Source organism: Moschus berezovskii, chromosome 21, assembly GCF_049115385.1.
Source record: "Moschus berezovskii isolate FMDL1 chromosome 21, NW_MosBer_1.0, whole genome shotgun sequence".
NCBI classification, from domain to species: domain Eukaryota; kingdom Metazoa; phylum Chordata; class Mammalia; order Artiodactyla; family Moschidae; genus Moschus; species Moschus berezovskii.
The window spans coordinates 21,253,546-21,397,724 of record NC_142480.1 but is presented as its reverse complement, the minus strand read 5'-3'; positions in this window follow the sequence as shown (position 1 = coordinate 21,397,724).

Below are 144,179 nucleotides of genomic sequence, written 5' to 3'. Positions count from 1 at the left end.
ATAGGATTTCTTGGTTGCTCATGTTTCTTAGAAAACTTTTACCTACTTTCTCCACTGGAAGAAAGTCCTGGTATAAACAAAAAGCATGGCGACTTGAAGCTGTCAGCACCTGCCCCTAGTTACTCAATTATAGCTGTACCATGTTTACCTCGTACTCATTTTGAGTCTCCCTGAACTTCTGTGTATCTTGGGTCCTCCAGAACTCTGTGCTCATGGGACATCACAGACTATGTGCAGATGGAGTGATGGGAAGAGTTGATACACGTATTGCATATATTTCTTCTTATATTCATTGTTCCATCAGACTTCACTTATAAAACATAAGTTCAAAGATAAAATTCCAAGATGGTGACAAGCGTGCATACTTAGTCACTCAGTCATGTCCGACTCTTTGTGATCCCATGGACTACAGCCCACCAGGCTCTTTCTGTCCATGGGATTCTTCAGGAAAAAACACTGGAGTGGGTTGGCATTTTCTTCTCCAGGGGATCTTCCCAACCCACGGATCGAACCTGAGTTTCTTGCATTGCAGGCAGATTCTTTACCATCTGAGCCAGGGAAGCCCACCAGGGAAGATGGTGACAGCAGAGCATTATACGAAGCACAGGGTCCTTCTGAGCTTTGGGGACTCACACAAAGGTACAGGTCACACTCTACTGAAGCCAGTTCTGCCAATATGATGTTTCATGGAAGTTTTTGTGAATAAATGCACAAATGAATCTCACTAAAAAAGAAAAAAAAGGAAAGAAATTTAAATTAATAGAATTATGAGTTTTTAAAATCTATCAAGTTATCAAACTCATTTTTTCAGAGATAATACCAGTAAGGGTAAAGGTACAGATAGGTGGGAATTACTAAACCACACCAACAGATTACTTCTACATTTCTGCTGTAAAAACTCTTAGCAGGGTTTAAATTCTTTAATATAGCAATTCTGCTTATGGAAATCTAATCTAACGAAATATTTCAAAATTTCAAACAAAGTAATCTTTGCTCATGTTCACTGCAGCATTAATTTTTAAAAGGAAGAATTGAAAATAACCTTAATGTCTAAGTGAAAGTCACTAGTTGCGTCGACTCTTTGTGATCCCGTGGCCTATGCAGTCCATGAAATTCTTTAGGCCAGAATACTGGGGTGGGTAGCCTTTCCCTTCTCCAGGGGATCTTCCCAATCTAGGGGTTGAACCCAGGTCTCCCGCTTGTGGGAGGATTCTTTACCAGCTGAACCACAAGGGAAGCCCTAATGTCTAAGACTGGCAGTCTAATTAGAAAACGTTTAATATCTATGTGCTAAAACATTAGAAAATCATACAAAGCATATATGTGAGAAATATTTATTATCGTATAAAATACCTCATAATATTAAAGAGTAGAAAATTACGTACACATTATAATTCTGTTTTAATAATGACATCTTTGATAAATAATAATAAATATATACATATTAAAGACAGAAGGAATTAAGAAAAACACAAATAGTATTGAACTTGGTAGTGGGATTACAGGTGACTTAGTGTCTTTATATGTTTCCTACTTGTTCATTCTACCATTTTTAACTTCTTTTGAAATTAAAAAATGCATACATATATATGTGTATGTATATATTAAACATCAATCATAGGAAAGGCTTCAAATTAACTGTAAGGCTTCAAACTAATTCTAATTTCTTAATATTAAATTAGAATGTATTCACTTGTGTCTGGTACATTTATCTAGGTATTTTTTAAAATGCATTTATTTTTAATTGGGGAATAATTTCTTTACAATGCTTTGTTGGTTTCTGCCATACATCAACATAAATCAGCCATAGGTATAAACAAGCCCCCACGCCTGCAACCTAGTCCTTGAAGCTCCCTCCCATCTCCTACCCCGGTACATTTCTTATAACTTGTATTTCTCTTTATCCCTTCAATTGCTTTGTGAAATCAACAGTATTTAGCTCATGCTATTAAGCCTAAGAAAGGGAGATAAAATAGTGGAAAAGTAGTAATAGCTATATTGATAAAAAAGGAAAAGAGCCAGGCACTCAGCTTGTATCGTTGCTATTTGTACTTACGTACAGAACTGATAATTCAATTGATCCTTGAGCCCAATACTTCTTATCCTGTCTCTCTGTGAGATGAACTCTGGTACAACTGATACAATAAGGTACTTGAAACACTGTAGAAATGGCCTCAAGGATGCAATTGATGCTCTGGTATACAATTATTGCCTCTGCAATTATCATTATGTTTTCAATATCCTTTAAATAGTATTTATTCTTTTATATTTCCTAGTTGTACTTCTGTTCATGGTTTGAAAAAGAAATACAGATACATCACTATTATAAACTGATCAATACTTGAATATTCATGACAAAGAAACACACACACATACATACACACTTCTATTAACACAAGTCCAAATGGTCATTTCTAACCATATATTTAACTAACAGGAAAAGTAATGAATCTAATCTCTTAATTTATTCAAGTCATTATGAACAACTGCCCACGGAAAACCAGTTTGTGAATTATTTTGTAAAGAGCTTTAAGGCATGTTTGAACTCTTTAATGAACAGAGAATGCATCCTTTTCTCTTCCCTAAACAGATAAATATTTCAAAGGAAAACACTCAGACTGGAAATATTTAGGTCAGGATGACCTGTCTGCCCTTTGCTGGATTGATTCAATTAGAAGCAAGTTTCTATCCTCAGTGAAGAACATCTCCAACAGCAAGATTAGGGAGTTTGCATCAACCCAAGGGTCTCAAGGCTGGATGGAGGTAAACCTGCAGGTCACTGAGTCCATCAGTTCTCAAGCAGTCTTTTTATTTTGTGATTCTCTGTGAAATAAGTAAAAAAAAAAAGAGAGAAAAAATAATGTGTGTTTCATAAAGTTAACTGTATTCAACTCAAATTAACATCCTTAAATCTCAGGAAATAGCCTTTTAACTATTTTGCTATTAAAATATTTCTCATGAAAATTAAGTGGTCTTTTTTTGCTTTTTAATATTTTCACTGAGAAAAGAGATGACTGGGGGTTAGTTTTACTAGAAAATTCTCTGTTCCATGAAAACTCTAAGATTAGGTAGACAAAGATCTTGTTTCTGCCCAAACCTGAGGCAATTGGTGAGCAAAGACCTGTGGGCTGTAGTGGGCGGGGAGTTTTGGAGGCAACTGGAATAGGATTTGAAGTCTCTGTGACTTTAAATGACTTGACCTAGTAAAGCAATTCATTTCTTTGCCTGTACCAGCTGAAATAATGTTACTTTTCTCTCAAGTTGTGAAAATTATAAAATGAGTGGCTGGCTGACTCTTCAATCAGTTCAGTTCAGTTCAGTTCAGTCACTCAGTCGTGTCCAAGTCTTTGCGACCCCATGAACCACAGCACACCAGGCCTCCCTGTCCATCACCAACTCCTGGAGTTCACTCAAACTCATGTCCATTGAGTCGTTGATGCCATCCAGCCATCTCATTCTCTGTCGTCCCCTTCTCCTCCCACCCCTAATCCCTCCCAGCATCAGAGTCTTTTCCAATGAGTCAACTCGTCGCATGAGGTGGCCAAAGTATTGGAGTTTCAGCTTTAGAATCAGTCCTTCCAATGAACACCCAGGATTGATCTCCTCCAGAATGGACTGGTTGGATCTCCTTGCAGTCCAAGGGACTCTCAAGAGTCTTCTCCAACACCACAGTTCAAAAGCATCAATTCTTCGGTGATCAGCTTTCTTCACAGTCCAACTCTCACATCCATACATGACCACGGGAAAAACCATAGCCTGACTAGATGGACCTTGGTTGGCAAAGTAATGTCTCTGCTTTTTAATATGCTATCTAGGCTGGTCATAACTTTCCTTCCAAGGAGTAAGCGTCTTTTAATTTCCTGGCTGCAATCAGCATCTGCAGTGATTTTGGAGCCCAAAAGAAATAAAGTCTGACACTGTTTTCACTGTTTCCCCATCTATTTCCCATGAAGTGATGGGACCAGATGCCATGATCTTCGTTTTCTGAATGTTGAGCTTCAAGCCAACCTTTTCACTCTCCTCTTTCTCTTTCATCAAGAGGCCTTTGAGTTCCTCTTAACTTTCTGCCATAAGGGTGGTGTCATCTGCACATCTGAGGTTATTGATATTTATCCCAGCAATCTTGATTCCAGCTTGTGCTTCTTCCAGCCCAGCGTTCCTCATGATGTACTCTGCATATAAGTTAAATAAGCAGGATGACAATATACAACCTTGACGTACTCCTTTTCCTATTTGGAACCAGTCTGTTATTCCATGTCCAGTTCTAACTGTTGCTTCCTGACCTGCATACAGGTTTCTCAAGAGGCAGGTCAGGTGGTCTGGTATTCCCTTCTCTTTCAGAATGTTCCACAGTCTATTGTGATCCACACAGTCAAAGGTTTTGGCATAGTCAATAACTCAATGCAAATGTCACCTTTTCAAAGAGCCCTTGCATGCTTTGCTCTAAAATGGGCACCCTCTCTAGAACCAGCCATTCGCAATCCCACATCAGGGTGCTTATCATTCTTTGGATTCATTTTAATTTCCCATAAGACCCATGACACAAGGGACCTTTCCTGTCCTATTCCCATTCCATCCCCAGCAACTAAAATATATGGCCAGAATATGGTAGTTGTTGCTGTTGTTGTTCAGTTGCTAGGTCATATTCTACTCTTTGGGACCCCGTGGACTGCAGCATGCCAGGCTCCTCTGTTTTCCACTATCTCCCAGAGTTTGCTCACATTCATGTCCACTGAGTTGGTGATGCTATCTAACCGTCTTATCCTCTGCCATCCCCTTCTCCCTTTGTCTTAAATCTTTCCCAGCATCAGGGCCTTTTCCAATGAGTCAGCTCTTTGCATCAGGTATCGGAGCTTCAGATTCAGCATCAGTCCTTCTAATGAATATTCACAGGGCTGATTTCCTTTATTATTGACTGGTTGGATTTCCTTGCAGTCCAAGGGACTCTCAAGAGTCTTCTCCAGCACCACAGTTAGAAAGCATCAATTCTTAGGCACTCAGCCTTCTTTATGGTCCAACTCTCACATTTGACATGACTACTGGAAAAACCACAGCTTGACTATGTGGACCTTTGTCGGCAAAGTGATGTCTCTGCTTTTCAATACACTGTCTAGGTTTCTCATAGCTTTTCTTCCAAGGAACAAGCATCTTTTAATTTCATGACTGCAGTCACCATCTGCAGTGATTTTGGAGCTCAAAAAAATAAAGTCTGTCACTGCTTCCACTTTTTCCCTTTCTTCCTGCCATGAAGTGATGGGACAGTATGTCGTGATCTTAGTTGTTTTTTTTTTTTTTTTTTTGAGTTTCAAGCCACCTTTTTCATTGTCTTCTTTCATTCTCATCAAGATGCTCTTTGGTTCCTCTTTTTCTGCCATTAAAGAGATATCATCTGCATATTTGAGGCAATATTCATTGAATATTGAATGAATATAAAGTGTTCAACACAGAAAAGGCTCAATAAATGTTAGTTCCCTTTCTCTGACTGAGGGAAAAATATCCATCTCCCTAAAATATCATTTTAATCTTCATCCTCTGAGGCCATCAGAACCCAGCCCCAACACATAAGGTATCTCTCTTTACAAACATGTTCTCAAATAGGAAGAAATTGTTTAGGTAGCTGTTATTTGAAAAGGCCATGTTTATTTCAGAGCTGCCTACAGTTAAGAATCATTATGGGATGGCAACCTCAAATTGGGCTTTGGATGCATATTTATTTATTGAACAAAGAGAATGCCTAATCTTTGAGATTTGCACAGATTGCCAGGGAAATGTCATTTAAAACCTTCCATTTAAAAACTATGTATAGTATCTGGTAATTGCTTATATTAATTTGCATTTCAAATCAGTATTGAAAAGATTCACCAGCAGTTGTCTTCAGCTAAATTGTCCTACCCTGCTAATAGCCAACATTAACAAGTAAAATATTTAACTTTACATAAACATGCTAAGTACTAAAATTAAGAGGGGAAAGGAAGAGGGAGGAAAGGAAAAAAGGAAAGAAGGAAAGAAAGAGGGAAAAGTATTACCACTGAGCAAGAAGCAAAACTATAAATAAGAAAACTGAAGTCTTCAGAGTATTTCTAAATCTCAGAAATCAAGCCTCAGAGAAGATTCTATATACCGGACACCAGAAATGACCTGTCCTGAGTAAGGTGAGGCTTCAGCCCAAGAGACAAGTGTGGATTTTTTTATTGAATTTTTTCCCTCTTTTTGCTTTTGCAATGGTGTGAATATACACCTCCAGCACAAGGAAACAAGAAGCCAAGTGGGACAATCCCACTTGGTCTTGACTGTCATCCATCATTCACTCTAAGTATGAAATTAATGCCTATATTTAAGTGATTGGCACCCATTAAAATACAGCATACCAAAACTCCAACTCTTTTCCCTTGGCAAAAAGTGTCCTCTGCAGCGGTGGGAAGTGGTGGGGAAGCAGGCCCGGTACCACTGGTGGAAACGCAAGCAAAGGCATGGTGTGCCAATTCCTGCAGAGTGCATCACGAGGCACTCTAAAAGATGCCTAGGCTTCCAGGCTGGGATTCAACGTGTTAAAAGCTTGGAAAGCATCACTTCTAACCTTAGGCAAAGAAAGTGTTAAACTGATAATCAATAATTTTTCTTGGACACAGCAGGGGACTGAGGTTCCAGAGCAAGCCACCACCCCAAATCCTGGAGAGCCACAGCTGAGAACTGAAGTGGAAGACACTGGGGCCATAAACTGGTAGTAACATTTATACGGTACTTTTGATGAATTTTGGAACAACAGACTGGTTCCAAATTGAGAAAGGAGAACGTGAAGGCTGTATATTGTCACTCTGCTTATTTAACTTATATGTAGAGTACATCATGAGAAATGCTGGACTGGATGAAACACAAGCTGGAATCAAGATTGCTGGGAGAGACATCAATAACCTCAGATACGCAGATGACACCAGCCTTATGGCAGAAAATGAAGAACTAACAAGCCTCTTGATGAAAGTGAAAGAGGAGAGTGAAAAAGCTGGCTAAAAACTCAACATTCAAAAAAACCAAGATCATGGCATTCAGTTCCATCACTTCACAGCAAATAGATGGGGAAACAATGGAAACAGTGAGAGACTTTATTTTGGGGGGGCTCCAAAATCATCACAGATGTGAATGCAGCCATGAAATTTTTAAAAAATGCTTGCTTCTTAGAATAAAAGCTATGACCAACCTAGACAGCATATTATAAAGCAGAGACATTACTTTGCCAACAAAGGTCCAGCTAGTCAAAGCTACGGTTTTTCCAGCAGTCATGTATGGATGTGAGAGTTGGACCATAAAGAAAGCTGAGTGCTAAAGAATTGATGCTTTTGAACTGTGGTGTTGGAGAAGACTCTTGAGAGTCCCTTGGACTGCAAGGAGATCCAACCTTCCATCCTAAAGGAAATCAGTCCTGAATATTCATTGGAAGGACTGATGCTGAAGCTGAAACACCAATACTTTGGCCGCATGATGCGAAGAACTGACTCATTTGAAAAGATCCTGATGCTGGGAAAGATTGAAGGTGGGAGGAGAAGGGGACGACAGAAGGTGAGATGGTTAGATGGTGTCACTGACTCAATGGACATGAGTTTGAGTAAACTCGGGGAGTTGGTGATGGACAGGAAGGCCTGTCATGCTGCTGTCAGTCTATGGGGTTGCATAGAGTCAGACACGACTGAGCAACTGAACTGAACTGAACTTTGATGAATTGCTGGAGGCAGAATATGGACTAGCACAAGAGTGAGAAAATCCTGGGACTGCAGGGTCTTAGGAAGCCCTTATACTTGCAGGAATTTCAACTCCAGAAACCTTACCAGTTTCTTCCCATCAGTGAAGAGCCAAGCAAAAGGACCTTGTGGTTATGGCAAGGGAGGGCCAAACATAAGCATTGTGAAATATGCCAGAGTGCTTTCTGTAACAAAGACCTACTTCCCAGAGCTTTATCCCACCTGGAAGAAGGGCATTCCTCCTCTTCTAGCTTTCATCTCATTCAAAGGTTGGGAAAAGGAAGTTAAGAAACGTACATGAAGGTCATAGCCCAGGGGCCCAGGGTCACTGAAAGACTGAGATTTAATAATAAGATTATAATATGCTATCCCCTCCTGCTTTCCTTACCACCACTAACAGGATTCTAGTATAATAATAGTGAATTCAGCTGAAAAAACTGTAACACTGAGACTCAGTTTTAGAAGAAATTTTTAGTGAAACCCAAGGACAACAGAAGAGACAAAAACAGTGATGCTAGAGGAATTAGAGCCTCTGGTATCAACAGCTACAACATAAGTACAGTCCAACTGTTAGCCAAATTAACATAAACATTTATACTAAGTCTATTTACTTCAGTTCCTATTACTCAATACATAATGTTCAGCTTTCAACAACAAAAATACAAGATAAAAAAAACACACTCTGAAGAGACAAAGCAAGCATCAAGATCAGATTCCAATATGACACAGATGTTGATTTTATCAGGCCTAGACTGGAATCTTTTTATTTTTTACTTTAAATATACAGTAGGAACATTTATTTTAACACTTCTAAAAGATATTTCTCCATGCCTGATGATTTGATATAAAAATCAAACCCATCACACTTTCCCCATCAGTCTCTCTACATCAAGGGCAATCAGAAATTTGTACAACATGAACATTTGCTTCTGAAACAAAAATTACAAACTAAGTGATAACAAAAATACACAAATCAACTGGACCCTAAACAAATTTCTAATGAATTCTTCTCCCTACCCCCTCAATCACCTAGAGCTTTCTTCAGCCTCATTCTGCTCCTTTTCCTTTCTTTGCTTGGCCATGAACTTCTCTGTATTTTGCTTATGACGTGTGCTCTTGCAGTGATTTGTCATTGCTTTTTCATCTGAGTAGAAGAGGGAACAAATTGGACAGAAGAATCCAGCCTTTGGTACAAGAAAGTCTAAATCTTCAGGGACATCAGGTGCTACTGATCTTCCTGAGCAGTCCTCAATCTTCTTGTGTTTTTGTTCTGGTTCTGAATCCTCTAATCCAGATTCTTCACCAACTTCACTAATTTGGAAGGCTTCTTCATCTTTCGCTGATTCCACTGTAACAGCTTTTTCCAAAGGTGGCATTTTTCCAATTCTAACTCTCTTGGTTGGCACTGTAGCTGCTGAACGTCTTTCAATCGTGGTTTTCGGATTTTCTTCCATAACATTCTCATTTTCTGGGCCCACTTGAGATAAAGCTTCAGGTTTTGTCTTCTTTTTGTCCACAGTTCTCTTTTTTCTATCACCTCTCTTTATCAGTGGGATGGTCATTTTTCCTCTGTGTTAACTCAATTTTTAAATCATTGTCTCCTTCTTCCTCTCCAACTCCATCAACAGTAACAAAATTAAGCTCTTCTTTAAGGTTGTTAAAATCTGCCAGAGAGTCTTCATCCTCTTCAGTTACTTCATCTAAAGTCACTAAATGCAGATCACTGCTGTCATCCTGTATTTCATCTACAGTAACTAAAGTAGAAGGGTCTTCAGGCATCTGAGAAGAAATGAACCCAATAGAACCCCTTCCAGTATTTCCTTCATCTCCTTTAGTATTTAAAGTGGCAAAACTGATATCTGCCGACTCATTTAAAGGTAGCTCTTCTACTTCCCCAATTTCATCCACAGTTACCAAGCGTTCCTGTTTGAGAAGATCTTGCTCTTCAGCCACAGACAGCACAGTAACATCTTTAGTTTCACTGTGAGAAATGCAATCATCTTGATCAATTAACTCATCTAATGTAAGAAGTGAGTTTTAGACTGGAATCTTAAATAACTATGATTAACACACTAAAAAAAAGAAAACAGTGGATGACATGCAAGAACAAATGGATGATATAAGCAGAAAGATGGAAACTAAGAAAGAATCAAAGGGAATTGTTAGAAATCGCAAACACTGTGACAGAAATGAAGCATGCTTTTGTGGGGCTTACTAGTAGACTGGACACAGCTGAAGAATCAGTGAGCTTGAAGATAGGTCAACAAGACTGAAATTTAAAGAGAAAAGAGGATGAAAAAAGAAAATAGAATACAACATCCAAACACTGTAAGAAAATTTCAAAATGTGTAGTATATAATAATCAAAATACCAGAGGGAGAAGAAAAACAGAGCAGGATAAATACTTGAAGTAATATTGGCTAAGAATTCCAAAATGAATGATGATAACCCACAGATCCAGGAAGCTCAGAGATCATGAGGCAGGATAAATTTGTAAATATTTATAAATATATAAAGTATTCATATAATATTCACAGACACACACACCCACCCCTAGGCATATCATAGTCACATCACAGAAAATCAAAGATAGAGAAAATCTTGAACAAAGCTAGAGGGATCAAAAGTAAACACAAATTAACCAAAGAGTATCTCTATTTATAGAGGAATAAGAATAAGAATTACAATGTTCCAGTCAGACACCACGCAAAAGTAGAGCAGCATGATCTATTTAGTGTTGAAAGAAGAAACCACCAATCTAGAACTTAATATCCATTAAAATTATCCTGCAAAAGTAAGGAGAAATAAAGACAAATGCCAAGAAAAATAAGCATTAGATATTGCTCCTGCTCCTAGCTTCACTCGCCTTCAAAAGGGAGCAACCAAGAGGCTAGAAGCTGGTCACTCTAACTGCAAACATCAGTCAGAGGAAGTGACAGAAAGCAAACCTGCATTGGGAAAGACAATCTCTATGACAGATGTGTCAAAAGAAGAGGATTGTTAGTGGAAGCAGGAAGTTAATGACAGAAACCAAGTGGGCTGGACAGGGAGTATGTAATTTGCATCTGGTGGCTTTTCTTGCTAAACTTCATCTCTTTGTGATCACAGAGGGTTTCTATCTGAAAGTGGGAACACTTGCCATGAACCATTTGGACCTAACCTCTCCTTTAAAGGAATATAAAATCTATAGATCTTCAGATAAATATATAAATATTAGCAAAAATACCATATGGTATTAGAAATTTAAATGCTAAATTGTGAGCTTTAAGTGATAATCTTTCAATCAAGTCATTCAAAAAATATTTATTTGGTTCCTAGTCTGTGTCAGGTACTCTTGCAATCTCAGGGAATTTTTAAAGGGAGAAGGGAGGTGGGAGGGGGGTTCAGGAGGGGGAACTTATGTAAACCCGGGGCAAATTCATATCAATGTATGGCAAAACCAACCAATATAATATTGTAAAATAATTTGCCTCCAATAAAAAATAAATTAACTACATTAAAAAAATAAAAAAAAAATAAAGTTGTGGACACAAAAACACAAATAAATAAGTAAACAAACAAGAAAGATATCAGATACTGGTATAAGCTATACATGGAATTAAAATCAAGTGATATTACTGGTAATAGAGGACAGAGAGTTGATAAAGTTTATAAACATATAAGTTGAGATTTAAATAACAAGAAGGCACTAGCTGTGAAAAGGTCAGGGATTACATTTTTAAAAGAGAGAACAAATGGGGGAGTATGAAGAAGGCAACTGGATATATTAATACAAGCCTGGGTTTCAAGGCAAAGGTCAGTACTGACCTTATGTAGACTGGTGAGGCATATGGGTCATATTTAAAGTCACAGACCTGGAGATTACTTGTGTGACATAATGAGACTGACCACAGGACTGAGCTTTCAAATACTCTATTTTCAAGGTTAAGAGCAGAAATACCAATAAAGATATTTGAGAAGGAATAGGGAATGATGTAGGAGGAGTTAAATGGTTAGAGTTAAAATGGTTTTAACTCTACTCAACAGAAACCCAAAGAAAACACATTTCAGAGCCATTAGCCCCAGAGAGACATGAAGGAAGACAAGAATATGGAAGTGACCTTTGAATCTGGCAATGTGGAGGTCACCAGGCATCTTGTTGAGCGTAGCCTCTGTGGTGTGATGAGGACGAAACCCTGGAGTCAAGTATGGAAGGATGTGAGGTGAAAATGTGTTGGAGACACTGACTCAAGAAGCTCTGCTGTGGAAGAGAAGAGAGAGATGGACGGTCTCCAAGGAGAACCTGGAGTAGAAAGAAAAATCCATTCAAGTTTAGGAAGGCCCAAAGATTTGGTTTGAGCCAAACCAGGTGAGAAGGATTGTGTGAGGAAAGTCAGAAGACCTACCTGAATGCAGCCAGCCACTCTGTCTACTCCTCCCATCAGCTGTGGGCCAAACTTCCTTTTTCTGAGGTGGTGGTGGTGTTCAACCTTTGGGGAAAGAAGATACAGGCCATCATATTTGTTTTTTGCTTACATTATGACAAGATCTTCCCCTCCTAAACACTAGGACATCTAAACAAGTGTTATGTACAATTTGTACTAACAACCAAAGTTTCTCTTAATTTAATTTTGTTTATTTTAGGCTGTGCTGGGTCTTTGATGCTACATGCAGGCTTTCTCCAGTTGCGGTGAGCAGCGCCTACTCTCCATTGTGGTTTGCAGGCTTCTCACTGCAGTGGCTTCTCTTGTTGGAGAGCACAGACTCTACGTACCCAGTCCTCAGAAGCTGTGGCTTACACGCTCCAGAGCACAGGCTCAGTGTTGCAGCGCATGAGCTCATTTGGTTTCTAAACCAGGAATTGAACCTGTGCCCCTCTGCATTGGCAGGCAGATTCTCAACCACTTAACCACTGGACCACCAGGGAACTCCCCAAAGTCTTAACACTAATAAATGGCTCACATTTGGGGATGCTGGGGGAAATGTGAGATTCTGTTAGCAGTAGCTTTGGAATCAGACCCATTTGCCCCTCAGTAGAAGTCTCCCCCCAACTTTTCCTAGCCAAGGAATCATCACAGAGACAATGAACAAACAAAACCCGGATTAATAATAGGCATAGATAAGTAGATAGAAAGACAGATAATGTAGATATCTATGTTAAGGAACTGGCTCATGAGATTGTGGAGGCTGACAAATCCAAAACTCTGCAGGGTAGACCAGCAGTCTAGAGATGCGGGAAACCGCATTGATATTGTACTTCAAATCTGAAAGTCATTTGCTGCTGGTGAATTTCTCTCTTCTTTCAGGGTTGTCAGTTTTTTTTCTCCAAAGATCTTCAACTGATTAGATTAGACTTGCTCACATTGTGGAGGGCAGTCTGCTTTATTCGATATCTATCCATGTAAAGGTTAATGTTATCTACAAAATACTTTCACTTAAACATCTAGAATGATGTTTGGCTGACAATTTAGTTACCATACCCTAACGAAATTGACACAAAATGAACTAATCACATCACCCAATCCCACTGACTGGTGTTCTTCTAAGAAAGCTATGTGAAAATACAGAGAAACACAGGACAGAAGGTCATGTGAAAACAGAGTGTCAACTTGGCACTCAGGCAGTTCTCCTTAAATATACTGAATCTCCAAATAAAAACAAAAGCAAGGTCATACTTCCACCTGACATGATACAACTGTCCTGCCTACACTAGAAATGCACTAATCTTTTCCCCAGAATTGGATTGGGGAGGGGCAGTACATTTGCCACATAAAACCATTTTCTTTTAGCTGGTGAATTTTCAAACTTAGCTCTTACTTTCTGACTGCAACATGAATACCACATAAATGAAAAGACTCATGAATTAGATTCAGAATTCCTCTTACATTTTCTTTTCTTCTCCATGTGGTATTTAAGCCCTTTGGGGGAAGGGACAGAAATCTGCACTACAAAAAGGATACTTTATGAAAACAGCATGAATAGTAAGTATTGTTAACTGACTACAAACTGAGAAAAAGCTAAATTGATAGTTGACATCAATGAATTTTCCACCTTAAAGATTGTGGTTGCACTAGTAAAAAGAAAAACAAACCCAATTTCTTGGAAGAAACTTGCCAATGGGAAAGGTATAATGCTGATAAACTTTGTACACTATTAACCATAAGCTTGCCTTCTGTCCTGGTTCATATACATTGTTGCCATATAGAATTTTTAATGATATCCAGATCTCCTGTTTGGTAAATGTAAGTTCTAATATTGTTTCTATAAGAGGATTTAGATACACTATGTTCCTTGCAAACAGTTCAGTTCAGTTCAGTCGCTCAGTCGTGTCCAACTATCTGTGACCCCATGAATCACAGCATGCCAGGCCTCCCTGTCCATCACCAACTCCCGGAGGTCACCCAAACTCATGTCCGTCGAGTCAGTGATGCCATCCAGTCATCTCATTCTCTGTCGTCCCCTTCTCCTCCTGCCCCCAACCTTTCCCAGCATCAGAGTCTTTTCCAGTGAGTCAACTCGTCGCATGAGGTGGCCAAACTATTGCAGTTTCAGCTTTAGCATCAGTCCCTCCAATGAACACCCAGGACTGATCTCCTTTAGAACGGACTGGTTGGATCTCCTTGCAGTACAAGGGACTCTCAAGAGTCTTCTCCAATACCACAGTTCAAAAGCATCAATTCTTCGGTGATCAGCCTTCTTCATAGTCCAACTCTCACATCCATACATGACCATGGGAAAAACCATAGCCTTGACTAGACGGACCTTGGTTGGCAAAGTAATGTCTCTGCTTTTTAATATGCTATCTAGGTTGGTCATAACTTTCCTTTCAAGGAGTAAGCGTCTTTTAATTTCATGGCTGCAATCAGCATCTGCAGTGATTTTGGAGCCCAAAAAAATAAAGTCTGACACTGTCTCCACTGTTTTTCCATCTATTTCCCATGAAGTGATGGGGCCAGATGCCATGATCTTTGTTTTCTGAATGCTGAGCTTCAAGCCAACCTTTTCACTCTCCTCTTTCACTTTCAAAGAGGCTTTTTAGTTCCTCTTCACTTTCTGCCATAAGGGTGGTGTCATCTGCATATCTGAGGTTATTGATATTTCTCCCAGCAATCTTGATTCCAGCTTGTGCTTCTTCCAGCCCAGCATTCCTCATGATGTACTCTGCATATAAGTTAAATAAGCAGGGTGACAATATGCAACCCTGACGTACTCTTTTTCCTATTTGGAACCAGTCTGTTGTTCCATGTACAATTCTGACTGTTGCTTCCTGACCTGCATACAGGTTTCTAAAGAGGCAGGTCAGGTGGTCTGGTATTCCCATCTCTTTCAGAATGTTCCACAGTTTATTATGATCCACACAGTCAAAGGCTTTAGCATAGTCAATGAAGCAGAAATAGATGGTTTTCGGGAAACCCTCTCTTGCTTTCTCCATGATCCAGTGGATGTTGGCAATTTGATCTCTGGTGGCTCTGCCTTTTCTAAAACCTGCTTGAACATCTGGGAGTTCACGGTTCACATATTGCTGAAGCCTGGCTTGGAGAATTTTGAGCATGACTTTACCAGCGTGTGAGATGAGTGCAATTGTGCAGTAGTTTGAGCATTCTTTGGCATTGCCTTTCTTTGGGATTGGAATGAAGACTGATCTTTTCCAGTCCTGTGGCCAATGCTGAGTTTTCCAAATTTGCTGGCATATTGAGTGCAGCACTTTCACAGCATCATCTTTCAAGATTTGAAATAGCTCAACTGGAATTCCATCACCTCCAATAGCTTTGTTCATAGTGATGCTCTCTAAGGCCCATTTGACTTCACATTCCAAGATGTCTGGCTCTGGGTCAGTGATCACGTTATCATGACTATCTTGATTGTGAAGATCTTTTTTTGGACACTTCTTCTGTGTATTTGTGCCACCTCTTCCTAATATCTTCTGCTTCTGTTAGGTCCATACCATTTCTGTCCTTTATCGAGCCCATCTTTGCATGAAATGTTCCCTTGGAATCTCTAATTTTCTTGAAGAGATCTCTTGTTTTTCCTATTCTGTTGTTTTCTTCTATTTCTTTGCATTGATCACTGAGGAAGGCTTTCTTATCTCTCCTTGCTATTCTTTGGAACTCTGCATTCAGATGCTTATATCTTTCCTTTCCTCCTTTGCTTTTCCCTTCTCTTCTTTTCACAGCTATTTGTAAGGCCTCCTCACACAGCCATTTTGCTTTTTTGCATTTCTTTCCCATGGGGATGGTCTTGGTCCCTGTCTCCTGTACAATGTCACGAACCTCCGTCCAGAGTTCATCAGGCACTCTATCAGATCTAGTCCCTTAAATCTATTTCTCACTTCCACTGTATAATCATAAGGGATTTGATTTAGGTCATATCTGAATGGTCTAGTGGTTTTCCCTACTTTCTTCAATTTAAGTCTGAATTTGGCAATAAGGAGTTCATGATCTGAGCCACAGTCAGCTCCTGGTCTTGTTTTTGCTAACTGTATACAGCTTCTCCATCTATTTGTGGAATGAACATAAAAAATAAGGGAAGTAGAAATAAAAAGTGTTGGTGAAAATGTGGAGATAAAGGAACAGTCATGGACCATTGGTAGGAATGTAAGTTGATGTAGACATTGGAAAACAGTATGGAGATTCCTCAAAATACTAAAAAGAGAACTACCATACGATCCAGCAATTCCACTCCTGGGTATTTATCTGAAGAAAATAAAAAACACTAATCAGAACAGATATATGCATGCCCATATTCACTGCAGCATTATTTACAATAGTCAAGATATGGAAACAAACCACGTCCAATGGTAGATGAATGGATAAAGAAAAATATACATAAAAAAATATATATATATACACACACACACACAATGGAAAATTATTCTGACATAAAAGGGAATGTGGGGCATCCCAGGTGGTAAATAACCCACCTGCCAATGCAGGAGACATAAGAGATGTGGGTTCGATCCCTTGGCCAGGAAGATCCCCTGGAGAAGGTCATGGCAGCCCACTCCAGTATTATAGCCTGAAGAATTCCATGGATAGAGGAGCCTGGCAGGCTACAGTCCATGGGGTTGCAAAGAGTCAGACACGACTGAAGTGATTCAGCACACACACAAAAGAGAATGTAATCTTGCCATTTGCAACAACGTGGATAGACCTTGGGCACTGGGCTAAGTGAAAGAAATCAGAGAAAGATAAATACTATGTGATTTTACTTATATGTAGAATTTAAAAACAAACTAACAAAAAGCAAATAAACAAGTGAACCCAGGTAGTCCAGTTGTTAGGACTTGGTGCTTTTACTGCAGAGGGCATGGGTTCAATCCATGATGGTGGAACTTCCCATATGCCACATGGTAGGGGAAAAACAAAACAAAAACAGAAAACAAGTGAACAAACTGGTGATTGCCAGAAGCAAGGAGTAGGAAGTGAGAAAAATGAGTGAAGGGGACAAATTTTCATTTATAAAATAAGTAAGTTATGGGATGTAATGTACAGCATGGTGACTACAGTTTAATACTGTGCTGCATGTGTGAAAGTTGCTAAGAGAATATATTTAAAAGTTCTCATCACAAGAAAACAACTTATAACTATGTGGTGATGGATGTTCACAAGACTTTTAGCAAGGATCATTTCATAAAATATACAAAGACTGAATCATTATGTTGTATATCTAAAACGATCAAAATAAAATGTTTTGTCACTTTTGAGTTGGACTGTGAAGAAAGCTGATCGCCGAAGAATTGATGCTTTTGAACTGTGGTGCTGGAGAAGACTCTTGAGAGTCCCTTGTACCGCAAGGAGATCCAACCAGTCCATTCTAAGGGAGATCGATCCTGGGTGTTCATTGGAAGGACTGATGCTAAAGCTGAAACTTCAATACTTTGGCCACCTCATGTGACGAGTTGACTCACTGGAAAAGACTCTGATGCTGGGAAAGTTTGGGGGCGGGAGGAGAAGGGGACGACAGAGAATGAGATGGCTGGATGGCATCACCGACTCTGTGGACATGAGTTTGAGTGAACTCTGGGAGTTGGTGATGGACAGGGAGGCCTGGCGTGCTGTGATTCACGGGGTCACGGAGAGTCGGACACGACTGAGCGACTGAACTGAACCTTGATTAAAAAAATACTAACAATATTTGTAAACATAAATATTTTTATTTCAAAAACTATAGTAAATTTATTAAATTTATAAAAACTATAACTATATTAAATTTATTAAAACCATAAATTTTTATTTCTGTTTTTTTTTTACCACACCACATGGCTTGAGGAAACTTAGTGCCCCAACCAGGGAGAAGGCCATGTGAAAACAGAGGCAGAGTTTCAAGTGATGTGTCCAACAGTTAAGGAACGCCAAGGTTTACTGACGATTACCAGAAGCAAGAAGAGGTAAAGACGGATTCTTTTCTAGCAACTTCGAAGGGAACGCGTCTCTACTGTCATTTCAGACTTCTAACCTCCAGAACCATGCTGCTGCTGCTAAGTCGCTTCAGTCGTGTCCGACTCTGTGCGACCCCATAGACGGCAGCCCACCAGGCTCCCCCGTCCCTGGGATTCTCCAGGCAAGAACACTGGAGTGGATTGCATTTCCTTCTCCAGTGCATGAAAGTGAAAAGTGAAAGTGAAGTTGCTCAGTCACGACCCCATGGACTGCAGCCCACCAGGCTCCTCCGTCCATGGGAATTTCCAGGCAAGAGTACTGGAGTGGGGTGCCATTGCGGAGAGAATATATTTCTGTTGTACTTAACAATCCAGTTTGTGGCAATTTGTTATAGCCACCTTAGAAAATTAATAAGGTATTTTTCAAAATAATAATCAGAAACCAGGATCTATAATTTAGAGTTTTAAAAACTATTAATATTTATTAGGTTTTTAACTTACAATAGTAATGTAGGCTCAGTTTAATAAATTAAAACATGGAAATTTATAAAGCCTAAAGTAAAATTATAATGTAGAAATTCGTGAAGTTAAAAGTAAAAGCCCTATTTTACATCCTAGAGCCTGCCCCGGCATATTTACAATTTTTGTCTTTTCTACGAATACATGCATAAGCACTTTTTTTTTAGCAAACATGGGATCATCTTATACATAATGTTTTTCAGCTAGCTTTTTTCCAATAGCTATACTATGAAATATGTGATGGACATCTTTACCTGCCAATATACAGAGATCAACATCATTCTTTTAATAGGCTGCTATTATAGCTACCATCTCATAATTCATATTTTACTCAATATACGTTTACTATCAGCTGTAGGCTAGGTATGAAATTCCTGTTTCCAAGGAGAAGGAGAGATAAATAAGTAAAAATGGATTTGTACTGCAGTGTGATAAATGTTTCAATAGGCACAAGCATAGAGGGCTATAGGAGTGGGGGGGAAGGTGCTTCAGGCACAGGCAGCGGAGGGTACAAATGACAGAAGATATGAAGAAATAATCCTTTAGGGCAAAACGACCAGCATCTCATCATTCTCACAAGTAACTGCAAAGGAAGAATGATCTACACATGAGCTCTGGAAGGTTCAGTTCAGTTCAGTTCAGTTCAGTTCAGTCGCTCAGTCGTGTCTGACTTCGCGACCCCATGAATCACAGCACGCCAGGCCTCCCTGTCCATCACCAACTCCCGGAGTTCACTCAAACTCATGTCCATCGTGTCGGTGATGCCATCCAGCCATCTCATTCTCTGTCCTGGTCAATTTTCCTGGGTATAAACAGATTCATTTCAAGAAGGGTATGTAAAATTATTTAATGATCAAGTTGGCTCAACACAATGCACTATGTGGCCTGAGTACTTAATCAGTTTAAACAAGTATGGTTTGTTCTCCTGGTAATTTAAAGATGCACATTTCATTATCACATGAGTCTTGGCCTCTGGCACATGGACCCTAATGAATCATTAAATTTCCAGGAAGCTTGCTTAAGGATGCAACTCTGAGTCGGGGCCCCAGACAGGTACTGTCCTAGAAGATGAGGCCAAAGAGCATCGCTAAAGTGATCTTAACAATGTTGAGGAAGCTAAAGGCAACATCCTCAAGCTTAATCTAAATGAACCCCATAGAAGGATGATGTATTACCAAAGGACAGAAGAAAATGATTAGCCTTAATGAAGCACTTCGTAGTTTATGCAAATTGGATTTGATTCACCACTGAGCTTGGACTCAAAATTCCCAGTGACTTCTAGCTAATCAACTTTAATCACAGGCATGCCTAATGGGCCTTTTATCCGCAGTCTTGATGTACTGCCTGGCTTCATTATTAGGTGATGAGGTGGGAGGGCAAACGCCTACAATTTGAAATGTAGTGGGGCAGAAGAGATGTCAGTTCACCTTCCCTTTGGTAATCCCTGAAATCTGCCTTCAGCCTCATCTTCTCCGTTCCAGTTACCAGAGGAGAAAGCAGATCCACTTTCTCTTCCTCTGATGAAAAAGTGCTCAGTTGCAGTAGGGAAAAAATAGGGTAGATCCTCCCAAATTAACGTGTTAATATAAAGAGAATATCCCAATTCTTCATTCTGCAGATCTTTGGAGCAGAATTGGCTTTATTAGCGTCTCGGGCTGCACAGCTGCAGCACCACGAGGAAATGGAAAAGAACATCAACATTCCCTTTCAAACAGTTTTATCTCACCTGATTTTTGTTTTAAAGTCTGAAATAACTGTGGTGCAAGTGGTTATTAAGTTTTTAAGGATAAACCATCACTGAATTCTTCCCTAATGGCTGATGCCTCAGTAGCTATTTGGAAAACTTTCATTAAGGGTGCTGGCTAAATGCTATCTGCTTTTTGCACCTGGCAGTCAGTCTGAACGTGTCTGTGCCAAAGGGGTCCTCACTGGGACCAGCATTTCATCCAGTTACAAAAGTAGTTTATCAGCTTCAGGAATGGGGAAACTTTCTCAGCCAGTTCAGGCTTGCCTCATACAATCTCTCCTTTCTGGTCTTAGAATAGCTTCCACTTAGCAGATTCTGCTTCCTGGCTTTGTTGCTGAATCAGCCAATGAGAACTAATTTCATGTCTTCTTTGAATCCTGTCAATCCAACTTATTTTGAGGAAGAGAAAATGGGAGGGTCAGTCAAAAGCCCCCGTTCCTCAGACAGCTTTTCAAGAGGCACTCAATTAAATCACATTTCATTCACTGAGATTCATTCAGAGCACAGCAGTCAGGGGAGCTGGGTCAGTGGAGGGAGCTGGCCAAGTCAGTTCCGAAGAGCTCCCTGCAGAGAAACCTGGCCTTGTGTGCCTTCTGCCAGGGATATCTCCCACAAACCAATTCCAATTCCACAAGCCAGTACAATTTCAAAAGCCAGTGTATAGTTACCAACTTTTTATTTGGCCTGATTAGCAAATCAAAGAAAATCAACTGCCACCTACTATTGCTATCGTTTCAGAAAAGGACATTTTAAAAGAGCAAAACACAGGAAATTCTTAACTAAGTTATAAAAATTGAAACGCAAAATTAGCATTATGAAAAGCTCACTTTGCTTTTCTTGTTTTTTCCATTTTCTTCCAATTGATGAAAACTTTCCCACAGTAAAGTGTCCTAGAGGAAAAGAACAGCAGTTTTCCTCCTGACTAAAAGAAGACAAATAAGGAGGAAAATGTGACAAATGAATGAGAGTGTGACTTGCCACGCGGGTCTGTGTGTGTCCTCAAACACACCCGGGCACAACTAGAGACTTTTCTTTGTCCAGTGACCATACATTACTCACAACTCCCACCACAGGACCCCTTCTGAATGCCTCTCAGTTCAGTTCAGTTCAGTCACTCAGTCGTGTCCAACTCTTTGTGACCCCATGAACCGAAGCACTCCAGGCCTCCCTGTCCATCACCAACTCCCGGAGTCCACCCAAACTCATGTCCATTGAGTTGGTAATGCCATCCAACCATCTCATCCTCTGTTGTCCCCTTCTCCTCCTGCCCTCAATCTTTCCCAGCATCAGGGTCTTTTCAAATAAGTCATCTCTTCACATCAGGTGGGCAAAGTATTGGAGTTTCAGCTTCAACATCAGTCCTTCCAATGAACACCCAGGATTGATTTCCTTTAGGATGGACTGACTGTGTCTCCTTGCAGTCCAAGGGACTCTCAAGAGTCTTCTCTAACACCACAGTTCAAAAGCATCAATTCTTCAGCGCTCAGCTTTCTTTATAGTCCAAGTCTCACATCAACACATGACCACTGGAAAAACCATAGCCTTGACTTAGACAGACCTTTGTTGACAAAATAATCTCTCTGCTTTTTAATATGCTGTCTAGGTTGGTCCTAACTTTCCTTCCAAGGAGCAAGTATCTTCTAATTTCATGGCTGTAATCACCATCTGCAGTGATTTGGGAGCCGCAAAAATAAAGTCAGACACTGTTTACACTGTTTCCCCATCTATTTGGTGTGAAGTGATGGCACCAGATGCCATGATCTTAGTTTTCTGAATGTTGAGCTTTAAGCCAACTTTTTCACTCTCCTCTTTCACTTTCATCAACTTTTTCACTCTCCTCTTTCTCTTTCATCAAGAGGCTTTTGAGTTCCTCTTCACTTTCTGCCATAAGGGTGGTGTCATCTGCATATCTGAGGTTATTGATATTTCTCCCAGCAATTTTGATCCCAGCTTGTGCTTCTTCCAGCCCAGCATTCCTCATGATGTACTCTACGTATAAGTTAAATAAGCAGGGTGACAATATACAGCCTTGACGTACTCCTTTTCCTATTTGGAACCAGTCTGTTGTTCCATGGCCAGTTCTAACTGTTGCTTCCTGACCTGCATACAGGTTTCTCAAGAGGCAGGTCAGGTGGTCTGGTATTCCCATCTCTTTCAGAATGTTCCACGGTTTATTGTGATCCACACAGTCAAAGGCTTTGGCATAGTCAATAAAGCATATATAGATTTTTCTGGAACTCTCTTGCTTTTTCGATGATCCAGCGGATGGTAGCAATTTGATCTCTGGTTCCTCTGCCTTTTCTAGAACCCCACATTCCATACTGCCTTTCTATTATGATATTAACAGATTTTGACAGATAAACCTATTTACAAGCCAATGTATACAAGAGAAAAAAAGTTACACTGCTTCTATTGCAAGACATTCACACTCTATAATATAATTGCAGTATTCTGTCAAATATGTAAAATTTTCTTTGGAGAAGCTTTAATCTTTCCAGTGCTGATATTCATTGCAGACAGCTCTGTCACAGGTTCGCCTGATATTGTTTATCACCTCCCTGCTAGTACCATGTGGGCTACCTCTGTCACTTCTTGTACTTGGCACTATGGGGCAAGGGAAGTAAGCATCACAAATCTCCTGCATTCATCCTTTGGACAAGTTATTCAACGTCTCTGAGACACTCCAATCTGTAATATGGAGAAACCAACCCTTGTCAACTCAGAGCATTATTATAAAGATCAGATAAGACATATAAAAATACCTTATAAACTGAAATTACCTGTTCAGAGGGATATTATTGATACTGCTTTTCAGTACAAAGAAGCAATGAAAAACCAGTAATAATATTTTGAAAAATAACTTCCTGAATAATAATAAAAAATGATGATGATGAAAGTGATGAGAGCAACAATAAGAAGCAAAAATAAGAAAATAACATCTCTTAAGGGCTTTCTTTGGGCTAGCTATTATTCTAAGCACTTTTTATGGTTTCTTTTTTTTTTTCACACAATCCCCACAACAATCACATGAGGTAAACACTAATGGTATCCCAGTTTATTAATGAGGAAACTAAATTCTAGAGAATTCAATAGCCTTGCCAACTTCACACAACTAGCATAAAGCAGAACTGAGATTCTACCCTTGGTTCTGTCTGATTGCAAGGCTTAGCAAAATTTTCTGAAGCCTCAAAAAGACCCTTCTCTAAAGCGAGATTTAAGAGAAAAAGAAACAAATAAGCAGAGCTTGGCCTAAAGATGGTATAATACTGATTGATGAGAGAAAAGAAATAGAAATATTCAACTACTTTGCTTCCTTTCCTACCATTAATAATAATAATTATCAGATTGGAAATGGTAGAATGCTGCTACTGCTAAGTCACTTCAGTTGTGTCCGACTCTGTGTGACCCCGTAGACGGCAGCCCATCAGGCTCCCCGTCCCTGGGATTCTCCAGGCAAGAACACTGGAGTGGGTTGCCATTTCCTTCTCCAATGTGTGAAAGTGAAAAGGGAAAGTGAAGTCGTTCAGTCATGTCTGACTTGTAGCGACCCCATGGACTGCAGCCTACCAGGCTCCTCCGTCCATGGGATTTTCTAGGCAAGAGTACTGGAGTGGCTTGCCATTGCCTTCTCCGAAGAGAGAAGAAAGCCAAAATCAAAAATTGAATTTCGATACTGAAAGGAGCCTCAAAAAATTATACAAGTCATACAGTCCAATGTTTTTGGTTTACAGATTTAAAAACAAACAAACAATGCAATTAAGTGTTTTGCTCTGTCACAAGTATATGGCAATGCTTAGCTAGAACTAGCCTCCTGGCTCCTGCTTGATTTAATGCTCTTTTTCACCTACTGCAGCTGAGTGATAACAATGAAGCAAAGTCCGTGGTTTCTAATGAGTGAAATCACACAGGGTACTGAAAAACAGAAATACAAAATGTCTAATGGCAATTTTTGAAACCATGGCAAATGAGAAATATATTAGAAGATAAGAGTTATTCTTAAACTGCATAGCAACTAGAATAAGCACTGTTAATTCATGAAAAGGTTGCACTTGCTCTGCACCAGAATGTTGTCTCAAGCAGCAAAAGAGAATTCATACTTCATTTAGCTGTATGTCAATACCTAGAGTTTCTTAAATTTAAAATGCTATAAAAATTAATTGAAGATGGGTACTCCTTTATGACCAGCCTAGATAGTATATTAAAAAGCAGAGACATTACTTTGCCAACAAAGGTCCGTCTAGTCAAGGCTATGGTTTTTCCAGTGGTCATGTATGGATGTGAGAGTTGGACTGTGAAGAAAGCTGATCGTCGAAGAACTGATGCTTTTGAACTGTGGTGCTGGAGAAGACTCTTGAGAGTCCCTTGGATTGCAAGGAGATCCAACCAGTCCATCCTAAAGGAGATCAATCTTGGGTGTTCATTGGAAGGACTGATGCTTAAGCTGAAACTCCAATACTTTGCCCACCTCATGCGATGAGTTGACTCACTGGAAAAGACTGTGATGCTGGGAAGGATTGGGGGCAGGAGGAGAAGGGGACGACAGAGAATGAGATGGCTGGATGGCATCACCGACTCGATGGACATGAGTTTGAGTGAACTCCGGGAGTTGGTGATGGACAGGGAGGCCTGGCGTGCTGTGATTCACGGGGTCGCAAGAGTTGGACGAGACTGAGTGACTGAACTGAACTGAACTGAACTCCTTTATTAAACTAAAAGAACTGTATGTATCTCATTATATATACACTTAGATCTATTACTTGCCATGATTGAAAGAATCATTAACCATTTTAAAATAAAGTTTAATAGAAATAATTAAAAATTAATGCTGCCAATTTAGTTATTTCCTATAATGGCAATAATTACTGTAGGGTTGAAACGATTTTCAATTTTATAGTAAATTATTTGGTCACTCCATTTAACATTCTATGTCCAAGGTACAAATGAATAGCCTCACACTGTTGTCTTGCTCTGGCCACACTACAGAGTTCCCCCTATAAGAGGTCATTCAGCATAAGCATCTGGCTTTTTTATTTTCTTAGAGTCTAGAGAAGGCAGACGGAGAAGGCAATGGCACTCCACTCCAGTACTCTTGCCTGGAAAATCCCAAGGACAGAGGAGCCTGGAAGGCTGTGGTCCATGGGGTCACTGAGGGTCGGACACGACTGAGTGACTTCACTTTCACTTTTCACTTTCATGCATTGAAGAAGGAAATGGCAACCCATTCCAGTATTCTTGCCTGGAGAATCCCAGGGACAGGGGAGCTTGGTGGGCTGCCGTCTATGGGGTCACACAGAGTTGGACACGACTTAAGTGACTTAGCAGCAGCAGACAAGGCAGATTCTCTGTAGGATCTGCAGATACTTGCAAGAAGAGGTTTAGGGGAACTAAAGCCAAAATTCACTGAAATGCAGAGGACTATATACCATCATTATTGTTTTTGTTTTCTTTTTAATGGTCTGGATCCTAGATGTGACACTCCTGCTGCTGCTGCTCCTAATAATTCCTATAATCTGTTATTGCCTCCAGTGTATTATATTCCAGTGTTGTTACTGTATCCCAATGTGATTTCACCAATGGAACAGTATGTCCATTTCAGCCTAGCTTTACACTTCAAACCTCATCAGTGGTGGAAAGAAAAGCACAGAAACAGAATAGCATAGTCAATGTAGGGCTCACCTTTTGTTTTTCTTTTCAAAATATTTTAGAAGATAAAGCGTGCCTTTATCAATTGGCAGCCAAACCCTCCTCTAACTGGACTTTTTGATGCCTGCCTATGCAAAAAAAATAAAATAAAATTCTCTTACCAGTTACCAGCTACTCTTAACCCCCAATTTCTCCCCAAATTGAATTCTGACATACTATTTGACCTCTCTTTTAAGTCAAACAATTGCAATATTTACAGTGGTTGTTATATGGTCATCCTCCCTATTTCGTGAAAAGCCACCAAGATCTTTTGGTATTCTGTAGAAACAAATGGCAGTCAGCAGACTTGCTAAGGACTTAAGCCTGGGAGGCAGATTCACAGATAGCTCTGAAGGACTGCTCCCAAGAGGTAATGGAGGAGTCAGGATATACAGGAGTTTTTGCAGCAAAAAGCAGGTAGTTGGAACATCAAAAGATAACTACTAGTTAAAGGAAAAACAAAGATCTCAGTTAATGATTCTAGCACTTTTCTTTGTGTGGGAAGATATAAGCATGTGGGCTCATTGAAATCATCTCTGATATGCACCTTAACTATCTAGGGGCAGTATCCTGTTTTTCTCCATCCTGAATCCCCTCAGGGTACATGGGGTGGGGAGAAGGGGTTGCTGCAGTGGCTGATGGCTTGATGACTGCAATATCCTTTGTTTACAGATATGGCAGGCAACAGTTCTTGTGCATACTATGCTGCTGTTTTACAAACCATCTGTCCCAGGATATTATTTTCTTAGTTTGGGATGAGCATTGCTTTTCAGGGAAACTCACTGATGGGGGTCAAGGAAGGCTGCCCCCAAATATGCCACTCTGGCATATTATTGATTACTTTGAACTAAAGTTACTTAAGAAACAGCCAACGCAAGAAGGACACTCTGATCCTCCTCTGTCCGCCTGAAAGCAGGAAATAAATCTCCTATTTGAAAGCTACCCTCTCTAGACCAGGAAGTAAAGAGACAACTTTATCACTAGAGAAAGGAAATTCAAGACCAAGACAGCTGTATACACAAACCTTATTTACTAATCTACTACCCCAAACCCAAACCCGTTTGTCTTGTCAATTCACAAATTTATTGCTTCTTTGTCTAAAATGTATAAAAGCTGCCAGCTCTGGTCATTTCTTTGGGTCCTATGAAAGCTCCATGCGTACAAAATTAAATTTGTTTTTTTTTCCTCCTGTTAATATGCCTTGTATCAATGTAATTGTTAGACCAGCCAGAAGAATCAAAAGGAATGAGGGAAATTTCCCCCTCCCCAGTATTACCATCATCTGCTTATGAACTCACCTAAGTCACTGTTTTAGCAACTAATTTCTCTCAAGTGACATCAGGACATTTTGGTGTAAACTGGAAAAGCAACCATCCATGAAGACCCCACTCCATGCCCCAGTGCTGCTGCTCAGTCCTAGGGCAGTGGCTAAAGAGGTATTTGTGATTATTTCAGGGCCAATATGATGGTCACAATCTCATTTTCAAAAGATATAAAGTAAACTGACTTCTGATTTTTTTTATTAAGGCTTTTATATTGGTTAGGCAGTAATTAATTAACTGATGTGAAAAGTAATCAAAAGACTGAAAAAATAACATATCTTAACATCAACAGGCATTTTTACAAACTCTTACAGGGTAACCTGGGCTTCCCAGGTGGCGCTAGTGGTAAAGAATCCACTTGTCAATGCAGGAGACATAAGAGACATGGGTTCAATCCTTGGTCAGGAAGATCCCCTGGAGGACAGCATGGCAACCCACTCCAGTATTCTCGCCTGGAGAATCCAATGGACAGGAGCCTGGCAGGCTACAATCCACTGGGTCATAAAGAAATCGGACACAACTTAGCAACTAAACAGCAGCAGCTTATGGTAACTTTATATAACAGACAGAAACATTTAAATAACAAACATTTAGGTGAATTCTTAGCTGATTGCATGACTCTTTCCAAATATTAATAGTGTTGCTCCAGGGCCTCCGAGGGCTTCCCAGGTGGCACTAGTAGTAAAAAATCCACCTGCCAATGCAGGAGACGTAAGAGACATGGGTTCGATCCTGGGTTGGGAAGATCCCGTGGGGAAGGGCATAGCAACCCACTCCAGTATTCTTGCCTGAAGAATCCCATGGACAGAGGAACCTGGCAGGCCATGGTCCACAGCGTGGCAAAGAATCAGGGCGTGACTGAAGTGACTTAGCACACAGCACGGCCTCCAAGTAGTGCCCTTGACTCAGCTCTGTTAACATGTTTAATTAATAATCATATATTAAACCTTACTATTGGCTTGGAATTTTAAGCACCTCCATATGTTAATAATTTATTCCTCACAACAAATCTATGAAGTAGGTACTATTTTATCCTGCATTGTAAAGATGAAGAATGGACAGTGAAAAAGGTACGGGCATCCACCCAAGACACACAGCAAGTACATAGATTTAACTATTTTTCCCAGGCCATCTGACTCTAATCCAGGCCTATTTCTACCCCACTCTCCTGCCTCCCTACCAACTATGCATATATCTAGAAGTCAGAGTAAGTTTCTACACAGCATACAACCAAGAGAATTGGCTAATTTGTTGAACGACAGAACTGAGACAAGTGGAAACTAATAAGATAAAATTCAAACAGTATAAAAATGTTAAGCCTGAATTTAGATAGAGCAAAATCAATTCCATACATATAAAAAGACGTCCTTTTGTAAAAATGTATGTAAAAAAATCAAATTGGTTCAGATGACAAAAAAGCTAAATATGAACCAGTGAAAATGTTAGTTGCTCAGTGGTGTCTGACTCTTTGTGACCGCATGGACTGTAGCCTGCCAGGCTCCTCAGTCCATGGGATTCTCCTAGGCAAGAATACTGGAGTGGGTAGCCATTTCCTTCTCCGGAGGCTTTTCCCAACCTAGGGATCAAACCCAGGTCTCCCACATTGCAGGCAGATTATTTGCCATCTGAGCCACCAGGGAAGCCCATAATATGAGTCAAGAGTGCTTCTATTAAAAAATGTACCTGCATGTGTATCCAGATCAGGGGACAGTCTACTGCACCTTTCAGCACTCAGACCGTCTCCACACGACTGAGTTGTGATCTGATAACTCATTTTAAGACAGACTTTGGTCATTTGGAATGTGTTCAGAAAAACCTGGCTAAGATAGTAAAGAAATCTCATCATAGGCCTGATGGTTAAATAAAATATATTATGTTTGATGACAAAAATCTTAGGATGGGCAGAGAGGAAAGGAAGTTATCATAATCCACATAGATAGAATTTAATATTTGCTGATTATAAGATAGTTTCAATGAAAAATAGAGTGGTTATTCGGCATTGTTCCAAAAAGACAAATCAGGATCAATGAGCCAGATTTATAGGCAGCTAACTTTCAGCACAATGTACAAGAAAGAAGTTTCTCGTAAGTACAGTTACTTAAAAGTTAAACAGTTGACAAGAAATGAACAAAAGAAGTCTTTATGGGACTGTGCTGGTAGTCCAGTGGTTAAGAATCTGCCCTGCAATATAGGAGGTGTGGGTTCAATCCCTGGTCAGGGAATTAAGGTGCCACATGCTGCGGGCCACATGCTGCAGCTATCAAGTTTGCATTGCCACAACGAGAGAGTCTGTGAACCGCAAGGGAAATCCCACATACTGCAACTAAGACCTGACACAGCCAAACAAATAAATAGCTATCAAAAAATAAGTCTTCACATACTAGATACATACACTCACTTGCGTACATATGAGTTAAATAGGTTGATGTATAGGATTTGTTTTAAAACAGAACAAGAAAATGTGGATGGGAGATAGCTAGAACACGAACAGCCAAACACTCATCATTGTTTAAGTTAGATGTTGCATCCTCAGAGATTATTTGTATCATTCTTTCTACATCTGTATGTAATTGAAATTTTTACTTGTACAAAAGAAATACATTGCCTCAGGGGGGTGGTGAGGTCCCCGTTTTTGGATACATTCACACAGAGACTAGATGTTCACTTAGAAAGGATATCACAGAGTAAACAGGATGCTGGACTTCAAGGATCTTCCTAAGATTCTGATTATGTAAAGGAAGCTAGCAAAGTAATTTGTAAAGTGATTCAGAGAAGATAACCCCTACCCAGCCTCTGTTATTATTGACAGATTTTTGCTGCCTGCTCATCATGTCTCCTACCCACTACCCTCTTTTGCTCCCTGGACAGCCTGTCTCCTCCCTGGAGATCTGAATGCTGTCAAGGTCAATTACTACAAAGCAGAAACTCACATAGTAAGCCGATAGTTGAGAAACAAAGCTGTCAGACAACCTTCAACTGACAACTTTCTCAAACGTGGAACTTTCACATATAAAAACAGATTACTCTTTGAAGAAAGAGTCAAAACATTTTACCTTCCTTATAGCTACCCTTTGAGATCTACCACTAGTTAATCATGAGGAATCTCAAAATGGAATGCAAGGGCTCAGTTCAGTTCAGTTCAGTTGTTCAGTCGTGTCCTACTTTTTGCAACCCCATGGACTGCAGCACTCCAGGCTTCCCTGTCCATCACCAACTCCCGGAGTTTACTCAAACTCAAGTCCATTGAGTTGGTGATGCCATCCAGCCATCTCATCCTCTGTCGTCCCCTTCTCCTCCTGCACTCAATCCCTCCCAGCATCAGGGTCTTTTCCAATGAGTCAGCTCTTCTTATCAGGTGGCCAAAGTACTGGAGTTTCAGCTTCAACATCAGTCCTTCCAATAGCAAGAGTGACTGAATGTGAATATTTGAGAGAATCTTTCTGAGGAAGCTATTTGAGTATCACATTAGTCCATCTGTAAAAACCTAGGTATATAAGTGGACAAAAATGATTGACTGGATATTTCAGTTTCTCAAGCACATAGTGGTACTGTACTTTCATGTGCTTGGGTGGGGTCGTGTAATTCTGGCCAATGAATAAGGCAAGGCCCTCCAGATCTTTCTTTTGACACTGGCAAGGGTCAACAGTAATGTTCAAATGGCACATGTTCCATCTGTATAGATCCCTACATGATGACAATGAATGAGCAAAACTCCTTTGAGATCCCGTGCAAAACAAGCCTATATTATTTTGAATCACTTGATTTTTTGGAGGTGTTTACTACATGTGGTTATGGTTGTTTAGTCACTAAATCATGTCTGACTCTTTGCAACCTCATGGACTGTATAGCCTGTAAGGCTCCTCTGTCCATGAAATTTCCTAGGCAAGAAAACTGGAGTGGGTTGTCATTTCCTTCTCCAGGGGATCTTCCCAACCCATGGATTGGACTCTCATCTCCTGCATTGGCAGGCAGATTCTTTATTGCTAAGCCACCAGGGAAGCTCCTATGAGTCTATACCTATTAGGCAGACTTTTTAAATGGTGTTCATGATCCTATCACCCTGAGTGTGGGCAAGACCCCCTGAGTGTGAATATGGTAGGCTATCCCTCTCAAGATACGCAAAAAAGTAAAAAAATAGAAATTGAGATCCTTCATCATTTGACTTTGAGTTAATCAAAAGGAAACTTATTCTGGGTGAGCTTGACCAAGTCAGGTGAGCCCTTAAAAAAAGAAGAAGAAGAAGAGAAGCATCAGAGAAGCATCTACTGGCCTAGATGAAACAATTTTGTTTTTAATTGCCTATGGACAAGGGCAGTTTCTAGGAGCTGAAAGCAGTCCCAGCTGACAACTAGCAAGAGAATGGAGGTCTCAGTCACACAGCTGCAAGGAAATGATCTCTGCCAACAGTCAGTGAGCTTGGAAGGGAAGTCTCAGATGAGGCTGCGGCCCCAGCAGACATCTGGATTTTCATAATTGCAAGGGTCTGATCACAGGATCCACCACACCCATACTTGGAATTCTGGCCCACAGAAACTGCGAGGTAATGAATTGTCTTGTTTTAAGCTGCTAAATTTGTCGTAATTTGTTACCATAACAAAAAACGAATACATCACAACATAACTGAGTTTCTTTTGGCTGATAAAGTGGGAAAATTAATTACTATGTTATGATTATTATAGTGCTAGAAATATTTTGGAAAGGAAAAGAAGTCAGATTGATGAATAGTGCATCTGCACAATAGAATACGAGATGGCCATTAAAATGAATGAGGTAGGTCTGTATGTGCTATTATTGAACCATCTTTGACATATTTGTTCAATGAAAAGTAAGGTACAGATCATGTGGACAACATAATGCCATTTGCATTTTTAATGAATATATAAATATGACTGCACATCCACAAACAACTTCTGGAATTAATAAGGAACTATTAACAATCACTATATCAGAGAAGAAAGATAGGAAAAGAATGACTTTTCAGTTCAGTTCGATTCAGTAGCTCAGTCATGTTCGACTCTTTGTGACCCCATGAACCTCAGCACGCCAGGTCTCCCTGTCCATCACCAACTCCCGGAGTTCACTCAAACCCATGTCCAATGAGTCGGTGATGCCATCCAGCCATCGCATCCTCTGTTGTTCCTTCTCCTCCTGCCTTCAATCCCTCCCAGCATCAGGGTCTTTTCAAATGAATCAGCTCTTCACATCAGGTGGCCAAAGTATTGGCGTTTCAGCTTCAGTATCAGTCCTTCCAATGAACACCCAGGACTGATCTCCTTTAGAATGGACTGGTTGGATCTTCTTGCAGTCCAAGGGACTCTCAACAGTCTTCTCCAACACCACAGTTCGAAAGCATCAATTCTTCTGCACTCATTGTAGTATAAATTCTTACACTGCTTGGATTTTTATCACATGCACATATTGTTTTTTCCATTTAAAAAAATAAATAGAAATGAAAAACAAACCAGCCTACAATTTTAATATAAACTGGATGCAAATCACTTTACTAGGGACACAGTTGCACGATCAATCATGGAGTAGCTGCTTGTTTGGCACTGAGTCAGGTGAGCCAAGTCTGAAAAAGTTAATGGGAACACATAAAATTATAACTTCTGCACACAACTGGGAAAATGGTCTGGCAGTTAATGAAGACCCAAGGGGGCACAATAAGATAGTATGCAGATGCAGCAAGGATGGGAGAAGGTAGGCTTTGAAGAGGGGCAGAGTCATTGCAGAGTCAAAGCTGCCATACAAAGTGCCTTGCCCTCCTTTTAGTCAGTCTGAAGCTGATGAGTCAGGGGTTTCAAGAGGTAAACTGGACTTATAGCAGATGTTGCTGGTGCCTTGAGTCCCAGATCCCTGGCCCACCTCTGATTTTAGCTACATCTGTGCTGGGCAGATCCATGTACCTTGACACAGTGGCCTCCAACCTTTTGGGTACCAGGGACTGGTTTCATGGAAGACAATTTTTCCATGGACTTGGGGGGGTGGAGGGGGTGGGAGTTTGGGGATGATTCAAGTGCATTACATTTATTGAGCACTTTATTTCTGTTATTATTACATCAGCTTCACTTCAGGTCATCAGGCATTAGATCCCAGAGGTTGGGGACCTCTGCCTTGGCAGATTCCCACCCCCATGAAACCTTTGCTCTTCAGCATGGGATCTTTTGCCACATCTGTGGGAAGCCAGACTCTGGAAGTGCTGGGAAATTAACATCTTGGATGGTAACCCTCCACAAACAGCAAAGGGGGCCAGTGGATAAAACTCCCACCTCCCGTACCTAAGAGAGAAAGTTCTGGAAGGCCTTCTGTGAGTTAAGCCTCCTTGTCTACAGAGGCGAGAACATTTATAAGGCAGCCTTTATGGGCTTTACCTTCTCCCATCTCACTCTGCCCCCTCCCTTCCTCTTCCCAACAGAGTCTTTCCTGAAGTCACTTCCCAAATAAATTACATACACCTAAATCCTTGTTTCAATCTCTGGTTTTGTGGGTACCCAAACCAAAGTAACGTTCACTAATGAAGAACAGAGCAAACTGTTTTAAACTGTTGAATATGCAAAGCAACAGAAAACCGCTTCTTGCAACATTATTTCTAGTGCTGGCCTAAAATAATCTTAAATCTCCAGTAAAAGTGCTCTCAGTGCCTCTCTACAAGAACGGATTCTACAGGGTGGCGGATGGTATTCAGTCAGAGAAAGCCTGTTGTGCTAAGTGAAAACTCTTCTAAGAAGGCTAACCTGAAAGTTGCTCCCGGTAGGAGGTATTTCAAATACTCAATAAATTCTCCTTACTTTCATTTTACCTCCTTGTGCTTCATTATACCCTAAGGAATGCAGCAAATAATTCCCATTAGCCCTTGCTGTTTACTGCTTTCCCAATATAGAAAAAATGCTTATCACTCTCTTTCTCGCGATTTAGCCAGACTTAGTCAACCCCCCTCTTAATGTCATATCATTCAGTCATTCTGATTACCCTTCTGTGAATTCATTCTTGCTGTCCACACGTCCCAAGGGTTCCAAGTAAAGTCTTGTCTCAGAAGCAGGGTGCCTAAGACAGGCTTCGGGAAGGCTTCAGTTTGAATCACAGCAACAGAGAAGAAACAGCCTTTTTGTCCCCTTTCTTTCAAATCATTTCTGTATCGAAAGAGCCAGTAGAATCTGTAGCCATTTAATTTCACAGAGGAAACCTGGAATTTCCTGATTCGTCTCCATCAGAGCCACTATTTGCTATAGGTTTTTCTCAGATACACCTGTTTCCTTTGTGCTACTCCTTTTGTTGTAGGCTAATTGCGGCCCCAGTTGGCCTCTATACCCGAGGAAAAAAGTCCAGTATCAATTCAAAACAATTGCTCTAACGGTGCACTTTTCTCTCTGCCTGCTCATCCTAAAGATGTTAGTATGGCTTCAAGGTTGCTGCTGTTAATATTAGGGAAGGTTTTATTCTTCTGTAAATCTTTAACAGCCCTTTCTTTTTTCTCCAGAATGGCTGCTTCTGGGGCCTAGCTGGTTTCTTTAGACAACCATCTTCCTTTCCTAAAGTCGTTCAGGATACAGAAAGGCCTGTCTGTCATCATTTCCCATATTTGCTCCTGCGGTCACCTCCCTTTGCATATGTGCTTCTTCTCTGAGGCAATTTACTTTCTCACTGAGCAGAGTTCAACTTTATTGTAAATTATTTACAGATCTGCAAGTTAACTAAGAGAAATTTAAAGGGAAAAAATTAAATATTTAATCCGTATCAGTAATTTTCAACCTCAGGGAAACACCACATGGTGCTGTTTGACATCACTAGATTTAAACAAAGGACTTGTATTTTTTATAAGTATATAATGAGGCTAATACTCATGTTAATACTTCACATGTTATGATAATCACTGTGATAATTTTTGAGACCTCAGTTTGTACTCTGCACAGCATATGTAAACAAAAGTGGCTAGTCCACACTGGGCACAATTCACATATGTTGGCTCATTTGAATTTTCACAATAATCTCCATCCTACAGATGATCAAACTTAGTGTAAGTGACCTGCTCAACCTATTAATTACAACCGTAGGCAAAATAAAATCTATCCACTCTCCACTTCATCACACTGTTTCTCAGTAATAGACATAATTTCTGTATCTATGTGCTCAAAGTCATTATCACAGTCAGTATACATAATTCAGATAGGAGAAGCCACTCCTTCCTACTGTGTCAATATTAGGAATATGGATTTTTGAATAAGCATAAAACTCATGTCTTATATAGTTATCCTTCTTACAGAAATCATGGAATATTACCTTCTGCTTCTTTCTACCACCCTATGATGTCAGAAAGTATTTTTCACAAATTCTGTTAGAAAGCTACAGAAGACACCATTTGTTGTTGGCTGCCCTAACCATGATTTCCAATCCATTATTCCCAACCATCTTCCACAAGTGGGAACAGAAAATCCTGTGGCTAAGATACATGTCAAAGTTGGCTATTTCTGGGGAAGCTTTTGCCTTCCTGACAGATATGACATATTTCCTCTCTCCTTCTTAAGAGCCAAAGTAGCCATCTTTCAACCATGAGGGAAAACCATTGTGTGTTTTAACCACAGAAGATTATGTTTAATCTCCTCTGTTTCTGTGAGTTATAGCTGAACGTGCTGCTAACTGATGCAGGAACAAAACATTTTACGGTAGAGTGTGCCTCCTTTAAGATGGTATTTTAGCAAGAGGTGTCTTCTGAAAAACAATCTAGACAAGTGCTTTTCAAGAAGCTTTCTGTGATAATGGAAATGTTCTCTATCTGTGCTGTCCAATATGGTAGCCATGTATGACTATCAAGCACTTGAAACGTGTCTAGTGCAACTGAGGAACTAAATTTAATTTTAAATAACTCAAATTTGGGGTTTCCCAGGTGGCACGGTAGTAAAGAATCTACCTGCCAAAGCAAGAGATGCAAGAGATGTGGATTTGATCTCTGAGTCAGGAAGATTCTCTGGAGGAGGAAATGGTAACCCATTCCAGTATCTTGCCTGGAGAATTCCATGGACAGAGGAACCTGGCAGGCTACAGTCCATGGGGTCACTAAGAGTCAGACATGACTGATCAACTGAGTGTGTGCATGCGCACACACACACACACGTACACACACAATTCAACTTTAAATGAAAGTGCTAATGGCTACATATTGCACAATGCAATCTAGACATTTTGTTAGTTGTGACATACTGTCAAGTCTCTGGGATGAGAACCTGAAAACTTGTATAAACCTACTCCAAGCAATAACTTATCTTTTTTCAGCCTGAACAAATATACAGTAATAACCCAAAAATGACATAGAGCAGCCAAATGTTTTAGTAGTTTTAAGACTGTTTCTATTGCCAGAGTGAAATCTTCAGCTGAAAGATTGCTTGAGGTCCTGAACTAACACATGGTTAAAGTACATGTCTTTCGGATGAGGGAAAATAGTGAATTCTTAAGCTGAAAATACAGAAGATTGCCTCATTTTTCTGACAGGCCCCTCAAAAGCACTGACACAAGAGTGTAATTATTCTTAAGATACATCAATAAGACCAGTTTTATTTCATCCAAGTCATTAACTCTATAAGTACTGCAGTGGGCAAGATCTACTTTTAGCAAAGGGTATTCTGGGGACCTCTAATACACTTCATCAGCAAGTCTCTGTTCCATATTTCATACCTTTTTCCTCAAATATATTTTTTCTTATATTTTATTAGAAATACATTGTAAAGTACTTATACATCTGAAATTATATCTGAAAATTTCTCTCTGTGCCCCAGATGTAAAGCTACCATTTATCAGTGTATGTCCTTAGGCAATCACTTAAACTCTTGAGGACTTGGTTTCTTCATCTCTAAAATGATGGTGATAATCATGCCCTTTCTATCTTATACGATTGTCTTAATAACCAAAAAAAAGGTAATGCATAAAAATGTCCTTTGAATATCACAGTGATTTATCATTTCAAGGTAGTAGTATTATAGTTTATTGTAGCTGAAAGTTAAAGTACATATTTTATTACTTGTGATGGCTTTACTCTTAAACCAAGTCCATTGTCTTGAAATGGATATAAAAAATAGCTTATTTTAAACCCAAACTGAGGACTAGAACTAGTCATCTCAAGGGAAAATATCCATGAACTTTTGAAGAGGTTTAGATGGAATGGTTCCTTGCATCTGTGTTTATTTTGCTGTAGTGAAGTTTGCCTCTGGCGAAGAAATCAGAAAATCTGTATTTCATTTCCCTCTTCATTTATAAGATGATAGAAACATGTTCATATATATGTATATCTTTTGGGGGATTTCAAATAACTGTAAATTCAAGGAAAATCTTTGGAGCCACTTGTAAACAACGTCTATGAAATCACCTCCTCCGCCCCCTTAGCCAACCTGGTCTTCGTGACTCAGGAATTAGCCACAGGAATAAAACTATTTTACTAATTCTTTGGCTTCCTTATGAAGAGACTTTGAGTACTGAGATCTTTATTTCCAAGCCTGTTTTTGGTTTCTACTAAAGGATTTATATAAGAACTTTAGTGGTATGTGTACCAGAAAATCATCAGTGAAGTCACATAGCTAGAGGTACTCTATAAAGCAACCATCTACTGAATTCTTAGAACTTTACCATTAAATTTATTCATATGTATGCATTTATGCCATTTGCTTATTAAAATCAAAAAGAACAATGAAACCCTTTTGATAATCACAAACAGCTGAAATCAAGAAAACAGTTGCAGTATTTTATCAGTTTCTGCTTCCAACATATTTTTGAATTCAACTTGGCTATAACATATGTTTTAAAATAACAATTCACACATATGAATATAGGTGATAAGAGTTTGCAGTACAGTAACATGATACACATGAACTAAAATTCCTCTCCAGTAAAATGTATTCTTTTGAGAGCAAAGCCATTTCTGTCTTCAGGGATGCTCAATCCATACACAGTGTCTAACACACACCTCCAAAAATAATTATTTATGTACTTAATACATGGCTCCATTGGTTGAAAGAATATAAGTGGGAGATTGTTTTAAAAATTGATTCTCTATTAATATCTAAAACGTTCTTATATTTACTCTTACAAATAAATTAGAGAGGAAGCACCAACAATTAATTCTATCGGTTATTAAGTTACCGTCTCTGTTTCAAACCCACCCTTCTATATTGTGCTTAGTGAGTCTGGGCTGGGACCCGGCAAACATCTCTGCACTGCAAGCTGGATTCACATTAGGCAATTCTAAACGGTCACTAGAGAGAGAATGAAAGTCCAGAGGTGGAAGGAGTGACTTGTTGGCCTGCAGTTTCTGTGAATATCATCCCAACCATGGTTTTTCACCTCAGCAGTGGTAATTCCTTCCTGCAGAGGCAGCTGAATCATTTTGCAGTTTCTCTAGAATGTGTAAAATCAGCCTCATTGTCTCCCTTCCCACAGAGATATCAGCACCATCCAGAGAGGTGTGAATCCCAAGCCCATGGAGAACATCCCATGAATTCAGAGATCCCAGCATCACCAAGCAGTACCTCCTCCTCAAAGGTCTGAATTTCAGCTCAGTGAAGTCTCGCCCCTAAGACTCTAAGTTTTAATAATTACAACCTCTTCCCTTTGCTCTTTCAGCAAACCTAGGGGTGGTTCCTGCTCCTTAAACTTTAGCACGCCTCAAAATCACCTGGAGAGCTTGTAAATCACAGGTCCTTGGCACTCCCTGCTGGAGATTCTTATTCAGTAATCTGGGACGGGGCCTGGGAATCTGCCTTTCCATCAAGTTTCCCAGCAATACAGAGGCTTCTGGTCTTGGATTCAGCATGGATCTTGTCTTCAGACTTAATACGGAGTTCCTAGCCAAAGGGAAATGGGATATGAATAATCCAAGACATGTAGTGGCATTATAGTTCATCAAATTATCATCTCTGGATGACTGTGATAGAGTTCCTTGGCAGATCCCAGTAGCTGCTGCACTTAAGCATGACGTCAATAGAGGCAATAGCAAAGACAGTGATGTGGGCTCAGTTCTCCTGAGTGCACTGATTTGCTTAAAGAAAGAAAGTGAAAAGCTTAGCTTAGGTCTTTAAATATGATGCTGGAGCTCAGGGGAGGGATAGTGGCATCTGTTTGGGTTTAGATGAAACTGAGAATTTTAAAAACTCAAGTCACTCTATCTTTTGTTAGTGAAAGAAGTCTGCTCTCCTATGTTTGGGGAGGTAGCCTTTCCTTGCATAAAATTATAATAACCTCACTTAGAACAGCTGCCCAGGTAGGACACGCATTATTTTGAAGGCTCATTCCCTAAATGGGGATGCCAATTACGCCAACAACCCCTTATTTCTACTAGACCCATACCCAGAGCAAGATCTCTTCATGGGAAGGGGAGGATCCTCATTTAATTTCTTCTAGCTGGGAGAGAATGTAGATACTTTTTGGAGAATTACCATGGAATATCAATGCTTTCATATTGCGGCACTGGAGAAGATTCTTGTGAGTCCCTTGGACAGCAAGGAGATCAAACCAGTAAATCCTAAAGGAAATCAACTCTGAATATTTATGGAAGGACTGATGCTGCAGCTGAAGCTCTAATATTTTGGCCATCTCATGCAAAGAGCCAACTCATTAGAAGAGACCCTGATACTGGGAAATATTAAAGGCAAAAGGAGAAGAGGGCGGCAGAGGATGAGATGGTTAGATAGCATCACTGACTCAGTGGACATGAATTTGAACAAACTCCCAGAGATTTTGGAGGACAGAGGAGCCTGGTGTGTTGCAGTCCATGGGGTCGCAAAGAGTCGGACACAGCTAGCGGCTGAACAACAATCATAAACAATCATGTGTTAACACCACCGTAGCTGTTATTCCAAAATAATATTTATATTGGGGCAAATTACACCAACTATGGTACCTGGCATGCAGGGGATTGGCTTACCAAATGCTTTTTTTCTCCATACCAATTAAGAATCATGAAAAAATTTTGCTTTACTTAGAACGGTCATCAGTACGCCTCAGAACCATCAATACAGGCAACTGTACTCACTGCCAGAATATGGCCCACAGGGACCCGATTATCCTGGCATTCCAGGCAATATCATACTGGTTGTGGTAGAAGAAAAATGATGCCACAGAGATACCTACATCCTAATCCCCAAAACCTGTGAATATTTTACCTACCTGACAGAAGAGACTTTGAAGATATGATTAAGAATATTGAAAAGGGAGTTTATCCCAAAGTAATCAGGTGGACTCAATATAATCACAAGGTCATTTTAAGAGGAGGTTGGAGAAGGAAATGGCAACCCACTCCAGTGTTCTTGCCTGGAGAATCCCAGGGACGGGGGAGCCTGGTGGGCTGCCGTCTATGGGGTCGCACAGAGTCGGACACAACTGAAGCGACTTAGCAGCAGCAGCAGGAGGATCAGAGAAAGCAAGAGAGTGAAGAAGATATGATGATGGAATAAGAAGTAAGAGAGACAGAGATTGAGAGGGAGGAAGGGGAGAGAGACAGAGAGACTGGACTTGCAGGTGTGTCAGCCTGTTGGTTTTGAAGATGGAGGAAGGGGACACAAGGTGAAGGAGTGCAGGTGACCTAGAGAAGCAGGAAAAAACAAAGAAGTGGATTTCCTTATAAAGCCTCCAGAAGGAATGTAGCCTTGTCAACACCTTGATTTTAGGACTTCTGACCATTACAATTGTAAGATAATAGACGTGTATGGTTTGAGTACACTAAGCTGTAGTAATCTATTACAGAAGCACTAGGAAAGGAATATACTGGTCCATTACCTTGATGACACTTGCTGACTGAATCTAATGAGCAAAAAATAGCAAGTACTTTAGATGCCTTAATGAAATATATGTGAACCAGAGGTTGGGAAATAAATCCCATAAAAACCCAGAGTTCATCACCTCATAAAGTTTCAGGTGAATCTAAGTCCTAATGGACACTAGCTACCTTTGTACTTATCATTTTATCTAGTAGGTATAGAACAAAGTAGTCTCTTATTTTGATCTCTTTTTAAAGGACTAGTTCTCTAGAGTCTCTTCAATAAAAATATACTTATTTTATTTCCGGCTTATATACACATTTATATTTTATAGTCAGAATTTTAATTTTAATATAAAAACTATCATTTGAACACAGGTTCAAGATGTTTTAAAATTTTGAACCCGGAAGCTGCCAACAAAAATAATTGGCTACATTTTTATAATGCTAGCTGCTGCTGTTGCTGCTGTGTCACTTCAGTTGTGTCCGACTCTATGCAACCCCATAGATGGCAGCCCACCAGGATCCCCCGTCCCTGGGATTCCCCAGGCAAGAATACTGGAGTGGGTTGCCATTTCCACCCAATGCATGAAAGTGAAAGTGAAGTCGCTCAGTTGTCCAACTCTTCGCGATCCCATGGACTGCACCCTACCAGGCTCTCCGTCCATGGGATTTTCCAGGCAAGAGTACTAGAGTGGGTTGCCATGTCCTTCTCCATGTTATAATGCTAAAATTTATTTAAAACAAAAGGTAAATTAATATTAATATTCTATAGGTGTATATTATACTTTCAAACTAAAACAGTAAAAGAGACCCAGTTAAGAAAATAAATAATGTGCTGCACTTTGAAATGTCTTAATGTACACTTCAATTTTCTAGGCTTTACTAAAGTGTTTTTGTAATAAAAAATTTATATGACCTTATAAAATCAAAATGATAATTATTTACTAAAAATATAGTATGTACTAAGCACTCTGAGATCCATTTAATTAAATGCAAAGTTGGGAGAGGTCATAGTTTCCACTTTCTGAAAGCTTTCAATTTTGAACTTAAATAAAGTATTATAATGTCGAAAAGTTACCTAACAGTAAAAAAGCACAGTGCAGGAAAAACACAACAAACCAAAAGAACTGAATACAATATGGATGGACCTGGAAGGTATTATGCAGTCAGGCAGAGAAAAACGAATACTGTATGTTTTCTCTTGTATGTGGACTCTAAAAACAAAATAAATCAACAAATATAACAAATAGAAACAGACTCACAGATACAGAGAAAAACTAGTGGTTATCAGAGGGAAGGGGGTGGAGGTAGGGGTAAAACAGGTAAAGGGGATTAAGAGGTACAACTGCTAGATTTAAAATAATTCATAAGTGTGTAATATACAGCACAGGGAATATAGTCAATATTTTATAATAACTTTGTATAGAGTATGAACTTCCCTGGTGGCTCAGTGGTAGAGTCTGCCTGCCAAGCAGGAGATGTGGGTTCAACCCCTGGCTCAGGAAGGAGAAGGAAATGGCAACCCGTTCCAGTATTCTTGCCTAGAAAATCCCATGAACAGAGGAGCCTAAAGGGCTACAGGCCATGGAGTTGCAAAGAGTCAGACATGACTTAGTGACCGAGCATGCACACTCATGGTGTATAGTTTATAAATATAACAAATTACCAAAAAATTAGAATTGAATAGCAGTCTAAATTAAGCTGAGGAAATCAGTAAACTTTGGGGAAGTGGGATTTGAGTTGAGTTTTCAAGGAAGGACAAGTAAAGAAAAGAAGCAGAAAGCATTCAACACAGATGGAATGATGAACAAAAATCACAGTCTTAAAAGAGAAAAAGACAACTTGTAATACTTCATTTTATAGAGAGAAATTTGAGACTCAGAATGGTTAACATTGGTAAGATTCTGTACTGACATGTCTGAAATGTTAAGATGTGTTCCTAAAAGCTTCAGAGATTCAAGCGTCCTCAAGTCTACAAGGACAGGTCGAGAAGATGTCTGGTACAACAGTTTCTCTGTTTGGATAGCAGCACATGAATTGACTGCAACATTCATAGAAGACTTAACGTATTCTAAATTGGCTGGGATGAGTTCCTTTTGCCGGGGTTATCTACTTTTTAAGTTCTTTAAACTTAACTGATGGGGCTTCCCAGGTGGTGCAGTGGTAAAGAACCCACCTGCCAATGCAAGAGGCGTGGGTTTGATCCCTTTGTCGGGAAGGTCCCTGGAGTAGGAAATGAAAACCTGCTCCAGTATTCTTGCCTGGAAAATTCCATGGACAGAGGAGCCTGGTGGGCTATATTCCATGCGGTTCTCAAAGAGTTGGACATGACTGAGCAACTGAACACACACACACACATAAACTTAAGTGATAGCTACCATGCTTTCCACATTATAAACAGAGAAAATACAATATAGAGGGAAAAGTTGACTCAAAGTCAGGAGACTGAAGTCCTGATCCACTTGGACTTGTTGTTATTTAGTCATTCAGTCATAACCAACTCTTCTGCAACCCCAGGGACTGTAGCCCACCAGGCTCCTCTGTCCATGGGATTTCCCAGGCAAGAATTTTGAAGAGGGTTGTCATTTCCTTCTCTTGGGGATCTTCCTGACCCAGCGATCAAACCCATGTCTCCTGCTTGGTAGGCAGATTGTTCACCACTGAGCCACCTGGGAAACCCCCCACTAAGACTACATGATATTTAAGCTCCATCAGCTCCTAAATCCTATGGCAGTGTAAACGTTTTGCTAGGCCAGGATAAAGTGTTAAGCAGAACACTATCCTTCCAACTCTAATCCCAATGCTATATTTAGATCAACTTCTCTCTAAAACTAATTAAAATCACTGGCTCTTTTAGGGCAATTTGGTCTGCACATCTGATTCATTTTCCTATACTGGTAGAAAAGGAAAGAAACACAAAGGAACATAGTTCTAACTCCACATGGCCCCATCTGTATGCAAATCACCAAAAAGAATGCAAAACATTCACAACATCAATAATGTCAGAGTTATTAAAGCAAGTAATTTCCTTTTCCTGATGCCATTTTCATGAACCTTGTTGAAACAGCAGTCTCTTGCACGTTTCTTAAGGTCTTTTTTCCAAGTGAGTTTTCCAAGGAAACAGCCTCCCATGTTTATATAGATCCTTTCCAGTTTTGAGCAGAGAAGAGCTCAGGGGACAATCTTGGGGTGAAAGGGTAACTGTACAAGTGATCCTTAACTACTTTCAAAACTTCACTTTGCAGAACTTTCTCACTGTGTTTTCCATGACCATTATTTTGCCAGGACCCTAAGGATATACCATTCTCCTTTTTAAATTCTGGCCCAGATTTCAATTCAAACAAAATATCTTTTCCTTATCTTTTTTTTTTTTTCAGGACATCTTAGCTGATATTTGTAAAGTTCTTTACACAAAAATTAGAAGAAACAATCAAAAAAATAAAAAAGAATAGACTACCTTATAAAGGGCACATTTCCTCTCCCTAACTAGTTAATTCACAAAATCACCTTTTGAACAGTCAAGTTTAACCCTTCTTTCTAGTCCCCTCTTTGCACTTTTCTTCCCAAGTAAAGTGTGGGTAGAGAGTAAAGTGGAGTAAAGAGTGTCAGTCACTCAGACCTTCTAAGGAAATGAACAGCTAGGGGATTTGATGCGCAGTGTAACTTTCATGTTCTATTGAGCACATTCTTAACAGTGAAGACACAGGAGCTGGTCTCCATCCTTCCCCCCTCAACGGCTGGAGCTGCTTCCTCATAACTTCATTATCAGTCTTCTTGACTTTGCACCAAAAACAAACAAACAAGGAAACCCTCAGGAAATAACTCTACAATTATACAAAGTAACTTTTAAAAGTGTCATGAATTTAAAAGATTGGAGAACAGTCACTGCTCCCTTCCCTCCTCATCACAAGGTAAGCAGTGGGCTTCCCACCCCTCCTTGAGGCCCTAGGGGCTTTCCCAGTCATCACTGCCTCACTGCACAGATGGAGCCAAAAGTGTTAAGTTTCTCTTCTATTTGAAACTAAAACATTCATCATAGTTACAAATCCTTCCTCCAATCTGATGCTTGGAATGACATGGAACATTAATCTCCTCTTTCCTCTAGGGCTTGCCAACAATCAAAAAAACTTCTGCCTGTAAATGGCTCTCAGCATTGATACATCCTGAAACCGTCTGTGTGCATCAGGAAAGAAACAAAGCTCACTTGCTTCTGTGAAAAAAATTCATGTTTTTTCATGCTCCGGGCTTTACTCCTGAGAATCAAATTGGAAAACACCATTTTGAAAGGCACATTCAAAGACAATCTGTGAAAGAAAAAAATAGCTGCTAGAAGCAAGTAAACAATCTATACTTGGATCTCTGAAAACAAGATAAAAGTACTTTGCAAAGGAACAAAATCTAAGGAACTCAGAAAAACTGAAGTCAATTGTGAACCCGATTTGCTGACACTTATAAGAGGAGGGCCTGTGCTGTTTTCTAAAAATTAAATATATAAATAAAGTTGCCTTGCCAATATATAAGAAACAGGATTTTCGTTTTTTCCTTCATAATACACCAACAGAAACCACCACGAGCAAGTTTCTACTGCCTGGAGAATAAAGGCCAAACTTCTTGTTATAGTTTACATACTTCATGACGTGGCCCAGCCTGGCTTTCAGACCACATCTCCCCTATAATCTCTTACGCAGCCTTTGCTCCAGCTGCTGCTGCTAAGTCGCTTCAGTCGTGTCCGACTCTGTGCGACTCCATAGACGGCAGCCGACCAGGCTCCGCCATCCCTGGGATTCTCCAGGCAAGAACACTGGAGTGGGTTGCCATTTCCTTCTCCAATGTGTGAAAGTGAAAAGTGAAAGTGAAGTCGCTCAGTCGTGTCCGACTAGTAGCGACCCCATGGACTGCAGCCCACCAGGCTCCTCTGTCCACGCAATTTTCTAGGCAAGAGTACTGAAGTGGCTTGCCATTGCCTTCTCCGACTAGTTATTAGCAGTTTCGCACAATTGTCACATTTTCTCAGGTCTGGGCGCACACACACACCCCTCATATGCCATCCTTATTTTTGACATACTCATGTCTCCCTCCACACTGTCTGCTGCTGCTGCTGCTGCTAAGTCGCTTCAGTCGTATCCGACTCTGTGTGACCCCATAGACGGCAGCCCACCAGGCTCCGCCATCCCTGGGATTCTCCAGGCAAGAACACTGGAGTGGGTTGCCATTTCCTTCTCCAATGTGTGAAAGTGAAAAGGGAAAGTGAAGTCGCTCAGTTGTCTCGTACTGAGTGACCCCATGGACTGCAGCCTACCAGGCTCCCCCATCCATGGGATTTTCTAGGCAAGAGTACTGGAGTGTCTTGCCATTGCCTTCTCCGCCACAGTGTCTAGCTAACTTCTATTTCTCCTTCAAAAGTCAGAGTAAGTATTATCTATTGGAAGTCTCTTCTGATTACCATAGGATAAAGAGGATCCCTCTCTGTTTTTATTGTCCCCTGCACTATGTTAATGCCCACACTGGGCGAATTTAGGTGAGAAACTTCTCTGATGACACTATGATCTTAATACATTATTTCTCATGGACTGATGCAGAGAAATTTTTTTAAAAGACTATACCCACAGTAACTGTTTTGTAGCTATGAATACCAAAAAATAGTTTCAAAAAGAATATATAATGCCAAAGAATTAAATAACAAATTTTGTACATTTTAAATTTAATATGAAAGTTAATATTCTTCCATGTCTTTAAAGCATTTTATTTATTTGTAAGTACTGATTTATAAGTATGTAGTGATTTCACTTGGAAACAAGAGTTCTCTGTTTCAATTTTTATAGCTTCCAGAAAATATAAGCTAATATTTAAATGAATCCAGCGGTGCATCATTTTTATAAAAGCAGTCATAATTTTATATATATTATCATGCTTGTACATTGTATTTACTTAAGGCATCTGTACAATCAATTTCAACTAGATAAATATCATTACAAAAAATTGTTAGAATGATTAGCATTAAAACAAACATACTTCCTGTCCCAAGTGTGTTTTGGGCAGGGGTTGGAAGATGGAGAGGATATGTATTTTTATGGACAGGATTAAGTAACAAATACTGCAAGATGACTGTATGACTGTGTGGTCTCCTGTAGGTAAACATTGGTAAATTTTGCTTTGCTACAATAAATAAATGTGAATAGATTTGTTTTGCTATAGTAGAGAGTACAAACCAACAGTTAGTAGGAGCAGGACACAAATTTTGAGTTCAGGGAGGTGGAATACTACATGGGCTTAAAGTGGGAGTAAGACAGAAATATCGGATGACAGCTGAAGAAATCTTTGGAATCAGAGTAAAGGTCTATTTGATTGAATTAAACAATTGGTAGTCAACATGCTTCTAAGAAGGAGGTAGACAAAAATATTTATTCTGCGAGAAGCCTGAAGGGGAATAAGACCGACTGGCAAGAGGTTGTTTAGAGAGAAAACCTAGTGTATGAGAATGGTGAGAAGAAAAAGAGGAAAGAGTCAGAAAGCACTGCACCTCAAGAAGGTCAGGAGTCTAGTGGCCAGCAACACATAAAAACAAGTTAGAGGACAGGAGAGTGCCTACAATGTGTCCATACAATATTGAAAACTGTCAGTCCTTCTCAGAGTAGTATATGAATTTAGCTCAGATTTAATAAGGAAATTTGGGGAGCTGGGGCAGAGGGGACAGAAGTGATGTGACAAAGTGATTTAATGGTCATCTGGAATATAAATTGACAGAAGCAGCCAACAAAAAAAGTTTAAGGAATAATAAGAGGGAAGGTTCTTTTCTAGTTACTAGAGATTTTAAAAATGCTAAAATAATAATAAGTAAAAACAGAATGATATTTGTCTTAAGAACTGATAGACTGATGATTACACAAAAGACTAGAAAGTCTAGAAGTAAATCTACAGCATCTGTAAAATTATAATGTATATTTAAGTTACATTTCAAACTACTGAAACCAACTCAGGAAAAACAGACAATCTGAACAGACCGATAACAAATAAAAAGTTTGAATTAGCAATCAAAAAGTTACCCACAAAGAAAAATCCAGGCCCAGATGGCTTTACTGATGAATTCTACTAAACATTTAAAGAATACCAATCTTCCACAAACTCTTCCAAAAATCAGAAGAGGAGGGAGTACTTCCCACCTCATTCTCAGGCCAGGATTACCCTGATACTAAAACCAAAGACATCACGAGGAAAGAAAACTACAGACCAATATATTTTATAAATATAGATATAAAAACTCTCAACAAAATACTGACAAGTTGATTCTAGAAACATAATAAAAGGAATTATATACTATGACCAAGTAGAATTTATCCCAAGGGTAATTTAACATCTGAAAATCAATATAATACCCTCTATAGACAGAAAAAACACATGATCATCCCAATAGAAGCAGAAAAATAATCTGATTAACCCAACACCTTTTCATAATAGAAACACTTGACAAACTGTGAATCAAAGGGAACTTCCATAACATAAAGGACTCGTACAAAACCCCCAAAGCTAAGGGAATACTTAACTGTGAATAACTGGTCGCTTTCCCTGTAAGATCAGGAGTAAGATAAGGGTGTATGTTCTTGTTACTTCCATTCAATATCACATTAGAAGTTCTAATCATGTCAATGTATGGCAAAACCAACCATATAATATTGTAAAATAATTACCCTCCAATGAAAAATTAATTAATTAATTAATTAAAAAATAAAGCAATTAAGCAAAAAAATAAATAAAATTTGTCTAAATTGGAAAGGAAGAAGTAAAACTATCTCTATTCATAGGTAAAATAATCTTGTATGTGAATAATGCTAAGGAATCCACCAGAAAACTATTAATGAGTTCAGCAAATTTGCAAGATACAAGTTCAATTTATAAAAATCAATTATATTTCTACATACCTGCAAATGATCAATACAAAAATGAAATTTTGAAAACTTTATTTATAATAGCATTGAAAAAGAAAAAAATGCTTAGTAACAAACTTAGTAAAATGCAAAATTTAAGCTCTGGATACTATAAACATTATCAAAAGAAATTAAATAATATGTAAATTAATGGAAATCATTCTGTGATCATGAACTAGAAGACAATATTATTAAGACATCAGTATTCTTCAAATTGACCTACAGATTCAGTGAAATCTTTAATAGATTTTCAGCTGAATTCTTTATTGAAATAGGAAAGTTGATTCTAATATTCATAATGGAATTTCCAGCGAAGCAGAGTAGCCAAAACAAGCTTGAAAAAGAGCAGAGAAGAAAGATTCATGCTCTTCAATTTGAAATCTTGCACAAAGTTACAGTAATCGAAACAGTGCAGAGTGGCATAAGGATAGACATATAGACGAGTGGAATAGAATTTAGAGTCCAGAAAAAAACACATTTGTTTATGGTCAACTGATTTTCAACAAGGATACTAAAATCATAAAATGGAAAAAAAAAACTGTCATTTCAACAAACGGTTTTGGTACAACTGGATAGCCACATGCAACAAAATAAGGTTGGATCCTTCCTTAATACCACTTCCAAAAGTCAATTCAAGATGGACCAAAGGCTTAAATGTAAGCATAAAAACTATAAAACTGTTAGAAGAAAACAGGGGTAGATCTACACAACCTTAGATTTGGCAATGTTTTCTTAGATATGATACCAAACTGGAGTAGTGCTCAGTCATTTCTGACTCTTTGTGATCCCATGAACTGTAGCCCACCAGGTTCTCTGTCCATGGAGTTTTCCAGGCAAGATACTGAAGTGGGTTGCCATTTCCTACTTCAGGGAATCTTCCTGACCCAAGGATCAAACCCATGTCTCTTGTATCTCCTGCAAGGCAGATTCTTTACCACTGTGCCATCTATGACACTAAAAGCACAAGCAATAAAAGAACAAATAGGTAAGCTGAATTTAAGCAAAATTTGAAAAACTTCAGTGCATCAACTGAAAAAGACACATGTACCCCAATGCCAACTGCAGCACTATTTATACTAGCTAGGACATGGAAGCAACCTAGATATCCATCAACAGATGAATGGACAAAGAAGCTGTAGTACATGTATACAATGAAATACTACTCAGTCATGAAAAGGAACACATTTGAGACAGTTCTAATAAGGTAGATGAATCTACAGCCTATTATACAGAGAGAAGTAAGTCAGAAAGAGAAAAAAATATCATATATTAACACACATATATGGAATCTAGAAAAATGGTACTGATGAACCTATCTGTAGGGCAGAAATGGTGATGCAGACATGGAGAACAAACTTACAGACAAGGGCAGGGGAGAGGAAGGAGAGGGTGAGATGAATGGAGGGAGTATCATGGAAGCATATACCTACCATTTGTAAAATAGATATTCAATGGAAATTTGCTTTATGATTCAGGGAACCCAAACTGAGGTTCTGTAATAACCCAGAGGGCTGGGAAAGGGTGGGAAGTGGGCTGGAGGTTCAAGAGGGAGGGGACACATGTACACCTATGGCAATCCATGTCGATACATGGCATAAATCAAATCAATATTGTAATGCAATCGTCAATCAATTAAAAATAAATAAATACAATTTAAAAAAGAAAAACAACAACAAAATAAAACAATAGAACTTATGTGCATCAAAGATTACTACTAAGAAAGTGAGAAGACATCCATAGTAGGAGGACATTTTTTCAAACCATATATGTAATAATGGTGTCACAATCAGGGTAAATAAAGAGCTCCTGTAATTCAACAATCAACCAGATTAAAACATGGGTAAGGCACTTAAACATTTTTCCAAAAATGATAAGCAAATGACCAAAAAGCACATGAAAACATGCTCACCATCATTAATAATTAGGGAATTGTTAATCATAAACACAAGGAGATACCATTTCACACCTACTATGTTTTTGTAACTTGGAAAATGAAGTATCTGCAAGAATGTGGAGAAATTTGAACACTTCTACATTACTGGTGTGAATGTAAAAATGATACAGCCACCGTGGAAACCAGTTTGGCAATTCTTAAAAAGTTAAGATACATACAATCCAGCAATTTCACTCATAGACATAGATTATAAACAATTAAAAACAGGTATTCAAATATGTGTGCACATTTCATACAGGGTTATTTGCAGCACTATCCACAACAGCCAAAAGACAGAAACAATCCAAGTATATGTTATTTATATTTGGTTATAAAGAGGAATGAAATACTAATACATGCAACAACATGGATGAACCTTGAAAAATCGTGCTAAGTTAAAGAAGTCAATCACGAAAGAGTAAATGTTACATGATTCTACTTATATAAAATGTCCAGAATAGGTACCACTATAGAGACAGAAAATGCATTAGTGGTTGCTGGGTGACCGGATAGGGTACTGTGGGGGAAGTAGGGGATGAAAGGGTGACAAATAAAGAATTTTTTGTTACATGAAAACAATATTCTAAAATTAATTGTGGTGATGGCTGCACACATCTGTGACTGTATTTAACATCATTGAACTGTATAATTTAAATTGGTTAATTATATAGTATTTGAATTGCATTTCAATAAACCTGTCTAAAAAAAAAGAGAGCATGAGAACTGGAGGAATATACACCAAAATGTTAATAATAGTGAGACTGTGAGCAAGTAAATATGGCCAGTGGCTCACATTAAGATTTTAAGAAAATTCCACGTTCTCAGAACAATTGTTGATACCAGGGAGTGCTTAATAAATGTTCAGTTCAGTTCAGTTCAGTCGCTCAGTCATGTCCGACTCTTTGCGACCCCATGAATCACAGCACGCCAGGCCTCCCTGTCCATCACCAACTCCCGGAGTTCACTAAAACTCATGTCCATCGAGTCGGTGAAGCCATCCAGCCATCTCATTCTCTGTCATCCCCTTCTCCTCCCGTCCCCAGTCCTTCCCAGCATCAGAGTCTTTTCCAGTGAGTCAACTCGTCGCATGAGGTGGCCAAAGTATTGGAGTTTCAGCTAGTTGGCTGTTATTAAAAAAAAATACTTTATGCAAATATCAAAGAAAACACAACTAAAAATTACTCTCGTTATGGCCAAGATGTAGTAAAAGGGACCAAATTCACCCTCTTGCTTGAAACATCAAAATTTAAAAAAAAAAGGAAAGAGAGAAAATAAAACAACAAAAACATGTAAAAATAATTTTGAGGCACTAGACATCAGATAAAAAAAGGACAGTGATCCCTAAGAAATTGGAAGCAAACAAGGTAGGTCCACAAATTGTGCCAGTTTACTGTCTTGAGTTTCCAACAATGCAGCAGGCAGGGGAAATCAAGAAGAGCCAGCAGACTCCCCGAGTTGAGTATCAAAGCAGCTAGAAATCTCAGGATAGAGGACCAGAGGAGAGAGAACTGCACGGAAAGGGAACTCTGGAGAATTGCAGGTAGTTCTCCCAAAGTGTTTGGTTGATTCCTGATAACACATGCTCTTAAGGAAATTACCCAAGGCCAGGGAAAGAGCTACTCCAAAGAGTTAGAAGTAACAGTGCCTGGTTTCCCCACAGGTCGGTGGCTAGTGCCTGTTCCTACCAAAACAGACCAGGCAACCTCATGATTCACAGGGCGTTTGGCAGAGAACATGGAAGGGTCTTACCTCAATACGGGGTGATTGTTAGCTCTAGACTGAGCACTGGTGTGGTCAAACCTAATAAGTTTTAAAAAGTAAGACTCCACAATACATAAAGAATCATGTATTCTCAAATCTCAATAAGAGAATACACAATCCAATTAAAAATGGGGGAAAAAATCTCAACAGACACTTCAACAAAGAAGATATACAGAGGCCAAATAAGCACATGAAAAGATGTTCAACATCATATATCACTGGGCTTCCCTTGTGGCTCAGCTGGTAAAGAATCTGCCTGCAATGCAGGAGACCCAGGTTCGATCCCTAGGTTGTGAAGATCCCTTGGAGAAGGAAAAGGCTACCCACTCCATTATTCTGGCCTGAAGAATTTCAAGGACTATATAGTCCCATATATCATTAGGAAAACGCAAATTAAAACCACCATATGATAGCAGCTCACATCCACTAGGATGGCTAAAATGTGAGGACTGACTATACCCGTTGTCAGTGAGGATGTGGAAGAATTGGAACTCTCACCACTATTGGTGGGGATGTAGAATGGTGCAATCACTTTGGAAAAGGGTTTTGTGGTTTCTTAACAGACATCTACCATAGAAGGAAGCCATTCCCTTCTAGATATTTACACAGAAAAAAGTCTAGGCTCATACAAAGACATATAAGAATATTCATAGCAACTTTATTTATTACAGATAAAAACCCAAAACAATGCAGATATCTATCAACAAGGTGAATAAACTGTGATAGTTTTACAATGTAATAATAGTCAGCAATATAAAAAATTAAGCCACTGACACATGCAAAAATACCAATGAATCTCAAAATAATATGCTGTGTGACAGAACTGCCAGACTGAAAAAAAAGTGCACATACTGTATGATCTCATTTATCACAAAATTCTATAAAATGCTAACTAAACTATAGCAATAGAAAGTACATCAATGGTTGCCTGGATATGGGCAACAGAAGGATGAGGAGGAAAGAAAGAAAGGGACAACACAAAAGGCATAAGGAAAACTGTGGCGATGATTTCACAGATGCATATAAACGTCAGCGCTTTTCCAACTGTACACTTAATTTGAGAAAAAAAAAATTCATGCCATGACAAAGTTCATGATTTCCTGTTATACAAGGAAATTCATATTTCATACCATACCATACATTTTACAACTTTTCCCTAAATGAAAAATAACTTATAAAAGGAAAATTATGGCTATTTATATAAATAAAAGAAACCTTAGAGATTATTTCCCATACTTCCCTCCTTTTCAGAAAAGGAAATTGACCTTCAGAGAGGTAAATCTGCCCCAGGTCACATGACTGGTCATGACTAGGAAAGGACTCCAGAAGCACTCTTGCTATACTCCATGGTTCTTTGAATGTTTCAAACCTTAAGAATAAAATGTCATCTGTGAACATACAGACTGTATACGTTATTACAACTGTTCCTGCAGCTCATTCTAAGTTTTCATTTGGTAGGTAAGAATATTTGTAAGTGTATAAATTTTATCTGAATTATTTGTATACTGTAACAATATTTACTCTGACTGTAGTTTTAAATGAAATATATCTGTCTGGTAACAGGAAGCTTATAAAATAGAGGTTTCATAATATTTAAATTACCTTCTTACTACAGTTTATATAAAAAACCATAGACAATATCTTTGGACTGGCTATATAATTAGATGTTTATAGAGAATGTACATTCAAAACAGAATCTAGGTTTATTGTCAACTGTGACAAGCTGAACTAAAAATAATTTACTGCCAGTAATGTGAAAATGTATCAAGATTGCAAGTAGTCTTTAAAAGCAAGGTAAGGTTGTTTGAAATAATTCTTCACTATAGAAATCCAATAACTAGGATTTTCTTTGGAACACTAGAGTGGCTGTTACTTTTCATAGGAATGTGGGAGACATGTTCAGAGATCTGTTTTTAAATAACAAGGCAAGATGACGTGTTTTCTGCTATAATCAGTAAATACTACAAATTTACACCGTATTGAACTTTTCACTCCCATCTCAACCTCCTTTTGTTCTCGCATTTTTTCCAAAAGCACAAAACAAAGAAACAACAAAAGTAAAACAGCATAAGCATAAACAGCATAAAGATCATGTTTCCTCAATGCCCCCCTTGCTTGGTGACATATATTCTAACAGGACAGCAGAGGGAAGACAGTGACTTGAAAAACTGAACACCTCCATACTTATGAGCTAATCTATGGTTTATGAGAACCCAATGGTTTTAGTGGGAAAATGTTCAATAAGCATGTATATTTAGACATACTTGCAACTTCTAGGGACCTCAGAATTCATTCATAGGGTATACTGAAACATTTCCCAAATGTGCTGTGCTAAGCAAACATTGAGTAACAATAATCCTTTTGCTCACCGCTTAGGCAGACATTCAGTTCAGTTCAGTTCAGTTCAGTCGCTCAGTCGTGTCTGACTCTCCGCAACCCCATGAATCACAGCACGCCAGGCCTCCCTGTCCATCACCAACTCCCGGAGTTCACTCAAACTCATGTCCACAGAGTCGGTGATGCCATCCAGCCATCTCATTCTCCGTCGTCCCCTTCTCCTCCCGCCCCCAACCTTTCCCGGCATCAGAGTCTTTTCCAGTGAGTCAACTCGTCGCATGAGGTGGCCAAAGTATTGCAGTTTCAGCTTTAGCATCAGTCCCTCCAATGCCACACATTAAAAGAGAATTGAGAACAGTATTAGGCTGCTAGAGCCTTGAACTGGTGGAGGGCATCTGCAGTACTCAGTATTTACAATGAGCACGCGATGAGTTCTCCTACCTAGCAGAAACCTCAGCCTCAATTCCTGCTAACATTTGACTGTCTGCAACGTGACAGGTTTTTTAAACGGTTTCTTGACCCAGTTTTGAAGTGCTGGCTAGAGGCTGACCACTTCTGCTTCCTGCTCTAGCTGCCCCAGGGTCCGGTACCAGGCAGTCAGTAACAGCCCCCATGCCCCTGAGTCGGCTGACATTGCTCAAATCAGCCAAACCTCTATCTGTTTGCCCTGCCTCATGAGTTCTTTCCCTCAGAAACCACAATAAAGGCGCTTGCCCACAGGTCTCCTCCCTCCCTTTGCCCTGTGACTGACCCTAGTTCTGTGTGCTGTGTTCTGCCCAAGGAACTGTGAGCCCAACAAACTGTAAAGCCCCTTCTGGCTTCTCTTCACTGATGCTTTGGCCTCACCATACCTTTTTCAAGGTAATATGGTTAAAAATGAGGAAGGGAGGGAAGGAGGAAGGGAGGTTGGAAGGGAGAAGGAAAGCAGGGAGGGAAGAAGGGAAGGAGAAAGAACTTGGGCTCTTAAAAGCAACATTTTCAGTTTTGCCAACATTTAACTCAAATCAACAGTATCCGGACAGAGTATAAGCTCTTTATGGGAGAAGTCTGAGATGCAGCATCCGTTTACAAAATAGGATAATCGCTCTTTACACAATGAGAGCACCTGTCTAACAAGTCAGGCCATGTGCTTATATCCTATCACGTTATGTCACATAATTCTGAAAAACACCAGTGAGGTACAGCTACTATATTTATATTAAACAGGATTCTGAGGCACAGATAAACATCTAAAAGCTGCCTAAAATTACAGAGATAGCAAATGAGGAAACTGCGGTTTGAACCCACGTTTCTATAAATCCAGAACCTAAATTACTAAGCACCAAGCAAGAGCTACTACCTTCAAGTAGCTGCTCAGTCAACAAATATTTATTGAGCATCTATTATATGACAGACATTATATTATATGATAGAGAAAAAGACATCAAATTGATTCTCAGGATGCTTACTTTGTAGCGACAGCATGGTTATTTTATCTCTAAGAACAAGATAGCTTGATAGATACCAGATGGATTACAAAGGTGTAATCATTTACTTGACTAAGCATCACCTTAAACAGTACAAATAGATTTGTACTACTACTATCCTTTGCCCTCTCCCTCCATTTACACACACACACACAAACACTCCTTTAAACTACTTTTTTTGACTAGTCCTTTCTCTACTGAAGGATGAAATCTCAAGAATATCTCATAATTTTTTTCTGATTATTCTCAAATACTAAAAAGCCCTCAGGTCACCTTTAGCCAAAAGAACTTTCTCTTTCAGTATCTGAAAAATGTAATTTAGAGCAATAATCAAACTGTGCACATCCTTCAAAGCTAAAGTGTCTCCAGCTAGAGCCCGTTGCAGCCCAGGAAGCCTGCAGTGAGGGCGGCCAGTGTGATCGCTGGCATCTGCTTCACTTCCTTGTCTGGCCTTACAACGTCCCCCCCGCCCATCCTGCTCTATAGCTCCTGACCCCTGGGAGTGAGGGGGAGGGCTGTTGTCTGGACTGAGTGTATGTTTACCCTCTCAAGGTACTTCTGAGGATGTCTCAGAAATTCAGAATCCCTCATTAGAAGCCTCTCATTGCATGTCCCAGGACAGAGGTGATACCTACAATTCCACTGGCCTCTTCCAAACCCCAACAACCTCAGCTACAATTCTCTGGTGACCCACTCCACACACACTCTTGCTGAAATCCTATCAACAGCCATGCATCACCACCACTATCTACAGCACCTCCGAAGACTTGCTCTCATGATGTTCCCTTCCTCTGCATGGCCTTTGAGGCAAAACCACCACCCCGCCATTGGTGGAAATTCAGGTTTTCCCAAACACAGCCCAATGGCTTCTCACCTTCAGAGACCTTAAACCTGAGGAAGATACCAATCCATTGGGTCCCCAGTTCTCCACTGTCAAGTTCTGCCTCCCATAAGCTTGAAGTGAATCGGAAGCCCTTAAGAACCAAAAGAACTTTGGCTGTCCTCCTCCTTGATGAAAGGAGAGATGCAGGGTACCTCAGAGTCCAACAATTCCACATTATCCACTCAGTGCTTTCATACTTCCACGACCATGTCCTTGGTGTGTCTAGCATAGGTGCCCCAGCACTTCATTCTGGACTATAGGGATGTTCAGCAAATACTGTTTTGTTACCAGCCTTTGAGGCCTCAAGTCAAAACCATTTAACATTCTATTTCAGAAATATAAAGAAGGATGCTCACCAGATTAAATAATGCATTCAGTTCAGTTCAATTCAGTTGCTCGTTCGTGTCTGACTCTTTGTGACCCCATGGACTGCAGCACGCCAGGCTTCCCTGTCCATCACCAACTCCCAGAGCTTGCTCAAATTCATGTCCATTGAGTCGGTGATGCCATCCAACCATCTCATCCTCTGTTGTCCCCTCCTCCTCCTACCTTCAATGCTTCCCAGCATCAGGTTCTTTTCCAAGCAGTCAGTTCTTCCCATCAGGTAGCCTAGTACTAGAGCTTCAGCTTCATCATCAGTCCTTCCAGTGAATATTCAGGACTAATTTCCTTTGTGATTGACTGGTTGGATCTCCTTGCAGTCCAAGGGACTCTCAAAAGTCTTCTCCAACACCACAGTTCAAGAGCATCAATCCTTCGGTGCTCACCTTTCTTTATAATCCAACTCTCACATCCATACATGACTACTGGAAAAACCGTAGCTTTGACTAGACAGACTTTGTTGGCAAAGCAATGGCTCTGCTTTTTAATATACTGTCTAGGTTGGTCATAGCTTTTCTTCCAAGGAGCAAGCGTCTTTTAATCTTATGGCTGCAGTCACCATCTGCAGTGATTTTGGAGCCCCCCAAAAATAAAGTCTCTTACTGTTTCCATTGTTTCCCCATCTATTTGCCATGAAGTGATGGGGCCAGATGCCATGATCTTAGTTTTCTGAATGTTGAGCTTTAAGCCAACTTTTCACTCTCCTCTTTCACTTTCCTCAAGAGGCTCTTTAGTTCTTACATAGCACAGCAAAAACTTTCTGTATCTATATGATTGCTTTCTAACTTTTCACTAAGGAAAATGGATTCATCTTCTAATTCTGACTCTGCTCTTAGAAATGCTTTTGAACCTTGGTAAATTATCAGTCCTCAAGGGCTTCACCTAAAATTATACAAAACTATAAAGTTATTTAAGGTTTGTTGAAAAGTCTCTCCAAGAAAATATAGCTCTGTCATTTGAGGCTAACATACATCAATCTTCTTAGCCCAGAAAAGGCAGAAAAACTAAAACTTAGCCAGAGAGCAGCAGGAGAACCTTTGAATAGCCTAAATTCCTGACATCATGTTCTACTTCTCATGGAGGAATTAAAACTCTCCTCTTCTAATCTCAGAAGCAAGTCACTCATACATTCTAGCCTGACCTTGTGTTGCAGTTCTTGTCACTAAGCTTCTGCCTTGTCCTCTGTGCCTAGTTCCTTACCATGTTGACCTGGCCTGCAGACGAGTTTATACAGGACAATCCTCCTCCCAAAGACAAAGACACACTGAATTTAAGCCAAGCATGAGGACGCCTGTGCCTGATGGCAGATTCCTCAGAAGTGAGCCTGATTCATGAGTACCCCATGGTCCCGGAACCACTTCTCAGGGACCCCATTATCTCAGAATGAGCTCCCCTTCAGCTGTTCCCTGACCCTAAGGTAGGACACAGTCCACTGCCACCTCATGATAGCACCTACTCCCACCCAGGATCCTAAGTGTTAGGATGCAAAGTGTTTAACATAAATGCCAAATGGTGCTAACTGAGCTAAAATAATGCATCTTTCTAAATATCTTGTTTTCAATATCCTCCATTACACTCTTATTTTTAAAGAAGAGATCTTTCTCCACTGTTTTGTATGGGTGACATACAGGAACCTCACTTTGAATCAAAATTGCATCACTTTCTTTTCTGTCCTTAGAGCATAGGTTCCACAAACATAAAGTAATTAACTGATGTTATTTAAGAAATATGTGATGGGACAATCAATAAAAACAATTAAATATGATGACTCTGGTACAGATGTCTGAATCCAATATTTCTGAAAAGCTTTTGACAATGTCCAAATTGTATGAAAGCATTTGCAGTGGCATCTCGAAATTTAAGTATTTTGTTCTTCCTTCAAGTACCAGCCAAGAGTGGAAGAGTCTTCACAGACAAGCTAATTGAGAAGTTCTGGAAACCAAATCGTTAGCACATGGTCATTTTTCTCTCTGTTGATGCCTTATTTGAGGCACTGACATTTATCAGTCCGTAGCTAAGAGCTCTATAGATCCTGGATCAATATAATCTTTTCTAATGTTAGGGACTGGAGGTTTGTGTTCCCCCACTCACAGATTCGTATGTTGAGGCTTACACCACCAGTGTAACTGTATTTGGAGTAATTAAGGTTAGGTGAGGTCATAACGGTGAGACCCTGATCTGATAGGATCTGTGTTCTTATTAAATATAATTAGAAAAAAAAGAAGAGACACTAAAAAGCATGTAAAATTAACGGCAACATAAAGACATAACAAGAACATGGCCATCTACAAGCTAGAAAGAAGGCTCATGCCAGAAATTGAATTGCCAGAAACTTAATCTTGGACTTTAGCATCAAAGTCACTTGGTCGATACAGTCTATTATATCATTCCGAGCCAACATACCGAGGAACCTGTAAATGGAAGAGAGACAAAAAGGCATTTTCTTCTTCTTTCTCAAAGTGGGATGCCAGAAATTCTCCAGTGTATATAAAAATATTAATACCTTCTTTTATCACACTGTCCATACATTAGTCCTATTTAGACCATAAAGAATACTGAACGCCAAAGAATTGATGCTTTTGAACTATGCTGTTGTAGAAGACTCTTGAGAGTTCCTTGTACTGCAAGGAGATCAAACCAGTCAATCTGAAAGGAAATCAGTCCTGAGTATTCAATGGAAGGACTGATGCTGAAACTGAAGCTCCAGTACTTGGCCACCTGATGCAAAGAACCGACTCATTAGAAAAGACCCTGATGCGGGGAAAGACTGAAGGTGGGAGGAGAGGGGGATGACAGAGGATGAGATGGTTGGATGGCATCACCGATGTGATGGACATGAGTTTGAGCAAGCTCTGGGAGTTGGTGTTGGATAGGGAAGCCTGGCATGCTGCAGTCCATGGGGTCTCAGAGTGGACACAACTGAGTGACTGAACTGAACTGATTCTTCACAGTCTTGTAGTTAGGCAGAGCTAGAATTATTAATCCCACTATACAGATGAGATGGAATGTGGCTAAGCTAAGATTAGACCCAGAGCTTCTGACTCCTGGCGCAGTCTTCTTTCACTGCACCTCATGCCAACTAATTCAGAGTAGTTTTAGAGCTTTCTGCTCCTGAGTCAGCTCATAGTCAGAATTTCTCTGGAAAGCCTAGCACTGGTTCAAGGATAAGACACTAGATCAACAGAGGTACCTCTTAACAGACAAGCAGATTTACCTGCCATTGTCAGGTATTTAATTAACAAAATTAAAGAAAAAAAAAAGAAAATTAAAGCTGGAGTTGCACTCAATTTCAATAATTTTGATTGTTAATTTAGAGCGATAGTAATTTTCACCTTTTACCAAAAGCTTCTTTTATACCATTTTTGGGTTCTGACTGTAGACATAAAGTAGTAAATCTTGGCCACTCTTCACCCTGGAACACGCCATCTAGAGCTCCTGGGAGAAAGCTTGGCTGCAACTTAAAGTTCAGTACATCCACCCTTCTGATTAATTTGGAGCAGTGGAGCATTTAAAGAAACAAGTGCTATCTGGAGGATTAATGCTCCACAACCTATTGAGAAGCCCTTCTGCAGACTGTGATGCTATTTTTAAAAAAATATCTGAGCTCTGAATGTCACTCCATTAATAAAGATTTCAGCAGCTTAGTTATTAGCTAAGCTTACCATCAGAACAACACCACTGCCTTACCGTTAGAACAACATATATTTTTTGGCTCATTTTTCTGTAGTGCAAATCAATGATGAAAAACTTCAAAACTGAATCAATGTTAGATTGTTGAGCACAACTGATTTGAGGCTCATATTCAAAATATTTATTTTATCCATAAATAATATCTTAAAATGTGTCTCTTTCCTAATAGGCAGCCAAAACCCCTTCTACTGACCTTGGATTTCAATGACCCCTAATAAAGAATGTCTCCCTTTGCTCCCTTTTCAGCCACTCCTGAGGATGACAGCTAAACCCTTCGGCGAGGGGAAGACTTGATTGCCTTTAGTATGTAAGCCTCTCAGTGTCAGTAGACATACCATTCTCTCCTTTAGGCTGAGTTTACACTGCTGAAAAATGGAGACCTTTCTCTGACTATTCAGGCCTCTCCAGACTAACTGTTAAAAACCTTTCGTAGTCAGTCTTCTTATTTGGCCCCAAAAGAGTCAGTCTCTCCTAATTAGTCCTCAAACGGTTATCCCATTCAGAAAGAGTGGAATATTTGTTTGCTTTAGAATATGTTTATTTGAGTTAAAATAAAATTTTTTCTGTAGAAATTTTTATATGCATCCAGAAGAAAGGGAGAGTTTAAAATCAGAAATATCAAAAATTAATAGGAAGCATTTTGAAAACAATTATGAGGAATCATTAACAACCTAAATATCCAGTAATAGAGATTCGGTGTGGGTATATATATATATATATATAGAGAGAGAGAGAGAGAGAGATCTGGTATGAGGTGATATATATATATATATATATATCATATATATATGTATACATACATATATATGCATTTGGTATGGAGATATATATATATATATCAAATCTCTATTATTGGATATGTATATACATAAAGAGAGAAAGACTGAGACTTTTATTCAAAAGCACTCTACATCTAACATAAATAATCCTGACTCTTCTGGTTCTACATAGTAGACTATTGACATAGATTTTTATGTCTTCTTCCTCAAAAATGCCTGTATAAAGGACAATCAAGAAATACAAAAGCTAGCAAGCACACAAAAGCACTAAAGAGGGGAGAGAGAGAGACCTTAGCAGACCATAGATTTATTAAAATCTTTAGAAAATGGCAAGGAGATGAATCATATTGTCAGATAAAATAAAAGCAAGGAAGCAAATGTTCCAGCACTGCAGACACCTGGCTTGACACTGAAGGAAGCAAATGCTGAGCAGAATAAATGAGAAAGACCAATACCTAGAAACATCGCCATGGAATTCTGTAACACACCAAAGATAAAGAGAATATCATAGAAACTTCCAGGAAAGGACTGTGGACCTTCTCTGTTATCTGACTGTACTCATTATCTGAGTTCTTACAGCCAGGAGATTGAACAGGGAAGCAGTCATCACGCAAAAAGTTTACACGTATTCAGTTCAGTTCAGTTCAGTCGCTCAGTCGTGTCCGACTCTCTGCGACCCCATGAATCACAGCACTGCCAGGGCTCCCTGTCTATCACCAACTCCCGGAGTTCACTCAAACTCATGTCCATCAAGTTGGTGATGCCATCCAGCCATCTCATTCTCTGTCGTCCCCGTCTCCTCCCACCCCCAATCCCTCCCAGCATCAGAGTCTTTTCCAGTGAGTCAACTCGTCGCATGAGGTGGCCAAAGTATTGGAGTTTCAGCTTTAGCATCAGTCCCTCCAATGAACACCCAGGATTGATCTCCTTTAGAATGGACTGGTTGGATCTCCTTGCAGTCCAAGGGACTCTCAAGAGTCTTCTCCAGCACCACAGTTCAAAATCATCAATTCTTCGGCGATAAGCCTTCTTCATAGTCCAACTCTCACATCCATACATGACCACGGGAAAAACCATAGCCTTGACTAGACGGACCTTGGTTGGCAAAGTAATGTCTCTGCTTTTTAATATGCTATCTAGGCTGGTCATAACTTTCCTTCCAAGGAGTAAGCGTCTTTTAATTTCCTGGCTGCAATCGCATCTGCAGTGATTTTGGAGCCCCAAAAAATAAAGTCTGACACTATTTCCACTGTTTCCCCATCTATTTCCCATGAAGTGATGGGACAAGATGCCATGATCTTTATTTTCTGAATGTTGAGCTTCAAGCCAAACTTTGCACTCTCCTCTTTCACTTTCATCAAGAGGCTTTTTAGTTCCTCTTCACTTTCTTCCATAAGGGTGGTGTCAATGGCCACCTGTAAAATTAGTCTTGACTTACTCAGGCCACGTCACACTAACATCTGTCCTCACCAATCACATCAGAGTCTATATGGGTCAATCTTTTATTGAATTTGTAATAGATAAATGATTAAAATAAGCAAGTCATTAATATTTAATAAATGTCTAATAATGAAAGTAAAAGAGGAGAGTGAAAAGGTTGGCTTGAAGCTCAACATTCAGAAAACAAAGATCATGGCATCTGGTCCCATCACTTCATGGGAAACAGATGGAAAAACAGTGGAAACAGTGTCAGACTTTATTTTTGGGGGCTCCAAAATCACTGCAGATGCTGATTGCAGCCATGAAATTAAAAGACGCTTACTTCTTGGAAGGAAAGTTATGATCAACCTTGATAATATATTAAGAAGCAGAGTCATTACTTAGCCAACAAAGGTCCGTCTAGTCAAGGCTATGGTTTTTCCCGTGGTCATGTATGGATGTGAGAGTTGGACTGTGAAGAAAGCTGATCGCCGAAGAATCGATGCTTTTGAACTGTGGTGTTGGAGAAGACTCTTGAGAGTCCCTTGTACCACAAGGAGATCCAACCAGTCCATTCTAAGGGAGATCGATCCTGGGTGTTCATTGGAAGGACTGATGCTAAAGCTGAAACTCCAATATTTTGGCCACCTCATGCAACGAGTTGACTCACTGGAAAAGACTCTGATGCTGGGAAGGGTTGGGGGCGGGAGGAGAAGGGGACGACCGAGAATGAGATGGCTGGATGGCATCACCGACTCTGTGGACATGAGTTTGAGTGAACTCCGGGAGTTGGTGATGGACAGGGAGGCCTGGCATGCTGTGATTCATGGGGTCGCGGAGAGTCGGACATGACTGAGCGACTGAACTGAACTGAACTGAATATTAATAAATTATAGCATAAATTGATTTTAAAATTTCAAATCTTGAAAAGATGTTAGACTTCATAGAGGTGACCCAAGTCACCATCAAAGCTACTACTAAATAAGAATTAGAAGAGTTAGATCAGTTAAGGCTGGATGAGGAGAAAACCCATCAGAAGAATGACAAGAAGAAAGTCAAGTGAAGTGAAGTCGCTCAGTGGTGTCTGACTCTTTACGACCCCATGGACCGTAGCCCACCAGGATCCTTGGTCCATGGGATTTTCCAGGCATGAATACTGGAGTGGGTTGCCATTTCCTTCTCCAGGGGATCTTCCTGACCCAGGGATCAAACCCGGGTCTCCTGCACTATAGGCAGACGCTTTACCGTCTGAGCTACCAGGGCATTAGTCAAAGTCAAAGACAGGAAGGAACTCAGTCGTGTCCAACTCTTTGAGACCCCACGGACTTTAGCTTACCAGTCTCCTCTGTCCATGGAATTCTCCAGACAAGAATAGTTGAGTGGGTGCCCATGCCCTCCTCCAGGGGATCTTCCTGACCCAAGAAGGATTGAACCTGGGTCTCCTGCATTGCAGGTGGACTGTTAACCATCTGAGCCATCAGGGAAGCCCCAGGGAAGTCTTCAAGAGATTCATTTAAAAATCAGAGGATTTAAGACAGGCTTCTGAAGGGAAGTCTTGAAATACTTTTGCAGAAATCTTTATGATTGTGTAGGAAGTGAAATACAAACTTAGAAAATATCATACTATGCTATCGTTTATTTTTTATCAAAAAACAGTACTCCCCAAACAATTCAACTTAAATAGTTTTATATTAAGAGGGCTTTTCTAATGCTAGCTTTCCCAAGAAACAGAAGACTCACAATAGATAAAAAGGAACGAAAAACAGGATGGTATTAGTCTTCTCATTAGCAACAATAAATGTTGAAAATAGTGAAATAAAGTATGCAAAATTCTGAAATAAAATGACCTATCATTTTTAATATTTTTAACAATTTTTTAACAATTCTATGCATAATCAAACTACTAACCAAATGTGAAAGCAAAAGAATGACAGGAACTCTGAAGGTTAACCTTCCATTTACTCTTGAAATATTTTAAAAATGGAAGGAAGGAAGAAAGGGAGAGACAGACAGGGAGGAAGAGAGGAAGACAGGAAATAAAAGCAAGTCAAGAACACGGAATGAAAGGCATGAGATTACTGCTTAAGTTAATAAAAGACTAAGTAGTTTAAATAAATCAAATCACACTCTGGGTAGGGGGGATAGATACACAAAGCTTGATTAAATATATTAAGATACATCAAGATGGTCTTCCCTGGTGGCTCAGGCGGTAAAGACTCTGCCTGCAATGCAGGAGACCTGGGTTTGATCCCTGGGTCAGTAAGATCCCCTAGAGAAGGAAATGGCTACCGACTCCAGTATTTTTGCCTGGAGAATTCCATGGACCGAGAAGTCTGGCAGGCTATAGTCCATGGAGTTGCAAACAGTGGGACACAACTGAGCAACTAACACTTTCACTATGTCAAGATAATGAGGAATTACAGGATACAAATTCAAAACTTGGGAAAAGTTTTGCCCTGTGAGCATTGGCTGACTTTTAAGAGGCATTATATATGTTTTGGAAGTCAAGAAGGCCAAGTAAAAACAGAAGTTGCAAGTCTACAGGACTTAGGAACATATGCCAGACCTCAGGTTCTTTATTAAACCTCTGGGGCCACCGTGGTTTCCAGCTCTCAGAGTAGATACTGAATCAATTTTCTGGGGAAAGCAAGCATTCTAAAATTCCATTTCAGTTCAGTTCAGTTCAGTTCAGTTCACTCACTCAGTTGTGTCCAACTCTTTGTGACCCCATGGACTGCAGCAGACCAGGTTTCCCTGTCCATCATCACTCCTGGAGCTTGCTCAAACTCTTATCCATCGAATCAGTATGCCATCCAACCATTTCATCCTCTGTCATCCCCGTCTCCTCTTGCCTTCAGTCTTTCCCAACATCAGGGTCTTTTCCAAGCAGTCAGTTCTTTGCATCAGGTGGCCAGAGTATTGGAGCTTCAGCTTCAGTGTCAGTCCATCCAATGAATATTCAGGACTGATTTCCTTTAGGATTGACTAGTTTGATCTACTTACAGTCCAAGGGCCTCTCAAGAGTCTTCTCCAATACCACAGTTCAAAAGCATCAATTCTTCAGCGCTCAGCTTTCTTTATGGTCCAACCCTCACATCCATACATGACTACTGGAAAAAGCATAACTTTGACTAGACGAACCTTTGTTGGCAAAGTAATGTCTCTACTTTTTAACATGCTGTCTAGGTTGGTCATAGCTTTTCTTCCAAGGAGCAAGCATCTTTTGATTTCATGGCTGCAGTCACCATCTGCAGTGACATTCAAGACAGTCATCTCTTAAACCTGAAAAAGAACAGCAGATATGGCAACTTCTTAGGGAGACCCTGACAATACTCCTCCGGATTTTAATTCCTAAGAAAGTAAAGATGAAAGATATGTGCAAGTGCCAGCAGCAAAGTAGCTTACTTCTGAAGAAATTAAAGATTTAATAACAAAATGTGACACAAAATGCAACATGCAGAAAATCTGATGGCAGGATTGTTCACTTATATTCTTTGTTACATTCATAGAAGACTTGAGGTGTTAAACATAACCTAGCAAATGAAATCAAGGATTCAGACTCTGATTTGAGAATCTTCCAACATTACAAAGGAATGGAGTGCTGTAAGGTACTTCAGATATCTTCTATTCTGCCATGTTCATTCTCGGTTTTCTTTTGTGATCATGATCAAAGATCTCAATCTTTCACTACCAATTTATGTTAACTATAGGACTACTTGCTTTGTCATCAAAATCTGCTTGAAATTTGTTGTGTCTGTTGTGTGTATCAATATTCTGCAATTTTGCTACATTTCTGCTACATGTGAGATGGCCTTTAAAATTTCATTGCCTCTATTCTGAAAGCAAAGTAGAAAAAAAAGTGACTGAGTAATGATAAAATACTTATTCTTTCCATGTCCCATGTTATCAGTTGAAATTATAATAGAGGAAGCTATTTCTTCAGAAAGTCTTTGACAAGAAACTATATAAAAAATACATACCATTATTTTAAGGTAGCTAGTTTCTTAGATGGAGAAGGCAATGGCAAGCCACTCCAGTTCTCTTGCCTAGAAAATCCCATGGACAGAGGAGCCTGGTGGGCTACAGTCCATGGGGTCACTACTAGTCGGACAAGACTGAGTGACTTCACTTTCACTTTTCACTTTCATGCACTGGAGAAGGAAATGGCATTCCACTACAGTGTTCTTGCCTGGAGAATCCCAGGGATGGCGGAGCCTGGTGGGCTTCCGTCTATGGGGTCGCACAGAGTCGGACACGACTGAAGCAACTTAGCAGCAGCAGCAGCAGCAGTTTCTTAGAAGTATTTCCAAAGCAATACTTATTTTTAAAAGAAAGTCATTATGTGTATGTATGTATGTGTATATATATGTAAGTTTTCTAACTAATATTTTTTACCAGAAATGGAGAAGTAATTTATCACTATTTTAATAGCATGATTATCTGTCAATGTAAGGTTTGGGGTTTACTGATACATTTAGTGCATGTAGGTCACTCACATTTCAGAAGGTTCAATTCAATAGGAGATAAAACAGTACTAAATATAACAATGACATAATTCTAAAAACTAATAACATAAACTATAAGTACAAAAAGCAAAATGTTAAAGGATAATAAGGAGAAATAGACACATTTATAATCATAACACACCTTTTCAATAATTGATAAAACAATGAGAAAAACCCATAAAAGTCCTAAAACAAGCATCAACACTTTCACAAGACTGAAGTTAAACTGAGAATATTCTGTAATCAGCACATTTTATTAGAAACTATATTTCTGAGGATTTCCCCAGTGGCTCAGCAGTAAAGAATTCACTTACAGTGCAGGAGGTAGGATACATGGGTTCAATCCCTGGGTCAGGAAGATCCCCTGGAGGAAGAAATGGCAACCCACTCTAGAAATATTGCCTGGAAAATCCCATGGACAGAGGAGTCTGGCAGGCTACTGTCCAAGGGGTCATAAAAGAATCAGACAGGACTGAGAGACTAAACAAAATCAATATATACTTATGAAAACAATAATACAGACTCTTCTGGTAACCAAGATGGACAATAGCTACTTTCCTACCATAAATGACTAGAAAATATATGAAATGAAAATTTTAAGACAATGGACAAAAAGCAAGACAAAACTGTGATCCATGAAAGAAGAGAAGCAAGCAAGAAGAGCTCTACTATTGACCAAGTTTATGTCCTGGAAAGTAGTTACCAGGAGGCAGTGGGGAGCTGGGGGTAGGGTCAACTCAAAGCCAGGCACAAAAAGCTGGGAAGAGTTTGTGATCTTATAATAGGTGAGGAATCAAGTAAAATCTTCAAAAGTATATTGCCTAATATAGTAGGGCTACATTAGCTATAAATATAAAATATTCCAACTGATACAAAGTAAATACACTGCATAAAAAATAAAATCCAATAATATTAAAAGGAAAACAAAATCTAGCACCAGAAATGTACAAGTTATAATATCTAACATGTAATAGATAGTATATTAAAAAACAGAGACATTACTTTGCCAACAAAGGTCTGTCTAGTCAAGGCTATGGTTTTTCCCATGGTCATGTATGGATGTGAGAGTTGGACTGTGAAGAAAGCTGATTGCTGAAGAATCGATGCTTTTGAACTGTGGTGCTGGAGAAGACTCTTGAGAGTCCCTTGGACTGCAAGGAGATCCAACCAGTCCATCCTAAAGGAGATCAATCCTGGGTGTTCATTGGAAGGATTGATGCTAAAGCTGAAACTCCAATACTTTGGCCACCTCATGAGAAGAGTTGACTCACTGGAAAAGACTCTGATGCTGGGAAGGATTGGGGGCGGAAGGAGAGAGGGATGACAGAGAATGAGATGGCTGGATGGCATCACCGACTCGATGGACATGAGTTTGAGTGAACTCCGGGAGTTGGTGATGGACAGGGAGGCCTGGTGTGCTGTGATTCATGGGGTCGCAAAGAGTCGGACACAACTCAGCGACTGATCTGAACTGAACTGAATAAAAAATTGCCATGCAGCAAGAAGGAAACTAACTTATAATAGAAAATATCAACCAATAGAAAAACAGACATAGAAACAGAGATGACAGAACTAGTGAACAAGGATGTTAAAATGCTTTGTATTTTAAGAAGGGAGGGATACGTGAGCAGCACAGCCACTATGGAGAACAGTGTAGAGATTCCTCGAAAAACTGGAAATAGAACTGCCATATGATCCAGCAATCGCACTCCTGGGCATACACACCGAGGAAACCAGAATTGAAAGAGACACATGTACTCCAATGTTCATTGCAGCACTGTTTATAATAGCCAGGACATGGAAGCAACCTAGATGTCCATCTGCAGACGAATGGATAAGAAAGCTTTGGTACATATACACAATGGAGTATTATTCAGCCATTAAAAAGAATACATTTGAATCAGTTCTAATGAGGTGGATGAAACTGGAGCCTATTATACAGAGTGAAGTAAGCCAGAAAGAAAAACACCAATACAGTATACTAACGCATATATATGGAATTTAGAAAGATGCAAATGATAACCCTGTATATGAGACAGCAAAAGAGACACAGATGTACAGAACAGTCTTTGGGACTCTGTGGGAGAGGCTGAGGGTGGGATGATTTGGGAGAATGGCATTGAAACACGTATGTTGTCATATGTGAAACGAATCACTAGTTCAGGGTCGATACATGTTATACGATGCTCAGGGCTGGCGTGTGGGGATGACCCAGAGGGAGGATAGAGGGAGGAGGGAGATGGGAGGGGGTTTCAGGAGGGGGAACTTATGTAGACCCGGGGCGAATTCATGTCAATATATGGTAAAACCAACCATTATAATATTGTAAAATAATTTGCCTCCAATAAAAAATAAATTAATTACTTAAAAAAATAAAAAAAAATAAAATAAAACATTTAAAGATGAAAAATAAACTTGAAATTTACAACACACCAGATAAAATTAACATTTTATTAGACACCACAAAAGAAAAAATCAGCATATTTGAAGACACAGCCATAGAAACCATCCAAATGAACATTAACCCAGAACATCAGTGATCTGAAGAACAATATCAGGCATTCTAACATACATGTAATTGATGCATAAGAAGAAGATAGGCATGAATGGAAAAAAATATTTGAATAAACAATGGCCTCTTTGAAAGTTGATGAAAAGATACATAAAAAAACACAGATCTAAGCCAAATAAATGTCAATGAGAAGAACTATTTTTAAAAATGCCAAGGCATAAACGAATCAAATTGTTAAGCACCCATGAATAAAATCATAAAAATAGCCAGAAGGAAAAAGGACGCATTATATATAAAGAAACAATGATTTAAATGACAACATACTTATCAAAAACTATTCAAGGCAGAATATAATAGACATTAAAACACTGAAAGAAAGAAGCTCATTACCTAGAAATCTTTTGTCAGCTAGACAAGTATCTTAAGAAAATAAAGACTTTTCGGAAAAATAAAAGTTAAGAGAATTTATCCCTAGCTCCTGCCCTGCAAGAAATGTTAAAGTTCTTTAAGTAGAAGGAAAGTGATACCAGAGGAAAATCTGACTCTACACAAAGAAATAAAGAGAGGTAAATGGTAAAAATAAAGTCTTAATAAATGGCAGATTAAAATCTTACAAAGTATTTATCAGACTATAACAGTCTACAGACTACAACTAGAAATTATAATAAAATTTTCTGGAAATCTGTAAGTATCTTCACATTAAAAAGCATATTTATAAATTAGCTGTGGGTCAAAGAAGCACCACAAAAGAAAACTAGAATATATGTAGAACTGAATGAAAACTTAAAGCCATAACATATCAAAATTTGGGGGATGCAATTAATAAATTGCTTAGAGGGAAAAATAAGTGCTTACATCAGAAAAGAAGAAAAATCTTGAATTCATAATATAAGGGTTCACATCAATAAACTGTAAAGAAAAGAAAGTAGTAAAAAAAAAAATTATGATTTTAGAAAGCAGGCCCTTTAGGATGAAGTTCTGGAACTGGATCACTCATTGGTCAAGCAATATCCTGACCAGGATGATGAAAAGTGTGTGGTGATAATCTCTCAGGTGTGCAGTCAGATCACCATTACTAGGACTCTCACTGAATTGGGGCACAGTACAAGTGGAAAGCCCTGGGGACTTAGTGGTAAAGAATCTGCCTGCAATACAAGATGCAGGTTTGATCCTGGGGTCAGGAAGATCCACTCGAGAAGGAAATGGCAACCCACTCTAATATTCTTGCCTGGGAAATCCCACAGACAGAGGAGCCTGGTGGGCTATGATCTATGAGGTTGCAAAAAAGTAGGACATGACTTAGCAACTGAAAAAGTGGAAAGGGAAGGACATGTGGTTATTCTGGCAGGTGGGCCTTTTTTCTCTCATTTGCATTTTCTTAATTTTCTATGACTAGCATAAATTATTTTTCTAATTTTTAAGGAAAAAATTCAAGATCTGGATAGAAACTACTAAGAAATCTCTAAGGTCAAAAGAGTTTTACCTATATCAGTTCAGTAGCTCAGTCATGTCTGACTCTTTGCAACCCCATGAAAGGCAGCACGCCAGGCCGCCCTGTCCATCACCAACTCCTGGAGTTTACCCAAACTCATGTCGATTGAGTTGGTGATGCCATCTAACCATCTCATCCTCTGTATATAAATATCAAAATCATTGCGTTTAAGAACCCCAGTATACTTTAAGGATAAACCAGATAAAGTAGTTTATTTTATAGATTTAGTTCAGTTCAGTTCAGTTCAGTCGCTCAGTCGTGACCAGCTCTTTGCGACCTCACGAATCACGCCCGCCACTCCTCCCTGTCCATCACCATCTCCCAGAGCTCACTCAAACTCATGTCCACAGAGTCGGTGATGCCATCCAGCCATCTCATTCTCTGTCGTTCCCTTCTCCTCCTGCCCCCAATCCTTCCCAGCATCGGAGTCTTTTCTGGTGAGTCAACTTTTCACATGAGGTGGCCAAAGTATTGGAGTTTCAGCTTTAGCATCAGTCCTTCCAATGAATACCCAGGATTGATCTCCTTTAGAATGGACTGGTTGGATCTCCTTGCAGTCCAAGGGACTCTCAAGAGTCTTCTCCAGCACCACAGTTCAAAAGCATCAATTCTTCAGCGATCAGCTTTCTTCACAATCCAACTCTCACATCCATACATGACCACGGGAAAAACCATAGCCTTGACTAGACGGACCTTTGTTGGCAAAGTAATGTCTCTGCTTTTTAATATACTATCTAGGTTGGTCATAACTTTCCTTCCAAGGAGTAAGCGTCTTACTCCTTGGAAGTAAGATGCATCAGCACTGCGCGATCAGCATCCGCAGTGATTTTGGAGTCCAAAAAAATAAAGTCTGACACTGTTTCCACTGTTTCCCCATCTATTTCCCATGAAGTGATGGGACCCAAGAAATACAGAACTGAAGAGGATTGCCTAGGGTCACACTCAAGTTAGCAGAAAATATAAAACTAAAATAGTGACCAATATTTCTGAACTGTAAATGAGAACATATGATCTGACTAGGTTTTGTCATCACTTTCAGGAGAAAGATCACCTGAAAATTAGAATTTGGAGGAGGTTAAAAAAAAAAAACCTGGCACCATCAGAATATTTAGGTAATGATAGGAGTTAGTAGGACACAGTATTTTAAAAGTGGTGCTATTCAAATTAAATTGTTGCAAAGTACATAAAACTTTCTTTGCTATAAACCCCTGCTCTTCTTTTTGTGTTTAAGAGAAATATATTGAGCCTGAATAATTTTTCACACATGATTCTCTCATCCTTTCGCCTCCAATTCAGTTCAGTTCAGTTCAGTTCAGTCGCTCAGTCGTGTCCGACTCTCCGCGACCCCATGAATCACAGCACGCCAGGCCTCCCTGTCCATCACCAACTCCCGGAGCTCACTCAAACTCATGTCCACAGAGTCGGTGATGCCATCCAGCCATCTCATTCTCCGTCGTCCCCTTCTCCTCCCGCCCCCAACCTTTCCCAGCATCAGAGTCTTTTCCAGCGCCTCCAATTAGGCCATACATTAATAGAAGGCAGGGATTTTCTCTTAGCTTGATTATTTTCCTTCAAGACAAAACCAATACAATATTGTAATTAGCCTCCAAAAAAATAAATAAATAAATAGAAGTGGGGGAAAAAAAGAAATTCTCCATAGACATTTACTTAATATTTGTTGATTAGCTTCTATATACAGACACAGACAGTTGAAAGAAGCAAGAATCAAAGAAAAAGTAGAACCACGAGGATTTCTTTTCACTGTGATTCCACCTTTCCCACTCAATGTCTTGAGAACTATTACAAACTGTGTACTTGAAAGGTGGGTAAAACTTTTGATGAAAAACTACTCCAGCTTTGATACCTCTGTGTGCCCTCTGGAAATAGTGCTCTGAACACATCCTTAAGCCTGAGGCCAGGTTGAAATCGGCCATTATCGGGCGCATTGTCCCTTTTTCACACTCTGTAAACTGTCCTCCCCACCAGGGACAATTGAGGGGAAGGGTGGGTCCAAATGTGTCAGACAGCTGCCAAGCTCACAGCCCTCTACAACAGCACAGCCCATCCACATGCTCTGGCCACCACAACTGCAGGCCAGCAGGAACCCTCATTTTGATCTTGTTAACAGCTGACAACCACAATGATTATGATTCATTCAAACTAAGCCCAAATCTTTCATGAGGAAAGAAAAAAGGGGCCTGGTTAAAAAGAAGAAAGTTTAGAGCTAGAGTTCCCATAAGGATCCTTCCACAATTTAAATTCTGACTAGATGTTTATGGATCTCAAGTGAAAATATTAAAAGAACCGGAAAAGGCAGCCTCGGAGAGAGCATAGTATATTGGAGAAGAAATATGCAACAAGCATTCCCCAAAGACAATTAGCTTAATGATTTCCGTGAGCATCCACTGCATTCTGTGTATATTGACTGACATTATTGCTAATAAGACTAAATGACCTTAAACATTTCTATACAATCAGTTACGTTACATTCCTTAGAGTATTTATTATCAGTGGTTTTTTGATAGCAATTCAGCTCTTACACACTAGAAGAGATTTTCTTTTGATATTTAAAGTTGGCACACAAGGAGAAGACTATACTTAAATGTCTGTGGGGGGAGGGGTAAATGAAAAACTCAAATATAAATCATTATATAATTTCTTCCAATTTTGAAGTTCTGTATTCCTATATTCTGCTTTTATATATTTCTTTGTAGCTAAATGAGAACTTTAGATTCACCTTTGATAAATATGTTTGAAGAAGATCAAAGTTTTACTGTTTCAGAAAAAACATAATTTGAATAAAGTTATAAGCTAGTAATTAATTAGATAACTGAGACAGCCTGATATATGGTCAATATTTCTAGTAAATAGACTTGGGCCTCTGGAATGCACTGAAATAAAATGAACTACTGAGCAGCCCACCTCTGGAAACCCTCAGCTAAAAGGAAGGTACTCAAGGAAGCTAGAAAGGAGATTCCTATACTGGAGAAAAGGCTGGGCTAGGTGATTGCAGTTTCATTCCAGCCATGATACTAGTACCACAAAATGGCATTTCTAGTCAAGATCACGTGAAAATCAAGACTGCACAAAGACCTGCATGAATTCCCCTTCTTTCTGCTCAAGAGCTGACCTACAAATTCCATGGATGGAAAATCTACCAACATCAGTTCCCTCTCTAAGAGGCCTCCATGTGGAAATCTAGGCAGATCTTATCACAACTGCATGTGGAAAGACTTAGGTGTCCTAGCTGGTTTTCTACAACTGAATTTTTGAGGTTAATCTGGAAAGTGGAGACGCCAGGAGTGAGGGAAGCACTATCCATCCACTGTCTAACCACTGAGTACAATCTCAGTATGAAACACCATGAGAAAACGGCCCTGGGATGGAAGACGTGAGGCAGGTGGCCAGGGCTGCCACATAGGGTTGTTCATTTATGCACTTTAAAGATCCCCTGGAGGAGGACGTGGCAACCCACTCCAGTATTCTTGCCTGGAAAATCAAAGGACAGAGAAACCTGGTGAGCCACAGACCACAGGGTTGCAAAGAGTCAAACACGACTGAAGCAACTGAGGATGCACACACACACAGAGACTCCATATTCAAGAGGTTATCACTCATATCAGAGGCAATTTTACCATTTTGAACTACTGACATACTTTTTAACTTTATTGACTCAAAATATGGGCAATCTGCCTATTAACTATGACAGTTTTCTAACAGATAGCAGCATTGTATCTTATCCTAACACAATCAGAATATTTTGTTAGGCTATTCCTGACAAAGAACAAATATTGATAATCAAAAGGCCTTGTTGGTCAAACATTGAAAATAACCTGTCTTTTTACACAAGAAATTACAGGTAAGTATCTGAAATGTGAGCAAAAAGTTCTTTATTGGTATTAGTGCACAGGTTAAATTGATGCTGTATAACGCAGCCCATTTCATCTGCTATTTGTTTACTGGATCAGAATATTTCTGAGTTCTTAAATCTACAAATACTATCATGATGACACAGATCATTATGTAACAACAAATATTCATTTCCCATTAATAATACACAAAATAAATATGACGGGCATAAATTGCAGATTACTATATCATTACCCACTTAATACAGCAATTGATTTTTCTTAGCTATGGAAATTCTGGCAGGACAAAAATTAACTGCCATTAAAATATTTCAGCCTCTTGAAACAGTGATATTATTTAATGCTATATGCACTACGTGCAGGAAACCCAAAACCCTTTAAAGTCAATAATGCCCTTCAAAGCAATAAGAAATTCTTTGAAGAAATATGAAGCAATGCTGTTTACTAAAATGATATCACTGATGTTGAACCAGTTGAAGGTTTTCCTGGCTCTGACACCAAATTCTCTCACACTGAATTACCAGAAAAAGAGGGAAGATTTAATTCACCTATAAATCTTACCATTAGCCCAGCTATGATCTAAAATTGTTTCAAAAGCAATTTTTTCTTATATTGGATATGACAACGTTGTTGTTAAAGGAAAAGCTTATGAAAATGAAGAGTATCATGGCCTCTTTGTAGTTCTAGATATTTGCTAACATAGTCCACAAACTAGCAACCCCTGCTATCATCTAAAAGACTGTTAGAATTGCAGAATCTCAGACCCCACCAGGCTTCCTGAGTTAGAATCTGCATTTTAATATGATCTCAGATGAGCTGAATGTATACTACAGTTTGAGTATTGTTCAGATGACATAATTTTGAAAATTATAACAAAAGTGAATTACTGCAATTTTGCAAAAATTTACAACCTCAATTAACTAAAGACCATAGGAAAGACTATAATACTGCTGTGATATCAGTAATTTAAATTTCTTTTTAAAAATGACTTATTTATTAAAATATGACATTCTCTCTGGTGATTGATCAGTAATGCTATACATCTTTTAATGTCAGAAGCTGAGAGCAGAGTGAGTAGTGGTTGCCAGAGACTGAGGAAAAGGGAAACAGTGCACTGCTATTCAACAGGTTTAAAGTTTTAGTTATATAAGGCAATTAAGTTCTAGAAATGCACTGTACCACATTATGCCTACTATGAACAGCACTGCACACTTAAAATTTTGTTAACAGGGTAGATTTCATTGACCATATTTTTTTAAAAACTTGTATAACAACATGTATACTATGGGCAGATTTTTCTTCAAAAGAATTATGCACAGAAGAATAAATATCTCAAATATACACACATATATATACTTTCAGCAGTAATTTACCAGACTCATCTCCAAATAATTTTGTAGCTCTCAGGACATATTTAACTTTTTCAAAATTAGTCATCAGTGGGAAAAATATCTTCATAATATTAAAATGCATAAACCCCTTACGGTCTAACACAACACAAAAGAGATGCCACACAAATCTAGGAACCATTTCTATAGAAAAAGATACTGGAGAAAGCATTCAATTTGTCATAAGTAATTCAATTTCTAATAAAGAAAGAAGTGTATTATGAAATAAACTTTTATATCCCAGGGGCTATTTTCCCAAAGTTTGACTAAAAATTCAAAAGATCTATAATTTTATGTTTAATAATTCAATTTGCATAATTCCTAAACAGTGGCTTGATGTGCTTCTTTCTAATTTGTACCAAAGGACCAAAAGGACCAGTGACAGCCTTGGAGGCAGAATAGCACGCAGGAGACAGCACTGAAAAAGGCTTAAAGGAGCCAGCACAGAGGCTAAGTTCAATGTCTGACTGCATACCTACTAGCCAACTGGTCCATGCGTGCCTCTCTGTGCCTTAGTTTCCCCATCTGAATATGGATCTGATATTAAGTAGCTATATATAAAGCATTTAGTATCTGGCACATAGCAAGAGCTGAATAACTACTTCCAGTGTTATTATCTTTAGTATAATTTAAAGTGTGTATCATAGTTCTTAAACTCTAATAAGCATGCAATATATGATATCTGTTATGAGTATTAGAATCATCCCATTCCAGGAAGCTGAAAGGAAATGAGAGGAGAAAATCAACCTTTGATGTGAACATGGTGTGCCATTGATCCCAATTTTGAAAGAAAGGGTTTTTTCATTTGTCTCAGAGTTAAGGAATATAAATACTGTAACTTTCCTCTTGAGAACTAATCTTGCCTCTGTTTTTAGAAAATCTAATTCATTCATGATTATTCCATTCAGTAAAATGCTTAATGTTTCAGATACACTAGTGAATAACACATGATTCCTAACCTAAAGAATCTCCCATTAACAGAGGTAACTAGGAGTGTAGATAATAGCACAGTAGTTAAATAATCAACAGCTTTTCCTAACCACAGCTGCTGACTTTTAATTCCAGGAACAGAGTAAACTAGTAGAAAAAGATAAGCTCCAGGAAGAATTCCAAGGGTAGCATTCACAAACTTAATTCTTTGATCCTTGTCCTATGGTTGACCTTTCTCTCATATGGTAGCTTGTACCCGTGATTTCGCTAAGAAAGAAAACTCAAATCTTGCTGGACAGATCACATAAGAAATAATATTCTAGTGTTCTATTAGTTCTAGAGGGACTATTGGGACTGATAAAGACTTCCAGAAGTTTTATCTAATGGAAACATTGCTTCACTAACTATATTATAGTGTTAAAATAGTATGTCCAATGTTCTCATTAACGGAGGCTGCACATCTCTGAAGCTACACTCCAGACTCTCAATGCCCATGTCATCACTACAGAGCCAGGGTAAAAACTCAGCTAATGAACTGTCTTCACACCCTAGACAGAGTGACCTGAGGAGTTTAAAAAGATGCTCTTTAGGCTTCATCTGCCTGAACTACTGAAGCAGAGCAATTGCTGGGATATTGTGGCCACCACAACTCGTGAATAACCATACAAAGATATAGACTTGGAATTCTTCAGGGGCAGACAAACTGTGGGAAGAGAGGCAAACACGTGTTAGCACCTAGACTCTACACATCTCTGATACATTCCCAGAGAAGCATGTGGGTACCCGGAGGCTGGTATCTGCTGTGGTGGCTGCTCCAGAAGTTCTTTGGCAAGCATCTCGACACCACTTCAGTACACTGACTGTCATCCTTTGTCTGACTAAGCCTCATATGCTTTAGTATTTAAAATTGTTTTCATTGGTCAATAACATTCTGACCTCTTTATTGGTTCTACTCCCAACTGTCATCTAAGTTAAGTGGTTCCACTGCTGTACTTTCATTTCATTCTCCTCATTTACCAATTTTTTACTTTCTCCTATTTCATCTTCAGTTCAGTTCAGTTCAGTCGTTCAGTCGTGTCCGACTCTTTGCAACCCCATGAATTGCCAGGCCTCCCTGTCCATCACCAACTCCAGGAGTTCACCCAACTTAGGGGTCAGCATGAATGTCAAAGGCCAAAGAAGCTGACATGAAGTCAGGGGCGTCGCTATAGATATGTAAGAAATGTGCTCTGCGTGTGTTACAAACTCTGTATTTGTGCCCCACCCCCCAAAAAATGTACGTGTTGATGCTCCCAGTGGGATGACACTTGGCGATGAGTCCCTTGGGAGATAATTAGGATGGAAAAGGTCATGAAGGTGGCGATTTCTTGATATGAGTAGTACTCTTATAAGAAGAGATATCAAAGAGTGGTAAACTGCATGTGTACAGACATTAAGAAAAAGCCATGTGAGAACACAGGGAGGAGGCAGCCATCTGAAAGCCAGGAAGAGCACCCTCATCAGAAACTGACTGGCTGGCACCTTGATCTTGGACTTCCCAGCTTCCAGAATTGTGAGAAATAAATTTATGTTGTTAAACCACTCCATCTATAGTATTTTGTTATAGCAGCCTAAGCTAATACAGTGTGGAATAGATCCAATGCTATTGATCTGAATATCAAGGTAAATTTTTAATATTTGGAGCAGGTCAGGAATTATTTTACTTGCTCATATATTTATATATATAAAGGCTTACAGAAATATAAAATCTGAACTATATTTATAAATCCCTGTAATTAAACTTCTATTAAAAGACTATATTATATCAAAACAGAATTCTCTGACATTTAAAGCTGTGTAGTCATCATAAATTAAAGTATAAGCATCAATATATTTCATGATACATTAAGAGAGTAACCATATGAATCCAGTGCACAAAAAGTTCAAATGTAGCACCAATTAAACTAAAATCAATAATTTTCAATAATTCAACAAATTTCATGAAATTCCTTCTAGAAAGGCATGGTGCTAGGTGGTATGAGTGCAAAAGTGGTATGGAGGGTGGAGAGTACAAAATCAGGCAACAATTAAGAGATGGGCTCCACCCCTAATGGGCCTAATCCACCCAAAAGCTCATAAAATAGCCACTGGAATAAGCTTCTGCTTCATTGATTTGCTTGTGTCTATTATTAATGTTTATTAGTTTTAGACATATTTACTGTTGACTCCATTTTTCAAATTCCCACTCCTTTGCTGTTTATTATGACTCCAAATCCACAGTGTGAATCTGTCCTCATTCCCAAAGTGAGCATTTTTCCAAGTATAGAGATAGGAGTCAATTTATTCTTCAGAGTTAATACAGCCGAGTAATATGTCTATGCAAAAAAAGAAGGGAAAAAAGGCTGAGCTAAACGTTTTCCACCTAGATACAAAACAGCCCATTGAAGGCTTACAGGCTGCATTCAAGGCTCTCCACTGGGGATAATAAGACACCATCTGCTTGTCACTCCTTTACAGTTGGGTATGGCAAAGAATGATCAAACATCCATCCAGAGCTATTGTACTGTTTTTCTATAATGCAGACTACAAATTCATACATGTCATTTAGAAACTAAATAGGATTTTTATTAAAATAAATACACTCTTTAAAGTTTATTTAATGTCTTAATAACATCTTTTGGCAGGGAAAATGTATTACCTCCTTCAAAGAAAATTTGAGGTGAGAGCTTATCTACACCTGTTTCACAGTAAAAAAAAAAAAATAATGCAAACCCCAGTGTCACCTTCACCTGTGCTCAGAAGGAACAAAATGAACATGGCAGAGGATCAGCAAATGGGTTAGGATGGAGAGAAACAGTTCCCTCACCAGGGAAGGAAGGACTAGTGTCCACCGGATCAAGTGTATTCGGGAGACAATGTTAAGTCACAGCTAATCTCCTATTGTGAAATATCTTCTGGTTTAGATTTTTTATCCCCTAAAAGTATACAGGAGAAAATAAAATTTTTAAATAAAAAGACTGTTCAGAACAATTCAAAACTAAAGTATATAACATAGACCTCTATAGGAGGCAGGGAGTACAGCTGTAAATGACTTTATGCTCTAGAACTACTTCCTCACATGTACAATGGGGTTCAAAAGCTATAGCAGCTCTAGGATACTATCCTGCTAAAGTAGTCTGTTCTCACACAGAATAATATAAAAAAAAATGTAATGGGAGGTATGAAGTTCATATACTGCTAATAAAAAGGAAAAACTGAGAATCATAGCTAAGATGTTTATAAACAAATGAGATAAATCGTATTATTTTAATATTATCTATAATACATATTGGGCTTCCCTGGTGGCTGATATGGTAAAGAATCTGTCTGCAATGCAGGAGACCCAGGTTCAATTACTGGGTCAGGAAGATCCCCTGAAGAAGGGAATGGCAACCCACCCTGGTATTCTTGCCTGAAGAATTCCATGGACAGAGGAGCCTGGTGGACTACAGTCCATGGGGTAGCACAGAGTTGGACATGACTGAGCAACACACACACACACACACACACACACAATACATATTAAATTAAAGCATTCTTATTTTTTAGAGGCAGAACTTTTGCCACTGGAAGAGCAACAGTCATCAACAGTTCCTTGGGAATGAACTACACACCAGTAGGAATGACTTCAGGTAGAAGGAGGGGTCCTTACCAGTAGGAACAAGAGAAAGAAGCAGGATGGACTGGCTCTCATCCTGTTTTCCACAAGTGCAACTTCAGTCCATGGCTCAACTCCATCAGTTCAGTTCAGTCACTCAATCGTGTCAGACTCTCTGCGACCCCATGAATCACAGCACGCCAGGCCTCCCTGTCCATCACCAACTCCCGGAGTTCACTCAAACTCATGACCATCGAGTCGGTGATGCCATCCAGCCATCTCATTCTCTGTTGTCCACTTCTCCTCCCGCCCTCCAATCCCTCCCAGCATCAGAGTCTTCCAGTGAGTCAACTCGTCACATGAGGTGGCCAAAGTATTGGAATTTCAGCTTTAGCATCAGTCCTTCCAATGAACATCCAGGACTGATCTCCTTTAGAATGGACTGGTTGGATCTCCTTGCAGTCCAAGGGACTCTCAAGAGTCTTCTCCAGCACCACAGTTCAAAAGCATCAATTCTTTGGCAATCAACTTCCTCACAGTCCAACTCTCACATCCATACATGACCACTGGAAAAACCATAGCCTTGACTAGACGGACCTTGGTTGGCAAAGTAATGTCTCTGCTTTTTATTATATATCAACTCCATCACCCCCACCTAAAAACCTACCTGGGAGTCCCAGTCATGTTCACCTGCCCCTCCATCTGCCATCTCTTTTAATAATGAGAGTTTCACAAGTGCTTCCCTTCTCTCACTTTCTCTAATTTATTCGGATACAGGTAGGTGATACATAACCACTTATCACCATCAAAACTACTGCCATCATTTTGCCAAGTCATCACCACTACTTATTGAATCACTACAGTGGCTTTTACTAGAGTCTCCCAAATTCCTTCTTCAATCCTTTCTTAACACACAGCCAAAGTGATACTTTTTAAATAGAAATTCAAATCATGTCACTACTATTTTCAAAATCCTCCTATGTCTTCCCATCTGAGTTAAAAATAAGGTCTTTGCAATGGCCTGCCACGCTCTACGCCATCTGGCTCCTATTACTCCTCTGACCTCATGCACTGCTGTTCTTCCCCTTGCTCTTCCACTGCAGCCCTCCCAGCCCACTTGCTATTCTTTGAAAGTACCGGCCACTCTCCCACCTCAGCATCCTTTGCTGTCCCTGCTGCCGGGAATGCTTTTCCCCCAAACAGACACGTGGCTCACTGACTGCCTCCTGCAGGTCTTTGCTCAAACCCTGCCTCAGAGGGGCTTCCCTTGTCCACCATATCTTGCTGTAAATAGCAACCCCTTCTCCTCACCTGCTTAGCACTCCTCATGGTCCTCCCCTGCTTCATTTTCTCCTCAGCACTCACCACCAGCTGTCATGTATTGGACTGGAATAGGACTGTCAGACAGAACATGGGAACCCAGATAAATTTGAACTTCAGCTCATTCATAGGCTATAGGGCCTCATCTGAGATGTACAGTGACCTTTACCTCCCAGTTTGGTATTAAATTCACAAGTTCAATCCCAGTGGGCTGCTTGGGATTTCAGTTCTATGTAACTTCAGCATGAAGAACAAGAGAGAAAAAGGTGAATGCTGTGACTTCGTATTTAACCCAGCTCTAAATCCATTGTGTAGCCTGGTATCAAACCACTTCTGCTCAAGTTAAACAACTTAGCTTTGTAAAGAGGGGATCTCAATATAAAGGATTCCCAGAGCTTCAAAATTAAGAATCTTCTTAGAATTCCTATGCTGTTATCCTTGCAATGTCCCTGGTTAGACTCTGAGCTCTTGAGAATAGCTCTGGAGACCATGTATGATTATTCTTTAAATATCCCTAGTTCTAAAACAGTAGCCAGGCACATAACAAACACAAAATAAATGTTTATTAAAATAGTATATAGTGTTTTAGATTAATTAGTGTCACATTTTATACAATTATTTTAATCAATTTTATCTTTTGAATACATCATAGGAAATTTATACATTAAGAAATACTGGTATTCATGGAGGGCTGCCAGGTTGTTATTAATATATCTTGGACTTATATGGTGTCTCACTTTCCAAATATATTATCTTATTTGACTTGGTTTTTTTAGTTCTTAAATGCAACAACATAGCATGCAAATAAGAATTTTAAACAAAATTTAAATATAAATACTGAGTTCCAAACTTAGCATATTCCTGTTTCAAATACATCCATTCAAGTTACTTAAGGAAGATTTGAATGTCAACAAAAACAATACTAAATATCAGGCAAAAATCAATAGCTTAAAAATATACAAAGGGCATCGTTCCGCTCTCTTTGGAGGTAGAAGGACAGCATGCTGGCAGATGGTGGGACTATGCCCTGAGAGGCTGAAGCAGGGAGGGCAGAGGGGAGGAGAGGCAATAAATTGCCCTCCTAGGAGACTAAAGAAAGGCTGAAGACTGAGTGCAACTTTTCAGATTTCACATGTAAGTGAGATCATACAGTATTTACCTCTCTCTATCTGACTTACTTCACGGAGCATAATTTCCTCCAGGTCTATTCATGCCGTCACAAGTGGCAAGATTTCATTCTTTGTTATACAGTTAGTCGCACAGTCACGTTCAACTCTGTGATCCCATGGACTATAGCCCGCCAGGCTCCTCTGTCCTTGAAATTCTCTACGCAAGAGAACTGGAGTGGGCTGCCATTTCCTTCTCCAACTCTTTGTTATGGATGAATAATATTCCATTGTCTATATCTATATATATATGCACACCACATTTTCTATATCCATTCATTCTTAGACAGGTTGTCTTAGCTATGGTGAATAACGCTGCAGTGAGTAGCTCTATTGCGGTAATAATTTCACAATATATACACATTTCAAATTACTATGCTGCACATCTTTTTTGCTGTTAAGTTGTGTCCAATTCTTTGTGACCCCATAGACGGCAGCCCACCAGGCTCCTCTGTTCATGCGATTTCCCCTAGGCAAGAATACTGGAGTGGGTTGCCATTTCCTTCTCCAGGGGATCTTCCCAACCCAGGGATCAAACCTACGTTTCCTACATTGGCAGGTGGATTCTTCACCACTGGGCCACCAGGACTTCCCATCTTAAAGTTACACAACATATAAGTCAATTACATCTCAATAAAACTGAAAAAAAAAATTCTAGACACAGAACTTCCCCTCCCCTGACCTGGATATTTTGAAAGTTTGAGATAGATGTTCTCATAGGGGAAGGACACCTACGTCACAACTACACATGGACTGGGGGAACAGCAGTGTGATGAATTCAAGCTCACAATGCACTGAGAGCTGGAATCGATTAAGATGTCATCACAGGAAAACAATACTGCTGAAAACATTATAGGATAGGATATCCTATAATGTTTACACTGTAAAATATAAATCACCATATAATTTGTTCTAGATAGCCCAAAGCAAAATCTCAATCAAAACAGAAAAAGGAAAAAAGGAAGCCTACTGCTGCAAATTCACGTATTCTATGTCCCTCCTCTACTAAAGTTTTACTCTTGCAGTGTTGCTACCCAAGAATCTTACATCTTGTAAGTCCTTTAGAAAAAACAAAGCAGTGCAGTTGGGGAGAGAAAGTGTCCACACTGCCCTGCCTTGTGGGGACAGTTACGTGTATAAAGCCAGACCTGATCTCCCAGCTATGCTCCTCGAAGAAGGTGAGGCCTGTGTTCTCCCTTCTGTTCCAGGCCAAGAGGTTAAGTCCACCCACATTGGGTAAGACTTTTTTACTAAAGACCTCAGATACTCCAAACTAAATTTCATTTAGATATGGAGCAAAGAGAAACCACTTTAAAGACCTCGGCAGCCACCGTCTGCATAGAACAGGCCAGACTCTGGACATAGTCCAGACCCTCTAACATGATGCTCCTACTCCTGGATCCAATGGCTTCTCTGAGACTTACTGGACTTGTTTAAAATCAACCCTCAAGTTCTAGGACATTTAGGGAAATATTAGACACCAACCTACAATAAATTATTAGAAAACATCACTGGGTTGTGTGAAATAAAATAAGGTTTTAAGATAAAGAGGCATGAACTACATGCCAAATCTTAAAGAATTTGTTTAGCATTCCGAGAATTTTTATAAACAAATATTTAAAATATCCCTTAAAATTAAATAACCATGTCTATTGGTAAAAAAAGAAAAATCATTCTAGCATATTGGAAATCCCAATACTTTGACATCAGCAGAATTTTTCAAAGAAAACAGAATACACTGTGCAAGTATAATTATGATGCATGAACCAATGGACTCAAATACTGGCTTATTGGTTTTGCTTTAAAATGGAAGTTTTGACTGACATACTTGAACTTTGGTTTATCACTAGCAATTGCTCAGTCAATATGATGACATTCCTTACTCTCAAGTCACCAATTCCAGGGAGACAAATTCCTTTTAATTTGGATTGATAATCTTAAATTTTTCCCTACGAAAACTGAAATTTTTACTCGACCACAATTGAGTATTTATTATGTCTATATTAACAATATACTGTATAGGATATACAGATGGAATTCTTTTTCTCAAAGACTTTATAATCTAGATATGCAGACAAATAATATACAAGAATAACAGGGACAAATTTATAGAGTGTCCATAAAGAGGTCCAGATAGTTAGGAAGTAAGAATAATACCCATGTTTAGAAGCATGAAGAGAAGTGTTATGGAGGAAACGGACTTAGAGCTGTACAAGAAACCATAAAGGGACTGAGCAAAGGAGTGGCACTTGCCTTCTGGGATGTAAAGGTGATGCAAGAAGAAGGGAAAGATCAATGACTCTCCTCTCCACCAAAGGCTAGCTTTTAAATTCTCATGGTCGTATATAACTCCAAAATGCACTGATTTTAAATAATCAGATATTAACCCAGTTTTTCATATAAAGACTTTCCATTCTGATATCACCTTTACGATATTCCACATAGCTTCTGTCTTTGCCAATATCCATGTTTCTGTTCATTCTGATGACTAGAACTAATCATTCTCAAGAGTCCCCTGACTGCAGGGTCCTATAACCACATGCTCTGCCTACAGAATTCCCTGGGTGATGTTTTGGTCTCTACCTTTTTTATCTTTTACAGCCTGTTTTACTATCAGATCCATACTGAGCAAGCCCCATTGTGTCTATGTTAAATATACAAAAGTGGCAGAAAACTGGAGATATCAACAAAATATCCAAAGGAAAAGAAGTTGCAGATTTTTCTTGCAAATATAAATGAAGATTCAATTTAAGATATAAAAAATACTAAGCCCCAAGGCTATTACTGTGGGAATTACAAAAAATTATGTTGGATCTAAATTTTCATGAAATTCAGTTCAGTTCATTTCAATTCAGTCGCTCAGTCATGTCCGACTCTGCGCGACCCCGTGAATCACAGCACGCCAGGCCTCCCTGTCCATCACCAACTCCCGGAGTTCACTCAAACTCATGTCCATCGAGTCGATGATGCCATCCAGCCATCTCATCCTCTGTCGTCCCCTTCTCCTCCTACAGCCTACTAATTGCAACCTTTTTGCCGAACAGAAGTCTGAAATAGAGGACACTTGTCCTTTCTGATGGCTGCTTTTCTTTTAGTCTTCCTACTCATCTCCACTTTCCTGTTGTTTTTAAGGACATAATCCTTCCCCCTTCCTAGATCTAATTCATTCTCACCTTTTCAATTCACTCATATTCATTCTCTCTCTCTCATCAAACAGAAAAGAGATTCTAGATATTATTTCATAATAATATTAATATCTTAGGGACTTAATATGCTCTCCTTAGTGAATATTTCCATTTTGAAAGAGTATCACAGTAAGAGGGAAATATTTTTCCCAAGAGAATGAAGTTGCCATAAAATGAACGAAAGTCACGTGAGAGGAAAGTGTTTTTTCAGAGGGAAAGTTGTTTGGGTAGTTTTCTGGGATGAAAACAGGAGCTACCTTGCCAACACTCTGCTTGCTTCCATTTAAGCAGTGAGCTGGTCTATTACTTCTGATGAATGAGTGATAGTAGTAGTAATAATAAAGAGAATAATAGCTAATGTTTTGATATTTATTAATTTCAAGCTAACATTTATGAAACACTAACCTAAGCATTTTGCATGTACTGTCACATAATCCCCATTATTATCCCCAGTTTAAAAATGAAGAGATTGAAGCACAGTGAGGTTAAGGATGCACCCATATTGCTGGGACTCAGATCTTGAAAGTACAAACAACTAGACCGTGACTGCTAAGAATTAGTGGCCACAAACCCATATGGAAGAGGAAGCAGCCATGTGCACACGTGGCACACAGCACCAGGACTCTGCCTGATTGTATCTCGGCCAAAGACATCACAAGGTACCCTGCTCTTCTCTTCAACCTCTTCTCCCCCCTGCCAGCATCTGTCTTCACACTTAGTGCTCCAGCACTCAGACCACCACTACACCACTACATTTTGCCCTTTCTTCCCCTGGCTTCCTCTGCATCAGCTCTGCTCCTCAAAAAGGAACCAAACTAAAGTATCAGTGTTTCCATCCTGTGGATTTCCAGATGAGAGCTGGTTAATCTAATTAACATTTATCGGTGCTCTTATTGCAACCAGTTTAAATATTCATACTAAAACATAACTGTGTTCCATTTCATGAATGTTCAAAATGTGAGTGCTTATGAAAAAGTGTAAACAGAGCTCTCAAAAAGCAATTTGTTTTGGGATCCAGATTCACAGAATTTTAAAGCTAGGAAAGATGTTTGTGGTCACCGAGGACAGCCTCCCCACCACAAGCCCAGGTGGCCATCATGACCTGGCCAAGGTTACACAGCCAGCCTGCTTCAGCAATAGAATCCACACTTCCTAACTTCCCATCTGACTTATTCAGCAAAAAGTTTAATAGGTACATTTTTATGTCTCAGGTACTGAGGACTCAAAAGGATCATAAAATCTTGTGCTCTTTCTACTCTATGCTTCTTACTTAGAGTCAAGTTGTAAATGTTTTTATAGTGAGGCCATCCTTAGCTGCTAAAAGAAACAGTGATGTCTCCAAAGTCACAGCAAGAAAGCTATGGAGAAGAGTGATGTTTCTCTTTCATTTAAGATAAAATAGAGTTAGATTGTAATATGAACTGTTTGAGCTAGTAAGGACTTTATGAAACATTTAATCATATGTTCATAATATAATCCAAACCCCCTTATTTTACCAGTGAAAACAATAGTCAGTGAGACCACCTGATTCTAAGCTCTTTCCACCACACCTACACCATCTACCCTCTGGTTGGAAGCAAAAAAAAAACAAAAACAAAAACAAATTTCAGAAAGAGCTGGAATTTCAAAATGCCATTTTTCCAATCACTGAGACTTTTTTGCAGATCCCATCAAGGGAAGAAAGATGAATCAGAAGTGAGATAGGCATGAGGACACTATGTATCTTCTTCCTTCAACAACTGTTTAAATGCTGGCTGAGAGAGAAGAGAAATGAAAAGAGAACCAGTGTTAACAAACTACTGCCTGAACAAATGGCAGGCATGACACATTCTATATGATTTTCTCTGGCAACCATAAGATGTCCCATGAGTTTTCAACCTAGAACTGGATGTTGTTGCCAAGCGATGGAAAACCCAACACAACCCTGACTCGAGGATAAAGATTCAAGATGGAAATAAGCCTTTCTACCAACCCTGCTCAATGCCAACACCCAAGGATAATAATGCTGCAAAGACTATTTTTTAGTGAATAAAAACATACAGCATGTCCAGCTCTCTTTCTGCCTTCTTTTCCAAACAGGCAGCAAGTCATGAATTTTTACACTGTTTTCTCTAAAGCATTATCACAGATTCTTGCCTCCTCCTCAAAAACCAACTATTCCTTATTATTAACTGGTATTTGGGGACTGAATTTCAATCAGTGTGGAATGTATGACACTGACACAGATGCGACAGGCCCCTGCCTAGCAGAGATGCTCCATAGCAGAAACAGGGCTGTTGCTGACGGGTTAAAGCCACTTTACACCCATTGCTCCAGCTTTGTGTCCTGCAGGAGAGCCTAAATGAAAACATGAATAACGTTTTTTAATATACCAAAGGCTGACAGCCTTAAGTTATTTTTCTCCCAGCTCAAACCAAAGCAAAATAGGGATAAGTGTTTTATGCAATTCAAAATTCAGGTCAAGTATCAACACTAAATTGTGAATACTTTAAATATTAACAACACGCATGTAAGATATTACATCTTTATGTCCACGTAAGTAGTAAATACAAGATAAAAAAAAAGACCCCTTCCATACTAAAAATGTTCTCAAAAATAATTCAGAACATTTATACATAAATTTATATATACCAGGCATCCTATATACTGACTTCACAGTTCAGTTCAGTTCAGTCGCTCAGTCGTGTCCGACTCTCCGCGACCCCATGAATCACAGCACGCCAGGCCTCCCTGTCCATCACCAACTCCCGGAGTTCACTCAAACTCATGTCCACAGAATCGGTGATGCCATCCAGCCATCTCATTCTCCGTCGTCCCCTTCTCCTCCCGCCCCCAACCTTTCCCAGCATCAGAGTCTTTTCCAGTGAGTCAACTCGTCTCATGAGGTGGCCAAAGTACTGGAGTTTCAGCTTTAGCATCAGTCCCTCCAATGAACATCCAGGATTGATCTCCTTTAGAATGGACTGGTTGGATCTCCTTGCAGTATAAGGGACTCTCAAGAGTCTTCTCCAACACCACAGTTCAAAAGCATCGATTCTTCGGCGATCAGCTTTCTTCACAGTCCAACTCTCACATCCATACATGACCACGGGAAAAACCATTGCCTTGACTAGACGGACCTTGGTCGGCAAAGTAATGTCTCTGCTTTTTAATATGCTATCAAGGTTGGTCATAACTTTCCTTCCAAGGAGCAAGCGTCTTTTAATTTCATGGCTGCAATCAGCATCTGCAGTGATTTTGGAGCCCAAAAAAACAAAGTCTGACACTGTTTCCACTGTTTTTCCATCTATTTCCCATGAAGTGATGGGACCAGATGCCATGATCTTTGTTTTCTGAATGCTGAGCTTCAAGCCAACCTTTTCACTCTCCTCTTTCACTTTCATCAAGAGGCTTTTGAGTTCCTCTTCACTTTCTGCCATAAGGGTAGTGTCATCTGCATATCTGAGGTTATTGATATTTCTCCCAGCAATCTTGATTCCAGCTTGTGCTTCTTCCAGCCCAGCGTTCCTCATGATGTACTCTGCATATAAGTTAAATAAGCAAGGTGACAATATACAACCTTGACGTACACCTTTTCCTATTTGGAACCAGTCTGTTGTTCCATGTCCAGTTCTAACTGTTGCTTCCTGACCTGCATACAGGTTTCTCAAGAGGCAGGTCAGGTGGTCTGGGATTCCCATCTCTTTCAGAATGTTCCACAGTTTATTGTGATCCACACAGTCAAAGGCTTTGGCATAGTCAATGAAGCAGAAATAGATATTTTTCTGAAACTCTCTTGCTTTCTCCATGATCCAGCGGATGTTGGCAATTTGATCTCTGGTGCCTCTGCCTTTTCTAAAACCTGCTTGAACATCTGGGAGTTCACGGTTTACATACTGCTGAAGCCTGGCTTGGAGAATTTTGAGCATGACTTTACTAGCGTGTGAGATGAGTGCAATTGTGCGGTAGTTTGAGCATTCTTTGGCATTCCCTTTCTTTGGGATTGGAATGAAGACTGACCTCTTCCAGTCCTGTGGCCACTGCTGAGTTTTCCAAATCTGCTGGCATATTGAGTGCAGCACTTTCACAGCATCATCTTTCAAGACTTGAAATAGCTCAACTGGAATTCCATCACCTCCACTAGCTTTGTTCCTAGTGATGCTTTCTAAGGCCCACTTGACTTCACATTCCAAGATGTCTGGCTCTAGGTCAGTGATCACGTTATTGTGACTATCTTGGTCGTGAAGATCTTTTCTGTACAGTTCTTCTGTGTATTCCTGCCACCTCTTCTTAATATCTTCTGCTTCTGTTAGGTCCATACCATTTCTGTCCTTTATCGAGCCCATCTTTGCATGAAAAGTTCCCTTGGAATCTCTAATTTTCTTGAAGAGGTCTCTTGTTTTTCCTATTCTGTTGTTTTCCTCTATTTCTTTGCATTGATCACTGAGGAAGGCTTTCTTATCTCTCCTTGCTATTCTTTGGAACTCTGCATTCAGATGCTTATATCTTTCCTTTTCTCCTTTGCTTTTCGCCTCTCTTCTTTTTACAGCTATTTGTAAGGCCTCCTCAGACAGCCATTTCGCTCTTTTGCATTTCCTTTCCATGGGGATGGTCTTGGTCCCTGTCTCCTGTACAATGTCACGAACCTCCGTCCAGAGTTCATCAGGCACTCTATCAATCAGATCTAGTCCCTTAAATCTATTTCTCACTTCCACTGCATAATCATAAGGGATTTGATTGAGGTCATATCTGAATGGTCTAGTGGTTTTCCCTACTTTCTTCAATTTAAGTCTGAACTTCGCAATAAGGAGTTCATGATCTGAGCCACAGTCAGCTCCTGGTCTTGTTTTCGCTAACTGTATACAGCTTCTCCATCTTTGGTTGCAAAGAATATAATCAATCTGATTTCAGTGTTGACCATCTGGTGATGTCCATGTGTAGAGTCTTCTCTTGTGTTGTTGGAAGAGGGTGTTTGCTATGACCAGTGCATTCTCTTGACAAAACTCTATTAGCCTTTGCCCTGCTTCATTCCGTGCTCCAAGGCCAAATTTGCCAGTTACTCCAGGTGTTTCTTGACTTCCTACTTTTGCATTCCAGTCCCCTAGAATGAAAAGGACATCTTTTTTGGGTGTTAGTTCTAAAAGGTCAAATCCCCACAATTCTTTGAGGTAGATATTGATTTGAATCATGTGAAATTTCCATTTTTGTGGGTTACAAAGGTTAAATATTGGAAAACTCATAGAAGTCAGTATATGGGATCCCCTGGAGAAGGGAATGGGCAACCCACTACAGTGTTCTTGCTCGAAAAATAATCCCATGGACAGAAGACAGGCCACAATCCATGGAATCACAAAAAGTCAGATACAACTATGTGACTAGGCATGCAGAGAAATCAAATAACTTGAAATTTATACAGCAAATACATGAAGAGTTGGGATTTCGACCCATACTCTTATACCATTCCAACACACGTCCCTTTGTCATAAGTAATTGTATTAAACTGGAAGGGTCCCATAGCTCTTCAAATTCTCAAACTATTATCCTCACCCCAACCCAAGTCAAAATACCTGAATGGTTTGAGTGTCTTGTCTTCAGTTTAGGGATTCTATTAAAATCCTTACTTCTCTAAATAGCCATTTTCCTTCTTTCATCAGCTTCATTATGACCACAGTCATTGTAATTTCTGAACCAAAATGTGGAACATGTAATCAGAGAGAAATACAGGCATTTCTGAGGAAAAGTACATAAAATAATTATGATGATCCTATTCTAAGAAATTTTGGAAAAATGCTCACCATAAACACATCACCTGCAGACTTTGGTTATTTTGAGATGGTTGTCACACTCTACTTGTGGCTCCCTGAGGGCAGGTCCCATGTTTTACTGTTATTTATGGAACACTTGAAATTTTGTATGACATAAAACACAAAAACAATTCTAGCGATGGGCGGAGCTGATCAGAAGTGCCATGGCTGGGAAGGTGCTAGAAAGCCAAATTAAGACATTCTCCTTTCTTAGAAAATCTTAGAGTTTTGAGCATTCATAGGGCAACTATTTATCAAGTACATCTTACGTACGAGGTATTTTCTTAGGTCTTGCAAATGTGGGAGGCTCCTAATAAAAGGAAAAAAAATTAATCAGGCCTTGAAAGTAAAACAAGCAGAGAGAATAGCAGGGATCCATGGTTCTCAAATTCTAGCATGGATAAAAATCATCTGGAGGGCTTGTTAAAACACAGAATACTGGATCCACCCCAGAGTTTTGGATTCAGTAGATACAAGGTGAGGTTCAAGAATTTGCATCTTTATCAATTCCCAAATTATGCTCATGCTGCTGACCTAGCAACTATGCCATGAGAACTACTCCTATGGAGGCTGAAGATTGGGAAAGCAGAATGAGCAATCCCACAGATGATGGAGTTGACACAAGGAGTCTGACCTATCTAAGCTATATAGTTGCTAAGCTACTCTGACTTCCTCCTCTGAAGGTGATCTACCTCAGTGCAACCTGAGGCATTCTCCTTGCTTTTACCCACCTGCCACCAAGCACAACCTCAGCGTCTGGAAGAATGAGAGACAGCGGCCCATGTACCCCAGTTAGAAGCCTTAAGCAAACATCCAACAGGGATCATTCTCTTACCTCCAGAGTTCCTACAGCTTGCTGCTGAAGATTTCATTTATTAAGGTCAAGTGAGTCTATAGACCTCTCTGCAAAAATTAATTTCCTTTAAGGTACTCAAGTGCTTCATCGCTTTATAAGTCCTTTCAAGAATTCTTACATTTATAATGCAGCTATAAAAGTGAGCACAACTTTCTTTCACAACTATTTAAAATCTTGCTTCCAAACATCTGTGGAAATCAGATTTCTCATTCTCCCCCAGCTAGTGCCAGTCTGTAATCTACTATGTCACTCCCTGCTTCTCTGGTTCTCTTGTGATTCTGACTTCAAATGACATAAGGCATCTGTCTCACAATCTCTCACCAACACCAGACTTCTCTGCATATCTAAGCCTTATCTTGTATTGTTGATTTTAGAAAGTGAGACGTTGGAGGCTTAATCAATAATTTCCAGATTGATTAATGGACCTTGACCATCACACTACAAGCAGAGCTCATGGTTTATAAAGCACATTCAATGAGGTAGTACTGCATTTTATCATCTTTGTCTTAGCAAGTAAATAAATTGAATCGATAAAGTGAACAGAGTAGCTAATGAGCAACCCTCATCATAGGACTATATTACCTAATTAAATGGGAAAAAAAAGAACCTTAAACCATCAAAAAAAAAGACTCTACCCCTATGCATCTTTCTCTCACCATCTATCGATCTATTTGTGTATCATCTACTTATTATCCACTTCATGAACAATAATCTTAATTCAGAGTTCAGTTTTTAATTTAGCAATGGTAACAATAGGACCAAACTGAAAACACTGTCATGTATCAAAAAAACAAATGGAATACCAAGGACAATAAAAGAAGAAAAAAACAAGAAGAAAGATGAGAAAAATTACCTTGCTACAGAGAATAAAGAATTGTCATAATATATTTTAAAGGTAATTATAATAATATAATAAAGCTGTTTAAACTCATCTGGACTTTTCCCCTTGCAAGGAGGTATTAAAAGTTCTTATAAACATGGGGAAGAGCTTCAGAATTCCCTCTTTCTACAGCTGAAAGGAGCTCCTGCCTCATATGAAACCAAAGCACCATTTGCATTTCAGAGACAGCCCCTGCTTATAGCTGTTCACAGATGCCACCGTGAAATAGAAAGAACAAAGTCTGCAGTGTTCCAGGGATGTTCTAATCACTTTTTAAAATTTTGTGTGGGGGGGCGTATGTATATTTGGTTGTGCTGGGTCTTATTTACAGCATGCAGGATCTTCAGTCCTCATTGCAGTATAAAAAGATCTTCTAGTTGTGGCATGGCAGTCTTGCCTGGAAAATCCCATGGAGAGTGGAGCCTGGCGGGCAACAGTCCATGGGATCACAAAGAGTCCTAGCCACGACTGAGTGACTGAGCACATGAAGAATCTTTAGTTGCAGCATGCAAGACTCTAAGTTGTGATGTGCAAACTCCTACTTGCAGCATGTGGCATATAGTTCCCTGACCGGGGATTGAACCCAGGCCCCCTTGCCTTGGGAGCTTGGCATCTTAGCCACTGGACCAACAGGGAAGTCCCAAAGTCACTTTTATTTCCCAGGATTATGTCTGTTTTTTAAAAGAGAATGCAATCACTGATTATATGGAACACAGCTAAAAGGGAATAATTCAACATTTTTTAAATGAGAACTCTAATTAGTAACTAGAGATACACATTTTCCATAAAGACAGAGAAGGATTAAAAGTTTTTAGGCTTTGAAAAAATGACTCTTTAAGTGAGCCACACATCAGTGTATTTGAGCATATCATTATTTGTCCCAAGGTATTTTCTCTTAATTTATTCTATTTATATGACCTACAATAAAGTTGAGTGCAAACATAAAAGCAAATATGTGATTTGCATTTATCTACAATAAAGTGTCAATAATTTTGAATGAACTAAATTAGACTCTCATAAATTAGCCAGGTTGGAACTAAGTTTGTAGCATATCTACAAATAGTTTACTAAGAAAATCAATTGTGCAAACATGATTATAAGACATTTTTAAGGACTTTATTAATTCTTTCTGGGCAAATGATACTCCCAGTGGCAAACAGGCCTTATTTTTACAGTTAAGCAAAGATTAACCATCACCACACTGGTTAGCTGTTACACCTGTGTTTCCTTAAATTCCTCTATACTTCAAGGGATCGCTGACTCACAGATGAAGCCCACACGCTGTGTCCAAGCCTGCTTCTCTCATTGTGTGTTCACTGCCAACACCAGGAACACAAGAGCTCTAGCTCCCGCTCCCAGAGGAATCAAGCAGGACCTTCCAAATCCAAGACAGAAGAAAAGAAGAAACTGGAAGAAGCAAGGAGTCAGAGCACAAGGCAGTCTCCCCTTCAGGGCTGGTCAACCTCACCAACCACTCTCCCACCAAAGCCCCTCTTATTAAACTCTGTTCATTTCCTAGAACAACTCTAACAAACAACCATAACCTGGGTGGTTTTAACAGAAATTCATTCTCGCACAGGTCTGGATGCCAGAAACCTGAAATCAAGGCATTCTGGGGCCACACTCTAAAGAAGAAAGCTCTTGGGCAGAATCCCCCTTCTCGCCTCTTCCATCTTCTGGTGGTTCCTGGTGTTCCTTGGCTTGTGGCAGCATCACTTTCTGCCACTCTACTTACCACATTACACTGTAATGGCCAGTTCACACATCTGACCCCCTTACTAGAAGGACAGAAACTAATTCATTTGAGAATGGGGATTGTTTAGGGGAGTAATCTTTCTACTGAAACTTGCTTATTGTTACAAACTAAATATTAAGGTAACAAAGAGTTCACTCTCCCCGTATTGATTCTCCAATTCTAACTTCCCTTCTTTCATAATTCACATTTACAATTTATTTCTGCTGCTGCTGCTAAGTCGCTTCAGTCGTGTCCAACTCTGTGCGACCCCACAGACGGCAGGTCACCAGGCTCCCCCGTCCCTGGGATTCTCCAGGCAAGAACACTGGAGTGGGTTGCCATTTCCTTCTCCAATGCAAGAAAGTGAAAAGTGAAAATGAAGCCGCTCAGTTGTGTCCAACTCTGTGCGACCCCATGGACTGCAGCCTGCCAGGCTCCTCCATCCATGGGATTCTCCAGGCAAGAGTACTGGAGTGGGTTGCCATTGCCTTCTCTGAATTTATTTCTACCCTCATACTAATACATAAGGGGACTGTTTGTTTTATAAAAATGTTATCCTATTCTGTGCATTATTGCATAATGCATTATTCTGTGCATTATTCTGCAACTCATTTTTTAACATTATATCATGGATATCTTTCCAAGTTAACTCACTTGGATTTCATTTTTTTCTTTAATAATGTGAGCTATAAAGTAAAGAAATAAAAATACCAACTGACCAACTATTGGAGATACACTGAAAATTTGTCTTTGTGCTTTCCAGCAAATAATTCACCCAGGAAAATAATACAAATCCATTTCACCATGTCTGTAATTAAAATAAAATCAATCCACTTGCTCAGAAAGCAAATTTTATAAGTACTAGTTCTGAAGAAAAACGTATTCTTTGTTCCTGATAAGACAACTATTTAAGTACAGTAAGGAAAGTGTTCACAAACACTCCTATAGTAGATGCAGTATCACTGTCAGTTTGTAGATTGTCAGTAGTCTACCAAAGTCACCATGTTCCATGCCTAGCAAAACACTACACAGCAATTTGGTTACAGAGACTTCCACAGAAGACAAAAAAAAGTAGCCTGAGAGCCAGTCTGCTCCTGAATGTATAAAAATGAGAAAAGCTAGAATAGTTTCTTGACCTGGAGTCCACATCCATCTATCCTTATACTCACAGAAAAATAATATACAAAAAATATTGAATGCAAAATTCAGTTAGGTTTGTGCATATCTGAAGTTTCCAAGGAACAATACCTGTATAAATGCATTCCTTTTTCAGAAGAGTCCGCGACTCACAAAATGGTTTGGAACCAGTACCATTGAAGAATATATGGTCAATATGTCGTCCCATAAATTTCGCTTCTTTCCAATGGGATTTTGATAGTCATCTCTTCACCTGTGTAGCACTAGTCCCCAGATGAGATTCTGGCATGACATAGGCTTTTGACAAATCTATACAGGGGAACGAAAGTTGAGTAGGAGAGAGTCTGTGTTCACAATGACTTTCAGGACCTGGAAGGGATGCCTTCTTTGCGCCTTTTAACAGTCACCTGGCCTGAGGTAAGTTGAGGACCCTGCCAAGGAAGTGATCCTGAATAGAAGGCAGGTCCGAAAGTGCCCAAGGGCAAGACTGAAACTTCCAGTCAGTTCAGTTCAGTTCAGTCGCTCAGCCACGTCCAACTCTTTGTAACCCCATGGACTGGAGCATGCCAAGCTTCCCTATCCATCACCAACTCCGGGAGCTTGCTCAAACTCATGTCCGTTGCGTGAGTAATGCCATCCCACCATCTCATCCTCTGTCATCCCCTTCTCCTCTGGCCTTCAATCTTTCCCAGCATCAGGGTCTTTTCAAATGAGTCGTTTCTTCTCATCAGGTGGCCAAAGTACTGGAGCTTCAGCATCAGTCCTTCCAATGAATATTCAGGACTGATTTCCTTTAGGATTGACTGGTTTGATCTCTTTGCAGTCCATGAAACTCTCAAGAGACCTCCCTAACACCACAGTTCAAAAGCATCAACTCTTCGGCGTTCAGCTTTCTTTATAGCCCAACTCTCGCATCTATACATGACTACTGGAAAAATCATAGCTTTGACTAGACAGATTCCTTCAGTACTTAGATGAGGCTTTCCAGGTGGCTCAGTGGTAAAGAATCAGCCTGCCAATGCAGGAGATGCAAGAGACATGGATTCCATCCCTGGGTTGGGAAGATCCTCTGGAGAAAGAAACGGCAGCTCACTCCAGTATTCTTCCCTAGAAAATCCCATGCACAGAGGAGCCTGGCAGGCTACAGTCCATGGGGTCACAAGGAGTCAAACACAACTGAGCCCTGAGCACTCAGTACTTAGATAAATGAATAAAGGCTCAAAGTTCCTCACCATAGATCAAGATTACCATAATTTTAGTGGCTTTTACATTGCTTACCTACAGAATTATGTCAGCCTATCAAATTATGTATGTGTGTCCGATGGCGGTGGTTGGCAATATTGATATACATTTTCCTCTTAAATGGACTGATCACTCATTTAGCTGTCATCTCGCATCTGCCACTGAAAAGACAGAAGACAAATTGACTCCATTTTTCAAATTCAGCAGTTATTTATTTTGTTAAGCACAACATATTCATCTCTGCTAGTTTTCATATGGCAGCAGGAGAGTCAAGTCATCCGGTTGTAAAACTAATTAATGGAAACAACCTTTGAATTACTAAACTGGCAATCTGACAATGCTGATTAGATTATCATGGGAATAGTGAGTTGTAAAAAATATTATTAAAATGAATCCAGATTTTCATTTTACTGTAGGAAAGGGATTTAGGCAGCTTTCTAACTGAGACTTCTTTGTTGTTGCTTGGTTGGCATGAGGGTAACTGAAGTATTTTTCACTTTTTAGTTATTCTCATGTCATGTAAGCATAGCCCAAGAAAGACATCATTTTTGGTGTTCTGCTCAGAAAAGACACACAAGTTTGAATAAATCACTGTGCAAAGTCTCTGCTGTAGAGTGAGGAGGAAGAAATTCTGGAAAGTCCTTTATGAAGTTAAGAAAAAAGAGATGAAGATAAAAGAAAAAATAAATTAAAAAAAATGAGAAAACATCTACTCCAAAACAACCTACAGCTGTTCAGAGATATTGACACTTAGACTTTGATATGACTGGGGAAATTTTTAATCTAATTCTAACAACAACAAAAAAAAGAACCTAATGACTATCTGTGAATCATGAATTCTCACCTTCTGTCACAATTTTTTTCTACATCCATCTTCTTTCTAAGTGAAAACACTGACAATTTAAGGTTCTTTTCTTGCATTAGAAAGAAGTCTCTAAAAGAGCATCATATTGATTTAGCCTTAAAAATTAGAAACCTCTGCTATTCAAAAGCGATTAAATACATTTACCCCAGAAACACAAGGATTGGGGTCTACTTTGTTCTCTCCATTTAAAAGGACCAAAGAGACAGACAAAACATGAGCTCCCTGAAGAGCACTTCAGCACATACTGCTCAGTCACAGGTCCATCTTCTTTCACAAGAAATTATTTTGTACAAAGCTGCTATATATAGTGAGTTGCTCACTGAAAAAAAATGTTTGAGGAAATGTATTTTAATATATGCTGAGAAATGACAAGCCATGTCTATTATTCCACAGACAGTTTCTGAAACACCTTCAATCACCTAAAGACAGAACTATAAGAAATGCAGTAAGTATTATTTGGGGTACATAGCAAATATTGCAGAGCTATAAGAGCCAAAGAATTTTTCCTAGAGTTAACTATGTAGCTAATTTTACTGCCCTATTGAAATAAAATTTATTGAAAATTCACTGCAATTCACTCTATTAAAAATGAGCCATAAACACAGGATTTACCACAATTCACCTGACTCATCTCTAATCACAGTCTCCTGCCTTTATTTAAATTTTTGATATTTTGTTCAGAGTGTGTTTTTTGCATTAATTTGATTTCTTTAAATATTTCAAAATAGTGAATATTTTCAAATATTCTTTTTAAAATATTATTCTTATTACTGAGTGTTTTTTTATACACTCTTAGGTTTTGTGCCCTAAGAGTATCTCATTACCAAATAGTCCCAACCCCAACAGTGACCTCTAAAGGCTAGCCCTAAATTGCTCTGCCACAGGGAAGGATCTTGTTTAATGTTAAAATCTCTCTAAAAAACAACATCTTTTTGCTTTCTCCTATGTCTATCCCAATACATATTCATTACATTTACTTGGAAAAAAATAAGCAAAAAGAAAGAAAAAATTTAAAACACCCTTAGCCCCACCACTTAGCAAAAGTCACTGTCAATAATTTGCTATTAAACAAAAAACAACTCATAGTACATCTTCCTAGACCTGTTTTCTGTCTGTTAAAAGTATGTTTGTGTCAATATGCTATCAATTCAGTTCAGTTCTGTCACTCAGTCATGTCTGACACTTTGGGATCCCATGGGCTACAGCATGTCAGGCTTCCCCGTCAATCACCAACTCCTGGAGCTTGCTCAAACTCATGTCCATCAAGTTGGTGATGCCATCCAACCATCTCATCCTCTGTCATCCTCTTCTCCTCCTTCCTTTCCCAGCATCAGAGTCTTTTCCAATGAGTCAGTTTTTAGCATCAGGTGGCCAAAGTATTGGAGTTTCAGCTTAAGCATCAGTCCTTCCAATGAATATTCAGGACTGATTTCCTCTAGGATTGACTGGTTGAATCTCTTTGCAGTCCAGTTCAGTTCAGTTCAGTCGCTCAGTCGTGTCCGACTCTCCGCGACCCCATGAATCACAGCACGCCAGGCCTCCCTGTCCATCACCAACTCCCGGAGTACACTCAAACTCATGTCCACAGAGTCGGTGATGCCATCCAGCCATCTCATTCTCCGTCGTCCCCTTCTCCTCCGGCCCCCAACCTTTCCCAGCATCAGAGTCTTTTCCAGTGAGTCAACTCATCGCATGAGGTGGCCAAAGTATTGGAGTTTCAGCTTTAGCATCAGTCCCTCCAACGAACATCCAGGACTGATCTCCTTTAGAATGGACTGGTTGGATCTCTGGAGGGACTCTCAAGAGTCTTCTCCAACACCACAGTTCAAAAGCATCGATTCTTCGGTGATCAGCTTTCTTCACAGTTGGATCTCCTTGCAGTCCAAGGGACTCTCAATAGTCTTCCCCAACACCACAATTCAAGAGCAGCAATTCTTTGGCACTCAGCTTTCTTTATAGTCCAACTCTCACATCCATACATGACTACTAGAAAAACCATAGCTTTGACTAGATAGACCTTTGTTGGCAAAGTAATGTCTCTGCTTTTTAATATGATGTCTAGGTTGGTCATCGGAGAAGGCAATGGCAAGCCACTCTAGTACTGTTGCCTAGAAAATCCCATGGACAGAGGAGCCTGGTAGGCTGCAGTCCATGGGGTCGCTACAAGTCAGACATGACTGAGCGACTTCACTTTCACTTTTCACTTTCACACACTGGAGAAGGAAATGGCAACCCACTCCAGTGTTCTTGCCTGGAGAATCCCAGGGACGGGGGAGCCTGGTGGGCTGCCATCTATGGGGTCACACAGAGTCGGACATGACTGAAGTGACTTAGCAGCAGCAGCAGCAGGTTGGTCATAGCTTTTCTTCCAAGGAGCAAGTATCTTTTAATTTCATGGCTGCAGTCACCATCTGCAGTGATTTTGGAGCCCAAGAAGATTAAGTCTCTCACTGTTTCCACTGTTTCCCCATCTATTTTTCCATGAAGTGATGGGACTGGATGCCATGCTCTTAGTTTTCTGAACGCTGAGTTTTAAGCCAACTTTTTCACTCTCCTCTTTCACTTTTATCAAGAGACTCTTTAGTTCTTCTCTTTCTGCCATAAGGGTGGTGTCATCTGCATATCTGAGGTTATTGATATTTCTCCCGGCAATCTTGATTTTAATTTGTGCTTCATCCAGCCTGGCATTTCACATGGTGTACTCTGCATATAAGTTAAATAAGCAGGGTGACAATATACAGCCTTGACATACTCCTTTCCCAATTTGGAACCAGTCTGTTGCTCCATGTACAGTTCTAATTGTTGCTTCTTGACCCGCATACAGACTTCTCAGGAGTCAGGTCAGGTGGTCTGGTATTCCCATCTCTTTCAGAATTTTCCACAGTTTTTTGTGATCCACAGAGTCAAAGGCTTTGGGATAGTCAATAAAGCAGAAATAGATACTTTCCTAGAACTCTCTTGCTGTTTCGATGATCCAGCGTATGTTGGCACATTGATCTCTGATTCCTGTGTCTTTTCTAAATCCACTTTGAACATCTGCAAGTTCACATCTGGAGGTCAATATACTATACAGGTGATAAATAAATGAGTGAGTGAGTAAATGGTATGGATCTTTGAAAATTTTCCATATTACCAATGATTTTAAAAAATAACTTCATTTCTTAAATAAATTCACTAGCATATTTATTTTTCTAAACAGTCTCTCAGTGAATGTGGAGGATTTCAGTATCTATGCACATCAGAGCTTTCCGAGCACTACAAGAAACTTTAAAAAATAAAAAGAGCAAATCAGAAACCAGAAATATATGAAGTTTCCCAAATAAATACTACAAGCACAATTTCCAGGACTAGTTTTAAAACAGAATCACAATGTGTGTGTGTTTGTGCATATGTGTCCTGCTCTCTTGTTCACTCCCTGTCTTTGTATCTATATCTACATGTGTGTCTATCCATACGTACATTTAACCTATCAGTGGCTAAATACAAGTATTGTGATTCTTATTACAATATAATAATTATTATTAATATCCCCATCAGTTTAGCACAGTGGATGACATTATGGACTTTGATATCAAACAGCCTCAGTCTGCAAACCAAATGTCTGTCCTTGGGCAAGTTACAATAGTGCTTTAATCCTAAATGTTCACAACTGTCAAGTAAGTGTCATAAAAATTCCTATCCTTATGAGGTTGCTATAAGGATTAAACAAAATAATCTTTATCAATGCTTACCATAATGCCCAGTACTAAGTAAGCATTCAATGCACATAAATTGTTATAATTAAAATAATATCACCATACTCAAAGAAAAGCATAATCAAATGGGAGAAAAGAACATGTATCAAATAATGCAAATGTAATCATGTAAAATGATAAAATGAGAATGAGGGTAGCCAACCTTTTGATTCAGAATTTGAAATCATGTTATCGAGCAGGCTTACTTTATAGTCAATCTCCTTTTATGGAAGAACCTTTTTAGTGTTAAGCAATATAATAGTCAAAAAGAAAATTAATACAAAATGACCATATAAAATGCCTTCTTACCTGCTTTAAATTTTTCCAGTTAATGTTCTAATACTAAGGAAAAGAAAAGAGTAGAGCATACCAATATGACAAAGGCGACATATAAACATCAACAACAATCAGGAAATTATGAATAAAACTAAGTATTAAATCAAATAAAATCAACAAAACATAGTTGATGTTCAATAACATGTATCTTATTTAGGCTCATATCAGAATTAAGTGCTTCAAAAGCAGTATATATATGGAAAATATTTATTTATTTAACGCTAAGAAATCTTGTAAGTATCTATATTTGAGGTATATAGGACAGAAAGCATTTCTCTCCAATCTGCAATTAAAGTTACCATATGGGAGTGCCACTAGAAGGAATCCAACTGGAATGATGAGATGCCATCTCTACCAATGACACCATCCAAGAGACTCTTGGTTTCAGATTTTTCTGAGTGTTTTCAAGAGCCAAAAACCTAATCACAGTGATGTGGGTGCAAATCCAGAGAAATGTGACCACACTGTGATTCCAGCTAAGTTGAAACTTAATAACTATGTGTTTTAACTTAACTATCACAAGAAGACTAGACTGCACAGTATAAAATGAAAAATTAAGAGGGATAAAATTCTAGCACCCTGGAAGAGAATTTCCCTGATTATCAAAGAATAGGATTCTGTCTCTTTGTTAGCTGTAGACTTATAAAGAGGAAATATGGATCAGATTAATAGCTTCCTGTCACTCATCATTAGCCTCATTCACCCAGATCTATTTATTATGGCATCTTGATGAATAATAATGAGGTTTCCCCAAGTACGTTTCATGGTTCCCTCCTGTTGGGAGCTCCAGTGATTTGGGGACTCTCAGGCTCTGCTTTCTATCCACCATTTTAAACATACCCTTTCTATCAGATGTCTCTGTTTTTAATTCCATTCCTTCTAACTAGATTTCTGCCATTCTATCCAGCCCCTCCAGATCTTTACTCTAATTGTCTCTCCATTTCAGTTTTATCCTGGTGCTATCCCTCTGATTTCTTTTGTCCAAAAAATGATCCATAATTGAATTAACCAGTCTGCCTTTCATAATTTTATCATCTAATGATGCTCTCTGATATGTGTAATGTCCTGGTTATTTTCCAGAACTTGATAGTTATCTTCTACTAACTTCTGAACATATAGGTTAATTAACTGATGATGCAACAAAAATGGTGCAATTTTGTCTATATCCAACTTGTACTCACATGGGCAGTCCCAGACTGGAAAAAATTCATGAAAATATGATGTCAGGAATCCAGGAGTCTCCTAGCATCTACAGTAGGTCTTGTTATGACAGAAAAGCAAGGTAGTATCAAAGACTAATAATATTATGTCAAAAGGACACAGGAGTGAAACTGAAGAGCCCATTACTGGCCAAAGATGAAGGAAATTAAGCATCTATGAGAATAATAACTGCAATATATTAAGACACATAAAAATATAATTACAAGTTCATAATATGTTAAAATTTGTTGGTCTCCATTAGAAGGTACTAGGAAAGAAACATGTCACTTTGCAAACTAGCAAAGGAAAAGAATCAAGCCTCTTTTAAATAAACTGTATGAAGGATAACCAAGGAGTTGATGAAAGAAAATTACTCTTTGAGAATTATTCCAGTTAATAAATTAAGAAGGAATGACAGACTCCTGGTTCCAGATATGATGAGGTAAAAAGAATATGACTTGCCTGTCTAACATACACAACTCAATAATAGGAATAAGTATACATAAGTTTTTTCAGATATTACACAATAGGTAGTGAAGAGCAGTGATAAACGGGAATAAAGAAACAAACAAATGAGTATAGCCTCATTACCATTGCCCCTGCTTACTGCCAGAGTGTCCAGGCCCTGCAAGGAGGGAGAACCCAGATAAAACCCTGGAACCTTGCTGAGTTGAGGAGATAGAGATTAGAATCCAGGGAGGCCAAGGCAGCTAGAGTTCGTGATGCACATTAACAAAGAAGAAGCTGCACAGCGAGAGAAATAGAGCTTTGCAGAGGAGTCCCTTGAATCTCTGACAACCACTGGCATATAGGTAAATAAAAGGGAAGTCTCTGATGGTAGGAAAAGAACCAGCGGAGAGAAGTAAGCCAAAATTCACACAAGGCTAGGAATCATTTGAGTTCTCAGAGCCCAAAGTGTAAAGACTTCATAATACATGGACATCAGTTAGAATTCCCAGGAGGGTATCATCCTAGTAGTTGGAATAAAATAACCTTACACAACAGCTGGTCTGGACCCATTCTAACGAACTTATAAACAAGCCGTGAAAGGAACAAACTGATTCCAAGTAACTTAACTGCCTAACAGAAAAAAAAAAAGTAAAAAGTTCAACACTATTTAAAAGAATAAAAAGAAAATATCTAGCACTCCAAACTGTAAAAATCACATTTGGCATACAATCAAAAATCATGAGGCAAACAAAGAAGTAGAAAAATATGGACAATAACCAGAAGAAAATCAAACAACAGAAAGTCAGAAATGACAGAGATGATGTAATTAGCCAATAAAGACATTAAAATGCTGACTATAAATATACTCCATATGTTCAAGAAGGTAGTGGGAAACATGCATATCATGAAAAGCCAAATGGAAGATACAAAATGGAAATTTAAGAGATAAAATCTCTAAAATAAAAAAGCACTGAAAGGGACTAATAATATATTAGATATTTCAGAAGAGAAGACAAACTTGAAAAGACAGAAATGGAAATCACCCAAAATAAGTAGAGTTAAAAAAAAACCAAAAAACTAAAAGAAAAACTCACAACTAAACCGTCCTGCATCCTTTGGGGAAGCATCAATCATTCTAAAATATGTATATCTGAAGTCCTAAAAGGGGTAGGGAGTCAGAGATTTAAAAAAAAATTAAAAACAATGGCGAGGGTCTTCCCTAGTGACTTAGTGGTAAACAACCCATCTGCCAATGCAGCAGGCATATACTTGATCCTTGATCCAAGAGGATCCCACGTGCCACAGACCAATAAAGCCCACGCACCACCACTGTTGAGCCTGTGCTCTAGAGCCTGGGAGCCAAAACCACTGAGCACACGTGCCCCAGAGCCTGTGCTCCACAATAAAAGAAGCCACTGCAATGAGAGGCCCGCACACCGCAACTAGAGAGTAGTCCTTGATCACCGCAACTACAGGAAAAACTCGTGCAGCAAAGACCCAGCACAGCCCGCCCCCAAGAAAGGCTAGAATTGATGAAAACTGTATCGTAGAGAAATAATTCTCCTCGGGTTTTTCACATTTTTTCAGAGTTTACATTAACTACTTTTGTTCTGAATTAACATTTGAAAGATTTCTGTATAGCAAACAGCCTTGGAAGATAGTGTCTCCTACTGGGGGAAAAAAAAAAAAAAGGGTAGGTTTGCTAACAGTCTTGGAAGATAGAAACAATATTAATATCACCCTTTAGAGCAAAGGGAAGGTAGCTTGTTTCCCATTATAAAAGATTCCAGTTCCCTAAGCTCTGGATCCTTGCCTATGACACTGCTCACTTGAATTGTTTAGGTGCTGCGTGGACCTCTTCACATTAGCTTGCAGGAGATGGGACTGAGTGAAATGCTCATACTATAGTTAATTTTGGTGTGAGAAATAAGTTTTTTCAAGGAGAAAACTGAGGAAAGCTAACTTGTTAGCTTGCAAGTAGGGTAAAACCATAGACCCTTCTGAGTTTCTGAATATACCCAAGGACCCAAGCATCTCAGAATATCCCAGGAAGAACAATCATAATGAAACCACATCAAGGAAGACCACACTCAAAACTGCTGAAAACCAGTGATAAAGAGAAAGTATTAGATGCAGCCATAGAAAAAAGGACACGTTATATTTGTTTGTTTTTCAGTCGTTAACTTGTGTCAGACTCTGCGACCCCATGGACAGCAGCACCTCAGGTTTCCCTGTCCTTTACCATCTCCCAGAGTTCGCCTGAATTCATGTCCACTGAGTCAGTGATGCTATCTAACCATCTGATCCTCTGCTGCCCTCTTCTCCTTTTGTCTTCAGTCTTTCCCAGCATCAGGGTCTTTACCAGTGAGTTGGCTCTTTGCATCAGGTGGCCAAAGTATTGGAGCTTCAGCTTCAGCATCAGTCCTTCCAATGAATATTCAGGGTTGATCTCCTTTAGGATTAACTGGCTTGATCTCCTTGCAGTCCAAGGGACTCTCAATAGTCTTCTCCAGCACCACAATTCAAAAGCATCAATTCTTTGGCACTCAGCTTTCTTTGTGGTCCAACTCTCACATCCATACATGACTATTGGAAAAACCGTAGCTTTGACTATATATGGAGGAATAAAGGTAAGAGGGACTAAATATTTTCCATAAGAAACTGTACAAGCCAGAAGATAATAGAGTAACATCTTTAAAGCGCTAGAAGGGGAGAAAAAACTCTCAACCTAGAGATCTAGTCCCAGGAAAAAAATATCTCTTAAAAATAAATACTTACTTCCAACAAAAGTTGATGAACTCCACTGCCAACAGAAATGTCAACATGTGAAAGCTAATTGTGCTAAGATAAAGATATATATTATAGTGCTAAGATAAAGATATATATTATACAGCCTTGATCAATCACAATAAAAATAAAACAAAGAGGCATATATGATAACGATGAAGAAAAGGAGAATCCAAAATACTCGATTCAAATGAGGGCAAGAAGAGAGAATAAAAAGAACCAAAAATGATGGGCCAAAACTTTTTTAAAATCACAAACTGGTTGATATATACCCATTTTATTCAGAGAAGGCAATGGCAACCCACTCCAGTCCTCTTGCCTGGAAAATCCCACGGACAGAGGAGCCTGGTAGGCTGCAGTCCATGGGGTCGCGAAGAGTCGGACACGACTGAGCAACTTCACTGTCACTCTTCCCTTTCACACATTGAAGAAGGAAATAGCAACCCACTCCAGTGTTCTTGTCTGGAGAATCCCAGGGATGGGGGAGCCTGGTGGGCTGCCATCTATGGGGTCACACAGAGTCAAATATCACTGATGTGACTTAGCAGCAGCAGCAGCAAATACTCTGATCAAAAGGCAGAGGGTGGATAAAAATAGTAGAAGCTTTTCTACTTTTAAGAAATCTATTTTAAATATAAAAACATAGATAAAGAAAAAATGTATAAAAAAGATACACCACGAAACCACTGACATGGTTACATCAATGTCAGATAAAGTAGTTTTCAGCACAAGAAACACTCCCATGAACAATTATATGGCAACAAATTTGACAACCTAGAAGAGTTAAGCTCCTAGGAGACGCCCGGCTCTGGTGCTACCGACCACGTGCAGAATTGTGGCTGAGATGAGCTACCCCGTGCCCAGGGTTAGGGCGGTGGCCGAGAGAAGCTGTACCACGTTCAGGAGGCGGTGGCTGCTTGGGCACCGGAGGGCCGAGAGGAGCTGATCTACATTCAAAGCAGGAGGCGTGGCCTTGAGGAGATACCCCTCGTCCAAAGTAAGGTACAGCGGCTGCGCCTTGCTGGAGCAGCTGGGAAGAGATACTCCACGACCAAGTGGAATATAAGAATCCAGTGTTCTGGGGAGGAAGAAACAAGATGGCGGAGAGATAAGATGGCAAGACCACTTTCTCCCCCACAAATTCATCAAAAGAACATTTGAACGCGGAGTAAAGTCCACAAAACAACTTCTGAATACTGGCAGAGGACATCAGGCTCCCAGAAAAGCAGCCCATTGTCTTCTAAAGGAGAGAGAAGAAATCCAGCTCCACCCACCAGAACACTGACACATGCTTCCCTAACCAGAGAACCCGGACAAGTCACCCGTCCAACCCCACACACAGCGAAGAAACTACGTAATAAAGAGAACTCCACAAACTGCAAGAAGAGGGAAAGGCCACCCCAAGCAAAGCAATATAAGCAAGATGAAGAGGCAGAGAAATACCCAGCAAGTAAAGGAACAAGATAATTGCCCACCAACACAAACAAAAGAAGAAGATATAGGGAATTTACCTGATAAAGAATTTCAAATTTTGATGGTGAAAATGATTCAAAATCTTGAAAGCAAAATGGAGTTACAGATAAATAACCTGGAGAAAAGGATTGAGAAGATGGAAGAAAGATTTAATAAGGGCTTAGAAGAAATAAAAAAGAGTCAATATACAATGAATAATGCAATAGATGAGATCAGAAACACTCTGGAGGGAACAAACAGTAGAATAACAGAGGCAGAAGACAGGATAAGCGAACTAGAAGATAGAATTGTAGAAATAAATGAAACAGAGAGGAAAAAAGAAAAACGAATTAAAAGAAATGAGGACAATATTAGAGTCCTCTGGGACAATGTTAAACGCTCCAACATTCGAATCATAGGAGTCCCAGAAGAAGAAGACAAAAAGAAAGACCATGAGAGAATACTTGAGGAGATACTAGTTGAAAACTTCCCTAAAATGGGGAAAGAAATAATCACCCAAGTCCAAGAAACCCACAGAGTCCCCAACAGGATAAACCCAAGGCGAAATACTCCAAGACACATATTAATCAAATTAACAAAGATCAAACACAAAGAACAAATATTAAAAGCAGCAAGGGAAAAGCAGCAAATAACACATAAGGGGATTCCCATAAGGATAACAGCTGATCTTTCAACAGAAACTCTTCAGGCCAGAAGGGAGTGGCAAGACATACTTAAAGTGATGAAAGAAAATACCCTACAGCCCAGATTACTATACCCAGCAAGGATCTCATTCAAATATGAAGGAGAAATCAAAAGCTTCACAGACAAGCAAAAGCTGAGGGAATTCAGCATCACCAAACCAGCTCTCCAACAAATGCTAAAGGATCTTCTATAGACAGGAAACACAGAAAGAGTGTATAAACTTGAACCCAAAGTAATAAAGAAAATGGCTACGGGATCGTACTTATCAATAATTACCTTAAACGTAAATGGGTTGAAATTTTCAAAAAGGCTAGGAAACAATTCTCATAGCCATCAATAGTTCAGTGTTGAGTTCATGAATAGTTTTTAAAGTTTGGGACAAACTGTAGTATTTGCTATTTGAAGTACTATTTGTAATTGGCATAATACGATGTAACATTGGTCTTCATTTCCATCTTAAAACGCCTAAAAATGCCTAACAGGTTTTTAGATTTGTGAATTTTAGTTGAAATATATTTTACGATGTTACTAAACCTGCAGAAATATTGAAATATTTCAGAGAACTTATTCACTGTACATTTAATTTATTTTATTTATAAAAGTTATGAACTGTAGAAAGTTTTACTTGTTGGGTCAAATGCTTGTTGCTTCAAATGCTTGTTGCATTTGAAGTGCTAGTTACAAGAAAATCAAATACCTTCAATGCATAAATGCTATTAAGTTTTTAAAGGACTCTGGAGTATAAGTAAGTTTGTTTAAAGAAATTTAGTCTGTTCAACTTGAAAAAAATAAATAAATAAAATTGGAAAAAAAAAAGAGTTAAGCTCCTAGAAACATACAACCTACCAATACTGAATCATGAATAGAAGAGCTAGTATAAAAAATAATCAACAGAAATTTCAATTAGGGTTCAGTTCAGTTCAGTTCAGTCACTCAGTCGTGTCCGACTATTTGCAACTCCATGAATCACAGCACGCCAGGCCTCCTTGTCCATCACCAACTCCTGGAGTTTACTCAAACTCATGTCCATCGAGTTGGTGATGCCATCCAGCCATCTCATTCTCTGTCATCCCCTTCTCCTCCTACCCCCAATCCCTCCCAGCATCAGAGTCTTTACCAGTGAGTCAACGCGTCGCATGAGGTGGCCAAAGTATTGGAGTTTCAGCTTCAGCATCAGTCCTTCCAATGAACACCCAGGATTGATCTCCTTTAGAATGGACTGGTTGGATCTCCTTGCAGTCCAAGGGACTCTCAAGAGTCCTCCAGCACCACAGTTCAAAAGCATCAATTCTTTGGCGATCAGCTTTCTTCAATTAGGGTAGGGAGAGCCAAAGAGAGAGCTTTTGTGCCCTGAGATGATATCAAAGCCCAAGAAGAAGAAAGACTCCTTTCCTGGCAAGGATTCAGCCAATGAAAGGCCAGGGATTCTTTGTTACTATGTGTGTGCAAGTTGCTTCAGTTGTGTCTGACTATTTGTAACTCCATAGACTATAGCCTGCCAGGCTCCCCTGTCCATGGGATTCTCCAGGCAAGAATACTGGAGTGGGTTGCCATTTCCTTCTCCAGGAGATCTTCCCAATCCAGGGATCAAACCCACGTCTCTTGCACTTCTTTCATTGGCAGGCAGGTTCTTTACTGCAAGTGCCACTTGGGAAGCCTACGTTTACTAAGGCCTTCCCAAATTCCTTTTCCTTCCTGTAGAAGTATCTTCCTCCCCTTGGCATGTGGGAACTTACACATGGCTCACCATAGTTGCAGACCCTGAATTACAATTCTCTACTGATCCCAAACGAACCCATCTTTGCAGGAAAGATATCTGGCAAACTATTTATTTTAGGTCAACATTTTGGTAGCCCACGCAAAGGCCAGAGAAGATCCCCAACAGCTCTGGGGCTGATGAGAAGACAGATGCGGTCCCCACAATTGATTCCACTATTACTCACTGCCTTCTTGCTGATCTTGAGGTTTTGAAGATATTTCTTCCTCCTGGATCTGAGTCCATTCCCTCTTAAATTTGAAGCTTTATTCAGGATTTCCAGGTTTTATTCAGGATCTATTTAAAGGTTTCCTCTTTCTGTTTAAGATCTTATTCTGCATGTGAGGACATGTGTGGCACTTCAATCTGATTTTGAGACCAGACGGTTTCACTGAAGCTGGCTAAACTTTGGCCTGTTCCTTTAGGAATAGGCTTGTTTCTCTAAGTAGGGCCAGGTTTTCAGCCTTCAATCTGTTCCTTTGGAAAGGCTATTCTCTTGAAATTGGCTTAAAAAAAAAAAAAAAAACACCTTTGGCCTGGCTGCTCTGGAACCATGCTGTTTCCCTTGAATTGACTGGTATTCAGGCTTGCAAGTTATTTGAATTGAGCCATTTGTGCTGTAAACAGTTTAAACTACTTGAAACTTCTTTGCCCTCTAGGAAATGGAATTCTAGTTATCTATATTTTGAAAGCACCCCCTCACCCCACTACACACACAGGGACTCTGACCAATTTTATGTTTAAAAACCATGGTTCTTCCTCATGTGCATTTCTAACTAAACAGGCGAACTGAACTAAAGGCAATGCTATTTACAATATTAAGGAACTTCTGAAATCTCCAAACAGTACTACAATAGTTCAAAAGTTCCCAGAACTGAGTGAATGCTTATTTCAGTTGCTGTCTTGAGGCTTCTCATTGTTAGCAAGAGTCTAAAATTGCCTCTCTGCAAAACAAAGATTTTTTAATATTGACTGAGGCAAACAAATGACTAAAGAAAGATAAAATATCTCCTCGGGCTCTTCTTCCTTAGCTTCTTTGTCTCAGATCCTGCTCTGGTGCCATCTTACCTCTCTCCCTTGGCTTTTTGTGGCCAGACTCCACTTTTGGCACCATCTTCTTCCTTCCTTCCTATATTCTTATGTCTCTACTATACCGTCAAATCTCCCACACTCATCAAATCTCCCCTTTTATCTGAAACTTTACCCAGTCCCTGTCAGAACCTGTCTGTTTAAAAATTAAGCTTTCTGAGAATCTAGAAGTTAAGCCTTTAATTTTTTCTAACCCCTGGACTAAAGCTGAACTGAGAGCCATAGACAAAGATTTTCCCAAAGTACCAAAGATCCTCACAGATTTTCTGAGAAATTTAATATAGTCATTAGAGTTTATCAAACTGGTTTCTCTGACTTCTATTAGCTAGTTCACATGATTGTTGAGGAAGGCCAGGCTCAGCATTGTATAAAAGTCACTAACTGGGGAAGTTTGGAACGGTCTCAAGAATTACAACTGAGAGCTCAGCCCTCTAACTCAGTATACAGTCAGGCTTAAGCAACTCCTAGGGAACCTCATCAAACAATTCCTAGGGCTTTCCCAAACTCTGCTAACGAACAAAACTCAGGCGTGTAAACAAAAATCTGATAATCAACTTCTCATGATTATTACAATCAACTTCAGAATGTTTTTTTAAAGAAAAGTCTGGTCTTCCTTCAGAAGATAATTTCACCTAAGGAGATTTTAACTCAGTGTTTATTAATGTGCTGAATTGGGAACTTTCACTTCTAACAAAAAGGACCAGGATACACTGGGAAACTATGTCCATTTCAGATTTGGTCAATCTGGCAAACCAACTCTCTCATACTCCAGATGAGTCACCTGGAAAGAAGCCTGCCAAAATTCTTCGTCTCCAACTCCAGAAAATGAAATGAAAACCCCTAAATGAAGCCAAAACCACCTACTTTCTGCCATTATTGTAAAAAGCCAGGGGATTGAAAACTGAATTGTTACAAATTTAAGCACTTTAGATGCCTTCAGACTCTAACCAGACTCTCCAACATTTTAATTCTCAATGTTGTGGCTCTGAGGAACAGCAAGGGCTCTTCCCGATCCTCCTCTTTCACTGGCTCACAGAAACACTCCTCCAGATTGGGGGTGAACCTCTTCTAGTCTGAACTGACAATGGAGCCATGCTTTTAGTGCTCAACCCCACTACCAAAGAACAGTCCCTGCCTTAGAGTATTAAAACAGTTCAGATAGTAGGGATGTCTAATGAACTTCAAGAAGTCCTGTCTCCAAGAAGTCTATTCCCTCTTACTCAGGCCCTTTGAGAGAGATACACACGCTTTTCTCCCTAGTTCACCCATCCCTATCCATTTATCAGGCCAAGACTTAGAAGGATCATGCCAGAATTTCCTCCTCCCAAAAGAGGTAAATAATTCTAGAAATTGAAAGCGATCATCAAAGTATTCCACCAGGTGAATTAAATGACCCTGTGACACTTTCATTTGTTCCACATCCGAACAAATAAATTTCTGCTGGAGTGAATTCTGGAAACGTCGATCATTTATTTCTACTGACTCAGCTATCACTTTTCTTACAGGCAAAATCTCCAACTTACACTGGCAAATTTCACAGCACACCTCTTGTCAAAATTCAGGTAGACCCCTTAAGACCTCCTCCCAGAATTAATAAATGCCCTATAAGAAGCCCTTCAAGACATAGATCCCGTAATAGTTTATAAGGCTCAAGCCCTCATCATCCCTTATATTAACCTCTGTAACACTCATTTTATCACTTAGAAACCTAAGGGGCAAGAGTGGAGGTTTGTCTAGGACCTCCTAGCAATAAAGAACATTGTTATCCTTTGACATCATGTTGTACCTAACATTCGCACATTAACATCCATTCCCATTGAAAGAAAATTCTTTACTGTAACTGATTTTTGCCTTGATGGGGAAAAGTTACCAAAGAAAAACCGCAGTTTCAAACCCAGGTTCAATACTTAGGGCATCTGATATGAGAACAATGGCACACCTAGATCAGATAGACTTCCTAGTGTCCTAAGTTTCCTAAAGTGTCAAACTGAGAACCAACTTGAGGGTTCCTCAAGTGAGCTGGCTATTACCGAAACTGGATTCTAAATTTCTCCCTTATGGCCAAATCTCTATAAGTTTTAGTCAGCAATAACAACCCCAGCCCCATCTTATGGAAAGAACTGGAAGATACAGTCTTAAAGACCTTAGAGGAGAGTTTGAAGAAACCCACCTGTCCTCGGGCATCCCAATGATCAGATTCCCTTTTTCCTTTTTGTATGTGAAAAGGCAATGAATGCCCTTGGGTCACTCACCCAAAATCAGAGGGACCACCATCAACCCACTAGGTATCGTAGTCAGCAATGGACTCTGTGGCACTGGAACATCCCTTTTCCTTATTGCTGCTAAAGCCACTGCCCTTTTGATTAAAGCCACTAAAAAGTCACTGTGGAATCCCCTTTAACCATTTTTATACCTTATACTGTAGAAGCCCTCCTGAACTGTCACCACACTCAACACTTCTCAGTCAGCTGCTTCACCCTTTGTTAACTGATCCTCACGTTTATGCTGTAATAACCTTAACTTGGCTACTCTTCCCAGATGACACGTGGACAAGCTGCCTGCCAATGCAGGGGACACAAGAGAAATGGGTTCGATCACTGGGTCAGGAAGATTCCCCTGGAGTAGGAAATAGCAACCCACTCCAGTATTCTTGCCTGGAAAAGTCCATGGACAGAGGAGCCTGGTGGGCTACAGTCCACGGGGTCACAAAGAGTTGGACACGACTGAGCCACTGAGCCCACCTACCCTTCTCCCCTCTGTCACCAACAAAATACCTCAGTACTGCTTAAAGCTGATGGTTCACCTTCTGACATCTGTCATCATAGAGATCTACAGGAAATTCTACTATGTAACATTATCTTTTCTTTTTTCTCTTTTTTTTATTGGAGGCTAATTATTTTACAATATTATATTGGTTGGTTTTGCTGTACATTGACATGAATCCGCCCCGGGTGTACATGAGTTCCCCTTCCTGCACCCCCCTCCCACCTCCCTCCTCCCTTTATCTTCCCTCTGGGTTATCCCCGCACACCAGCCCCGAGCATCCTGTAACATGCATCGACCCTGAACTGGTGATTCGTTTCACATATGACAACATACATGTTTCAATGCCATTCTCCCAAATCATCCCACCCTCACCCTCTCCCACAGAGTCCCAAAGACTGTTCTATATATCTGTGTCTCTTTTGCTGTCTCGTATACAGGGTTATCATTTGCATCTTTCTAAATTCCATATATATGCGTTAGTATACTGTATTGGTGTTTTTCTTTCTGACTTACTTCACTCTGTATAATAGGCTCTAGTTTCATCCACCTCATTAGAACTGATTCAAATGCATTCTTTTTAATGGCTGAGTAATACTCCATTGTGTATATGTACCACAGCTTTCTTATCCATTTGTCTGCAGATGGACATCTAGGTTGCTTCCATGTCCTGGCTATTATAAACAATGCTGCAATGAACATTGGCGTACATGTGTCTCTTTCAATCCTGGTTTCCTCGGGGTGTATGCCCAGGAGTGCGATTGCTGGATTATATGGCAGTTCTATTTCCAGTTTTTTGAGGAATCTCCACACTGTTCTCCATAGTGGCTGTACTAGTTTGCATTCCCACCAACAGTGTAAGGAGAAGGTAGGCAAAACACTCTCCGACATAAATCACAGCAGGATACTCCAAGACTCACCTCCCAGAACATTGGAAATAAAAGCAAAAATAAACAAATGGGACTTAATTAAAATCAAAAGCTTCTGCACAGCAAAGGAAACTATAAGCAAGGTAAAAAGACAGCCTTCAGAATGGGAGAAATAGCAAATGAAGCAACTGATAAAGGATTAATCTCCAAAATATACAAGCAGCTCCTGCAGCTCAATTCCAGAAAACTAAGTGACCCAATCAAAAAATGGGCCAAAGAACTAAACAGACATTTCTCCAAAGAAGACATAAAGATGGCTAACAAACATATGAAAAAATGCTCAACATCCCTCATAATCAGAGAAATGCAAATCAAAACCACAACGAGATACCATTTCACATCAGTCAGAATGGCTGTTATCCAAAAGTCTACATGCAATAAATGCTGGAGAGGGTGTGGAGAAAAGGAAACATTATCTTTTCATTGTTCACTCTGTTTCTTCTTTAAAAGATGACAATGCAAATATTGTGCTAGGTATGCTATTGCAACTCCTTTTATATAGCTGAGTCAGCATCTTTACCTAAGGCTACTTTGGCCCAGCAGTCTGTATTATACACCCTTCCAAGGGCTTGCACTTTGGCCAAGAACAAAATTGCCAATATTAATACTGATGGTAGATATGCTTTTGAATAGCTCATGATTTTGAAATGTTGTGGAAATAATGTGGTTTCCTTACTTCCACTGGAAACACAATTAGAAATGGCCCCTGTGCTTGGAAATTATTGAATGCAGTACTTTCACCTGCCACTTTTATTATTAAAATTCCAGGGCATTCTAAACTTGACTCCCTGAAAGCTAAGGTAAATCACCTTGCTGAAATTTCTATAAGAAATACTGACCTTAAAGGAACCAACAGAAGCCAAATTTCTGTCATGGTCCAAAGGAATATTTCCCAAAATGATAATTTAGAAAATCTAGCCTAATAACTGGCCTCAGAAAAGGAAAAACAAGATGGGAACTTCAACGACTTTTTTATAAAAGGGAAAAACTCTGGTTTGGGCTAAGTAACAACCCACTCCTACAAGAAACTCTGAAATTCCCACTCCTCACCACTATACATGCATTAAATCATTGATCTACTGACAAAATTAGAGGCTTCATGAAACATTAACAAGGCCACAGAAAACCCCTACCTCATTCATCCCACTTGTTCAGGGAAGCCAGTTTGTACTGCTCTCAGATATTTTTCTCCGATATTTGTATATTTTATTATTTTTTAAACTTTTTATTTTGGATTGGAGTATAGCTGATTGACAATGTTGTGATAGCATCAGGTGCATAGCAAAGTGACCCAGCCATGCAGACTGTGGCCTGCCAGGCTCGTCTGTCTATGGAATTCTCCAGGCAAGGATACCCTTCTCCAGGGGATCTTCCTGATCCAGCGACTGAACCCAGGTCTCCTGCATTGCAGGTGGATTCTTTATCATCTGAGCCACCAGGGAAGCCCATGCAGGTACCCACTATCCCTTAAATTCCCCTTCCATCCATGCTGCCACATGACATAGAGCAGAGTTCCCTGTGCTGTACAGTAGGTCCTTGTTGGTTGGTTAGCTCCCAGACATTTTATACTGCCTCACAGACAATTCAAAGTCTGGCAAATGCTTTTCATACAACTCTCTCCATCTAATGGATAAAAATATGTTTTAAACATTGTCTGTGTGTTTTTCCACTGGACTGAAGTTCTCCTTTTCAGACAGGCTACTGCTTCCTCTGTGGCTAAAGTCTTTTGGAAAAGAATCTCCCTAACCGGGGAATGTCTTTCCAACTTCATAATCATGTAGGAACCCATCTTATTGGCCAAGTGCTTCAAAAGTCTGCCCAGTGTTACACTTTCACTGTGACTACCATCTCCAATCCTCTGATTTAATTGAACACACTAACAGCATCATGAAGACTCAAATGGCAAAATCTGTAGATGTACTCCCAATACCTTGGCCAAAAGCAATTCCATTGATTCTTCTAATTCCCAGATACACCTTCTTTTGGAATTCATAAACTCTCACCCTTTGAGATGGTCACAGGATGCCCAACACACTTGTTCTTGCTTCTTTTGACTCACAGCTAATAAAAGGAGAGAAACTCCAATATTTAAAACTTCTAATTGCTTCTACTGAAAATAACCATATTTTCACAGTGCACCCTCAGGAGAAGAAGACCTTAAAGCATCACATCCTGCAAACTACAGATTTCATCTATTGGAAAAACACCTCCAGAAGAACTTTCTTCAAACTCACTAAAAGGACCCTATCAAGAATTGCTAACCAAACCTTGTACCATCAAAAATTCCAAGGAACAGACTCCTGGATTAACATGACATACTCAAGAGAAAGCTCCAAAGCCTGACTAGACCTGCATATCATTTGGTAACCCAAAGTAAAGCTTTCCTGGAGTTGAAGCAGGAAACATCTGATGAGACAGCTTTCTCAAGGTTCCAAGATCATGTCTGTGGGAAGTTTACCACCAAAACTTTGATGATGTCAAAACACTTTAGATGCTCTCCAATTCAATGATAACACATGAACTTTAAATAAGAAGTGTCTGAGATCATCTCTCCCTCCTGACCCTCCTTGTTACTTGAATGTGACATTTATTGTTTCCAATCTATGTACGTTCCTTCCAATATGAGACACTATACTCAAGAAAGGTCCTTCCTGACCCTGAGGGAAGAAAGGCAGCTAAAACTAGAACTGACTCTTGACCAGCGATGCTTTCAGAAAAAAGAGCTTGATCAAGAGAGGAAAATGTACAAGGTTAATTAAAAGAAAGCTAAGTAGAGTTGGGAGACCTGAATGGAGAACTCTGCACCCTGTGACTATAGCAGAGCCCAACAGGAAGTTGAAAGACTTTTCTTTTCTTTCGTGGCAAGGACTCAGACAATAAACAGCCATGGATTCTGCTTACTACAGTTCTTCTAGCTTCCTTTTATCCCTTATAAAAGTGTTCCCCTTCTCATGCTGTGTACAGACTTTCAAAGCAGCTCACCAAAGTTACACCCCCTAATTGCAATTCTCTATTGGATCTGGGGAAAAAAAATCTTTTCTGGAGAAATAATTGGCAATCTATTTGCTTCAGGTCAACACTAGTAAGGAGACTGAATCCGTAATCAGAAACTTCCCAACAGACAAAAATCTAGGACCAGATGGCTTCAAGGAAAAGCCTATCAAACATTTTTTAAAAACTAACATCAATCCTCCGCAAACTTTTCCCAAAAATAATACATGAGGAAACACTTCCAAACACATTCCATGAGGCCAGAATTACCCTGATACCAAAACCAGACAAGGATACCATAAGAAAATAAAAGTACAGGCCAATATCCCCAATGAACATAGATGCAAAAATCCTCAAAAAATATTAGCAAACCAAATTCAACAATAACATTAAAAGGATCATACATCATGGTCAACCGGGATTATTCCAGGGCTCATTCCAAGGATGGTTCAATATCTGCAAAACAAAGCATCTGATATACCACATTAACAATATGAAGGGAAAAAAATCATACAATCATCTCAACAGAGCCAGAAAAAGCATGTGACAAAACCCAATATCCATTTATGATAAGATCTCTCAACAAAGTATGTATGTAGGAAACATACCTCAACATAATAAAGGCCATATATGACAAGCTTATAGTTAATATTATACCCAATGATGAAAAGATGAAAGTTTTCCTCTGAGATCAGAAACAAGACAAGGATGTTCACTCTCACAAATTTTATTCAACATAGTAATGGAAGTCCTGGCTGGCACAATTAAGCAAGCCAAAGAAATAAAGGCATCCCAATTGGAAAGAAAGAAGTAAAACCACCACTGTCTGCAGATGATATGATACTACATATAGAAAATCCTAAAGACACCACCACCAAAAAGATATTAAAACTAACAAATTAAAGTTGCAGAATACAAATCACAGAATACAGATCACAGAATACAAAAAAATCTGTTGCATTTTTTACACTGATAAACTATTAGAAATAGAAATCAAGAAAACAATCTCATTTATAATTTCATCAAGAAAAATAAAGTACCTAGGAATAAATTTAATCAAGAAAGTTTAAGATCTATACACTAAAAGACTCTATGAAAGAAAATAAAGAAGACACAAATGAATGGAAAATATTCCATGCTCAAGGGTTAAAGAACTAATTTTTAAAATTTATTTATTTTAAACAGTGCTGCGATGAACATTGGAGTACATGTGTCTCTTTCAATTCTGGTTTCCTCGGTGTGAATGCCAGGAGTGTGGTTGCTGGCATTTCATATGGCAGTTCTATTTCTAGTTTTTTAAGGAATCTCCACACTGTTCTCCATAGTAGCTGTACTAGTTTGCATTCCCACCAACAGTGTAAGAGGGTTCCCTTCTCTCCACACCCTCTCCAGCATTGCAAGTAGACTTTTGGATAGCAGCCATTCTGACTGGTGTGAAATGGTATCTCATTGTGGTTTTGATTTGCATTTCTTTGATTATGAGGGATGTTTATAATAGCCAGGATATGGAAGCAACCTAGATGTCCATCCGCAAACGAATGGATAAGAAATCTTTGGTACATATACACAATGGAGTATTACTCAGCCATTAAAAAGAATACATTTGAATCAGTTCTAATGAGGTGGATGAAACTGGAGCCTATTATACAGAGTGAAGTAAGTCAGAAAGAAAAACACCAATACAGTATACTAATGCATATATATGGAATTTAGAAAGATGCAAATGATAACCCTGTATACAAGACAGCAAAAGAGACACAGAGGTATAGAACAGTCTTTGGGACTCTGTGGGAGAGGGTGAGGGTGGGATGATTTGGGAGAATGGCATTGAAACATGTACATTATCATATGTGAAACGAATCACCAGTTCAGGGTTGATGCATGTTACAGGATGCTCGGGGCTGGTGTGCGGGGATGACCCAGAGGGAGGATAAAGGGAGGAGGGAGGTGGGAGGGGGGTTCAAGAAGGGGAACTCATGTACACCCGGGGCGGATTCATGTCAATGTATGGCAAAACCAACCAATATAATATTGTAAAATAATTAGCCTCCAATAAAAAAAAAGAAAAAAAATTATTTATTTTAATTGGGGGTTAATTACTTTACAATATTGTGGTGGTTTTTGCCATACATTGACATGAATCAGCCATGGGTGTACATGTGTCCCCCATCCTGAGCCCCCCTCCCTCCTCCCTCCCCATCCCATCCCTCAGGGTTGTCCCACTGCACCAGCTTTGAGTGCCCTGTTTCATGCATTGAGCCTGGACTGGTGATCTATTTCACATATGGTAATATACATGCTTCAATGCCATTCTCCCAAATCATCCCACCTTCACCCTCTCCCACAGAGTCCCAAAGACTGTTCTATACACCTATGTCTCTTTTGCTGTCTTATATATAGGGTCATTGTTACCATCTTTCTAAATTCCATATATATGCATTAATATAACATACTGATGTTTTTCTTTCTGACTTACTTGACTCTGTATAATAGGCTCCAGTTTCATCCACCTCATTAGAACTGACTCAAATTTAAAGAACTAATTTTTTAAAAGTCCATACTACAAAAAGCCATCTACAGATTAAATGTAATCCCTATCAAAATGCCAGTGGTATTTTTCACAGAAATAGAATAAACAATCCTAAAATTTATGTGGAACAACAGAAGACCCTGAATAACCAAAGCAATCTTGAGAAAGAACAAGGCTAGAAATAAACCCACACATACAAACTCACACAAAATTTATGACAGAGGAATCAAGAATATGCAATCTGGAGAAGCCAGTCTTTTCAATTAATGGTGTTGGTAAAACCAGCCAGCCATATACAAGAGGATGAAACTGGAATGATATCTTACACCATAAATAAAAATTAACTCAAAATGGATTAGGGAATTCAACATAGGACATCATACTATAAAATTTCTAAAAGAAAACAGACAATAAGCTCCTTAACACAGGTCTTGACAATGATTTTTTAGATTTGACACCAAAAGCAAAGGCAATAAAAGTAGAAATAAGTAAGATGATATAAAACTAAAAAGGTTTTGCATAGAAAAGAAAACCATCAACAAGTAAAAAGGCAACCTACTGAAAGGGAGAAAATACTAGGAAATCATATATCTGATTAGGGACTAACATTCAAAATACATAACTCAACAATTCAATAGCAAAACAATTTAGTTGAAAAATGGAAGTCCTCTCTATGGCAGTCCTCTCTATGGCGAAAAAGGAAACAAAAGGCCATAGAGAGGACTTCCAAAACCATGTTGAATAAAAGGGCGAGAGTGGACATTCTTGTCTTGTTCCTGATGTGAGAGAAAATGCTTTCAACTCTTCTCTTCATTGTAGAGAAGATGTGGTACATATATACAGTGGAATATTAGTCTGCCATTATAAAGAATTAAATTGCACCATTTGCAGCAACATGGAAAGACCTGGAGATTATGATACTAAGTGAAGTAAGTCAGACAAAGACAAGTATCATATAATATCACTTGTATGTGGAATCTAAAAAGAAAATGAACTTATTTACAAAAGAGAAACAGAGTCACAGACTTCAAAAACAAACTTATGGTTACCAAAGGGGAAACGTTTTTTGGGGGGGATAAATTAAGAGTTTGGGATTAACATAAACACACTAACCATGTATAAAATAGATAATCAGTAAAAACCTACTGTATAGCACAGGGAACTCTACTCAGTATTCTGTAATAATCTATATGGGAAAATAATCTGAAGAAGAATGGATATATGTACATGTGCAAGTGAATCACTTTGCTGTATACCTGAAATACAACATTGTAAATCTACTACACTCCAATACAAAATAAAAATTAAACAAAGAAAAAAAAAAAAAAACAAGAAAAATGGGCAGAGGATCTAAACAGACTTTTTTTTTCAAAGAAGACAAACAAATGACCAACAGACACATGAAAACATGCTCAACATCACTAATCATGAGGGAAATGAAAATCAAAACCCCAACAAGATATTACCTTACACCAGTCAGAATGCCTATTATCAGAAAGACAAGAAATAACAAGTCTCGACGAGCATGTGGAGGAAAAGGAACCCTATTTTTCCCACCTTTTTAGTGGGAATGTAAACTGGTGCAACAACTGTGGTAAACAGTATGGAGATTCCTCAAAAAAAAAAACTAAAAATAGAATCATCAGATGACTCAGCAATTCCACAAATACCACTTTTGGGTATTTGTCCAAAGAAAATGAAAACACTAATTCAAACAGATAACACACTCATGCTCACTGAAGCACTATTTATTTACAATAGCCAAGACATGGAAATAGCCAAGTGTTCACAGATAGTCAAACGGATAAAGAAAATGTGGTATATGTATACAATGGGATATTGTTCAGTCATAAAAAAATAAGAAAATCTTATCATTTATTACAATATGGATGGATCTAAATGGCCTTATGTTCAATGAAATAAGACAGAAAAAGACAAACGGCATGATATCGCTTATATGTGGAATTTTTTAAAAAGCTGAACTCAAGGAGAACAATTTAGTAGATGCCAGTGGTTGTGGGGCTGCAAATAGGTGGTGGGGGTCAAAAGGTATAATTTTCCAGCAATAAAATACGTAAGTCATGGGGATGTAACATAGAACATGGTGACAACAGTTAATAATACTGCATTGTATAGCTGCTGGTGCTGCCGTTGCTGCTAAGTCGCTTCAGTCGTGTCCGACTCTGTGCGACCCCATAGATGGCAGCCCACCAGGCTCCGCCACCCTCTGGGATTCTCCAGACAAGAACACTGGAGAGGGTTGCCATTACCTTCTCCAGTGCATGAAAGTGAAAAGTGAAAGTGAAGTCGCTTAATCGTGTCCGACTTTTTAGCGACCCCATGGACTGCAGCCTACCAGGCTCCCCACTGCAGCCTACCAGGCTCCTCCATCCATGGGATTTTCCAGGCAAGAGTACTGGAGTGGATTGCCATTGCCTTCTCCAGCATTGTATAGTTGCACGTTGCTAAAAGAATATATCTTAAAAGTTTTAATCACAAGAAAAAAAATTGTAACTGTGTATAATGACAGATATTAACTAGAATTATTGTGATCATTTTGTGATCTATATAAATATTTAATCATTATACTGTATACTTGAGGCTAATATAATGTTATATCATGAGTTTGAGTAAACTCCGGGAGTTGGAGATGGACAGGGAGGCCTGGCATGCTGCAGTCCTGAGGTCGCAAAGAGTCAGACACGACTGAGAGACTGAACTGAACTGATACTTCAATTTAAACATAAGCAAATAAGTAAAAGGAAAAAATTTACCTCTGATAAAGGGCTTGTATCTAGAATATGATTTTTAAGCATTTCAATTCAACAACAGACTCAACCACTGATAAAAATCAGCAAAAGATTTTAGCAGACACTTTGTCAAGTAGATATATAAGTGGAATATAAGACATCCAATATAAGTATTCAGCAGAGAAAGACAAATTATATCTACAATGAGAAGTAAACTATATACTCACTAGAATGACTAAAGTTAAAAAGACTGATCGTGCCAAGTGATGAACTATAAAATGGAACTCCTCAGCTTTGCTGGTGGGAATGCAAAATGGTACATTCACTTAGAAAAGAGTTTGTTTCTTATAAAGTTATCTCTACACTAACCATAAAACTCAGTAAACCTGCTAAAGTATTTATCCAATAAAAATGAGAATATGTTAATGCTACACACTTATATGGGTTGTTTTAAAGAGCTTATAACCTCTCACTTCCTTTTAATATAAAAGATAAAAGGGTCTTTAGATATACATACTGAAATGCTTTAAAATGAAATTAACTTATGTCTGGTACATGCTTCAAAATAACTCCAGATGAGGACCTGTTAAGACAAAATCACCCATGGGTTTAGTATTGTTTTAATTGGATGAGATTTATCAATACATGGAGGTTCAATACACTCTCCTGCTCTACATCTGTATGTTTTCTGAAAAGAAAATTAAGAGTCTGGCGGGGATTTCTGAATTACTTCTTCTTTAATGTGGAAACCAAAATAATGCCACTTAAGGTGTCCTTTACCTTTGAGGAGTAAGTGCCAAGGACTATAAATGTTGAAACAGTATTACTGTGAGTTTGTGACAGTTGAATTCCCTGCCTCAACATCTTGAAATAAAAAGGTAGGTTCAATAAGGTTAGCTGAAGTGTAAAGATTTGAGAAATTATGTCCATTTAACATCCACTTTCTATCTTTACTCTAAAATGACAGCCACATTTAGTGGAGAAAATACTTTTAATGTTAAGGCAGGTATGATTCTTTTACAGAATAACAACACACGCTCTGTGGACAGACTCACATAAATTAACTCTAGTTTGTATTAACTATTTCATCAGAGATCAATTTAGTATATACAAGATTCCAATCCTAGAGACACTAGCTCAAAAGGATGCAGAAGACATAATTGCAATCCTACCAAAATGGGCAGGGGCAGCTACAAAGAAAGTTCATCCAAAACAGTTCTTATCGTCCAATGTGGAGTTTCAAATCACCAACGTCAAGAACGTAGAATCATTAATTTGGTGCCCCATTCTGTACGCTGATTACCAGGAAACCCAGAAGTCACTTCCAGCAGAATCTCAAATAAAATTGACAAAAGTCAAATGAAGGGGGCAGCAGACATACAGTCATGCACTGGAAAATGAAGATTAGATATTCAAGGGCCTTAAATGCCATGATGAAGGGTCTGGAACTAACTCTAAAATAACATTGATAACGAATAATAATCCTTATTTAAATTCCACAAAGATTTGGATACAACAATCACTCCCTCCTTTTTTATTGTTAAATGTATAAAAGCACATACAAAACCTACAGAGTCTGGCAGGTACTCTTCCAAATGTTCATAATGGTAGACATTCAAATTTCATTAACTCTTCTGTAGTGCTATAGTACATAAAACATACCTCAATAAATAACGCGTTTTGCACTGAATGATGGAAGAAAATGGTACTAGTTTTTCCCCTTAGCAACATAAAATTAACCTCTAGTTTCGTGAAATGTATTATTTGAGACAACACCCTCTCCTTGGGTAAAACTAAGAGATTGTATTGTCCAAGTCAAAGTTGCTCTGAAAAGTAAAGACTGGGTTAGGATCTAAAATGTCTTTATAATTTATAAAATGAATTCTTTACCAGCTGAGCCACAAGGGAAGCCCAAGAATACTAGAGTGGGTAGCCTATCCCTTCTCCAGCAGATCTTTCTGACCCAGGAATTGAACCAGCGTCTTCTGCATTGCAGGTGAATTCCTTACCAACTGAGCTATCAGAGAAGTCCATAATTTATAAAATGAATAGTCAGTATTTCAGATGCAGCATTTCACTGCATAATGAGTCATGAAATTATAAGGACTGATTACCCAGTTAATTGATTCATTATCTAGGCCCTATCCCCTTATTTTTCTGGCTCTTTCATTATCCACCACTATTTTTAATAGGGGCCTTCCCGGGTGGTTCAGATGGTAAAGAATCCACCTGCAATGCCAGAGGCCTGGGTTCGATCCCTGGGTTGGGAAGATGTCCTGGAGGAGGGCATGGCGACCCAGTCCAGGATACTTGCCTGAAGAATCCCCATGGACAGAGGAGCCTGGCAGGCTACAGTCCGTGGGGTTGCAAAGAGTGGGATACAACCCAGTGATGAAGCATAGCACACATCTTTAACAGAGAATGAACAAAGAATTGAAGAAATGAGACACAGCTATCAGCAGCTAAGAGTCACAGGTGAACGTGGAAGATACAGGCTTATGGGCTCCACTGAGAACTAAGAATTTCCTGTCTTTGGATTTGTTTCTCATGTTTCCCCAACCCTATTGTCATACACAATTGAGAGCTGCTTGTATAAAAGAGAAAAATTAACCAAAAATATATCTGAGACAACAGAAAATACAATATTTTTAAATTATGCTTTAGCTTTTAAATCCCTGGCCAAATATCCTTGCTAACAATAAATCTTTAAACTCCTGTGATTTTGTTTGCAAACTCATGACCTGCCATACCCTTGTTTTCACTATAGTTCTAAGAAAACAACTGGAGAAGGAAATGACAAACCACTCCAGTGTCTTTGCCTGGAAAATCCCATGGACAGAGGAACCCAGTGGACTGCAGCCCATGGGATCGCAAAGAGTCGGGCACAACTGAATGACTAATACAGGAAAACAATGGAAGATTCACGACAGCATTAACTGTGAGTACTGAATCTTTCTCCCCCTCCGTGGCTGACTGGAGCCCAGTTGCAGAAGCTTTCCTTCCAGTCCTGTTAACCTCAACAAGCCAAGAGAAGTCTACACTTCTGGCAAACATTCAGGACATCATATATTATTCGGTCTTTTGCCTTAATCTTTTCTACTGTCTGCCACTCTTGTAGAGGATTTAAAGGTGAAACATCTGGACAACTTCATGCACCTCTACACTCTGCTTCGTTCAGGAGCTGACCTTTTCTGTACAACTCTTCAGGCATCTAGATGACCTTTAATATTCAGTAAATTTTCCCCCTTTTTGAAAGTTTATGTTGGATTCTCTTCTGGCACTTTCTTTCACTTTCACAAAGCTAATATATAAATGCATAAGTTTTGTGTGAATGCCCTTGAAATTCAGTTGGTAGAAAATATCAACCAAGAACTAAATAAAATAAAACTTACCTTGCTCATTTTCATTTTCCTTTATGTGAAATCTTCTCTAAGAGGAAACAGTGAGTCTTACTGAGTAAAAACTCAAGAACAAAATGGACACAGTTCTCTGTTCTAATAAAAATATTTTAAATGGGTAATAAGGCATGAGATGAGAAAAAAAATTATAACACGGGTCGCTGAACCAAATGATCAACTAAGGAGTTCTTTCTAAAGTAACAGTCAACACCCAGCATGCATTTATGGGGTTGTCAAGCAACAGGGATTTGGACAGGACCCTTTCTGCTTAAACAAGTTAAGTTCAGTGAAGCTGGTATAAACTAAAGCCATATCAGCAGCATTCTACCATGAAGCAAATAACATTTTACAGAACTGAGTTCTTTTTCAGCTGAGTTGTAGCTATGGCCTCAAATTATTGGTTGATTTAATAAAATTACCTAAAGAAAAACAGGAGCCATAACTGGAATTTTTAAAGAAACATACTTTTAAAATACTAGATCTGAAATTATATTTTTGTTAAACTCTGTTGAGTACACTTGGAATTTACAAATGAATTTATTCTTGATCTCATATCTATTATACAAGTGTACAATTAGTCAGAGATTATCTTATCCCATCATTTGGATTGCTATTCTTTTTCCTTGTTAGAGATTCCCAATTAGCCTTGACATATTACTTATTGATTCTAAGACAATAAGATGTTAGAGGCCAGAATTCTACCTGGTGGTAGCACTGACCATGTAAGGTCCACAGGGTAAAACCCTTTGAATGTGAATGGCCTGTAATTTTCTAGTAATTTCTTACTGCTCGAAAGGAACAAAGTAAAACTTCAACAAAACAGACCTTCCCAAAGCATTCAATATATATATCTGGGTTTCTAAAGTTATCACAACACAATCAAGTTTCTCATCACATGGCCTCCTTTCTTGTGGTCACTCTACTAGACCACCATCTAGATTATCTACTCTAGTTTCATCTATATTTTCATCATTCCTTAGCATTCCTGTCACTCATATTACCAATCGCTCGGGCACCTATAGCTTGGTTGAGGTACTCCACCTAACCAGCCCTTCCAAGGCATCTCTGTCACTACTCACGGTAGGCTGCATGCTGCTTACCCATTGTTGTCTGGGTGCATGTGCCATCATTTTTGAGAACAAAAAGCCAAAAATGACTAGGAATATAACTCGAGAGGCTTCAACTAGGCTGATCCCCACACTCTGATTGTCCATTAAAGAAATTGTAACAATATTGTAAAGCAGTTATATTCCAATAAAATAAATAAACTAATACATAACCTTAAAAGAAAGAAAGAGCTATCTGCTGCTCCAGCCGATGAACGTTTCACGCAAAGATGGGCACAATAAAGGACAGAAACAGTATGGACTTAACAGAAACAGAATATATTAAGAAGAGGCGGTAACAATACACAGAAGAACTAAGCAAAAAAGACCTTAATGACCCAGATAACCATGATGGTGTGATCCCTAACACAGAGCCAGACATCTTGGAGTGATAAGTCAAGTGAGTCTTAGGAAGCATCACTATGAACAAAGCTAGTGGAGGTGATGGAAGTCCAGCTGAGTTATTTCAAATCATAGAAGATGATGCTGTGAAAGTGCTGTACTGAATATGCCAGCAAATTTGGAAAATGCAGCAGTGGTCACAGACTGGAAAAGGTCAGTTTTTATTCCAATCCCAAAGAAGGGCGATGCCAAAGAATGCTCAAACTTCCACACAATTGCACTTATTTCACATGCTGGAAAGGTCATGCTCAAAATCCTCCAAGCTAGTCTTCAACAGTACATGAATCAAGAACTTCCAGATGTTCAAGTTGGATTTAGAAAAGACAGAGGAAGCGGAGATCAAATTGCCAACATCTGTTGGATCATAGAAAAAGCAGGAGAATTCCAGAAAAACAGCTACTTCTGCTTCATTGCCTATGCTAAAGCCTTTGACTGTGTGGATCACAACAAACTGTGGAAAATTCTCTTCAAGAGATGGGAATGCCAGACCACCTGACCTGCCTCCTGAGAAACCTGTATGCAGGTCAAGAAGCAACAGTTAGAACTAGACATAGAATATCTGGTTCCAAATTGGGAAAGGAGAACACCAAGCATATTGTTTGTGTATACTGTCACCCTGCTTATTTAACTTATATGCAGAGTACATCATTGGAAATGCCGGGCTGGATGAAGCACAAACTGGAAGATTAAGATTGCTGGAAGAAATATCAATAACCTCAGATATGCAGATGACACCACCCTTACGGCGAAGAGGAACTAAAGAGCGTCTTGAAGAGGGTGAAAGACAAGAGTGAAGAAGTTGGCTTAAAACTCAACATTCAAAAAACTAAGATCATGGCATCCAGTCCCATCACTTCATGGCAAATAGATGGGAAAACAGTGGAAAACAGTGACAGACATTATTTTCTTGGGCTCCAAAATCACTGCAGGTGGTGACTGCAGCCATGAAATTAAAAGATGCTTGCTCCTTGGAAGAAAAGCTATGACAAAGCTAAACAGAGCATTAAACAGACACATTTATTTGCTGACAAAGGTCCATATAGTCAAAGCTATGGTTTTCCCAGTAGTCATGTATGGACGTGAGAGTTGCACCATAGTGAAGGTTGAGCACCAAAGAATTGATGCTTTTGAATTGTGGTGTTGGAGAAGACTCTTGAGAGTTCCTTGGACTGCAAGGAGATCTACCCTGAATATTCACTGGAAGGACTGAGACTTTGGACACCTGATATGAAGAGGCAACTCACTGGAAAAGACCCTGATGCTGGGAAAGATTGAGGGCAGGAGGAGAAGGGGATGACAGAGGATGAGATGGTTGGATGGCATCACCGACTCAATGGACATGAGTTTGAGCAAGCTCAGTGAGATGGTGAAGGACAGGGAAGCCTGGCGTGCTGCAGTCCATGGGGTCGCAAAGAGTTAGTTAGACATGGCTGACGACTGAACGATAACAAGGGAGTGTAATAAACATAACTTCTAATTCTCATCTTTTTGAGCTGTAGAAACTGGGTTCAAAAGTTTTACCTGCAACTAAGTCTGATTATGACACTAGGCCAGGTATCGGTAAACTTTTTCTGTAATGAGTCAAAGAACAAATACTTTAGATTTTGTGGGCTACATATACCTTGTCACATATTATATTTTTTGACTTTTTGTTTATAAAGGTGGCACTAGGGAGCCTAGTGGGCTGCCGTCTATGGGGTCGCACAGAGTCAGACACGACTGAAACGACGCAGCAGCCGCAGCAGTGGAAAAGGACCCGCCTGCCAATGCTGGCAACATAAGAGATGCAGATTCGATCCCTGGGTCAGGAATATGCCCTGGAAGAGGGCATGGTAACCCACTCCAGTATTCTTGCCTGGAAAATTCCATGGACAGAAGAGCCTTGTGGGCCACAGTCCATGACGTCACAAAGAGTCAGACACGAATGAAGCAACTTAGCACATTACATAATGTAAGAAAACATTCTTTGCTCATGGTCCATACAAAAATGGACCACCAGCTGAATTCAGCTCATGGGCTACAGTTTGCTTACCCCATCCTAAGCATTGTTCTCCAACTGTTTACCGTTACAGACTGAATTATATCTCTGCAACATTCATATGTCAAAATCCTAACTTCTAATGTTACTACTGTATTTGAAGATCAAGGCTAAATGGTATCATAATGGTAGAGCTCTAATTCAATAGGCCTCATGGCCTTTAAAGAAGAGGAAGGGAGGGATCTCTTGCTTTCAGATTCATATTTTGTCCTCTTTCCCTCGTTCTCTGTCTGTCTCTCTCTCCCCCTCCATGCACACGTTCTCAAGAAAGGCTATGTCAGCACACAGCAAGATGAGACGGCTACATTCAAGTCAAGAGAAGAGGCCTCAGAATGAAAGCTCTCTCTCTCTCCAGCACCTTGATCTTGGATTTCTCAACCTCTAGAATTCTAAGAAACAACATTCTGTTGTTTAAGTCACTCAATCTATGGTATTTTGTTATAGCAGCCAAGCGGACTGAAATACCCAGTAATCCCACTAGAAACTGACCACATACTAGTAGGTACCCACAGCAATCATGATTCTTCATTCAATTGGAACAGCCACCCACGCTCAGCATGTGTCAGGAAATTAATGTAATAAGTTATTATTGGTTATAGTTATAAAACAGACTTGCATGCATGTGAGCTAAGTCACTTCAGTCGTCTTCAACTCTTCATGACCCTATGAACTGTAGCCCCGCCAGGCTCCTCTGTCCATGGGCATTCTCCAGGCAAGAATACTGGAGTGGGTTGCCATGCCATCCTCCAAGGGATCTTCCCAGCCCAGGGATCAAACCCGCATCTCTTATGTCTTCTGCATTGGCAGAAGGGGGCTTTACCATTAGCACTACTTGGCAAGGCCATAAAACAGGCTTAGTAAGATCCAGATTTCTCAAGGTCACTTCCTACTTCAGATTTGAAACTAACCAAAAAAATCTAATGTTTCTACTATCTCTTAAAAATAGTATAGAGAATTCTTTATCTTATTTTTGTCGAAACAGAAATGCATTACCTACATCCCCTTTAAAGGAAAGACTTTATGCCCAGTTGTGGGAAACATAGTCAGCAGTCAGTCTCCTGGTGTCAGTTACTTCAGAATTGGCCTCAGCTGGGAAGAGATGCTTTTCTGAAGATCACACCTTTGCAGGGCAATTTGTATCCAGCTGAGCAACTGGAAAAGACTCTGATGCTGGGAAAGGTTGGGGGCGGGAGGAGAAGGGGACGACGGAGAATGAGATGGCTGGATGGCATCACCGACTCTGTGGACATGAGTTTGAGTGTACTCCGGGAGTTGGTGATGGACAGGGAGGCCTGGCGTGCTGTGATTCATGGGGTCGCGGAGAGTCGGACACGACTGAGCGACTGAACTGAACTGAACTGAACTGAGCAACGTATATGTATTAATGTAAGGCCATTTTTTCCCCAACGTGAATAATCCTGCTGGGCTTCCCAGGTGCCCCCAGCAGTAAAGAACCTCCTGCCAATGCAAGGAGATGCAGGATATGTGGGTTCAATCCCTAGGTAGGGAGATCCTGTCTGCAGGGCAGCAGTGGAGATGCAGACCTACAAAACAGACTTGTGACAACAGGAGTATAAGGAGACGGTTGGATGAGAATGGAGAGAGTAGTATCGGAAACATATTCACTACCATATGTAAAACAGTAGCCAGTGGGAGTTTGCTGTATGACTCAGAGAGCTCAAAGCCACGCTGTGTGACAACCTAGATGGGTAAGATGGGGGGGGGGGGGGGATTAGGTAGAAGGGAGGTTCAGGAGAGAAGGGCCATATGTAAACCTGTGGTTGATTCATGTTGATGTATGGCAGAAACCAACACAATGTTATTCATCAATTAAAAATAAAGAAATTTTTTAAAAAACCCCCTGGAGAAGGAAATGGCAACCCACTCCAGTATTCTCGCCTAGAGAATCTCATAGACAGGAGAGCCTGGAAGGCAACAGTCCACGGGGTCACAAAGAATCAGACATGACTGAACGACTTAGCACACACATGAAACAACCTTGCTATGTTTCCATTCCTTTCCCATTTTACACCCAAACTCCATCTCAGTATCTGCTTCTGGAGAGCCCAACCTCTGACAGAGATTTAAACTCTATGACAACTGAGTTATTCATACACCACACCAAATTAATGAATATCCTTTTTCCCACTGCAAACCAGAAAGATCACTTCCAATTCCATAAGTGTGTTCAACTTTTTATGTTATTCCATTCAACATCTTACATTCTGAATTTTTCACAGATCAAAATTTTTGAAAAATAGTAGAAAGTGTGATCTTATTCCTGTGAGTGAGATTTCTTACAACCTTTAGAAGTCCTGAGTGAGTTTCAAATTTACGTAAGAACCCCCAATCATTCTTTGATTCCTCTAAATTATTTTAAAGATGTTTCAGTACAAAAGAGAATTATTTTAAAGATTCTTAATTGTGCCAGTGTTCCTCCAGTAACCATTCAGTTCACTCTCTACTTATGGGCTCTTTTAGGACATAAAGGTTTTCAATGACTTGTCTAATGCAAGGCCATAGACTCACATTGAGAAAGCACCATAATAAACAGCTCTATGAACCTTATCAGTGCTCATCATTAAATTAAGAAGTGTCACTTTCATGAGGCCATTCAGGAGAAATGGATTTCTTGTATCAGCATCAAGAATTGTTGTGCCTATCCTAAGCAATTCATCTGTTTCTATCATACATGACTCATGCAGAGCTCATCCTGTGAGAAGGTCGTCTAGTACAGTGGTTAGACTGACCTAGACTGCTTCATAGCCCAGGCCTGCTGCTTATCAGCTCTGCAATCTTGAATGGGTAACTTCAATTTTCTGTACCTCAGTTTCCTTATTGGTAAAATTATGATAAAAGTAGTATCTTCCTCATGGAGTGAAATCAAGAACTAAATAGTACTTGAAGCAGTCTGAGCACAGAGAAAGAATTCAGTAAGTGTTATATTATGATTTTCTTTTTCAATCAGACTGCTTAAGGCTACTACTTCATGGGGTATATTTTACGTACTCTGTTCATTTCTCAATGATTCTTGCACTTGATTTTCGTTTTGCTTTAACTTTCTGAACTTCTTTTTAAAATGCATAATATTCATCATCTGTTCCTAATTATGAAATAAGTAAATCTGCAATGTCTAAATATGACAACATGGATGGGGTTTGAGAGCGTCATGCTAAGTGAGAGACAGAAAAAGACAAATACTGTATGATCTCATATGCAGAAAAAGCCAAGTGCATTGAAACAAGAGTAGAATAGTGGTTACCAGGGGTCCAAAATTGTGGTTAGAAAATGAGTAAGTTCTGGGGATCTAATGCACAGAAGTGTGCTTCTAGTCAACAACACTATATTACATGCTTCAAAGTTGCTAGGAGACTGTATTGTAAATGTTCTCACCACAAAATGAAATGATAATTAGGTGACGTAATGGAGGCGCTAGCTAATGCTACAGCAGTAATCATATCGCAATATATAAACGTACCAAATCATCAATACACTATACAATACATTAAACTTACACAATGCCATGCGTCAATTATATCTCAATTTAAAGAACTATATATAGCATAGGAAGTGACATCACCACGACTGCAACATAAGTTGTTCCTGACTTTACTCTGCCTCACGAAAAGAACTAACATCTACTCAAGAACAAGAACGAACAAGACATTACTGAGAGAATCTTCGAGCAGGGGGTTAAGATGAAGAAGCCCTGCACTTCACAGACAAGGACAGATTGCTAGAAGGGTGAGAAAACTGGCTACACGTTCCCTGCATTGCTGCTTCTCCCCCAGGACAACACTGGACTGACTGAGCCTCTGGCTCCTGCAGTGGACAAACAGAACCCAGGGGGAACAATAATCTTCCCCTAGCATTCTGGGTCACTTCTTGGAAACCCTTACTCTGGTCTCCCCCATGGGGATTTCACGGGAATCTGCAGGGCCCAGATACTGGGAATATGACTGTGACAAAAGAGAAGATAGGCTTGCAACACTCAACACATGGAACACGGCAGATCAAGTTCATACCTGCAATGGCCAAGTAGTAATCCAAACCAGTGGCTTTGTTCATCTGTAGAACCAAGCTGGGGTGCAGTCTGACCAGGGGACACAGTGGAGTCCAGATCTCTCTGATTCAGATCTTCAAATGAGTTTTGTTGACCCTGGAACCTAGTTTGCCCACACTGAAGTAAGGTGCTGAGTCACAGCCCCATCCACTGTGGACAGTGCCTTCCAGCCCCTACTGGCCAGAAGACTGGTGACAACTCCTGCAAGCTGGGAAACCCATCAGCACTCAAGCCAGGAGGCAGTCAGGCAGAGCTGGCAGCCCCCTGAGCAAAGCTATACCAGGCACAGAGGCGTCCTGTGCTGTACACAAGCAGGGAGATTAATTCACAGCCAAGGCTGAGAGAAGCTCCAGGCCCTTCCTAACAGGAGGGATTGTTTGGTAAACTGAGAGTAGCCGGGAGCGGCCCCTCCCCAGGCCTCTCAAGTCCAGGCAAGAAGACAGACAAAGTCTTACCTGCTGTGGAGAGTGTCTTCAGGCCCCATCTGACCAAAGGAACAGGCAACAACTCCTAGAAGCTGAACGGCCCATCAGCAGTCATGACAAGAGAATGACAGACAGAGTCAATAATCTGCAGAGAAAAACCAGTGGCCTTATTTAGCCAGAATACTGGTGGTGCATGTCACCTTGAGTTAGGACAGCAAACAAAAGTTTTACCAGTTTTAGGGCTGCTTCTTCAGCTAGGCCAGGCAGAGGATCTAATGGGTTGTCCTGCTTATTGCTAAATACAGCCTTCAACCTGCCCAAGCAGGGAACTGAACCAGAGCACACAGGAAACCATGTGGCCCATCTCACAGCCCTGCTTACAGTAGCACCTGACCAGAGAACACAGCACATGGCTCCCCTCATCTGCAGAGCAAACCTCACCTGATCAGGGAAGTCACTGCACACTCAGGCCTGATCTGGGCCCCCAAACAGAGAGCTGTATAGGCCTTAGGCATGGCCTACCACCCTGCCAACGCAGAAATACTAATTCACAGAATATCTACCACTGAATATAGTCCCCAGTCCTGACTATGTAGGAAATCTGACCAGAGAATTTATGCATCCATGGAACCTGTTCTACAGCCTCACTTGGGTAGGAAACCAAGCCAATCCAGTGTTCACACCTTCCACTCCCACCACACACACACCAATCTCAGAGCTCTAATAGAAGTCTTATCCAAAAACAGACCAAAAAAGCAGACCCCACTGACCCAAGACATTACCAGCAGACACACCCAAAAATCCAAACTGAGCTGGCTGGTTCAGTTCAGTTCAGTCGCTCAGTCGTGTCCGACTCTCCGCGACCCCATGAATCACAGCAGGCCAGGCCTCCCTGTCCATCACCAACTCCCGGAGTACACTCAAACTCATGTCCACAGAGTCGGTGATGCCATCCAGCCATCTCATTCTCCGTCGTCCCCTTCTCCTCCCGCCCCCAACCTTTCCCAGCATCAGAGTCTTTTCCAGTGAGTCAACTCGTCGCATGAGGTGGCCAAAGTATTGGAGTTTCAGCTTTAGCATCAGTCCCTCCAATGAACATCCAGGATTGATCTCCTTTAGAATGGACTGGTTGGATCTCCTTGCAGTATAAGGGACTCTCAAGAGTCTTCTCCAACACCACAGTTCAAAAGCATCGATTCTTCGGCGATCAGCTTTCTTCACAGTCCAACTCTCACATCCATACATGACCACGGGAAAAACCATTGCCTTGACTAGACGGACCTTGGTCGGCAAAGTAATGTCTCTGCTTTTTAATATACTATCAAGGTTGGTCATAACTTTCCTGCCAAGGAGCAAGCGTCTTTTAATTTCATGGCTGCAATCAGCATCTGCAGTGATTTTGGAGCCCAAAAAAACAAAGTCTGACACTGTTTCCATTGTTTTTCCATCTATTTCCCATGAAGTGATGGGACCAGATGCCATGATCTTTGTTTTCTGAATGTTGAGCTTCAAGCCAACCTTTTCACTCTCCTCTTTCACTTTCATCAAGAGGCTTTTGAGTTCCTCTTCACTTTCAGCCATAAGGGTGGTGTCATCTGCATATCTGAGGTTATTGATATTTCTCCCAGCAATCTTGATTCCAGCTTGTGCTTCTTCCAGCCCAGCGTTCCTCATGATGTACTCTGCATATAAGTTAAATAAGCAAGGTGACAATATACAACCTTGACGTACTCCTTTTCCTATCTGGAACCAGTCTGTTGTTCCATGACCGGTTCTAACTGTTGCTTCCTGACCTGCATACAGGTTTCTCAAGAGGCAGGTCAGGTGGTCTGGGATTCCCATCTCTTTCAGAATGTTCCACAGTTTATTGTGATCCACACAGTCAAAGGCTTTGGCATAGTCAATGAAGCAGAAATAGATGTTTTTCTGGAACTCTCTTGCTTTCTCCATGATCCAGCGGATGTTGGCAATTTGATCTCTGGTGCCTCTGCCTTTTCTAAAACCTGCTTGAACATCTGGGAGTTCACGGTTTACATACTGCTGAAGCCTGGCTTGGAGAATTTTGAGCATGACTTTACTAGCGTGTGAGATGAGTGCAATTGTGCGGTAGTTTGAGCATTCTTTGGCATTGCCTTTCTTTGGGATTGGAATGAAGACTGACCTCTTCCAGTCCTGTGGCCACTGCTGAGTTTTCCAAATCTGCTGGCATATTGAGTGCAGCACTTTCACAGCATCATCTTTCAAGACTTGAAATAGCTCAACTGGAATTCCATCACCTCCACTAGCTTTGTTCGTAGTGATGCTTTCTAAGGCCCACTTGACTTCACATTCCAAGATGTCTGGCTCTAGGTCAGTGATCACATTATCGTGACTATCTTGGTCGGGAAGATCTTTTTTGTACAGTTCTTCTGTGTATTCCTGCCACCTCGTCTTAATATCTTCTGCTTCTGTTAGGTCCATACCATTTCTGTCCTTTATCGAGCCCATCTTTGCATGAAAAGTTCCCTTGGAATCTCTAATTTTCTTGAAGAGGTCTCTTGTTTTTCCTATTCTGTTGTTTTCCTCTATTTCTTTGCATTGATCACTGAGGAAGGCTTTCTTATCTCTCCTTGCTATTCTTTGGAACTCTGCATTCAGATGCTTATATCTTTCCTTTTCTCCTTTGCTTTTCGCCTCTCTTCTTTTTACAGCTATTTGTAAGGCCTCCTCAGACAGCCATTTCACTCTTTTGCATTTCTTTTCCATGGGGATGGTCTTGGTCCCTGTCTCCTGTACAATGTCACGAACCTCCGTCCAGAGTTCATCAGGCACTCTATCAATCAGATCTAGTCCCTTAAATCTATTTCTCACTTCCACTGCATAATCATAAGGGATTTGATTGAGGTCATATCTGAATGGTCTAGTGGTTTTCCCTACTTTCTTCAATTTAAGTCTGAACTTCGCAATAAGGAGTTCATGATCTGAGCCACAGTCAGCTCCTGGTCTTGTTTTCGCTAACTGTATACAGCTTCTCCATCTTTGGTTGCAAAGAATATAATCAATCTGATTTCGGTGTTGACCATCTGGTGATGTCCATGTGTAGAGTCTTCTCTTGTGTTGTTGGAAGAGGGTGTTTGCTATGACCAGTGCATTCTCTTGACAAAACTCTATTAGCCTTTGCCCTGCTTCATTCCGTGCTCCAAGGCCAAATTTTCCAGTTACTCCAGGTGTTTCTTGACTTCCTACTTTTGCATTCCAGTCCCCTAGAATGAAAAGGACATCTTTTTTGGGTGTTAGTTCTAAAAGGTCTTGTAGGTCTTCATAGAACCGATTAACTTCGGCTTCTTCAGCAGTACTGGTTGGGGCATAGGCCTGGATTACTGTAATATTGAATGGTTTGCCTTGGAAACGAACAGAAATCATCCTGTCATTTTTAAGATTGCATCCAAGTACTGCATTTCGGACTCTTTTGTTGACCATGATGGCTACTCCATTTCTTCTAAGGGATTCCTGCCCACAGTAGTAGATATAATGGTCATCCGAGTTAAATTCACCCATTCCAGTCCATTTTAATTCACTGATTCCTAGAATGTCGACGTTCACTCTTGCCATCTCCTGTTTGACCACATCCAATTTGCCTTGATTCATGGACCTAACATTCCAGGTTCCTATGCAATATTGCTCTTTACAGCACCGGACCTTGTTTCCATCATTGGTCACATCCACAACTGGGTATTGGTTTTGCTTTTGCTCCATCCCTTTATTCCTTCTAGAGTTATTTCTCCACTGAGCTCCAGTAGCATACTGGGCACCTACCGACCTGGGGAATTCCTCATTCAGTATCCTATCATTTTGCCCTTTGTTACTGTTCATGGGGTTCTCAAGGCAAGTATACTGAAGTGGTTTGCCATTCCCTTCTCCAGGGGACCACATTCGGCTGTGGTCCATGTGATTAGATCAGCTAGTTTCCTGTGATTATGATTTCAGTTTGTCTTCCCTCTGGTGCCCCCTAGCAATACCTACCGTCTTATTTGGGTTTCTCTTACCTTGGTCGTGGAAAATCTCTTCACAGCCGCTCCAGCAAAGTGCAGCTGCTGTACCTTACCTTGGACGAGGGGTATCTCCTCAAGGCCACCCCTCCTGACCTTGAACGCGGAGTAGCTCCTCTCGGCCCTCCTGCGCCCGCGCAGCCACCGCCTGTTGGACGTGGGGTAGCTCCTCTCGGCCGCCGGCCCTGGCCTCAGGCGTGGGGTAGCTCCTCACGGCCGCACCTCTTTGCGTGGTTCATTGCGCCGGGGCCGGCGTCTCTCGCGTCGCGTCTGCGCCGCGGGGGCCGGCGTCTCTCGCGTCGCGTCTGCGCCGCCGGGGCCGGCGTCTCTCGCGTCGCGTCTGCGCCGCCGGGGCCGGCGTCTCTCGCGTCGCGTCTGCGCCGCCGGGGCCGGCGTCTCTCGCGTCGCGTCTGGTAAGGAACTATATCTTCCAAAGCAAGCCTGTAAACTCTAGAGCAGGAATCTCATTGCTCAAATGTGCAGATATCAATAAAAGAATCAAAGATGACAAAAAAAATAGGTAAATATGACATGACCAAAGAAAGCCAATAAAACTCCAATAACTGACCCGAAAGAAATGGAGATCTATGAACTGTCAGACAAAAATTTCAGAATAATTCTCTTAAGGGAGTTTAGTGAATTACGAGAAAACACAGACAACTAAACAAAATTAGAAAACCAATGCATGAACAAAAGAGAAGTGTGAAAAGAAAACCATCAAAAAAGAAAATATAGGAGAAAAGCTCCTTGACATGGGTCAAGAAGCTTTTAATGTGACACTTTTTTAATATGACACCTAAAACAGAAGCAACAAAATAAATAAGTGGACTACATCAAACTAAAAAGCTTCAGCAGAGCAAAAGAAATCATCAGCAAAGTGAAAAGACAACCAACTGAATGGGAAAAAAGTCTCCTCAAACCATACATCTGATAAGGGGTTAATATTCAAAACATAAAGAACTCATACAACTCAATGGCAAGCAATAATCCAGTTTAAAAATGGGCAAAGGACATTTGGGAATAGACATTTTTTCCAGAGAAGATATATGAAAGGCCAACAGGAACATGAAAAGATGCTCAACATCACTAGTCATGAGAGAAATGCAAATTAAAACCACGAGTTATCACCTCCAATCTTTATAACAGTCAGTATCAAAAAGCTAAGAGATAAATGCTGGCATGGATGTGGAGAAAAGGGAACCTTTGTGCACGCCTGGTGAGACTGTAGACTGGCACAACCACTATGAAAAAAAGTATGAAGGACCTTCAAAAAAATTAAAACCACTGCATGATCCAGCAATTCTACTGCTTGGAAATACATCCAAAGGAAGTGAAAACATGAACTATAAAAGATACCTGCCATCTCATGTTTATAGCAGCACTGTTTACAAAGCCAAGATGGAAACAATGTAAGTGCCCATCAGTAGATGAATGGGTAGAGAAGTTGTGGTATACAATACAATGAAATATTATCCGGCCATAAAGATCGGGGAAATTCTCTCATTTGTAACAACATGGAAGTACTTTGAAGGTATTAAGTGAAATGAGTCAAAGACAAATACTCTATAATCTCATTTACATATGAAATATAATAAAACAAAAACAATGTCATAGAAAAAGAGATTAGACTTGGGGTTACCACAGGTGAGGGAAAGGGTGAGGGGGAATTGGAGGAAGGTGGTCAACAGGTACAACCTGCCAGGTATAAGATAAATAAGTCCTAGATATACAATGTACAACATGGTGACTACAGCTGACCCTGCTCTATGATACAATAAACAGGAAAGTTGAGCTGACACTGCTCTGTGATACAATATATAGAAAAATTGTGAAGAGTAAATCCTAAAAGTTCTCATCACAAGGAAAACTTTTCCCTTTATTCTTCTTTCCTTTCTTTTATCTATACAAGAATACTGATCTCCAGTAGCATACTGGGCACCTACCGACCTGGGGAATTCCTCAGTGGAGAAATAACTATAGAAGGAATAAAGGGATGGAGCAAAAGCAAAACCAATACCCAGTTGTGGATGTGACCAGTGATAGAAGCAAGGTCCGGTGCTGTAAAGAGCAATATTGCATAGGAACCTGGAATGTTAGGTCTATGAATCAAGGCAAATTGGAAGTGGTCAAACAGGAGATGGCAAGAGTGAACGTCGACATTCTAGGAATCAGTGAATTAAAATGGACTGGAATGGGTGAATTTAACTCGGATGACCATTATATCTACTACTGTGGGCAGGAATCCCTTAGAAGAAATGGAGTAGCCATCATGGTCAACAAAAGAGTCCGAAATGCAGTACTTGGATGCAATCTTAAAAATGACAGGATGATTTCTGTTCGTTTCCAAGGCAAACCATTCAATATTACAGTAATCCAGGCCTATGCCCCAACCAGTAATGCTGAAGAAGCCGAAGTTAATCGGTTCTATGAAGACCTACAAGATCTTTTAGAACTAACACCCAAAAAAGATGTCCTTTTCATTCTAGGGGACTGGAATGCAAAAGTAGGAAGTCAAGAAACACCTGGAGTAACTGGAAAATTTGGCCTTGGAGCACGGAATGAAGCAGGGCAAAGGCTAATAGAGTTTTGTCAAGAGAACGCACTGGTCATAGCAAACACCCTCTTCCAACAACACAAGAGAAGACTCTACACATGGACATCACCAGATGGTCAACACCGAAATCAGATTGATTATATTCTTTGCAGCCAAAGATGGAGAAGCTGTATACAGTTAGTGAAAACAAGACCAGGAGCTGACTGTGGCTCAGATCATGAACTCCTTATTGCGAAGTTCAGACTTAAATTGAAGAAAGTAGGGAAAACCACTAGACCATTCAGATATGACCTCAATCAAATCCCTTATGATTATACAGTGGAAGTGAGAAATAGATATAAGGGACTAGATCTGATTGATAGAATGCCTGATGAACTCTGGACGGAGGTTCATGACATTGTACAGGAGACAGGGTCCAAGACCATCCCTATGGAAAAGAAATGCAAAAGAGCAAAATGGCTGTCTGAGGAGGCCTTACAAATCGCTGTGAAAAGAAGAGAGGCGAAAAGCAAAGGAGAAAAGGAAAGATATAAGCATCTGAAT